The sequence below is a fragment of the Nuphar pumila genome, chromosome 17 (assembly GCF_984573655.1).
Source record: "Nuphar pumila chromosome 17, dmNupPumi1.hap1.1, whole genome shotgun sequence".
NCBI classification, from domain to species: domain Eukaryota; kingdom Viridiplantae; phylum Streptophyta; class Magnoliopsida; order Nymphaeales; family Nymphaeaceae; genus Nuphar; species Nuphar pumila.
In genome coordinates this window covers 77,875,051-77,987,980 of record NC_143265.1, presented here as the reverse complement: position 1 = coordinate 77,987,980, position 112,930 = coordinate 77,875,051, and the positions used below count along the sequence as shown (strand labels likewise).

The 112,930-nt window shown below is 36.5% G+C and overlaps 3 protein-coding genes across 4 annotated transcripts; all 3 read left to right on the top strand.

The window, feature by feature from the left end:
• The first annotated feature begins 14,982 nt into the window (after nt 1-14,982).
• Nucleotides 14,983-74,705, top strand: LOC149812345 (nicastrin-like). The gene is made up of 16 exons (XM_089992698.1): nt 14,983-15,145; nt 17,296-17,409; nt 17,573-17,690; nt 22,316-22,398; nt 22,957-23,033; nt 23,163-23,240; nt 23,388-23,459; nt 23,582-23,655; nt 33,991-34,120; nt 34,247-34,318; nt 35,310-35,429; nt 55,447-55,518; nt 57,859-57,999; nt 70,322-70,406; nt 70,512-70,950; nt 74,055-74,705. Exons 1-16 carry the CDS (start codon nt 15,070-15,072, stop codon nt 74,314-74,316), a joined length of 2,013 nt encoding a protein of 670 aa, XP_089848824.1. The 5' UTR covers nt 14,983-15,069; the 3' UTR covers nt 74,317-74,705.
• Nucleotides 74,706-84,335: 9,630 nt separating this feature from the next.
• LOC149812344 (vacuolar iron transporter 1-like) lies at nt 84,336-87,593 on the top strand. 2 transcript variants are annotated; one of them, XM_089993356.1, is made up of 5 exons: nt 84,336-84,640; nt 86,243-86,328; nt 86,437-86,551; nt 86,879-87,214; nt 87,311-87,593. In XM_089993356.1, the coding sequence occupies exons 1-4, from the start codon at nt 84,354-84,356 to the stop codon at nt 87,174-87,176; spliced, it is 786 nt and encodes a 261-aa protein (XP_089849482.1). In that variant the 5' UTR covers nt 84,336-84,353; the 3' UTR covers nt 87,177-87,214; nt 87,311-87,593. The 2 variants fall into 2 exon arrangements, with proteins under 2 accessions (XP_089849482.1, XP_089849481.1); XM_089993355.1 differs by having other exon boundaries at nt 86,879-87,593.
• Nucleotides 87,594-96,653: 9,060 nt separating this feature from the next.
• Nucleotides 96,654-97,371, top strand: CRR41 (potassium/sodium hyperpolarization-activated cyclic nucleotide-gated channel protein). Its single transcript, XM_089993343.1, has one exon. The coding sequence runs from the start codon at nt 96,657-96,659 to the stop codon at nt 97,272-97,274; it is 618 nt and encodes a 205-aa protein (XP_089849469.1). The 5' UTR covers nt 96,654-96,656; the 3' UTR covers nt 97,275-97,371.
• Nucleotides 97,372-112,930: the final 15,559 nt, after the last annotated feature.

Below are 112,930 nucleotides of genomic sequence, written 5' to 3'. Positions count from 1 at the left end.
TAAAGGGCGAGGGGGGGAGGGCACCAATCACACACAAAAAATCTAGATCGAGAGAGATAGGTGGGGTCATGGGACGCTGGGAGGAAATCTAGAGAGAAAGAGAGTGTGTGGGGATTGGCCCGAAGACTTGCGGTTGTGGCTTGTGGGGTCACAGGCAGGGGCGAAGCCGAAGAGAGAGAGAGAGAGGCCACACCATAGGTGGGGTTGCGGGGATGGCCATATATATATATATATATATATATATATATATATATATATATATATATATAGAGAGAGAGAGAGAGAGAGAGAGAGAGAGTATCATGCTGGTCAGGGTGGGCACCCATACCCCTTGAGAAATTTCTGTGGGTCAGGGTGGGCACGTGCCCACCCTCCTAACAACGTGGCTCTGCCCCTGGTTGAAGGGGTAAGTTCAATAAGTTTCATCTTTGCAATGATATAAAAATCAAAGAAATTCTTGTTTTATATGCAATAATGTGTAATCACTTGTGTAAATTTACAAACAATATGTGGGCCACATTGTATCTTTGATAAAGGTGTTTTATTTCGAATCATGGCCATGTGGTCCTCGTTGCAATTTCATATTAGGCAAACTACTGCACATGCATTGGCTGCCAACAAATATCCAAATTTTCGTGGATTTGTGAACTTCCTGGTTCCAATTATAGTTGGGATGTCACGTCTTAGGTGCATCTGGTTGGCCCCAAAAAAAGAAAATTTTCCAGCATTTGCTACTTGTGAACGTCACTGGCTTGACGTGATATCACGAGTTCAAAACCCACTGAGAGCGTTCCCTGATTTAAAGTCGAAGCTGAGTTTAATCTTTAATGGGCAAGGTACCTCAAAGATTTTACCAACCAGAGGTCTGCCTGTTAGAGACGGCGATTGATCCAGCCTAGTGGATGTTATTATTTGACTAAAAATATATACCTTTTTTAAACCAAGGTCTTTGACAAAATAACCTTTTCTTTGCTTAGTTTTTTTAAAATGCATTTTGGAGAAAAAAACCTACTTTATGAAAAGTGGTTAGTCTCACATTGAGCATGATGTAAATAGGAAGCCTGATTTACGATAAAATTCTACCCAACGACAAATTATCTAGAAAAGCTAAAAATCAATCTGAAAATAGTTAGAAATTCAAAGAAATTGCTAGAAAATAAAAAATATAAAAAAAAATTGACACAAAGCAAAAAATAAATCAAATAACTGAAAATAAAGAATCTAACTCTAGTCTCTCTAATCCTAGATCTTTCTTGTATTTATAGGAAAAGAATCACAATCTAAGTAAATCCAAGTAGGGGTGTCCGGACTTGGATCAGATTTTTAAGTATGGTATCGGGTCTGGAATTGGGTCTAATCAGGTCTACTATAAGAGATACCATACCCAGACCCGATAAGAACTACATGAACCAGACTTGGACCTTACTTGGTAAAATAATATTTTTTATTATTTTTACAGTGAAAATTTGTGGATCTTAATCAGAACCCAAGTCGGGCCTGGGTCTGGTATAAAATTTCACAAATTATACCCAAGTTCATGTATTAATCCGGCATTCATGTCCGAACCTAGGTATTAATCGGGTCTTCTTATTTGTCACCATACTCATACCCTATAGGGTTTGGTCCAGTCAGTTTTGGGTAAACCCGGCCAGTTGACACCCCTAAACCCAACATATCAATTTTGATAAGCATCAATTAAGAAACTTGTTAATCCTAATGAACTACTAAGTTGAAATATAGATCAAGTATTAATTAGATCTCATATCCATTACAAGATATTTAAGTAAAAGAAAAACATCTAAAATCCAAAACGAATCCAAATGAACCATGTGGACTGAAAAATTTGTCTCTCCACTCCTACATCATTCTCCCCCTAGGTTGGAGAAAACTTTCCCTCAAGTTTGAATCCCACTTGCACTTCATCCAATCCCTAGCAACTACTAAGAACCACAAAAGTGGTGCAAGTCCCAACAGATGTGGACCTATAAAACATTGATTTAGAGGAGTGGACTATGGTTGCACCTGTTTTATCAATGATCCAAATAAAGAGAGCATACCGACTTTGATGCTCCTTGGTGGCTGGTGCAACCCAACTCAAAATAGATCTACCTACAGTATATGAGCCAAAATAGAAATATCCAACTGAAAGTACTCCTGGATCCAATTATACCGGATCAGGTCCAAGTATGTGCCACCTCAGTCAAATGGATATGTTATGCTAAAAATATGGGTTGGGTTCGAGACATTCATATTTGGGTTTGGATCAAATAAAAGGCCAAAGGGAACAAATCAGGTCTAGTTTAGTTGGTTTTGGACTTGATCCAAAAGGAAATTTGGACCAAATCTGGCTGAATTTGGGTAAATAGAAGCTAGATTCTGGTTCAAAAGTAGTGGGAACATGTTCTGCATGCAGGAACATGTCTTCAAAAACTTGGAACCAGTAAAGTAAACCCCTGAATTGGTCTGGGATTGCTTTGAACCGGTTCAAAAATAGTAAAAGGGGAAGGGGGAAGGCCGACAATGGTACTCCCTACCCCCTCCTCTGTCGAACTAGGGAGCGCTGGCGGTGGGTGTGCATGGAATGCCAGTTGTGGAGGTGGCAGTGGCTGAAGGGTGGAGATGGGAGAAGGGTCGGGTGATGGTGGAGGAGAGGTCACTGGCAGTGGTGGTAGTGGGTTCACGGGCAGTGGTGACGGAGGACACATCGGTGGATGGAGGTAATGGTGATGAGAAGAGGAGGCGTGAGGGATGATGAGCACGCTCCACTCGCTATAGTTTTCATTGGATGTGTCAGTTCTTGATCTGATTTGTTAGTCTATTGGTCTACAAGCAGCTCATATTTTTTGAGTATCATCATCATCAATGATATATTTTGTTGCATTGAGTCCAATCTTTTCTTTAACTTTTCAAATATTTTATCCATCTTCCCATCAAATTCTACACTCCTCATGTGCTCCTGCATGACTTCTCCTTACTCGTTTCTTAAATTGTGAGACATTATGAACATGCGATCGAAGTGTTGCTCTGATACCAATTAATGTAAAACAAAAGTTTGGTTTACAAGAAAATTCTACCCAACTATGAATTATTTAGGAAAACAAGAAATAAATCTGAAAATAGTATAAACATCAAGAAAATTATTAAAAAACAATAAAAATTACAAGAAATTAACATAAAGCAAAAGATAAACCAAATAACTGAAAAATAACAATTTCAGAAATCTAACTCTAGGCTCTCTAATCTTAAATTTTCCTTATATTTATAGAAAAATCCTAATCTAATTAAGTAAATCCAATATACCAATTTTTATAAACATCAATTAGAGACTTGCTAATCCTAATGAACTACTAAGTTGGAATATGGATTATTTAGATCTCATATCCATTATAAGAGACTTAAGTAAAAAAAACATCCATAATCCAAAACGTATCCAAATTGATCCAGTCCCTTTCTTCCTACATCAAAACATCATTGAAAAACACTTTAAGTTTAAAATATAGAGAGTTGAGTAATGTCACATATGAGAGGTATGACATATCTTTGTGTACATAATTTCGTACACACTAGAGACCTGAGAGCGAACTACTAGTACATACGATGACATTAAATTGTCTCACTTATTTTCTTTAAAAAATTTAAGGTTCACAGTAATGAGTGGACGGATGCTACATTACACGAGGACTCAAATAAAATTTTGGTATAAATTAGGTTGATTTGAACTGTCTTTAAGTTTTTGGCTTGTATAAACTTTGATATGCATTCAATGGAATAAAATATTTTTGAAATAATTGTTGTAGTTTGATTTTGTTACTTTTCAACATGTGACAAGCTTGAAGATCAGAGCAAGTTTTTGTTTTGAAAAGAACTTTCATTGAGTTTTAAAAAAAAAATTAAGTGAAATTAGACTACAAGGATGAGGTGTCAATAGCGGTAACTCCTTTTCAACGAGACAAAATCTTGCCGCTATTGATAAAGCAATAACAACAAGATTTTTGTTTTCACTAATTGATAGGTAACAACAGTGACATAAATATCGAGTCGTTATTACTCTACTACAATCATAAATTTTGCCATTATTAGCTTATCAATAACGACAAGCCAGATATCCTCTGGAATGCCTTATTCCTACACATATCTCATCATTATAGGTTTTACTTTATAACAACGACAATTATATTGTCGTTATAGAGTTTTTGTGACAATTATGTTACCGTTATAGAGGTTATAAATAACAGCGAGATTATCATACCATTAGATATTACCATTAAAATACTTTACAACTATATTTAAAGGCCAGAAGATCTTGTTGTTATAGATCAATAATGGCAACGATTATGTTGTCGTTATAGAGTTTATAAAAGGGGCACGACAGACCTTTTTCATATATTTCTCTCTTTGTGATCTCTCTCTCATATCTCTCTAACCCTCCATCGGTCGGACCGCCGACTGCCTTTACCTAATGCCGAATTTTGACCACCCTTCACGGAGCCCGCCTCTGGCCATCCCCTCCCTCCATTACCCTAATCTCTCTCTCTCTCTCTCTCTCTCTCTCTCTCTCTCTCTCTCTCTCTCTCTCTCTCCACCCATGTGTTTCTTTCTCAATCAATATTAAACATGATTTCATGCTTGATTTTAGTTAGAATTTTAGGGTTTTATTTTTTTAATTAATATATTTATGAGTGATGTTTGTTAGGATTTAGGAATTTAAGTTTTTTTAATGACATAAATGTTGAGTTATGGTTTTAATTTTTTTGTTTTTTTTTTATTACTATTAAACATGAATTCATGAATAATGAATGCTTGATTTTACTTAGAATATTAATATTCAGGTGAATCAGCCCAATGTTGTCAATGCACTACAAGGATGAGGGTCAATAGCATCAACTTTTCTAATTGCTATTTCTCTATTTATCACCACTATAGATCTATAACGGCGACAAAAATGACTGACAATTTTTTGGCCTTAGTTGAGTAATAATAGCAACATTTATAGGTCATCGTTAATGCGTGAGCCAACACTGATGAAGAATCTCACCAGAACTGGGTATACAAATAGTCGTGACTCGCCCTATAACAGCGACACACCCTATAACGATGACATTCATGTGTCACTGTTATAGCCTATAACGATGACATTTTTGTGTCATCGTTATAGCATATAACGTGGATAAATAACTTATTGTTATAGTCCATAAATATGAGAAGTAAGTCGTTCGTATAGGCTATTACAACAATAATTAAGTCATTGTTATAGGTTTTAATGGTGACATAGGGTTAAGGCTTATAACGATGACACATGAATGTCGTCGTTATAGGCTTTAAACTTGTAAAAATAAATTTTTATATTAGTTTTAATTTTTTTACATTACATTAAACAAAATGACAAATATAATTCAAATATACACTTCAAACATCCTCAAACATAATATACATTCAAATATAAATGTACACTTCTTCAACCTTTTCAAACATTCATCCTCTCCAACCACCTGAAACATTCAATTTCAAACATACATTCTAATATAAACATATACTTCAAAAAATTAAGCACACTTCAAATAACAAACATATATCCTTTCAAAACTTGCAACAAAAACACTTCAAAAAACAAACATGCATCCTCTCCAACCCCTTCTTCTACATCCTCTTCAAACCTGCAACAATCACACTTCAAAAAACAAATATACATCATCTCCAACCTCCTCCCCTATATCCTCTCCAAACCTGCAACAAAACACTTCAAAAAACAAGCATACATCATCTCCACCCTCCTCCCTTACATCCTCTTCAAACCTACAACAAACACACTTCAAGATGACAATTCAGAAAAAAATTATAAAAAGAAATAATTATGACAATGTTAATGATGATGATAGCAGTATGAGAGTTCAATCTGATAACTTACAGTTATTTTAATCACATTATGATTGAAGGCTTGATAATGCTTTCACTTTTTCCTGCACTTCCATGAGAATCTAAAAAAGCATAAAGATAACATTAACGAAACATTTATTCTCAAATATACATCGATTCAAATATAAACATATTTGAATTGATGTTTGAAGTGTATGCATTCAAATATAAACATGCATTTCTTCAACCTCCTCAAATGTACATCAATTCAAATATAAACATATGCTTCAAACATCAATTCAAATATATACATACACTAGTAATATTTAGCATTATACTTTCTAAAAAAAATAAACTTAGGGAATAAGAAACTTACCCTCGTATTGTAGCTCTGAAGGTATGGAGATGATCCACTAGCTTATAGAACACACTCACCATTAGTTTTTGTTCATCTATTTTAGTCTTCAAACAACAAATTAAAATTTTATTAGATTAAATATATTTAGCACTATACTATATAAAAAAATAAACTTAGGAAATAAAAAACTTATGCTCATATGACAGCTCTAGAGGTATGAAGCCTTTCGTCGTGCTAGGCATGATAGTTACTGAAGTCTTTCATTGCTTGATTTGTTTCTGATGCACAAAAGTATGTCTAGTTATGGTGATGATATTTAGATTTAGTTGCAACATTTATCTTTTACAAAGTTATACATCAAAATATTTATCAATCATCATTTAAATCATCTCGATGTAACGACATAGGATCTTTGTCGATGGTGTGAGGAACTAGTGAATCAACCCCTCTACAATTGTCCTCCTCATATACATCCTTGTCATGTTCTTCATTTCCTTAAGATAACGATGGTAGAATCTCGTACATATATTTTAGTATTAGCTTTTGCGCTATATGAATTTTGGCCTCACGTGGTATATGAATGAGTATGTGTACCATGATGATAAATACTGTAGGTGAAAATATATTCTTTAAAATGCATAAAATTACTAAAATATTTTTCTTCATCTTTACTAAAACATTTATTCTCAACGTCCTTGCACACAACCTTTTGAACATATCCCTCAGACTGATTAAAGGCATGTCGATTGACTTCTTTAGATATCCACGAGCTACAATAGGAAGTAGGCATTGAAAGAAGACGTGGCTATGATGATTCTTTATTCTAAAAAAATTAGCATTGTTTATGTTTATGCATTGCCCAATGTTATATGTGTAGCCATTGAAAAACTTCATATCCTTCAACCAATAAAGAAACTCCTTATACGTACTCGAAAAAGTGTACTATGCATGTGGTTTTTTGGTGTTGCACCACTTCTGTCTAAGTGCAGGTAACGACATATCTTTCTGAGTCTTAAATCTTCTCGTGCATTTTCATTGTCTTTTGTACCTTCACTTCACCTCTAAAATATTGATATTTAACCCAAAACTCTGAGCGGATGGCCAGTGACCCAAAAAATTTGAAAGAAACAGTTATATTTTTTATATGCTATTCTCTTATCTTATGGATGATCCGGCTCTACCCAAACTTTTCTTGTTCACCTCAACATTGCCCACTTATCCGACTGTTGTTGAGCAAATTTTGGATATCAAATAAACATCTCCTTATGGTACTCGCCAGAAGAAAAAGAAAAAAACACTTCACCAACAACTTTCATTTGTAGGTCAACTTGCGGCAAGGAAGTCGACTTCCATTCTTCTATCTATGTCTGGCAGACAATCCCCACCACTTGAGGAAAAGACCTTTGAGCTCCACTTTAGTGTCGAACTTCTTCTTTTGACAATGCCATGGGTGATCTTATGGTAAGGATCAATGGTGTGCCATGTAACACATCTTCCTGCCACACTTCAAGGTATCTAACCATGTATCGATGTTGCAATATAGACACACAAACTTTTCCTTCATAAACCACTCTGATAAGTTAGCATATGCTGGAAAATCATTGATAATCCATATTATTGTCACTCGTATCTGAAATATTTCTTTAGTTAATGCATCACGTGTGCTAATGCCTTCATCCCATAACTCTTGTACATCTTTGATTAATGATTGCATGTAAACATCTATTTTATTCTCAAGTGCCTTTGTTCCATAGATGAGTAGGAAAATTTGTATAAAAGAATCTTTTATGCACATCTATGAAGGTAGATTATACGACAATAATACTATGGGCCACATGTTGTATGATAGGCTCATATTTCTGAATGGATTGAAATCGTCGGTTGCCAAGACGAGATGAACATTTTGAGGTTCTGCCATGAACGATATATGTTCTCTGTCAAACTTTTTTCACACTATAGAATCTGATGGATGAATTAGTATGTTCTCATTGCTTGCATGCCGGGTCTCTTTTGCCATCTCATATTTGATGTTATTTTCATTGTCATGAATAAGCATTGCAACCTCGGCTTTACAGGAAAATATCGCAACACCTTTTGAGGAGCTTTTATTCTTTTGCCTTTGTGTGATTTTCATCTTAAAGTATTGCAGTTTGGGCAAGTTTTTTTCTTCTTATGCTCCTCCTAGAAAAGTATACAATCATTCACGCATGCATCTATCTTCATGTAATCAAATTCGGTATGATTCTTAAATTTATTTGCCTCATAACAAGGGTTTATCAATCTTTTCCAATTGGATAATGTCTCTTTTAACAAATCAATCAGCATGTCGAATGATTTGTTACTCAAATTGTTCATTGATTTGATATGTAACACTTAAGAATGAAAGCTAGTTTTGTTAACTTTGTACAACCTGAATATAAATCATTCTGGGCATTTTCCATTAATTCTTGAAGGGGTCTACATTCAACATCATTGTCTAGAGTTGGACCCAATGTTGTCTCCAAAATAATGTCATTCAATATTTCTTTAACCCGATCATGAACCTCTGTCGTATCCTCACTCTCATCATGCACTGCATATATGTGGGTTTGGGCCACACTCACATGTGACTGGATATATTTCATGGTAGAACCATGTTCAATCAAATATAGTTTGATCAGTGATAGAAGCTGAATTTTTTTGTTCTTGCAGTCCCGACATGGGCATTGCATTCTACCAACAAAATTGATATGAGCATGTGATGCTTCAATGAATCAATCAATTCCAGTTGTATAAGGTTTAGAACTTCTGTCATGAATGTGTATCCATGATTGATATATATTTAAAGACAATGACCCTACTATATTTAATTAGAGAATCTTTGATCAATGGCATTTATAAATAAAAACTCAAACTTCTAAAACTCATTTAGCACATTTCATTTAGCACCTCTCTCTCTCTCTATATATATATATATATATATATATATATATATATATATATATATCTTACCATACCAATGTGTTACACATGCCATACCAACGGTCATGCTTCCTTTATTTTTAGGCCAAAGATTGGCTGGTGGTGCAGTTGATTCTACCTTAGTCTTTTATGCCAAGCCAGGCTCAAATCAGAGTCGGACAACAATGCAGGAACTTGGTCAAATGATTAAAACTGATCGCCAAAATGTGGCCACACTAAAGCTCACAAACAACTAGGCTGGCCTAGAGGGTGCAATCACATTGCACATTTTTTATGTGCTGCTGCACCTGACATCTTTTTCATGAAGCCTGCCAGGTGTGGGGCCCAACAGCAGATGATGGGTGCTCAAGTGCAGCAGCACATTTGAAATCTGCAATGTGATTGCACCTGATTTTTTCTTAGCCTAAGAGGTTGGATCAGGTGCAATCACATTGCACATTTTTTATGTGGGTTGGGTGTCCGACACATAACCCAAAGCCCCAAGATAAAATGAGCTATCTAGGGGTTCGAGTTCAGGTTCGGGTTATGTTCGGTGTAGAAAATGAAACCCCAACCCTGACCCACATAATTTAGACCCTATGTAGAATATATTTTTTACATGAAAATGTATAAGAAAACACTTGGGTTAGCAGCGTAGGATTGAAAATTCAGAAAAAATCGTAGGCCAAACCGAACCCATATGTTACTCGGGTCGGGTTTGGGTCAACCCAAAAGACATTCGGGTCGGCATTTTTTATGTCCCAAACATGGATATCTGACAAAGTTCGGGTTGAGTCAGGGACCTGAGGCCGACATCAACCCATTGACAACCGGCATAGGCTTCTTGCCAATTGAGATATAGATCCAGTCCAGACTACCCTTTCATGATGTGGTGCAGGCACCACCCCTAGGTTTGCAAAATCATCGGGTTCCAGATCTACTTGAGATTTGTCCATTTGATAGCCCCTCCCTTGGAGGGGTGGATGCCAATATTAGGGTTGGGTTGCACATCCAAATGATGCATTTAGTTGGATTTGAAGAAACAGGTCTGGAAACGGGAAAGATGTTCTGATTTCATCTTATATCTGGATTCCTTAAGGGGGCATTTGAATGCCTCACTTTCCAAATCTAAGGGATCAGATGTGAAAATCAAGGATTGCAGATCCTCTTACCCTTTGTTTGGAAAACAATGTTGGTGGGAGTTGCAAGGAGTCAGGGAGAGTAGAACTATCATAGTTCAAGGAAAATGAGTTTGAGAGGAGCTGTGAACTCCCTCTTTTTGTTTGGAAGAATAAACAACTCCTTCAAGGATTCAGGTTTGTAACTACTCCATATCACCATGTTTGGGAACCCGTAGAATGGTATTTGGGCTGGTCTAGGGCCTATAAATTAGGCCTTAGCTCGGCCTGTATGTATATATATTTTCTATAACATATATATATAACATATATATATAACATAAAATTTTAGGATTTTCTGAGGTAAAATCCTATTGTTTATTGAGGTAAAATAGGTGAATATAAGATTTACTAAGGTAAATAAGATAAAAAATTTGAACCATTGGAAATTTAGGAACCCACGCGAATCCTTGTGATTCAAGGAGTTGCAAATACCATCTCTTTTTAAGAGGAGTTTAATATTTTGAAGGTGTTGGGGTCATATTCTCAGCCTAAAATGTCGACTCCCTCCAACCCCTTCTCTCAAGCAACATCCAAATCTGTGAGATGAGTGCAACATCATATAACCGTCTCCGATTACACCACAAATACTCTGGTAACATGCTCCCAAACAGAACCTTAAGTGAGTCTTTATCACCAATAGTGATAATGTAACCACCTAAATCGTTGGCCAAAAGTCACTTAGAAGCAAGCTCATTAAAGATGGAATGAAGTTTTGGACATCACTAGTTGCAAAGAGGCCTTATTCATCGACTTTACCAACGAGGCTTCGTGTGGTTTGTAGGAGCTGTCACTGCATGTCTCCCTGTGATCGGACGTTATATGTTCAAAATCCCAAGGGTACGATTGAATAATAACCGGTGGGGGTCTGCCTAAACCCAACTTGCCTTTTAAAGAAAAAAAAGAAGAGGAAGAAGAAGGTATGATTCTTATACTCGAACAAGAGTATGAAAGAATGCTTGATCCATTTCAATGGACAATGTTGGCAAGGTCATGCATCTTTGAATTGGAAGAGGCAGAAAAAATCACTAAGTTACTCTGCTCCTATGCTGATTAAAATATGAAAAACAAGAATATTGGAAATTCTATAATAACATAACTTATAAAATCAAAGAAAATATACCGAATCTCAAACACTAAGCACATTAAAAAATATCTCATAACAAGTATTTATAGCATATAAGAAAACCCTAACCACCTAGGTGGTATCCCATGTGGTAAGTGTGGTCCTATGTTAAGCTGAAGGCCCATGATCGAATTCCTCCTCACATGAGGCGGTTGTTGCTCTAGTAAGGGTATGCCTAACCCCAACTTGTCTTTAAAAAAGAAAAAGAAAACCCTGACTTTTTAGTGGATCTTGAATAAGTTCCGAATACGAAAGCAAACTCAAACATAAAATCCAAATCCTAAATACTAAACTAACAATCTAATTGGATATCCAATTCTGGGTCCATGATTACATCACAAGGTTAGTGGGCTTCAAGAAGGATGGAATGCAGTTATGTATTTGATTAATTGCATGGTTGTTGGTCAAGTATTTCTTGGATGCAATTTTCTTTCTTGAGTAAAGAGGTGTTTATGATTTGTCGCTCTAATGAGACTGATATGGAGCTAGTGATGAGAAAGGGGTCATGACATGTGAGAGATCAAACTTTACTTGTGAATAGATGGGTGTCGGATATGGAATTGAAGTTGGTGGAATAACTGACTTCCAACTTGGTTGAGTCTTCCTAACCTTTCGATGAAATTATAGAATTCAATTTTTTTTGAGAGAGTAGCATTAAAGGGGTCATCTTCTTGTGGTGGATAGATTTACTCGAAAATTGTTGGCTTATATTATAAAATTGGAATTGGAATTGGAATTGGAATGCAAAATCAATACATACCAGTAGACGCCATGGTCGATGCAACATGCGGGTGCTCGAAGTTCTCCCCAGCCTATCGATGTGTTGATTAGTAGAGAATTGTGTTCAAGATTTGAGAGTGAAATAGGGCTTCCTCAAGGGGATCCAGTTTCTCCATGTCTATTTTTTATGGCTATGGAGAGACTAAGTAGGTGATTATTGTTGGAAGAACATGGAGTCATTCTCTATTCAATGATGATGAATTATTGTTCATTTTTCATCTCTAAATTCACAAGTGTTAGGTTTATCAGTGAATTGCATCAAATCATTTTTTGTTCCCTTTAATTTTCAATGAAGGAGGGTGGAGAACATTCAATTATTATGTGGATGACACCCAACATCTTTGTCTTTGACTTGGGGCTCCTTTTTTTAAAGGGGCCTTAAAAAACACTCATTGTGTAAATTTCGTTTTATAAAGAGAATAAGTAATTACTTTGTATTTGTTTGTTAATTCATTTATGATTGTGGTATATTTGTCATACAATATATGCAGTATTTGTGCAGAAAATGAGGATTAAACTTCGCACAGGTATGTATTTATATGTCAGTTGTTCATTAGTTTGAAATATTTATTGTAGTTAGTTATTTGCTAATAAAGGGTTATTTTTAAAAAAATGTCACATATATAAGGAATCGTATGATCAAGTTCTATAAGCACATGAAGGAAATGACTTCTAAAAGTGTGAAAGATAATGAAAATGTGGAGATATAAGTTAGAAAAGTGACAAAAGAATCTGTCAAGCTAGCTAAGTTGTGAACAATTGTGCACTTTTGTAATAGATAAAGTTAAACTTACATTTGTAATTTGATGGATCAAGTTAAACATTGACTATAACTTTGTAATGAAGCCTATATATTGAATATAACTTTGTAATTGTTAAACTTGAAGTTATCTAGTTTCGTGCAAACCAACTCTATTTAGTTTTATGTTAATTATATTGACTGCTCGATTTTTGTAATTGTTAATGGAGAAACAACTTTGTAAAACTATTTGATTTTTGCCGATCAGTAGGATTTTTGTAAATATACTTTACAAGATTTTGGAACATATATGCGAACAAATATGATATAGCAAATATGTTGAAAATAGTTGCCAAAATTAGTAGTCAGAAGCGAAGTAGGTTGTGGACTATTGGTTTGGGATAAAAGACAAAAAAAAGACCCTAGATTATGCAAAAATAAGCAGGTTGGGAACCACTGCAGGTTTTTATATGATTTGAGAAATTCACATAAAATACAAAATATTGTATATTTGTCATAGTTTCATAAATATTTAAGTACGATATTTGTGATATCTGGAGATTCACAAATAACTTTATGTGAAAGCATGCAATATATGCGAAAACGTAAGCTATTTGGGAAATTAGTTGTGTCACACAAATTTATGCAATTTTAGGATATATGTGAAAGTATGTTATTTGCGAGTGATGTTTCATAAATATTTTTATGCAAAAATATTTATTATATGCAAAATAGTATGATATTTGTGAATTTGGTGGTTTCATTTTCACCAAGATTTCACAAATAAATTTATGCAAGTTCGTGGGGTTTAAATTCGCATAAAAAGACGTGTGATTATAGATGTAAGTGGGTGTTTGACATATTAGATGGACAATACAATTTTATCGCAAAAATGCATAAATTTGCAGTTGTGAAGGGTAAAAGTATCTTAGCGATGTCGAATATTTGTGATTTTGGACATCAAAAGAATATAAAAAATTATAGGATTTTTAAGGAATTGTGTCAAATTAGCTTCATTTTCGGTTTGAAATATTAAGTTTCTAACATGAAATTAACCCGATATAAACACATTTTGCCTAAACTTTTATATCATTGTATTTATATTTTTTGTTTATATATTACATACATTTTGTATAATATTTAAACCAATATGGTTTCCAAATTATCCAAAGAAGAACATACAATTTCACTTACACTCAAGGAAAGCCTATTTCCTTTGAAAGAGCCAGTTTGAAGGGAAAGTGTTTTTTCAATGGAGGAGGTATGTGCCGATTTTCACATAAAAGTTACTTTTTTTGCATTTATTATGTGGGTCCTACTATACATTCTAGGGTGTCAACTGGTCGGGTTTGGTTCAAACTAAACCTGATTCGAGATGATGGTATTCGATTTGGGCCTGAGTCTAATTGGACCCATCATAAGAGAAACCATAACTGGATCCCATAAAGATTGCTTGAACCGGACCCAATAAAATAATATTTTTATTATTAATTTTATATTGAAAAATTATGAATCTTAATCGTTGGTATGCAATTTTACAATCCATACCCGAATCCATATATTAATCGGACCATTTGAGATCGACCCGAATTCTAATCGGGCCTTCTTATTTAATACCAAACCCTGACCCTATAGGGTTTGGTTCGGGTCAAACCCGACCCATTGACACCCCCCTAGACATTAGACATGCTTGTTTCACTCTTTCTAGAAAAGCGACCTTATTTCCTATGAAAAGTCTTTTATAGGAAAGGACATGAAACAAACAGCCACAAGATTTCCCCTCAGTGTATTTTCCCAAGGACGAGACTTGTGACATTTTCTCATGTCAGACAAACAAGAGATAATTTTGTTATCATATGAGAAATTCTCATTTGTAAGATTTTCATTGAACCGACTCTGGAGTCGTTTTTTATCATCAACTTACCGTATCGGCCTTCGCCAACCCGAGTCAAATGGTCCCGAGACTCCGGACTCCCGAAGACTGTCCGGCACAAGGCGAAGACTTCTCGCTGTCTTAGTGACTCTCTCTCTCTCTGATCGAATTCGAGCGTGGAGATGCAGAGATAAGAGAGAGGGATAACGTAGCGCACCCACCATGGCATCGAAGCCCCATTGCCGTCGTCTCCTCCTCTCCCTCTTTCTTCTCCTCTCCTTCGTTCTCTCCTGCGGAGGTAGTTTCTCTTATTTCTGCGGCATCGCTCTTCCGTTCTTCAATTTTGCCCTATTTTTTCGTACGAACGATCCATCGCTACTCGCCCTAGTCGCGATGTTTTGCTCGTTTGATCAATACTCTCCGAATTTTATCCGCAACACGATTCGTGCTTTCTTCTGATGTTATGATGCATGTATAAATGAATGATTCTTGAAAATCGTTGTAAATGTGCCCGTTTTTCTTTCTGTTTCTTTTGACTGGTGGATCGTCCCGTTGGATTCCTTTGTCGTCGCCTGCAATTTCTGTAGTTGCCGTCACTTTCCGGTTATCGTTCACGAACTCGTTTGAAATAGATGAAGGAATGAACTAGCGGTGTTTACGTTGTATGCCTTATTGATAGCTGGTGTTTATCAACGACCTAGTATTAAAACTTTCTGAATTGTTAGAAGTGAGAATTGCGGGCAGAGCTTTAGCGATGATCAGAAATTCCTGATTATGAATTCAGGAATGTAAGTGAATGTGTTGATATAATTGCTTTAACAGTGCGGGCATTTTAAGTACTTCTTTCACATTTTGGCTTGTTCAGCGATTTAGTTGTTCTAAGACATTTCTGTTATTACCAGCGGGAGTAAGTTACTCTGGTTTTAGAGTGATTCTTTGCCTCTTCTGATTATGCATTATTTTTCCCTTTTTGCATCTTGTTGAAGTAAACCTTGTTCAGGTAGTTACACAGTGATGAAAAATTGGCTAATTACCCCTCTTTGTTTACGGTAACCTCTTGTTACTTTCACAATTAGTAAGTCTTTAGTAATTACAAGGAGTCCCAAATCCCAGCTGTTTAGGGAGGAGTTTTAGTCCACTTACTTTTCTATTAGGTGTTCATTTTTTTGTTTGTAAATAATGGAATCATATTAAGGTATACAATATTATACATGTGTGTGTGTGTGTGGGAGGCCGGCCAAAGATGTGTATGTTAGTTATAGCAAGTTTGCTTCACATTCTAACAAATTAAAAAATAACATGGTAATTTCAACTTTCAAGCACTAAAGTGAATGACATTTTGGAAATGCACAGTGCCTTTGAACACACTTCTGTATAGAAATTGCCAAAATGCTGATAAGAGTGAAAATTAATGCATCAAAGCATCAGACATTATGTTAACTTTGAAATTTGTGGGGATATAAATATGTGGTGGACTAGTTAATATCCATGGAAGTCAACAACTCCTTACACACATGTATTCATGTTTTACTGTTTGGAATCATTCAATAAGTTATCTTCTAGCCAATTCATCTACCTTCCTTTACCAAATACATGTATATTTCTTTTATGTACATTAGCATTTAAAACATTTTTTTTTTGAAGAATTTACAGTTTATTTGTGTTTGAATGTTTATATGGGCATATACACACACACACGGGAAAATGTAACCTTAGAAACATCCTCATATTCAAAATATTTTGTTTTGATCTCTTTGTGGGGTTTGGGCTTATGCTGAACACTGTTCTTCATCAATTATAAGATTCAAATCAATATGCGTTATAGGAGTTTGCTTGCTCTAAAAACTATGAGATGGAGATTCCATGGAAATTTATCTTTTCTTCGACATCTATTCACTGCAACAGTCTGAACTACCTCATTTTCTCTGTTCATGTTCTTCATAAACTGCTCATCTAGTGCAAATTGTATGAGAAAAGTAGTTGTGATTGGATATCCAGGACGGTTCACAAGACTCGGAAAACCTCTTCTTTCACGATTATTTTGGATATGATCATGAGGCCTTTTTTCTTTTAGGAAAGCATTGGATCTGAAGAATTCATGTCTTGTTATTGCCAGCAATCTGAATCCACTTTGTCTATTTCTGTTTTGTTATTGCCAGCAATCCGAATCCACTTTGTCTATTTATGTTTAAGCATGTAAACAAATTTTTTTGTTTGGTATTAATGGATGAATTTGATTCAATGCAAACTTTTACTATGTCCATTCTGTTGAATCAGGTTTTCCCTTTCAAATGTTTACTATGTCCATGCTATTGAGTCTTGTTTTACCGAAAAAAAGAAAGGGAAAATAAAATTGCTTTTGTTGTAACTGCTTAATATTGCATATATACATATGTTTGTTCTTGGAGGTACCTGACATCTTTTGTTCAAAATATTGAATAATTTTAGGAGAAGATAGTTCCTTAGAATCTGTACCCGATCTTGAGAATAAGATGTATGTGGTTGTTGATGGTTATCCTTGTGTACGGCTTCTAAATGTTTCTGGTGAAATTGGTTGTGCAAGTAAGTCTTCAACCCCTAAACCATTGTAATTTGCAGAATAGCTGCTATTTCAATTTTCTCGCATGTCAATTAGGTTAAAATGGATTATGAGCATGATAACCTTGCATGAGAACATATGCATGTTAACATCTATTATATAAAAAGACTTCTTCTGATTTCACAGATCCTGGTCGTGTGAAGGTTGTTGCACCAATTGTAAGGTTCAAGAATGACACATTTAGTCTGGTTTCCTCATCTGCAGTTTTGGTCTCGTCAAACGAATTGCAAGGCTTTTTTAACAGGTATCATTTTTTATTGTGATTGCAGACCTGCTTTTCTTTCTTTTATTCTTTTCTTTTTAAGTGTTTGAGGAAGGAATTTATCGATGGTGGTGCTCACCATGGTTTTTAAGGGTGTTATGTAGGCGTTAAAGGGGTATGCCTTTAAGGCCTCACACTGCTCATTGCCTTTAGGCATAAGACTCTTTGCTGGGTGGTGAAGCTTGCGCCTCCCTATCTCAGAGGCTTAGCATTATGCAAGTGGGCCTCTATGTGAGGCCCATGCCTCTTTTGGTTTTTCACTGTGATAAGCACAAAAACAGGTGCGTACAGCCTGCCTTATTGAGATTGCCTACAGCCTACTTAAGGCAAGTCCTTTTCTTTTTTTTACTGTGGTAAGCACAAAAAAGGTGCCTACTCTTTTGATATTTCCTATGTAAGGTAAGGCCTCTTTTGTTTTTTGTGTTTTTTTGAATGGAATTTAAGCTTATTCTTTTTGTTTTCTTACTGTGATAGGCACAAAAAAGGTGCCTACGTAAGGCAAGTTACCCCTTTCTTTTAATATTTACCTATTTTATCTTTTAGGATAAATCTATTTGCACCTTTTTTGCTTTCTTTTTAGATAATCATCATTTTTATTATTTTAGTTAAGTAATTTTGCACGTTTTTTGTTATTTTGTACATGCAAGTTACCTAACTAGCTATTAGTTTATTTCTTTAAAAAAAGGAAAGCCATTAGAAGCCTCTAAGTCTCTAACTACGTTTCTAATAGCATTCTTTGCCTATTACTGGAGGAGCAGCAGAAAACCTAAAAAAAGGAAAAAGTGGAATAGCTAAATGGGTGCCAATTTATGTTCTTTTATTTAGTCATGCCTTGCAATAATGATTTTTTTTGCATTTACACTAATTGTTATTTGTTTATACCATAGTCACAAATATCGGTATCGGCTATATCTCGGCAAGGCTATTTCTCGCGATATTATCAGTTTGGTGATAAATCTCGGAACTTAAAAAAAAAAAAATAACAAAAATAAGTAAGAAAATTTCATGTTTAGACAAAGAAGTACATTAATAATAAAAGAAATAAGTAAAATATGTAAAAGAAAGAAGAAAAACATATTTAAAATGTAAAAAATAAAACTAATTGATAATATCATGATATTTTACTTTTAATATCGTTTTTCTATCATATTGCGATAATATCACGATATTTTCAAAATATCGTCGGTATTTGTGACTATGGTTTATACTTTATGATTACTAAATAAGTACTCTATTTTATTAACTGTAGATTTTTTTTTATATTTTTTAAGTTTAACCTTGAGAAACATAGAGGTTTCCACCTCACTACGCCTCGAAGCTTACGTCTCTTTCATGATTTTTGAAAAATGCCTCAATAAACCTCTCGCCTTTAAAAACCTTGGTGCTCACAATTATTGTCAGTTAATCCATGTTTTTGTATTGCTGCTTGTTATTTTTCAACTGGTGGTTTGATGAGTTCATTAACTTACTTCATCAGGTGGGATTCCTGTGTTGTGTCTGCCAATTCTTCTATTTTTGTATTGATCTATCAATTAATCTTCATGAGATGAATCGTGACTTGGAGACTTTTCCATTCCTTTTCATGAGATGAATCATGATTTCATGCGCAAGATTCAAAAGAAAGAAATTGCAGAGGCTTTGAAGAAAATGAAATCAAGAAGGGCAGTTGGCCCAGATGGTATACCTATCGAGGCTTGGAAATGCTTTGGAGAGAAAGGTTTAGAATGGTTGACAAATCTTTTTAACAAAATTTGGCGGACAAATAAGATGCCTAATGAGTGGAGGAAGAGTACTTTGGTGCCTCTATATAAGAATAAGGGTGATATACAAGATTGCACAAACTATCGTGGTATAAAACTCATGATTCATACTATGAAACTTTGGGAGAGGGTGATTGAGTCTAGGTTGTCATGATATCGGAGAATCAATTTGGTTTTATGCCTAGAAGATCTACTGTGGAAGCTATACATCTTCTTAGACAACTTATTGAGAGAAATATAGAGAGGAACAAAGATTTGCATATGGTTTTTATTGATTTGGAGAAGGCTTACGATAGAGTACCTAGGGACGTTCTCTGGTGGGCAATGATGAAGAAAGGTGTTTCTCTCAAGTACATTAGTATAATTAAAGATATGTATGAAGGAGTAGTAACCAATGTCCGCACTTGTGGAGGGGTGACAACCAATTTTCCTATAACGGTTGGGTTACATCAAGGATCTGCTTTAAGCCCTTTCTTATTTGCTATAGTGATGGATGAGCTTACGAGATCAATTCAAGAAAATGTGCCGTGGTGTATGTTGTTTGCTGATGATATTGTTTTGATTGATGAGTCTAGAGCTGGGGTTAATGCTAAGTTAGAATTATGGAGACAAACATTGGAAGCAAGAGGTTTTAAGTTGAGTAAGAGTAAGACAGAATACATGGAATGTCGATTTAGTAAGCAACGAAATAAAGATGAGAGTGTAGTGAAGCTTGGTGAGCAAGAAATACCGGTGGATGATTCTTTCAAATATTTGGGATCTATCATTCAAAAGTATGGAGAAATTGATGGAGATGTAAATCATAGGATAAAGGTTGGGTGGATGAAATAGAAGAGTGCAACTGGAGTGTTGTGCGATCGTAGAATGCCATTGCGGTTGAAGGAAAAGTTTTATAGGACGACTATTAGGCCCGCTTTACTATATGGTACGGAATGTTGGGCTGCCAAGAGACATCATATTCAAAAAATGAGTGTAGCTGAGATGCGTATGCTGAGATGGATGTGTGGAAATACAATAAAAGATAAGATTCAGAACGAGGAGATACATAAGAAGGTAGGCGTTGCACCCATTGAAAATAAGATGAGAGAGAATCGTTTACGGTGGTTTGGACATATTCGACGAAGGCCTAATGATGCTCCAGTTAGAAGGATGGAGAAATGGGAAAATATATTAGTTAAAAGAGGTCGGGATAGGCCTAGGAAGACATGGATGGAGGTGATAGGAAAGGATATGAATGCTTTGAACCTCACCGAGGACATGGCATTGGATAAAAATGAATGGAGGAGAAGGATTCATGTGGAAGACCCAGAATGATTTTCTTTGTTGGTTCATATCACCGACCCCAATTGTTTTGGGATGAAGGCGTAGTTGTTGTTGTTGTTGTTGTATCAATTAATCTTCCTAGGAATCAAGGATATTATCCTGATGCCAGTTAGCAACTTGTATGATGCAGAATGCTAAAATATAGCTGGATTCTCTTTTGCTAAAGGATCTTCTTCATTCTGTTATTTCATCTCTCTCTCTCTCTCTATATATATATATATATGTATATACATCTATATCTATGTGCATGTGTGTGCTTGGAAATGCCAGTGGAAAACCATGCTGGACATGCAAATGATTCCTTGGTTTGTATAATCTCTCTGATCAATGATCATGACTGTAAATCGTCACTCTCCCTTCAAAGGCTTATCTGCTTCTTAGTCTTAAAAAGGAGAAGGACAACAACTTCGTGGGACTATACCACTTGTCTAGGGTTCTAGATTCGAACGTTTAACCTGTTAGTATGTTGTGCCCCTTAGGAAATTTGAAATCATTAGCTACTCTTTGCTGTCTCATCCATTTTAATTCTTGATTTAGAGTATATGAATAATCATCAAAATCTTCAAGTGTTAACCCATGCACCTGCCCTTCTCATTGTACTGATGAGCACCTAAAATTGCTGAAAGATGGATTGCCATTCAAGATGATAAGAGATCACTTAGAACATTTCGGATTCGTTACTGATGTTTGAAACATCACGAATACAAGAGGAGAATATAATTTTAAAGCACATGAATAAAGTGGATCCACACCAAGCTTTCTACAATGCATTTCTATGGTATGGAAATGACAGAGACAGGATGTTACTAGTGAATGCGATAAAAAATTGAGGAGTTCTTTTCACTATTTTGGGAACATTGAGACCTAGTTTTAGAATATGAAACCATGCTGGTAGGATGGCAGTGAGTGCTTGCAGGAGAACGCAAAATAAAATATTGATGTTGCTGGTGCCAAAGGTGCTGTCCCAATCTTTTGCTTGCCAAAACAACTTATCCACAGCATAGAAGACTTTGATTGAGTGATGTATTCACACATCAGAGATGCAAGCACTCGTGTATTTTCTGTCTTCTGTAAATTAGGATTTGTTTCTTTTACTCATAAAAAAAAGGAAGTTAATGGGTAGAGATGTAGTTTGAAGATTTGTGGTATCTTTCACTGTCATGGCAGCCAAGACAAGTACTTGTTTGTTTTAGCAGGCTAAGGTCTTGAGTAACAGCTTTTGAGCGGTCAATGCCTTTTACACACCATATTCACGTAACTAATGCTCACACGCATGAGATTATATTGATGAAAAATGTTGGCTTCTATGATTTCTAGTTGTTTTGCTTAGAGGGGCATGTATAAATCAGTAAGAATCTTCTCATCTTTCATTTTTTGCATTGTTGGTTGTTTTTTGCTCTAATTTTTTTTTGCAGATTCTTCTTCCATTTTCTGTACCAATTTTATCATTGTTATTTTCGTGGATTATTCTTTTCGAGGAAGAAGAAATATTAGTGACAGATTCTTTGTGTTTTTGTGGTTTAGGTTACATTCTGATGTGGACTTGGCACGAAACATAGCTGGTGTTATGATTGAATCTGATGTTGGATTTTCAAATGAAACATCCGGTTAGTTGTTTACTTTTTATTTTCATGAATATGGTTTGCTTTCACATTTGGTAGAATTATCTGAATACCATAGTCTCCAATACAAGTATTGTGATAATGTCAGATATATTCAGGAATTCTTGGCAAATCTCAATGGAAGAAAAAAGAAATAAATCATTAATTTACAAAAAAAATGCCTACTGTTAAAGATTTGTGTGATGTATCATGATATTATCATAGGAATTCCTAATCAAATGACTTCATTGATAATCTGAAAGATGCATATAGGGTTCCTTAGGCATCCAATTCTCCTAATCAACTGACTTCATTGAGAAAGTTTAAATTTTTTAGGCCTAGGGCCCAAGGCAATTTTATGATAACTTCAAGTAGGTGAAGAATTGTATCTTCATAATATTTAAACCCTAAATTTTTTATTATTGAAAATAATAATGTGAAAACTTAATTTTTGCATATATTGCTGATTATGGTTCATAATTTTGTTTTAGAAATTTTTTTGTCCATGTATTTGTGCTTGAAATTAAGTGTATGAACTCTGTAATATCTTTTCCTTTGTGGCAGGATTCTCACCAGTAGGAAAATTTCCACAAGCTGAATTTGCTCCATACAGGAATGCCACATACAATTGGAACCCTGTTGTAGGTGTCAGATGATTTGTGGTGGTCTTTTGAATTAATGATGTGCTTTCTCTGGCTTAGTAGTTCATCCTATCTTTTACATGTTAGGTGAAGCAGAATTTGCATTATGCTTGTGTATATTGATTTCAGGGGTCTGGTGTAATGTGGAACCGCTATGACTTTCCTGTGTTTTTGCTCTCCCAAAATAGCACCTTAAAACTGGAAGAGGTACTTTTTGAATTAAGATGATATGCCTAGAGTTAAGCCCCTATGCTTGTATTGATAGAAATCTCAAAAACTAACCTCATGTTATATTCAATTTATCTTTCATGACCTACCTATACTGGCTGTGGGTTGAGCCTCTTATTCATGCAGATCTCAAGAAGCGCTGAAAGGAATAATAACAAATTCCATGTAGATGTTGCAGAATTTGATGTTGTAATGCAGGTATTCTTCCTTTGTTGCTATTTACTAATATATATAAGCCATCATAATTGCTTCATATGCAGTTTTCATATTTACTGTTATGTAGCTTTGTTCTGATTTCTAATTTACTGACCTTGATTTAGACAACTAAAAGTGGGAGTCATAATTCGGAAACTTGTCTCAAAGATCAGTCTTGTCTACCATTAGGGGGATACAGGTACAATTTTCGTGGTAGTTAGCTGTTGTTATATTATATTCTCTATTTTTGCGTTCATATTCATCTTTGTTTTGATCCTTGATAAAAAAAAATCTTGCACATAAATTGGAATTGTGGCCATTATTTGTGAAAATATCATACCATGTGTTTGAAAAAGTTTCTTTTTTGTTGCCTGTCTGTTGCTTATTCAGTAAACCCTATTCCATTCCCTAGCATGTGTAACTAAGGGCCTATGTCACATGGGTGCGGGTGCGGGGATGCGACAATTTAAAAATACTTTGGGTGCGGGGGTGTGGGAGGGTATATATATAATTTTTAACAGTTAATTGTAACACTAATGAAATAAAAAGAAATTATCATATTATCAATTCATCATGCATGCAATAAATCAAATTAACAATCTACAATTCCATTCTTCATCATAAAAACTAATACCATCATTAAATCAACTTAAATATATTATGAAAACAATCAAACAACTAAAGCAGAAAAGAAGTAAATTATACTAATAAAAAAACAAACAATGCATAATTACATACCAAAAGTATATCCTACACAATGTATATGACGATGAGGTAATGATCCTAATAATTTTCTCCTTCATCATTAAATTCATCATAAGAAGGAAGAGTATGCTCAAATAAGTCCATGTTTATTATGTTGAAATCATGCTCTCCTTCTAAGTCACACTCCTCTAGGTTTACATCCCAAAATTCGGATGATCCTTGTATGCATTACAAACTCAATTTGAAAATGTTAAATACTTACACATTTAAATGAAAAAACTAAGAAATAGTCAAATAACTAAGAGAGCAATTAGTACTTATATTTTTCATTGGTTCGTGAAAGTTATCGAAGATTTGGATGAACATAGACTAAATCCTCTGCACGCTTGTTGGTGAGTTTATTTCTCTTCATGTTGTGGATTTGAGCATATGTGCTCCAATTTCTTTCACAACAAGATGAACTAGCAGACTGAGACAACAATCTCAATGCAAGACGTTGGGGAATAGGTGTTTCTGATCCATATGTTGACCACCATGTGATAGGATCTATATTCTCTTACTCTCTCACTATTAACGCTTGTCCATATAACATCGAAAATAAAAAATTTCAAACTTTTGTGTGACTTGATTTATAATATATGATTATCGATAAAGTCTTGCCATACACATATTTCTATGCTTTAATAGCTCTGAGTCTAAATTTGGAGGGACACGACCAACACTTCTTTGCATAATATTTGGAATTGAGAGAATATGTCATGCAATGCAAATGAGTGTTGCTCTTATTCCATATTTTGACTAAAATTGAATGTATATGATTAAAAAATTCTAAATCATCCGATGCAAGATTTTTTTTCTCATATTTGAAAACTATAATTTGTATTTTTTCAATCATATTATCCTACATTTCATAAACTTTGTGAAGCATGGGCTCATTCTTGTCAACTTTTTTCAGCATTTCTCAAATAGGTTGTGTAAACTCAAGGAATTTTACAACTCTATCCCCAAACTCATACTCAATAATGGATTTCTTAATTTCTTGAGTCTTGATAACATCATCAACACGATAAAATGTTCAATTCTCACCTGTCACCATGTTAACCAAAGCATTTTTGACTTTCTTAATTCTTTTCACCATCACAATGATGGACACAAAACGTGTTTCAGCAACCTTCATCAATTTCAAATCAGAATGCCTATTAAATATGACATTATCTTGATGGTGGTTGACAACAAAATTCCTAATGCTTTTGATATTATTTTCTAATTCTTTAATCCATGAATATAAAGTATATGTTGGTGATTTTTCTTCTTTTTTGGGGTTGCAGATGCTCTTGAGGGTCAGATTTAAGCTGTGTGCTATACAAGGAGCCAAAAAAAATATAAGAATACTCACTCTCTAAACTCAATTCTGCACTTTTACAAATTGGAGCTTTGTCTGTGATGATTTGCACTACTTTCTGATCACTCACTTCTTTTATTACTTCTATAAACAACTCATTCAAATACTCAACATTTTTATATTGCTTAGATGCATAAACTGTTTTCAAGAATACTGAGCCACTAAGCGAAGAAACAATAAAATTAATCACTGGCCGCCTTTGAATATCTGTCCACCCATCAGAAACAATGAAAATTCCATTTTGTTCTCATGAAAATTTCTTAATCTTTAGCAATCTCTTAACATTTGTCCTCTCTTCTGAAGAATTGTTATTCGTAGTTTTTCTGAGCTTAGAGGTACATAACAACTCAAGTTACAATTTGCCTGTGAAATAATTAAATCCTTCCAATAAAGATTTTTAGCTGCATTAAATGGAAGTGAACTAGAATAAAAATACTTCTATACTTTTCTATCCGTCTCTTCCCTTCCATATGTATTGAATGATGTTTGTATCGTTCCTCTTCCTGTAACTCTTATATCCACCTTTTTTTTTTCATATTCTTGGTGGCTTAAAAAGGATACACTAATTGCACAAAAAATACTTATTGTCTTCCTCTTCTCATATTCATCTTGTATTTTCGCATTGACTCATCAACTCTTTTGCATCCTGAAATGCCATGTCTTGATATCTTTAACAAATGAGCCTTAACTCTTGTGTACGACCCAATATAATTTTTCTTATAAAGCTTGCATCAAAATCTCTTATTTTCACCACCTCCTCCAGCTTTTTCAAGCTTATCTACATGTGCCCATAGTGATCTCCCATCATCACATGATGCAACCAACAAACTAGAATCAATACTCCCACTAACAATAAAACTTACTTGTGGGGATAAGGATGACACAAATTTTTTCCCTTTGTTTGTGAGTCCTTTCCCTTTATCCGTCATTTTCGTCCTTAAAACAAAAAAATATTATATTAAAATAAAATTTATATCAGGTTCGACAGAGAAGGGATGAGTTCGATAACCCAGGGATGGGAGCCAAACCCCGCCTAGGGTGTTGAAAGCCGAACCCAGCCTAACAGGGTTGGGTTCAATAGCCTAGGGTGCTAGGAGTCGAACCCCGCCCTGCAGGGCTGGGTTAGAGAAAGAGAGAGACCTTGCAGTCGCCAGAGGAGAGGAGAGCTCGGGTTGAAGGAGAGGAGTCTGTTGGAGGAGAAGAGTAGGAGAGGAGAAAGGGAGGCGTCGAGGTCAGTGCTGGGAACCGAACCTAGCCCTACAGGGCTCAGTTTGACAACGAGAGAGAGAGAGAGAGAGAGAGAGAGAGAGAGAGAGAGAGAGAGAGAGAGAGAGAGAGAGAGAGAGAGACCTTGCAGTCATCGGAGGAAGAGGAGAGCTTGGGTTGAAGGAGAGGAGGAAAAGAGTAGGAGAGGCTTTAGGGTTAGTTTTTTGCCCCAATCCCCCGCCCAACCCCTTTCATTATTTTTTTTCGGGTCCAGGCCAGGACAATTATGACCTTGGGTGCATTGACCGCACCTAAGGTCAGTTTGACCTCACCGGTTGCCGCACCCGAGTTGTGTCGCATCGACGTGGGTGCAACACCCTGTTGGCCGACTCCTTGTGACATAGCTAAGGGCTAGTTTCTAGGTGTTGAAGGTCATTGCTTGTGTGAATATTGTCTCATTGCATCACTTGGGTGATGCCAGATTTTTGTTTAGATCTTTTCTCAGAAATCTCTTAAGATAATGATACTTCTTTTTTTTGTTTTTTAAGGGGGAGAAGTCTTGTAGGTTTAAACTAATAGATAGTCTAACAACCCCATTTAATGTTCCTTTTGTTGCAACTGTGCTTTAAAAGTTGCTGTAAATCGATTGCTTGGAAGCTCACTCATTTGCTAATGTATTGTAATGAAACAATAAGGTGCACAATACAAAGGGCCATAAAGGGAAATACAATGGAGATGTGCACACTCACAAAGCTACTAAGGGCATCACACATAAGCCACTGTGGGCAAATACAAGAGCTCAAGAGCACACAAGCCACAAAGGTCAACTCACAATATAAAAATATTATTTTATTAAATATAAAATGCTCAAGAGAAGTATAGGAAAACAAAGGGGTTTAAACCCCTATATATACAGCCAAAGAGAGGAGAGACTAGCTAGTTAGCCGTTAGGCTATCCCAGCGGCTAGCAAAAAATGACAAAAATGACCTTACAAGGGCATACAAAATACAAAAAAGAAAGAAAGAAAAGAGAAAATTATTACAATAAAACGTAAAATACATTCTAAATTACACACACACACACACACACACACACATATATATATATATATATATATATATATATATATATATATATATGAGAAAGGGGATGGTCCTACCTTTTTTTTGTTAGGTCCCATTAGGACCCTTTAAATATCATACTTTCAAGCATTTTTTCTTGATCTGAACCGTTAGATGTGTTTATCATTGCTTATTTACTAAGAAAAAAGCTTTCTCTCAAATTATATTGATGTAAAAATGTAAATATTTTATCATCAAATTTTAGTATAATATTAACCATTGATTTTTTACCTCTTTAAAATATACATCTAAGCATAAAAAAACTTAATCAAATATTTGCTCCCTATTGAGTAAACAATGATCAACACATCTAATGGTATAGATCGAGCAAAAAATACTTGAAAGTATGATTTTTAGAAGGTCCTAACGAGATCTAACAAAAAAAGAGGTAGGACCATCCCCGTTCTCTTATATATATATATATATATATATATATATATAACACCCTAAGTCACACGGACTCGGCTAAGGAGGCGCCACACCCGAGTCGACACGCCCCGACATGGGTGCAGCTTCGGACACGGGCCAGACTCGATCAATGACGAGTTAGACTCGGTCAACGCACCTGGACCGAGTCCGTCCACATTTTGGACTCGGTCAACTTTGACTGAATCTATTTTTGTCCATTTTTAGGACAAAAAATGTATAAAAACTAAAAAAAAATATCTTTTATATATTTAAAAAAAAAATATATATACTTCTGTCTTTAGCGCTAAAGACTGTGCAACAACACAGTCTTTAGATATATTTAAATATATATATATATATATATATATATATATATATATATATATATATATATATATATATATATATATATATATATATATATATATATATATACCCGTGTCCCCGTGTCCAAATTTTTTGAAATTGAGCTGCACCCGTGTCGCACCCGCACCCTCACTCATGTGACATAGATAACACCCCTCTCAAACTAATGGTGTGATCATCAAAAGTTTGTTGTGGAAAGAAAAACGAGACAGTGACAACACTTTGTTGAAGAAATCGACAATTTGGTAATCAAATGTCACATATGGCAGGTCAATAGTTTCCTTGAGAAATTCTTCACGAACATAGTGACAGTCTATCTCTATGTGCTTAGTATGCTTGTGGAAGGTGTGATTGCTTGCATTCTAGATAGTGCTTTTGGTATCGCAACACATCTTCGATGGTGTAGAGATGTTGACGCCCATATCCTTTAAAAGACTTCTCAACCATATTATATCCATGGTTGTGGTTGCCATCGCCCGATACTCCACTTCAATGAAAGAAAACATCTTTTGTTGCTTCTTATACTTTCAAGAAACGAGAGAATCACTTAAGAGCACACAATAACCTGCAGTTGGAATTCGTTCATTAAGATTGCCTCCCCAATCAGAATCATTATAAGCAATTAAATTTAAGGATGAGGAAGGGTATAGAAAAAGCCCTTTGGTTATGGTACCCTTAAAATATCTGATGATTCTCATGACACTCGTGGACTGTGACAGGCACATGCTGAAATTGCCTAGCACTGTGAACTGCATGGGCTGTCAGGTCGAGTGATAGATAAATATTTGAGCGATCCAATCAACTGACGATAAGGAGTGGGGTCCTTTAAAGGAGTTTCATCATTGACCCTCATTTTAGTATTGACGACTTCAAGGGTATCTACCACCTTATCATATGCCAGACATGATCTAACAATTATTTCAGATGCTAATTTTATTTGCGATAACACATACCCTCTCGAGGAATAGGCAACCTCAATACCTAAAAAATACCTTAGAAAACCAAGGTTAGACGTATCAAAATTATTTTTAAAAATATTCTTAATGTCATTAATTCCTTTTGTGATAATCATATCATCAACATACAACAATAAAATAATTATGCTTGTTTCTGGATTTTTAACATAAATAGCAATGTCAGTATAACAAAAAACTAATCCAATATCAATCATTACTTTGTTGAAATAATCGTACTAGGCTTTATGAACTTGTTTAAGACCATAAAATGCTTTCTTAAGTTTGAGAACCTTACCTTTCTCAACATCAAACTCGGAAGGGGGATCCATGTACACCTCTTCACCAAGGTCACCATTAAGAAATGCATTCTTAACATCTAACTGATAAATTATTCATTGTTTAATAAAGACATTTAAAGTTCTAACATTAGTCATCTTAGCCATAGGGGCAAATGTCTTTTCATAGTTAATCCCATATTCCTGTGAGTATCCTCTGACAACTAATCTAGCCTTATATATTTCTAGGGAGTCAACACTCTTGGTTAAATATTAAATACCCATCTACGTTCTATTGTCTTCTTTCCTAAAGTAGTCACAATTTCTCAAGTTTTGGCTTTATGAAAGGCCTCTAACTCTAGTTTCATAGCATCTATCCATTGAGGTTGATCCTTAGTTTCATTATAATTGCATGGTTCATAAAAAGAGTGGATGATCATTAGGCAAGATCTATAACTAGGTGAAAAAGATTCATAGGACACAAATCTATTTCATGACTTAGAAATAGGTTCGGATCTTTTAGGGCTAGGTTCTTCTAAGTTTTGGTATTGAAAGTATTTATCAAGCGCACATGGATGATCCTCCTCACTATTTCTACAAGTGTAAACATAAAGTTCATGAAAAGATTCAACATTTTCTTTTGATAGGCGAAGATTCAACATTTGAATCACTAAAAATTTCATTATTTGAAACATCACCATTAGGGGCATCGATAATCATATCATCATTATCAACATGACTATTTTCCCTTAGGCAATAGGTCGAATAAGAAGGAATGATCAACATCTTCCTTGGATTTAATTTTATCAAATCCATCTACTTCTTCAAGAAAGGTCACGGTCCTCGAAACATAGAGTTTATCATTTTTCAAATCAAAACACCTATAACCTTTTTGGTTTCTCCATAACCAAGAAACACACATTCAATGGCTTTTGGTGAAAGTTTATCATTTTCGTTAAAAAGGAAAAAACATTTACACCCAAAGACTCTTAGTCTCTCAAAATTAGAAGAAATATCAAATATTTTTTCCAAAGGTGACATTGTTTAAAGAGGAACAAGGCATTCTATTTATCAAATAAATAACAACAAGAGTGGTTTTTGCCCAAAAATTTTTAGGTACATGTTTGGAGACAGACAAAGTTCTTGTTGTTTCAATAATATATTTATATTGCCTTTCAACAAGACCAATTTGTTGAGGCATTTTTGGACATGATCCTTGATGTAGAATGTCATTTTCTTTTAAATACTTTTTAAATTTGTTGGACATAAATTTTCCTCCCTAATTAGAGCAGAAAATAGAAATGTTTGATTGAAATTGTTTTTTATTGGATTATTAAATTCTTTAAAACATGAAAAAACATTCGTTTAATGCCCAAAAAAATAAATCCATACATATCTAGTGAAGTCATCTATAAAAGTAACATAATAGGAATATCCTCCTTATAGCATGATCGGACTGGTTCCCTACATATCTGAATGCAACAACTCAAAAGTTTTTTTAGAAACAAAAGTTCTATCAAAAAATGATAAAGATTTCATTTTTCCAAGGATACAATCTTTACAAACTCTTTTTCATTACAATTTTTTTTCAAAAAAGGAAAAAAAGTTAACTTCAATACACTTGGATGCCTTAGTATCTTGTGCCAAATTTAACATCCTTTTTTTAGCATAACTACAAAAAGATTTGGGAATTGACAAAAAATCTATGTAGTATAGATCTCCTCTTTTATGGCCTTGCCCAATCAGCTTTCTTGATTGAAGATCCTGCACAAAACAATCCTTAGATTTAAATGAGATCTTACACCCATGATCGACAATTTGAGAAACCGAAAGTAAATTTAAATTGAGTTTGAGAATTATTCTAACTTTTGAGACAAAGGAACTTTGTGATTCTTTAGAAGCCTTTTTTAAATTTTCAATGCCTTTGATTTTCAAAGATGTAGCATCGACGATAGACATTAGAATAAAATGAGTTGGTGTATGTATTAGAAAGGAGGGACTAGTGGAGTCATGTGAAAAGAAGCACCTAAATCTAAGATCTAAGATCTTAGAATATATGTTGAGTGGAAGATGAAGAAACCACATCACTGGTGGTGGTTGATGTAGATGACCTTAGAAATTGTTGAAGCAACTCTGCCATTTGAGCTATTGATAAGTCTTTAAGATCTCCATTCTTCTTGCTTGAGTCATCACTCTTTTTTATTGGGGAGTCTCTGACGATAGCGGCCTAATATGCTCCAGTTCATTACAAAAATGACAAACCATTTTTATAGTTCCTCCATTATTTTTGCCTCCCAAAATGTGGAGGCTTATAGGTCTTCACATTGTTTCCCGGTCTAGAAACCACAAGCACCTCATCTCCCACTTTTGTCATGCCAAGTTGAGTTTCTTCTTGGCATATTTTCTCTAGAGCCTCATTGAGAGGATGAGAAGAACAATGAAAAGAAGCGAGGATTAAGAGCCTATAGGCTCTAATAAGGTGCACAATAACAAAGGGCCACAAAGGGAAATACAATAATTAATATGTGCACACCTATGTCACAGAAGTGAGGGTGCGGATGCGAAGGTTGCATCACAGCAATTTCAAAAAGCTTGGGTGTGGGGGTGCGGATATATATGTTTGTGTGTTAGGGTTACTATAGATAAAACTTGGGTGCATGGGATAAACTTGGGTGCATGGGTGCAGATATACGAGGGTGCAATACGTATTTAAGTATATACTATAGATAAAACTGGACTCGGTTAGGGTTAACCGAGTCTAGTTTTAGATAGAAATGGACCCTGGTGTGGTTGACTACACTTGACATTGCGGAACCATGTCCAAGTGTCGCACACACATGGATGCAGGTGCGACACGAGTGCATTGACCTTTTAGAAGTGTTCCTGTTACATAGTTGCACACTCACAAAGCCACTATGGGCATTACACTTAAGCCACTATGGGCAGATACAAGAGCTCAAGAGAACACAAGCCACAAAGGGAAACACACAATATAAAAAAATATTTTTTATTAAATATAAAATGCTCAAGAGAAGCATAGGAAAACAAAGGGGTTTAAACCCTTGTATATACAGCCAAAGAGAAGAGAGACTAGCCGTTGGGCTAATCCCAACAGTTAGCTAGTTAGTGGTTAGGCTAGCCCAATGGCTAACTAGCTAGCCTTTGGGACTAGCCCAATGACTAGCTAAAACTGACAAAAATGCCCTTACAAGGGCATACACCATACAAAAAATAAAAAAGAAAGAAAAGAGAAAAAATATTAAAATAAAACCTCAAATACATTCTAAATTATATATATATATATATATATATATATATATATATATATATATTTGTGGTCTTCCAGGATAGCAGTTGGGTGATGTCTGTCTTTTACTATGATAAATATGAAATTTATTTAGCAACAATATAGTATGCTGTCTTTGTAATGGCCAAGTTACAAGTACACTTCTAAAATTGTTTAAAATGAAATCATCATTTACCAAGACTGGAGTTTGTACATTGCACACATTCTCTTCTATCCATTTCCTACCATGTGTCTAATAACACAGTAGAGGAAATAACTGAAGTGTTAGATCAGCATGACAATTAGCTGCTGGTGTGAACCAATTTTGCGGACGTGCTTAAATCTGTATTCTTTAAAAATTACTAACTCCATTAAGCATGCTGGCATGCTAATGTTAGTATCGTGTTAAAATATGTATCTCAGCTTCGAGATCTGGCTGGTTGGATTTTATGGTGGGTGTTCGATGGGGAGAGGGGAAAAGAGAATTTGAAAGACTGGCAGTCAAATTCTCATTCAGTCAATTTGATGACAACTTCCCCCCTCCAAGTCATGTTTGGTCAAATATATTACTTGCAGGGACAAATATGGATCTATGTATTGCTTTAGTTATTAATCTTGCATTCTTGCTTCCTGGAGATGAATGAACTGGCCAACAATATGACAATACTGATGGTCCAACATCATTAGGGAATCCTTGAAGCAAGAAAGCATGTTTGGTTCCTGCTATGTTTTGTGCAAGATTATTTCCTTGGTGTCATGCTTCATGTTTGTAAAATCGAGTTGCCTTATACTTTCATCTGAAGGACAGTGTTTGGTCCTCACTGCCGCCTATCAATGCTTCATCTCAAAAGGCAAAGCCTGTTGTACTTGCAATGGCATCCCAGGATTCTGCATCATTCTTCCGTGACAAAACTCTTGGAGCTGATTCCCACTTGTCTGTAAGTACTGTTGACTAATAGTAAGAATCATGTTGATGCAAATTTATCTTTTTTGATTGCTCATTTGAAAATTTTAGATCAATCTGGCAATGTGTTACTGACTTGACTTTGGTCGATAATATTCAGGGAATGATTGCTCTTTTGGCGGCAATTGATGCTCTTTCTCACGTTGATGATGCAAGTGAGTTTGGAAAGCAGGTACATATATAAATTGTTGTAGGAACCACTTAATTTTTTTCATTTTCAAGATGTTCATTATTCATTAAATAATGTTAGGCTCAAACCTGCTACTTGGCACTAGATGTTTGCAGCTTGCTAGGAACTTTAACATAATTACAAGCATACTAAAATTATGTTGATCATGTGTGATTTTGTCTATCCAGGCAACAAAGAGATGCTTACATGTGGTCATGGTTTCTTTTAGCCATGGACTCCTACACTATATGATCCTGTCCATTTTTAATTGGAAACCATTTACTAAAAAACAATTTCAAGGCAGTGTTATGAAATTGAAGGGGGACTTATGTCTGAGGGGGATGGGGTGGAGGGGATGGCAGAATGCGAAACAGTTCACTAGCTTGGGCTGGTGAATTCTGTAAATGGAAAATTGTAACCTTAAATCTCTTGTTATTCTGCCATTTATAGAACCCTCCATCCCGTTCTTCTGCACCTTAAATGCCTTGCATCTTTAATAGGCTCATATATAGAGTAATGGGTAGGTGCGAAATAATACATGCTAAATCAGTTTTTCAGGTTTTTTTTTTCATTTTATTTTTAAATTCTGACCGTACAGATGTGATCTATGTACTTGATTTTATAGGGATCATCTCTTGAAGTGTTTGATTCCGACACATGGGTGGGTTTTTATAAGGTTCGAAAAATCAATGGTCCAAAATCTTTGTAAATTTTTGAGGCTCCAAATATCAATTTTTTCATTGAAAACACATGATCCATTCCTTGTAAATCGACCATGCCCAACACATTTATGTGGTTGGAACTGTGGAAAAAACACCGGAAGGGCAGAAAGAAAAACCCATTTAGCATGTATCATTTAGCACGTATCAATTTCGCACCTACCCATTACTCTCTCTCTCTCTCTATATATATATATATAGTTTTTTCATGGAAGACTTTTTGCTTCTCCAGTTTAGCTTCTGATATTCTACTAATGCATCTTTTTTTTATGCAGCTTGCTTTTATATTTTTTACAGGTGAAGCCTGGGGATACCTTGGTAGTAGGAGGTTTCTACATGAACTAGATGCAGGTTCTCATAGCATTAATGGCTTGAACAGCTCTCTGATTGAGAAGGTATGGTTTTTTATACCAACATGTCCTGCAAGTTATTTGCTGTATTAGTAATATGTTGATCTTGGTATCTGCCTATGTTTTGAATTAATTGAAACAATGAACGAGCTAACTTCTTGTCGAAAAAAAAAGATCTAAGATATGTCCAGGGTGGGTTTGTTCATCCTTCCTATGGTGAAGCTGAGCACGTATTTTGCTTCTTTAGCATCACCATTTTCAGGTGGATGGAATCATCATGGATTAGTGGTATGTAACTACACTAGTTAGGGTCGAGACTTGCAGGGTTTAGATAAGATCCCTAGGGCCTGCTCAGGACTTGGGGAAGGTCAAAACCTAACCCAAACAGGACAATTCTTATCACTTTCTTGGCCTTCATTCTAGGTTCATTCTCAAAAGTCAAAGTGTGGGATAGGTCAGGATGGAATGGGCTCTGCCCATGCTGGTTTCCATGTCAGATGGGGTCTAGTTCGGGTCATGTTGGCTTGGGCACAAGTTGCCCAACCCATTCCATGCTGGGCACCGAAATACCCACTAGAGGCCTGATGTTCGTCCCTATATGTTGGCAACTATTGCCAGCGGTCTTTCCTTTCACAATATTCCATTTTGGGGACTGCTATGGTAGCATAACTCAAATATGGTTATTATTTTTTCCTTTCAAATCTTTGCGAGTATAGGGCTTCGTGAAAACTAATCATAACTGTATTATCAGCTTATAGTCCTGTTTCAAAACTATGCTGGTCTAAGTTTTTGTAAAAATTAAACACGGACTTATCAGTGCATAGTCCTATTTCTGTAGGTTTTTGTGCTTCAAATGGTTTTAGTTTGTTGGAACTGGACGTCAAACCTTATATGCACATCACGTAAACACATATAGTGATTCATATAATTTTAGTTAGTTGGTACTCTTCAAACCTTGTGTATTGACTGCTGAGTTGTATACAGTTGCACTTATCAAGCCCACACTTAATTTGATGATGGTATTGTTTGGCCATTGATTAAATCATATATGCATTTGTTACTTATGAGGAACAAAGATTTGCATATGGTTTTTATTGATTTGGAGAAGGCATACGATAGAGTACCTAGGGACGTTCTCTGGTGGACAATGATGAAGAAAGGTGTTTCTCTCAAGTACATTAGTATAATTAAAGATATGTATGAAGGAGTAGTAACCAATGTCCACACTTGTGGAGGGGTGACAACCAATTTTCCGATAACGGTTGGGTTACATCAAGGATCTGCTTTAAGCCCTTTCCTATTTGCGATAGTGATGGATGAGCTTACGAGATCAATTCAAGAAAATGTACCGTGGTGTATGTTGTTTGCTGAGGATATTGTTTTGATTGATGAGTCTAGAGCTGGGGTTAATGCTAAGTTAGAATTATGGAGACAGACATTGGAAGCTAGAGGTTTTAAGTTGAGTAAGAGTAAGACTGAATATATGGAATGTCGGTTTAGTAAGCAACGAAGTAGTGATGGGAGTGTCGTGAAGCTTGGTGAGCAAGAAATACCGGTGAATGATTATTTCAAATATTTGGGATCCATCATTCAAAAGTATGGAGAAATTGATGGAGATGTTAATCATAGGATAAAGGTTGGGTGGATGAAATGGAAAAGTGCAACTGGAGTGTTGTGCGATCGTAGAATGCCATTGCGGTTGAAGGGAAAGTTTTATAGGACGACTATTAGACCTGCTTTACTATATGGTACGGAATGTTGGGCTGCCAAGAGACATCATATTCAAAAAATGAGTGTAGCTGAGATGCGGATGCTTAGATGGATGTGTGGAAATACAATAAAAGATAAGATTCAGAACGAGGAGATACGTAAGAAGGTAGGTGTTGCACCCATTGAGAATAAGATGCGAGAGAATCGTTTACGGTGGTTTGGACATATTCGGCGAAGGCCTAATGATGCTCCAGTTAGAAGGTTAGAGAAATGGGAAAATATATTAGTTAAAAGAGGTCGGGGTAGGCCTAGGAAGACTTGGATGGAGATGATAGGAAAGGATATGAATGCTTTGAACCTCACCGAGGACATGGCATTGGATAGAAATGATTGGAGGAAAAGGATTCATGTGGAAGACCCAAAATGAATTTCTTTTTTGGTTCATATCGCTGACCCCAATTGTTTTGGGATGAAGGCGTAGTTGTTGTTGTTGTTGTATAAATCATGGTTTCATTGTGGAATCCATGGGGCTTAAGAGTGATTGATGTGTTTTAGATGGACTAAAATTGTGGATCCAGTGGTTGCTCAATTGTGCCTTGGTTGATTATGTTAAAATGTACATACATGTATATATTATATATATAATTTTATAATATTTTCTTTTCTTTATTCTTTTTCTTTTTTTGTTTTTTCTCTCTAGTTCAAAATGAACTAGAGCTCTAACTGGCCAACAAAATGTTGACCAGTCTTAGAGCCATTGGAGCTAGTCCAACGGCTACAAATAGAGCTAGCTCCAACGACTCTATTGAGTCTCCTTGTCTCCCTCTTCTCTCATGTATATAAGTAGGGGTTGATCCCTCTCTTCAATGGATGCTTCTTGCATTTGGTGATGAATAAAATAATATTTATTTTTAAGTCTTCTTGTGTATACCCCTTATGTGGGTTTTGGTATTGAGTGTGCCCTTTTGTGGACACTTGTTATGTTTGTTCTTTTGAATCTTTGGTGAACATATTGAGTGATTGAAAGACTTGTTTCATTACATGGTATCAGAGCAAGGTTGCTCTTGATTGTTGAGGATATCTTGTTGCCTTGTTTTCTGCATTTGTGGGAGAAAGAAGGAACTTTGTGGTGATCCAAGTGCTCGTGTGATCGTGCAGGTGCGGTTTGTTGGCTCGTGTGTTCGTGGTGGTGTGCCCATACTTCGACTCTCTTTTTCACCTATTCTCCTCTTATCTCTTTCTCTCTTCTTGTAAGAATGAATGACAATGAGAAAGTCACCATCATACCCATGAAACTCAATGACAATAACTTTGTAATGTGGTCTTCAATAATGAAGCACCACATATGGGAAAAGGGATTGTGGGGTTTAGTTGATGGTTCTGATCTGGAGCTTAAACTAGTCCTCACAAAGGTAGAAAATGAAAAAGAAGTGCCTCTTGCGGATGGTGAGAAGGCTAGGACACTAGTTACTTATGAGAAAAAGTAGAAAGAGTGGATAATGGGGCACACTAAGATTATGTCTTCGCTAATCAATTGCGTAAATATTAAAAAACGCTCTAGCCTCGCAAAGTTTGAGCATGCCAACAAAGCATGAGTATACTTCAAAAATATGTATTCCCTTAAAGACATTGCACACATGTGCAACCTACAAAACAAAGTTCAGACATTGACTAAAAAAAACAAAAGTATTAGAGAATACTACAATGAATTGTTCGAACTTTGGGAAGAATTATCCATTCTTGAGCCCAAGTGGCATTGCTCAGAAGATATAGAACTTCGACAAAAACAATTTGATGCAGAACATTTATATCAATTTATAAATGGTTTGAGACCAGAGTTTAAGAGTACAAAATTGTCTCTTCTCCATAGAGGAAAAATTCTCTCTATTGTTGACACTATTGAAGAATTGAGTATGGAAGAAAATAGGCTAAGAGGGCACTCCTTGAACAATGAAGACGACTCCGTTTTAGCTCTCTAAATCCAAAATCTACATGCACCCTTACAAGCCACCTCATTGGAAGCAAGAAAATGATTATGATAACAAGCCTTATTGGAAACAAGGCAATGTGTATGATAAAAAAAAGATTATTTGTTATAATTGTCATGAGTTGGGACACACTAAACCTCAATGTCCTAGATTTTGAAAGAGGGAAGGAAAAAATGTGGCTTCTGTTAATTCGTCTCAAGTGAAACCAACAAATCTCATGATGCACCCGTATCTATGTCACAACTTATGGAGATTCTCTAACTTTTGCTTAAAGGCGTATCTTCTTCAAGTGAAGCATCAACTAGAGCCGCAGTCTCTTCTTTCTCCGATCTCGATAAAACTCCTTGGCTTCTTGACTCTGGTGCTTCTTTTCATATGACCCCTAATCATAACATTTTATCCAAATGTCATATTAACTCAAACGTATCAAATATTTTTACGGCCGATGGTACATCTCTCGAAATAATAGGAATTGAAATTTTTGAAAAAGCTTTACAAGATTTTAAAAGGTTTATTATTTCAAAAGTAAGGTATATTCCTAAATTAAATTTAAATCTTTTGTCAGTTTCTCAAATATCTGACCATGGATTTAATGTCTCATTCTCTTTTGATGGTTGTTGGGTGCATGATCGCTAGTCAGAAAAGCTAATTGGGGAAGGCCATAAAGGAGTTCTACTACATGGATTTTTTGGAAATGCTTGTAAAGAAACAAGAATCTTTCAAAAGGGCACACTCAATATGCTCACCAAAGATTCAAAAGAACACGCACAAGTATCCACAAAAGGGCACACTCAATACCAAACCCACACAAGGGGTATTTCACAAGAGGGATAAAATAAATATTATTTTATTTATTATCATGCAAAAAGCATGCATTTGAAGAGGGGGGTGACTCTTATTTATATACATGAGATGAGAGGGTTGGACTAGCTCCAACGACTCTATTTGTAGTCATTGGACTAGCTCCAACGACTCCAACACTAATCAACTTTTAGTTGACTAGTCAACCTATCTAGTTCAAACTCAACTAGATACAAAAAATAATAAAATACAAACAACAACAACAACAACAACAACAACTACGCCTTCATCCCAAAACAATTGGGGTCAGCGATATGAACCAAAAAAGAAATTCATTTTGGGTCTTCCACATGAATCCTTTTCCTCCAATCATTTCTATCCAACGCCATGTCCTCGGTGAGGTTCAAAGCATTCATATCCTTTCCTATCATCTCCATCCAAGTCTTCCTAGGCCTACCCCGACCTCTTTTAACTAATATATTTTCCCATTTCTCCAACCTTCTAACTGGAGCATCATTAGGCCTTCGCCGAATATGTCCAAACCACCGTAAACGATTCTCTCGCATCTTATTTTCAATGGGTGCAACACCTACCTTCTTACGTATCTCTTCGTTCCGAATCTTATCTTTTATTGTATTTCCACACATCCATCTAAGCATCCGCATCTCAGCTACACTCATTTTTTGAATATGATGTCTCTTGGCAGCCCAACATTCCGTACCATATAGTAAAGCGGGTCTAATAGTCGTCCTATAAAACTTTCCCTTCAACCGCAATGGCATTCTACGATCGCACAGCACTCCAGTAGCACTTTTCCATTTCATCCACCCAACCTTTATCCTATGATTTACATCTCCATCAATTTCTCCATACTTTTGAATGATGGATCCCAAATATTTGAAATAATCATTCACCGGTATATCTTGCTCACCAAGCTTCACTACACTCCCATCACTACTTCGTTGCTTACTAAACCGACATTCCATATATTCAGTCTTACTCTTACTCAACTTAAAACCTCTAGCTTCCAATGTCTGTCTCCATAATTCTAACTTAGCATTAACCCCAGCTCTAGACTCATCAATCAAAACAATATCATCAGCAAACAACATACACCACGGTACATTTTCTTGAATTGATCTCGTAAGCTCATCCATCACTATCGCAAATAGGAAAGGGCTTAAAGCAGATCCTTGATGTAACCCAACCGTAATCGGAAAATTGGTTGTCACCCCTCCACAAGTGCGGACATTGGTTACTACTCCTTCATACATATCTTTAATTATACTAATGTACTTGAGAGAAACACCTTTCTTCATCATTGTCCACCAGAGAACGTCCCTAGGTACTCTATCGTATGCCTTCTCTAAATCAATAAAAACCATATGCAAATCTTTGTTCCTCTCTCTATATCTTTCAATAAGTTGTCTAAGAAGATGTATAGCTTCCATAGTTGATCTTCCAGGCATAAAACCAAATTGATTCTCCGATATTATGACAACCTTCCTCAACCTAGACTCAATCACCCTCTCCCAAAGTTTCGTAGTATGACTCATGAGTTTTATACCACGATAGTTTGTGCAATCTTGTATATCACCCTTATTCTTATATAAAGGCACCAAAGTACTCTTCCTCCACTCATTAGGCATCTTATTTGTTCGCCAAATCAAGTTAAAAAGATTTGTCAACCATTCTAAACCTTTCTCTCCCAAGCATTTCCAAGCCTCGATAGGTATACCATCTGGGCCAACTGCCCTTCTTGATTTCATTTTCTTCAAAGCCTCTGCAATTTCTTTCTTTTGAATCTTGCGCATGAAGTCACGATTTATCTCATGAAAAGGAATGGAGAAGTCTCCAAGATCTTGAGCATGACTATCATTAAATAGCTTATCAAAATAATCTTTCCATCTCTCCTTAATCTCCTCATCTTTGACTAAAACCCTTTGCGTTTCATCTTTGATACATCTAACCATACCCAAATCCTTCGATTTCCTATCTCTCATCTTTGCAAGCCTATAAATATCCTTCTCACCTTCTTTGGTATCCAACTTGTCATAAACCTCCTTATATACCTTAGCCCTCGCGTTTCGAACAACTTTTTTAGCTTCCTTCTTTGCTATCATATACTTCTCCAAATTCTCATTATCACGACTCTTACTTAGATTTCTATAACACTCTCTTTTAACCTTAATAGCTAATTTGACATCCTCGTTCCACCATGATGTATCCTTACCTAGTGGTGCACCGCCTTTAGACTCACCCAATACCTCCTTAGCTACTTTTCTCATACCACCCGCTATCTTATTCCACATTGATTCTGAATCCTCCTCGAGACACCAATCAACTTCCTTAACTACCTGCTCTACAAACATTCCTTGTTTAGCTCCTTTCAGTGCCCACCACTTAATTCTAGGATCTATCCTATGTCTATCCCTTTTGCGGCATTGTCTAATTCTAAGATCTAAAATTAAGACTCTATGTTGTGTAGCTACACTTTCTCCTGGTATAACCTTACAATCGATGCAACAACCCCTATCTCTCTTTCTAAGTAGGAAAAAATCTATCTGACTCGTATTAACCCCACTTTTAAATGTTACTAGGTGAGACTCCCTCTTCCTAAACCAAGTGTTTGCTAAGATCATATCATAGGACAAACAAAAATCTAAAATCCTTTCTCCACTTTCATTTCTTTCTCCTATACCATAGCCTCCATGGATATTCTCAAATCCATCCCTACTAATGCCTACATGTCCATTAAGGTCACCGCCGATGAAAAGCTTTTCTCCATAAGATGTCTCTTGTACTACTCCATCTAAATCTTCCCAAAATTGATGCTTAATGGAATCATCTAAACCTACTTGGGGTGCATAAACACTAATAATATTAATAATATCCGTACCTAATACTAATTTAATAAGTAAAATTCTATCACCCTTCCTACGGACCTCAACTACATTATCTATAAACTGACGACTCATAACAATCCCTACTCCATTCCTATTCCTATTTATTCCTGTATACCAAATCTTATATCCCCAAGGTTCTATCACTTTAGCTTTCTCACCTACCCATTTGGTCTCTTGAAGACATAAAATATCAATCTTTCTCCTACACATAACATCTACTAACTCTACCAACTTACTAGTTAAAGACCCTATGTTCCAAGTGGCTAACCTAATTTTATGGTCTTGGACTAACTTCTTTACCCCCACCCGTCCAACAAAGTGAGGGAACCCTTGCCTATTTGACACCACACCCGGGCGCCGGTGTGACGCGTCGCTTCTGGGCGACGACCTAGCAACCCTTGCACATTTATCACTGCCTCCGGGCCTAGAGAGTACAACGCGTCGCTCAGTAGGGAACGCCCCAACGAAATTCTCATATTGGTTCATTTTCATAGGATATGACAAAGTTTTTATGCTGGCTGTCACAGGCCTACCGCAACCCTCCTCCTTTATCCGGGCTTGGGACCGGCAGTGTATAACTACACAGGCGGAGTTACAAAATAAAAAATAAAAAATAAAAAATAGAGAAAAAAATATAAAATATAATATATTGTATACATATTTACATATATGCATTTTAACACTCTCCCTCGAACTTATGGTACAATAACCAAAAGTTTGTTTAAAAGAAAGTGATATCTGTGAGTAGCGAGAGGTTTGGTGAAGAAATCTGCTAACTGATATTCAGATGTCACATAAGGCAGATCTATAGTCCCATGAAGATACTCCTCTCAAACATAATGACAGTCCATTTCAATATGTTTAGTCCGTTCATGAAATGTAGGATTGATGGCAATATAGTACCATGAAGATACTTCTCTTGTTGTCACAACACATGCGTGAGGCATCAGTTATTTGAACTCCTATATCAACCAACAACCTTCTGAGCCAGACCACCTCCATTGTTGTAGTTGCATTGCTCGATACTCAACTTCAATTGATGAAAGCGAACCCTTCTGTTGTTTCTTACATCGTCATGAAATCAGTGATTTACCTAAAAACATACAAAAACCTATGGTTGAGTGTTTGTTATTTTGATCACCGCCACAATCAGCATCAGTGTAAGCAATTAAATTTAATGAAGATGAAGCAAACAAAAAAAGTCTTCGAATCAGTGAATTTTTAATATATCTAATAATACGTAGAACTGTTCCTATGTGAACAGAAGTAGGAGCGTGTTGAAATTGACTAACTGTGTGTACAACGTGTCTAGTAATTAAAAGATAAGAGAGTGCTCCAATGAGTTGTCTGTAAGGAGTAAGATCTTCAAGAAGTTTTCAATCATCAATTCTTATTTTGATGTTGGCAATCTCAAGAGTATCAACTTTCTTATCATTCGTGATTCTAGACCTGAAAACAATATCAAAAGCAAACTTAGGTTGAGATAACAAGTACCCTCTAGGCGAGTAAGCAACTTCAATTCCTAGAAAATATTTCAAGACTCCTAAATCAGTCATTTTAAAATGTTTTTGAGAATTCTTTTAATATTTTCAACTCTCTGTTTATCTCCTTCATTGATGATCATATCGTCCACATAGAGAAGTAAGATAATAATTCCTGCATCAAAAATCTTAATAAACAAGGCAATGTTAGTCAAGCAATATCTGAATCCAAAATCAATCATAACACAACTAAACCTGTCATACCAAGCTTTTGGTTGTTGCTTAAGGCCATAAATAACCTTTTTTAAGGCAAAGAGCTTTGCCCTTAAGAACATTTATACTAGGAGGTGCCTCCATATAAACTTCTTCAACTAAGTTTCCATTAAGAAAAACATATTTGACATCCATTTGAAATATAGGTCATTTTCTAATTGAAGCTAAGGCTATTAGAGTCCTAACGATCAAAAGTTTCCTTGTCATCTATGCCATATTCGTAGTAATAACCTTTAGCAACTAATTTGGCTTTATACTTTTCAAGAGTTCCTTCACTATTGATTTTGATTTTATATACCCACCTGCAACCTATAGGTTTCTTTCCTTGTGTGACATCTTGGATGATCCAAGTATTAGCCTTTTTTAAAGCTTCTAACTCTATTCTCATGACTTCTACCCATTCAAAATGTTTTTTAGCTTGACTATAGGTTGAAGGTTCGACATATGAATGAATTAATGCAATGAATGCCTTGTGTAGTCATAAAATACAAACTCTCCAGGTCGTTTAGAAATCCTAGATGATCTTCTGGTTTATACTTCAGATTGTTCAACATATTTCTCCAGTGCACATGGTTGTTTAAGGTCCCTACGCCTAGAATATTGTAAATAATTTTTGTTTCTATGGGTTTGCTCTTCAGTAATTATATCATCATGACCATTATTAAGACCACATTCATCAAGACTGTAGAGAGATGCACCGAACCCTAGGTAGAGAGAGAGAGAGAGAGACGGTTGCACAGGAAGAAAAACACATTCATACATATTAGGGCTGCTCTTTATGTTAAATAGAGAGAGGCCAAAAGAATAAATTACATCTAAGTCCATTATTAAGTAAAAATATCAAATAATCTCCAAACTAAGAAGATTTAAACTTAAACCACCTATTCTCAACACTCCCCCTCAAGCTGGAGCATAGATATCAATTATGCTCAGCTTGTCACAACATTTTGAGAAATTTGGTCTAGCAAGGGGTTTTGTAAACATATCTGCAACTTGATCTTCCGACTTTAGATATTTGGTAGTGATATGTCTAGCTTGAATCATATTCCTTACGTAGTGGCAATCAACTTCAATGTGCTTTGTTCTCTCATGAAAGATAGGATTGTTCGCTATATATGTTGCAGGCTATGTCACACGGACTCGGCTAAGGAGGTGCCGCACCCGAGTCGACACGCCCCGACACGGGTGCGGACTCGGGTGCGGCTTCGGACTCGGCCCGGACTCGGTCAACGCCGAGTCGGACTCGGTCAACGAGTCCAGGCCGAGTCCATCTACATTTTGGACTCGGTCAACTTTGACCGAGTCCAAAAATGTCCCTAAAAAATCAAATTTTTATATTTTTTATTTAAAAAAATATATATAAAAAGAGGCACAGACTGTAACTGTGCACAGTCACAGACTGTGTGACTGTGCACAATGCACAGTCGCACAGTCTGTGACTGTGACTGTGACTGTGACTGTGACTGTGACTGTGACTGTGCACAGTCACAGTGCTGTGGACTGTGCCTGTGCACAGTCACACTGTGGCATTTTAAAAATAAAATAAAATAAATACATTTTGTGCATCCATGCGACTATTGAAGAAATCCAATACCTAAAGAAAAGAATGTTTCAGTTAATAAAAAGGCTTCCATCTCCATAATATTTTAAACTAGAAATTATTTAACACACTTAGTAAATTTTGAGAAGATGAATCACAAAAATCTCACATAACAGGAAAAGTCAATACCGTATAAATGTTTTCAACAAGCTCAATAAAATTATAAAAAAAAAAAATATATATATATATATATATATATATATATATATATATATATATATATTTTGCCGAGTCCCCGTGTTCAAAAATTTTAAAATTGTGCCGCACCCGTGTCGCACCCGCACCCATGTGACATAGGTTGCAGCTTTGTTATCGCACATCATGGTCATAGGAGAGAAAATCTTCACCTGAAGATCATGAAGAACAATACGAACCCACATCAATTCAGCAGTTGTTTGGGCCATAGCCCGATATTCTGATTTTGCACTCGACCTGGAAACCACATTTTGTTTCTTACTCCTCCAAGAAATCAAGTTGTCTCCCAAAAACACACAGAATCCTGTGGTAGATTTTCTATCTACTACAGATCGAACATAGTCAGCATCAGAATATGCCACTATCTCTAGAGTTCCACCTTTCCTGAACAATAACCCCTTTCCAGGAGAAGATTTTAGATATCTGAGAATCATTATGGCTGCATTCCAGTGTACCTCAGTTGGTTTGTCCATAAACTGGCTAACTTTGCTTACTGCTAAAGCAATATCCGGCCTGGTCACAGTTACATATAATAGCTTCCCTACTAGGGAGCGATAGCTTTTGCTATCAACTGGTTTTGACCCTTCTTCAAACAACTGAACTTTATGGTCCATTGGAATATTTGTTGGTTTAGCTCTCAACATTCCCGTTTCCTTTAATAAGTCAAGAACATACTTCCGTTGAGACAAAACCATCCCTTCATGGCTCCTAGCAACTTCTATACCCAAAAAATATCTAAGTGAACCAAGGTCTTTTGTAACAAAGTGCTTTTGAAGATGAGCCTTTGTGTTTTCAATATCTTTCACATTGTCTCCTGTAAGAATGATGTCATCCACATATACCACCATAACAACTATGCCTGAGTTAGTTTTCTTGATAAATAGAGTATGATCTGCCGCTGACCTATTAAAGTCAAAGCATGGCATCACTTCAAACAACTTTTGAAACCATGCGCGAGGATTCTGTTTCAAGCCATAAATCGTCTTTCTCAATCTACACACCTTCTGACACTCCCCCTCAACCTCGAAACCTGGAGGTTGTTGCATGTAAACGGTCTCGGATAGATCCCCATATAGAAATGCATTTTTCACATCTAATTGGCACAAGCTCCAACCATGCTGAACAACTACTGAGAGAACAAAAAGAATGATACCCATCCGTGCAACAGGAGAAAAGGTTTCAAAGAAGTCAATACCATATGTCTGAGTATACCCTTTCGCTACTAATCTGGCCTTGTACCTTTCAATAGAACCATCAAATTTGTACTTTATTGTATATACCCATTTACATCCAACAATGTTGGCATCTGCTTGGGAATCAACTAGATCCCATGTATGCTGAGATACTAAAGCATCCATTTCTTCTTGCATGGCCAGCTTCCAACGATTATCAAGCTCTGCCTGTTGATAGTTCAGAGGAATAGTTTCAGCAGATAAGGCTGAAATAAAAGACTTCATCTGATTTCCAATTCTGGCATCGGAGACAAAATGAGATATGGGATATAAGGTACATTGTCATGTCCCCTTTCGTAGAGCAATAGGCCTGTTATCATCATCATGAAGATCACTATTGTCAGTAGAACTTACCTCAGGAGAAGAAGAAGATGAAGGCACTTGCGGAGGTGGAGCTCTACGCACATAAACCAATGGAGGATTATGAAATCTGGAAGAGGATGAAGTTTGGTTCGGTAATGAGGGCACGGATTCCAAAGGAAAAGTAGGTATATGTAATGAAAAAGACTCAGCTGGATCGACCTGCAGCGGGGAACCGGTACTAGAGTAATATGGAGTGGATTCCAAGAAATATACATCCGCACTGATATACTCTCGGCGAGAAATAGGATCATAGCATCGATATCCCTTTTGATTTTTGGGATAACCTATAAATATGCATTTTGTAGCTTGAGCAACTAATTTATCACGGTCAGGACCAAGTTTGTGGACAAAACAAACACATCCAAATGTTTTGGGCGAGAAAGAGAAGAGTGGGGCATTAGGTTTTAGGATATGTAATGGAAATTGATCACCCATGGAAGATGAAGGCATGCGGTTGATCAGATAACAAGCAGTGGTAATCGCATCACCCCAGTATAACGCAAGAACATTAGATTGAATCATAATGGTCCGGGCAACATCAAGCAGGTGCCTATGTTTTCGCTCAGCCACCCCATTTTGTTGAGATGAATAGGCACAGGAAGTTTGAGGTTGGATGCCATGATCTTGGTAAAATTGTAACAAAACTTTTGATTTAAACTCAAGAGCATTATCAGTGCGAACAATCTTGACAATAGATTCAAATTGAGTTTTTATTTCAAGAATTAAGGATTTGATAATACTTGGGACTTCAGATCGTTCTTTTATTAAAAACACCCATGACAACTTAGAGAAGTCATCAACAATAACTAGATAGTATCGACACCGAGTCCTAGTAGGAATCTTACTAGGACCCCATACATCTGCATGAAGAAGTTCAAAAACTTTATTACTAGACTGACTCTGACTCGAAGGGAGCGAACTTCGATGATGCTTGCCCAGCTGACATGCTTTACACTGAAATGATGTGGTGGAAGGAATTTGAGGAAAGACCGAACAAAGCTTTGACAATGAAGGATGACCAAGACGACGATGCCACTGAACATGACTGAATGAGTGTTCCACTGCAGCATGAACATTACCCATTGGATGATGTAGGTAGTAAACTCCATTTTCTTCATAGCCTCCACCAATCTTCTTCCCCGTCAGCAAATCCTGAAAATGACAACCCATCGGATCAAATATTACTCTACAATTTTGTTCTCTTATAAGGCAACTAACAAAGAGTAAACTTTGAGGAAAGTTTGGAGCATGAAGAACATTTTGCAACTGTAATGAGGAGGATATAGAAATATTTCCCTAACCAACAACCGGGGAGGAACTCCCATCGGTTAATGAGACTCCTCGATGAGCATTAATATCCTTTAGATCTGAAAAAACAAGTGAATTTCCACACAAATGTCTGGATGCACTAGAGTCAATAATCCACTTACTGTCAGTCGGATGAAGATGATTTCCGGTTGAATAGGCAACACCAGCTACAGGAGGGGTGAAACTCAAAGGACGAAGAGCTATCAGCTCATCATATTCAGCACGACTGAGGGTGATACTACTGTCACTTGTAGAGATATTTTCTTGTACCTTTGTTGCCTCGAGAGTAGTAACATTTGCTTTAGGAGCATATGACTTTGATGAAGAAGAGGTTGGCCGGCCATGCTTATCCCACCAACGATCTTCTAAATGTTCAGATTTTCCACAGAATGTACATTGAAGCTTTTCTCTGCCTCCCATACCTCGTCCACGACCTCGTCCTCTGATATTCTGAAGATTTCCACGCCCATAACCAGATGAGACAACTAGAGCAGATGACTGAGTCACAGGCTGAGATTGTGGAAGAGAGACCGCAAGTCTACTCAGACGATTATATGCCTCAGCAAGAGTAGGTACATCTGAACCAATCAACATTTGGACTTTTGCAACAGAGAATTTTGAAGATAAACCTGTAAGAAACCGAGCAACCATAGTTTGTTCTTGATGATCCTTTTGTTTCGAACAACAGAGGGGTCTATGAGCATTAAGTCTTTCAAAGATAGCTTTGACGGAGGCATAGTATTGGGCCAAGGTCTGATCTCCCTGTTGTAAATTATATATCTCCTGTTCAACTTGCAGGATACGACTCACATTAGTCTCTTGTGAGTACGTATCTCGAAGATTGTCCCACATCTGTTTGGCTGTATTATAGTAAATTAAACCATCTGCAATAGGAGATTCAACACTATTCATAATCCACGACATAACTATGTCATTATCATCCTAGCTAACATATTTTCCTACTTTTTCAGTGGGTTCGTCTTCCAACAAGATATGTTTTCTACGATGTCCAGATACCGACATCATAAACATTCTGGACCACCTGGCATAGTTAGTTTCATTCAACCTTACAGAAGAGCCGTACGAAAAGGGATTGGCAAATGCCTTATACTCTCCAATATGTTCCATTTTGGAATCACATTTCGAAGTTTCAGCCATACTGAAGATATACTTCTGTTTCAACAGAGATAAAACTCTGGACAAACTTCAATCAACGCAGGGAATAGCGTGTGTTACACACACATCAACCGATACGACAACCAACATCTGTTCACACACACAAAAAAAACACGACAGTAAGGAACAACAACCCACAACAAGAGTATTTTTCCAGCACAGCAGGGAATCAAGCCTCCAGTTTCTACGACAGTAGTGAACAACAACCCACAAACATGAATAATAGTTTTAATTTTTTTTTCTTCAGCACAACAGGGAATCACGACCAACATAACTCTGCATACGCAGAAATTGAATCATAACAGAGGCTGCTCCCAGACATATATAGCTCGACAGTCAGTCATATCTCAATCACGAGCAACAGCACAACAAGTGCGATTGCTTTTTCTCCCAAATAACAGGAAGTGACGACAGGAAATCACGAAAACAGAAAAACCACGACAAGGAGATTGCTGTTGTGCCCAAACATCAGGACATCACGATAATAAAACTCGGCAACTGAACATCACGACAGGAAATCCAGGAAATCACGACAGACAAACTCGGCAATAGAGAATCACGGCAGGGACAAAACTCGGCAATAGGGAATCACGACAAAAAAAACAAAACAAAACGAGGAGCTACCAGACCAACAACACACGGCCACGGCCAACAACACACATCCACATCTGCTCCCTTAGATCTGATGACAGATCTGGGCCATGACCTTGGTCCATCCCAGATCTGTTATCAGATCTTACACAGAAAAATAAGCAACTGACCTGATTGAAAAAAAAATTTCGTTGGTGTAGATTAATCGTAGTTTGATCGCGATCGATCACGCTCCCACGATCGGCAGCTTTGATACCATGTAGAGAGATGCACCAAACCCTAGGTAGAGAGAGAGAGACGACTGCACATGAAGAAAAACACATTCATACATATTAGGGCTGCTCTCTATGTTAAATAGAGAGAGGCCAAAAGAATAAATTACATCTAAGTCCATTATTAAGTAAAAATATCAAATAACCTCCAAACTAAGAATATTTAAACTTAAACCACCTATTCTCAACAAAGACCACTATCAAGGTCACATTCATAATCACATTTTTCATAACTTGAAATCAAATCAAATAAGAATGAGTAGTAAGCTACTTCCTCAGTCTTTTCAGAGCCAAAAAAACTTTTCTTGTCTAAAAAGAACACATTTCTTGAAACATATAGTTTTTTACTTTTGGGATCAAAGCATCGATAGCCTTTTTTATTATCTACATAGCTTAAAAGGGGCACAGGGAACAACCCAAGAGGAGAGCTTATTATTTTTGTTAGTGAAAACAGAACATTTGCATCCAAAAACTCTCAATCTAGAGTAATCAGGAGCTAATTTAAAAAGTTTTTCAACTGGTTTTATATTTTGCAGAGAGGAAAATGATATTCTATTAATGAGATATGTGGCAGTTAGGGCTGCTTCAACCCAAAAATCCTTTGGTACTTGGCTTGCTATCAACAAAGTTCTAGTTGTTTCTATGATGTGTTTGTGTTTTTGTTTAGCCAAACCATTTTGTTGTGGTGTGTGAGGACAAAACTTTTGATGTGTGATGCCGTGTAAATTCAAATAATCTTTAAATTCTTTTGATAAATATTCTTTCCCTGAATCAGTGTAAAAGATAGAAATATTATTTTTTAGCTTATTTTTGATTAAGTTGTGAAATATTTGAAAATGAGAAAAGACTTCAGACTTATGCCTAAGGATGTAGATCCAAGTATGCCTAGTGAAATCATCAACAACAATCACATAATATGCATATCCACCCATTGATATAACTGGTGTTGGCCCCAAGACATCCGAATGTATTAACTCAAGCGGTCTAGAGGAAATAAAGGTTTTTTTTATGAAATGGTAATCTCTTCATTTTACCAAGGATACAATCTTTACATTTAAAATTTCCAGAGTTACAAAATTTTTTCATATTTAAAAAATATTGACTTTTAGATACATTAGGATGACCAAGTCGTTTGTACCATAAATCCAAGCCAATTTTCTGAACATTGCAACAAAAGCTATCCTTAGACATTTCCAAAAAATCAATGTAGTAGAGGCCTCCTCACAATGGAGTCTATTCACAAAAAAAGAGTTAACTAAATTCATACATACAATAATGTGTACAAGATAACTAATATGAGACACATGCATATCCAACATGCAATTAAATCATATTTAACGTGTATAATGTATGAAAATTGTTTTCAAAGAATTACGATTTTTCATACAAAAGCACATGCAAGAAAATATTTCAATGGATAAACATTTCTCATACAAGGGCAAACAAGTAGTAAAAGTTTAGAAATTTTGTGGAGAGAATTAAAAAATCCCACATAACAAAAGGAATAATATTTGCAAATCTCAAGACCAATTTGCTCACCATAGGCAACCACCTCTTTGACCTCCAACTCAAAAACCTTAAAATTTAAGTGTATCAGTGCATAGGACGAGATAAATACCAGATACAACCACAACAGGTGCACATCCCTCACCTCACAAACGATTGTAAAATTGTAAACAGCAGCGACAATGGGTGCACATAACTCACCACAACCATGGTTGTAAAACTTATAAACAAAAATCTCTTATCCAATAAAAAAAGTCCCTCAAATAAGAGGGATGCGTGAAAAAACCAATGAGGTAAAGAGAGCTTGTAATGAAATCAAACTATTGTTATCAAGAAGACAAGAAGAAATGATTTACAAATCAAGGCAGCGATATTAAATTTTACAAACTTTCGAAACACCATGGTTTGAAAAAAAGATAGCCATTACAGATAAACATAATTATGAGCATCCATCATAATAACAATGGCCAAATATATAAATGAGTGATACAACATACTCACAAAACCTGAGATCAAACTACTGTTAGTTAGAGCCAAACTATAAGCCAACAATCTAAACTGATAAAAGCCGAGGTGTAGACAACTCACCCCAACAAACATCTTTGGTTCAACAAAAGCAACATCGATCCAGAGGCCAATCAAATATCAATCAGTCCCAAGACAAGTGTCAACACGACACTCATAAACTTGATAATTCAAACGGATAAAATGACTTGAGGTGCATGTATAACTCACCTCAATGGCTAGCTCTGACCAAACAAGTTCAAAAAAAAAATGATGCATCATATAAAATTCTGTGATGGACAAAACAAATGCCATAAGAAGGCGATATAAGCACATGAAAATCAATTTTCAAATAAGAGAGTTCATACATGAGAATCAATTTGAAAAAAAAAACAAAGTTCTCAATCAAACCCAATATAGATAGATAAATCATGTTCAAAACAAGATATCTTAATATCTTTTGCAAGCAAAGACAATCAAAATGATATCAATAACAATGGTGAATGATATTGACCAATATAAGCAAGCTATATAGAAAGATAGCTCAATTTAGATCATAAGTCTACTATGGGACAACAATGACATGTAATATTAAGAAAAAAAAAACACATATAGAGATCCTCAAAAAACCATATATAAATCCAAGAGCATACATAATTACCACCAATCATGAATACTCAAAGCAATAAGATAATCTTATAACTTATAACCAAATATGCTATACAAAAAGCTATGAAAATTAAAGTTAATCATTGAAAGCACATAATCATAAAAATATGGAACATGAGCATGTCGATATGAGAGCATACAAGATATCCATGGTATTATCAAAGAATATAAAAACATGATGACTCACGGTATACATCATACAAGAATCTAAAGTTCTTAAGGAACACATTTTTGACATGAAATTCACATAATATACCTAAAAATCATGCTTTGACACATTGTTTAAAGTCACCAATGATCATTACGATAATACATACAACAAAAAAATTAGTATTTTGCAAACAACTTAAATAAGCATAGTATTTAAGATTTTTAAGAAACCACATACTCTTGCAAAATATAATTTCCATGACGATATTTTTCAAAAATATACATATTCATAATGAAAACATATATTTCAAGTAAATATGCTTACACAAAAACATATATCAAGAGACAATAATTTTCACAAATTCTAATTTTAATTAATTTGAAAACATATTCATTTTTAACATATTTAATAAATAGCCACAATATTTCAAACACATTTTTAAATATATACCATAAATATTTAAAATAGAGAATCCAAAAAAAATACATACCGAAATACGAGAGTCCCAAGCCGTACATCAATTCAAATCTTTCTTACGAAGCACAAATATAAACAAGATACCAAGACCAAGATGCCTTGCTCTAATACCATGCAATGAAGTATGTGGGAGCCTCCAATGAGAATGATTCAATCACAAACACATGATTACCAAAAAAGAATATAATGCACGATGACCCAACACATGCACAAAAGTGCTAAATAGTCTCAAAAGAGACAAGAACACATACAAAAATATTGTTTATTGATGAATATCTTTTAGAAAAAGCATTAAAATACAAAGGCCTTTGAGCCTTATTTATACACAAATGAGAGACCAATATGACCATTGGGAGATGCCCCAATGTCTATAATGGGAGCAATGACAACAATATCCATGTGTGAAATGGCCAAAATGCCCCTGGTGGTCAGACTTAATTATCAAAATACCCCTGTATGAAATGACCAAAATACTCCTGGTAAACAAACTAAATTACCAAAATACCTCTGTATGAAATGACAAAACTGCCCCTGGTGGGAGACTAAATTACATCAAGATATATCAAGAAATATATATATATATATATATATATATATATATATATATATATATATATATATATATATATATATTAACACGAAGAGGGGTTTTGATATGGAGATGCTCTGCAATTCTGTTGAAAGAGTTGAGCTTTGCTATTTTTTGTTTCTGTATCTACATGTCAAATCTTTATTTGTCCTTGCATGCCTGTTTTTTAGATGCATGGAGAATGCTGGTGTTGTGACTTTTGGATGATCTATTTTGTAAATCTTAAATAATTCTGAAGTTATTAATGTTCTATGCATTTCTCTTAATTAGGTCCTGGAAATTGGGTCTGTTGGGAAAGGCTTCAGTGGAGGGAGTACAACTTTCTTTTCTCATATCGAGGAGGTAAAAGGCTGTTTCTTTCAGCTACCCATCAGAATAAAACACCCTTCTTTTTCTTTTGTTTCACAGCTTAAATACAACTCTGAATGAGGATGGTGTACATTTGATGTTCCGACCAGCCAGTGGAAGAGAGGGGTGGTTGGGTTTAATATCTGGTTAGTTGGGTTAGTTCTACGTTAGCTCTGGCCAGGTTTGGTCCAGTTTGGATAATGGCTTGGATTGCTCACATCAGGTTTGGTTTGCATTACTTTGGACCAGCCTTTGGTTGAGTCCACTCCTAATTCAATTGGATTCGGGTTGGATTTTTGCCAGATTATATTGTGGCTAGGCGCAGGTTTGGTTGAGATTGTTTAGAATGTACATGTTGGTTGGGATGGATCCAAAGTCCAAATTAGAGCAGTTGGCTTTACATTAGGTGCTAGTTGAATTGGATTGTGCTAAGAGTTTAATTTGATTAGGATGTATCTGGGTTGTTTGTTCATTTGGTTTAGGTAGAACCTAGCTTGGTTCAGATTTGGTTTAGATCAGGTCTAGGTTGGTTTGGGTTTGAATGTTTTTGGTCAAGTCCAATCTGGTCTAAGTTGGGTTGACTGGTTCAGCGATGGGTCCCAACATACAATTTGGCTTATAGATAAGGACCATGGGGTCATAGTGTTCATTTTTTATCAGGAATAACAGAGATTTTTTTTTTCCTTTTTTTTTCTTTTGGTAGTCAAGCCAAGGATTGCATCCAATGGGATTTTGAATCCAAGATCCCTTGGTTTATTCAGTGTACCACTAACTGATCCAGCTATCTTGTTTGACCTGTCAACCGAGATATCTGCTTTTTATTAGCGGTTACAAAGTTGTCACTTTGCAATAGGATTGAAATTGACAGTTAATAACTTGTGGAAATACACTGTAATCTCAGTTGTTTAGAGTATAGACTAAGCTATTATAATTTTAGATCTGGCATACTTGAGACGATGGTACTCTTTATTTATATAAGTCATTGTATTCCTCTTGAAAAGTATGGAGAAATTGATGGAGATGTAAATCATAGGATAAAGGTTGGGTGGATGAAATGGAAGAGTGCAACTGGAGTGTTGTGCGATCGTAGAATGCCATTGCGGTTGAAGGGAAAGTTTTATAGGATGACTATTAGGCCCGCTTTACTATATGGTACGGAATGTTGGGCTGCCAAGAGACATCATATTCAAAAAATGAGTGTAGCTGAGATGCGTATGCTGAGATGGATGTGTGGAAATACAATAAAAGATAAGATTCAGAATGAGGAGATACGTAAGAAGGTAGGCGTTGCACCCATTGAAAATAAGATGAGAGAGAATCGTTTACGGTGGTTTGCACATATTCGACGAAGGCCTAATGATGCTCCAGTTAGAAGGATGGAGAAATGGGAAAATATATTAGTTAAAAGAGGTCGGGGTAGGCCTAGGAAGACATGGATGGAGGTGATAGGAAAGGATATGAATGCTTTGAACCTCACCGAGGACATGGCATTGGATAGAAATGAATGGAGGAGAAGGATTCATGTGGAAGACCCAGAATGATTTTCTTTGTTGGTTCATATCGCCGACCCCAATTGTTTTGGGATGAAGGCGTAGTTGTTGTTGTTTGTTGTATTGTATTCCTCTTGAACCATCATGCCGTGACATGTAGCATTGAGCACCTTCATGTAAGCGTCATCATTAATTTTGTTAATGGTCACAATAATTTGAATCACTTAGCACATTAACATTGTAGTGGCTATAATCCTACAATAAATTAACAATTAATAACTTGCACAAGTATAAATCTCATCTTTTAAATGCTGTTTTCAATTGTTCAAGACTAGCTTTTGTCATCATTGCCATTGATGCTTTGTGTAACCCATTCATGCAGCTATCATTACTTAGGGCATGCTTCTCTAGATTTTCATACATCACTGTATCCTAGGCTCTTCTTTAGCTTTTGTATTTTTTATCATTTTGAAGAGAAATGTTGCTGCTGTGTGTCGAGTCCTAGTTACAGTTAACATTAAATAATACCCAGCTCTACAAAATTTACTCTTTGTTTTGCCTGTGTGAAGATTGTTATCCTACTGAACAGTGTTATTCTCCACATGCATCTCTTTTTCAACATTTTTTACTTTTGACTTTTTTGTACTTAAGTATTTTGCTACACTCTATCTAGTCCAGGTGAGATTTATCACGTCAGATTAAATATAATCTACTTTTAGGAACTTCAAATAGGAAGTTTTCAGGCATCTTTTATGCTAGAACAAAAATTATCATTTTCTGCTCTTGCATGCTTTTGATGTCATAAGATGTGATCTCTGGTTTCTATGCCACCATCTTACTGCAGGAATCATCTGCAGCAATGGAGATTATGAGTGCGTTGAAGAAAGCTGCTGCTTCGCTCAAACCAGAAGATATTGTGGTTGAAAGGGCAAGCTCTTCAAATCCTGGCATACCACCATCATCTTTGATGCCTTTCCTTAGAAAGGTAAGTAAAGCAATCTTCAATTCTATCCAGTGTGAGTCTGGATTGCATTTCGGATGAGTGTAGGGGCATGTGTAGTTTCTGTACATTTATTTGAGAAGCAACAAAAGAACTTTTCATTAAAATAAGAGCATCAAAAGTTACGAAGGCAGAAAATAGTCAACATGTGAAATAATCACAATGCCACTAGGGCTAAAAACACACAAACCACACAAAGGCAATGGAAGGATGGGAGCACTCAAGGCCACTAAGGGCATAGACAAGGCCATTAATGGAAAAGAGCACATAAAACATTAATTTTAATGAAATAAAAGGTGGGCACACACAAAGCCACTAAGGGTATAAATACAAGCCAATAAGGCAAGAGAGCACACACAAATAAAAAATTATTAATTTTACTAATCTCACAAAATGCACAACATATGCATGAAGAAAGACATTATAATATCCAAAGAACACACGCATCACCCCAAAGGGGTTTGGCATAATGGGATGGAGCAGAGTTACCAGTCAAGGAAGCGGGAAGCGATACGGGAAGCGGGAGCTGGAAGCGAGGCACTTTCAAAAATTTAGGAAGTGTGGGACCACTTAGAAGAAAATTACGAACCGTCTCGGAAGCGACCTAGGAAGCGAACCGAAAGCGAGGGGGAAGCGAAAAATGGAAGCGAGGGGGAAGCGAGGGGAAGCGTGGGGGAAGCGCGCTTTTCATAAATGGGAAGCACGTTTCTCATAAAAGGGAAATGCGCTTCCCATAAAAGGGGGACGTTTTCCCACGCGTTTCGGAAGCACGACGTTTCGCGCTTCTCCTTTTACCTAGGCGCTTCCGGTAACTCTGGGATGGAGCCTAGACTGCTAGGCAGGCGATCTAGGTTCAAATCTCATGGGTGTCACTCCTTGCGTAAGCTGAAGCGTGGTGACTCCCTGGGGACAAGGTGTAAGCCCACAGAGTTTTACGCTACCAGGACAACAACCGTAAGCTATGTCACATGGGTGCGGGTGCGGGGATTTGGCACTTCCAAAAAACCCGGGTGCGGGGGTGCGGCAGGGGCAAAAATGTAATATATATATATATAAGGGGGGTCCGGGGGTTCCCCCCGGCGCGGGTTGTAAAGAATATTTAAAAATCAATTTAAGCTATTTTTTTACATTTTATTAAAAATAATCGATTCAAGTCAGTATCATTATCAATTTTCTGACGATACAATAAGCATCGGCCGATCCAGGCCACCCATACTGACAACACTGGTTTTTTCTACTCATTAATCTAGCGAGGACAATAATAAGCTGAAGGCGAAGGACAAGATGGCTCTCTAGTCTCTATCTTATCAAAAAATTTACTGCTTTTTTATAGTAAAAAGCAGATGTAATGGGTCTCAAACTTCGATATCACTACATTGAACTCAATTGAGAGAGAGACGAATGTTGGGTGCGCAGTTCACTTTATGCTCTCCATTGTCGACTCTCTTTGGTGCACAAAATCATCGAGTGTTGTGTCGTTGAGAATTAAAGAGTGCCTACGAGGGCATGGTACCCCTGACGGCAAACTGCCACAAGGGTTACAACAATGCCGTCCATCATGCTGGCCTGTGTCATATAGGCAGGCACTCAAGGGACCCCTGGATCTCTAGGGTCATAATCAACTGGGCACGGGTATGCCAGTAGCTTTTAAAGGTGGGCCACGGAAGACAGGGTGGTCGTGAGGCCCCCACCCGGGGTTTTCCTTGCTTCAGCCAAGGTTCCTCGTTATGAAAAAAAAAAGGCACCTCTCAACCTCATTACAGGACACCCCCAATCAAAACAGAGGTTTGTGGATGTTATTAGAAAAGGAAAGACCGTGGAGTCACTTCATAGTTTTTTCTGCTTTTTGTCACATTTTAATTAAAAGGATGGAGGGAAATGGCACATCAAGCTGTTAAAAGGGCCTACTTGATCATTCTTTTCGAAGAACTAAAGATGGGTAATAGATTTAAGAGGTTAGAATATTAGATGGATGCTTGGCATATTCTTCCTTTTTGGGGTTTGTCTTGTCCAGGCCGTTTGTTATGTAGCAGCCTTGTTGCTTAGCATCCAGATGCACTACTGCTGACCATTCATCTCAACATCTCTTAAGATGGATGAACAATACACCCATCTTCAGAAATGCCAAGATGGGTGGTTATCAGATTTTGTATCCTGCATATGAAAGAACCATAACTGAGAATTGTTTAATCACGTTTCCCCAAAAGAAATGAAACATAATCATTTTGAGTTTGAAACCTTAGCCAAACACTTAATTTTTTTAAATCTCTTGTCTACTTTTTGTGGAAAAACCAATCGCATTCGTTAAGGCAAAGAACCCCAACTGAACTTAAGAAACGAGTCAACTCTACATGGGTGAAGAACTATTAGTTTTTGTCCTTTTAAAAAAACCAAAAAAAAATGGACCATCCGCAACCCATTTCATGTTCTGGCGACGTCTTTATTGTGTCTCCCAGAGCTTTCAAAATTTGAAGATCTTTGTGCAAAGCTACTGCAGTATGAAATGACCCTGCAAGGGTTTTCTGAGAACACCCATGTGCATTCAGGAACTCAAGATGTGTTGGCCATGGGGATAGCTTATGGTAGAGGTAGAGGAGGAAATTTGTTTCGAGGAAGGGGAGGACAAGGGAGAAATGCTTTTGGGGGTCATGGTCTACTTCCAACGCCTAGTATACAGGGACAAAAACCCATTCCTACTTGCTTCCTATGCAATAAGAAAGGGCATATTAAAGCAAATTGTTGGTTCAATCCTCAAAATAAGGGAAAAACCCCACAAGCAAAGGCTAAGAGGGATGGAGAAGTGAAGGAGTTGCTATTGGCAGCCTTGGCAGGCTTGAATATGAAACAAAATGATAAGGGCACTTGGTATGTCGACTCCGGAGCAACGACCCATGCCTCAGGTGATGCGGGTAAACTCTTGAATCTTATTCCATATGTTGGTAAAAATAGCATAGTCACAGGAGATGGTTCTCATCACTCCATCTCATATATTGGAAATGCCATTATACCCATGTTCAAGTCTTCTCTTAACCTTTCAAACGTTATTCATGCACCTAATATTCAGAAGAACATTGTTTCTGACTCAAAACTTGTTGATGATATTAATGTCTCAGTTGAATTTACTCCCTCTTCTGTTTATGTCAAGGATCTTCGCATGAGGGAGACATTCGCTGAGGGAAAGAGACAGGGCAACATGTATATCTTTCAATAAGATCCTTCCTCTGTTCATTTTGCCTATTCATCCTTGAAGCCTCATCATCAACAGTCATCTTTTGTTTCTTCTGAATTTGTGTTTGCCATCTCTGAATGTAATAAGCCAACTCTTTGTCATAGTCGTTTGGGTCATTGTGGTCGTCATTTTATTGAAAAACTTGTCTCGAATAGTCTCATTCCTAAGTCCAGTCTTAGTTCAGAAGTCACTGATATAAAGTGTCCAAGTTGTCATTTATGTAAGAGTCGTGTTTCGTCTTTCAATTCAATTAATAAGAGAGCTTCAAGGCCCTTTGAGGTCATATGTTCTGATGTCTGGGGTCCTACCCCAATTGCTTCTCTTTTTGGTAGTAAATATTATCTTATTTTCATTGATAGTTATTCACGCTATACCTGGATATTGCACAAATCAGAAGTTTTTGGATTGTTTCAAAAATTTTACTCCTTTGTCCAAAACCATTTCTCTACCAACATTCTCAATTTCCAATGTGATGGAGGAGGTGAATTCTCTTCTAGTGATTTTGTTGGTTTTCTTCAACATAATGGGATAAAGAGAAGAATGTCTTGCCCACATACACCTCAACAAAATGAGATTGCTGAGAGAAAACATCGACATATTGTTGAGAGTGCAATGAGCATGATGCACGGGAGTTATCTCCCTGTTACACTATGGACATAAACTTTTCACTCCACAGTCCATGTGATAAATCGATTGCCCATGACCATTTTTGAAAATAAGTCACCATTTTCTTCTCTATTTGGCATACAACCCATTTATCATGAATTACGTGTGTTTGGATCTGTTTGCTATGTTCACATTGACAGCTCATTGAGACATAAGTTTCAAGACAAAGCCTCAAAGTGCAGGTTTGTGGGATATGCTGAAGACTACAAGGGGTATAGGTGCTATGATCCATTGAGCAAACGTGTCAAAATATCGAGAAATGTCATTTTTGACGAAATGAATTTTGACGATCAGCCGGCTAATTCAAGTCCTCATGTTGCTAACTCAAGTCCCAGTGTTGAGGTGTACTATCCATGGTTAAATTCAGAACTCTTCTCCAATGCTAAGGAAGATTGTTCTGCAGACTGCAATCAGAAGGAGATATGTGAGGAATCAAAAAATGCATCTCAACCAGAAGAGATTACCACACAAAACTTGGAGCCAGTAAGGTATAATGATGTTGTATACACCCGGCGAGAGAAAGAGACCTCATCCATTCCTTGCACAGATACGGGTCTTCTACTCTCGCTCCACAGAGGTTGGACATCAGAAGATCCTCCCGAACTCGACATTCGCTTGATAGGTGGGTAAGCTATAAAAATTTTTCATTGGATTTTCAACTATTCCTAACGTCCATAAATAAAGAGGATGAGCCTCTCACATTCTATCAAGTTGCACGTTCTATGAGATGGATCGAAGCAATGAATGAAGAAATGGAAGCCTTACATGAATGTGGGACATGGGAGGTTGTGCCTAGACTACTGAATAGAAATGTTGTTGGGTCAAAGTGGGTGTACAAGATAAAGTATAAACCAGATGGGAGTATTGAAAGGTATAAAGCTAGACTTGTAGCCAAAGGATTCACACAAGAACAAGGATAGGACTTTGATGAAACTTTCAGTCCTGTCGTTAAGATGGAAACCATTCGTATTGTGTTGAGTCTAGCCATTGAACATGGATGGACATTGAGCCAGTTAGATATTAAAAATGCCTTTTTACATGAGGATCTAAAAGAGGAAGTCTATATGGAACAACCCACTGGGTACGCAGAACAAGACGCCAATCAGTATGTATGCAAGCTAAAAAGAGCACTCTATGGATTGAAACAAGCCTCTCGGCTATGTCACATGGGTGCGTGTGCGGGTGCGGGGATTCGGCACTTCCAAAAAACCCGGGTGCGGGGGTGCGGCAGGGGCAAAAATGTAATATATATATATATATATATATAAAGGGGGTCGCTGTTTCCCCTCAGGTTTTTCTGCTGACAGCTGCTGTCAGCAGCACAGACAGCCAGTTGCTGTCAGCAGACTTTTTTAAAAAAAAAAATCGTTGTTTCCCCAGGTTCTTCTGCTGACAGCTGCTGTCAGCAGCGGACAGACAGCTGCTGTCAGCAGATTTTTTTTAAAAACAAAATTCGCAACCCTGACAGACAACAGTTGTCAGCCTTGACAGAAAGCTGCTGTCAGCAATTTTTTTTTTTTTAAAATTCGCAGCCCATTTCATAGGGCAAATTTTAAAAATAAAAAAAAGGACCTAAATGATCCTGGGTGCGGTCAACGCACCCAGGATCGGGTTGACCGCACCCGCGTCGAGTCGCGTCGACGCGGGTACGTAACCCTGCTAGCCGAATCCCTGTGACATAGCCTCTCGGTCATGGTTCGAGAGTTTTTCACTAGAAATACAAAAGCACGAATTCTCTTGGTCTTTTCTAGATCATTCATTATTCATCCACAATGAACGAGAGGTCACCACTCTTCTATTGATATATGTAAATGATATCATTATCACAGGGAACTACAAAAATCATATTGAGGAAGTAAAGAAGTTATTAAATCAGAGATTCAAAATGAAAGATCTGGGAGAGCTGAGATACTTTCTTGGGGTAGAAGTTGATAAGACGAGTGATACACTCACTCTTACTCAACACAAATACACGATGAATATTCTTAGTAGGGCAGGCATGAAAGATTGTAAGTCATTGGCCACTCCAAGTGTCATCCATCAGAAATTGAGTTCTAAAGAAGGGGATATATATGGAGATCCCGCTAGGTATTGTAGCATAGTTGGCATGCTGCAATACCTGACTTTTACTAGACCCGACATAGTGTATTCGGTTAATCAGGTATCTCAATTTATGCATGAACCTCATACACCGCACATGGAGGCAGTTAAACGAATACTTCGTTATCTGAAGGGTACATTTGGTGATGGGTTGGTGTACAGGAAGAGTGAAAATCCAGGTGGTCATGAAATCATTATTTATGTTGATGCTGATTGGGTGGGTGATCCGGATGAACGACGGTCAGTATCTGGTTATTGCAGCTTCATTGGATCGAACATGGTCTCTTGAAGTAGTAGAAAACAAAAGGCGGTTGCTAGGTCGAGTACTGAAGCTGAATACAGATCGATGGCTGCTGCCACTGCTGAGGCTACATGGATAAGACATCTCCTAACAGAGATGGGAGAACCAATTGCTCGATCACTGCTGTTATGTGATAATCAAAGTGCCATCAAACTGTCCTTTAATCCCATTCATCATAGTCGAGCAAATCATATTGAGATAGATCAACATTTTGTCAGGAAAAAGGTTGAAGAAAAGGAGATTGAGCCTATGTTTGTGCGAACTGAAAAGCAAGTTGCGGATATTTTCACCAAAGGGCTGACAAAGGACAAATTTTGGTTTCTGAAAGACAAGTTGTTCATGGTCAAGGTGTTAAAATGTATCATTCAACATTTGTAATATTATATATATTTTATATATATAAAGTATAATACATATTCATATATGGTATATATGCATATGTATTATCCTAATTATATATATAAAATATATATTTCTCTATTTATAGGCATAGGGGTAGTTTAGACATTTCCAGTTTTACGCATATTCCATTTGGAATATGTTTGTAATTTTATCTTTTATTTTATTTTTTATTTTTTCCTTTTTTCGTGGTTTGCGCAACCTAGGGTGGCTCCCCAAAGAGTCGTTGGGGAGCCCCCAACGGTCACAAATGTGACCGTTGGGGGCTCCCAACGACTCCTTTGGGAGCCCCCTAGGTGGCTCCTTTCTTGTGTTATAAATAGGGGTCTCCCCCTTTGTATTTTCTACTTCTTGAGGGAGCTTATGCTCCATTGTAATGGGTTTTTTACCCCTTGTCCATTGTTTCTTCAATGATATGCAACTTATGACTTTATGTCATATTTTCCCCTTTTTATGGGTTTTATGGGTTAGCACATTATGTGCTTGTGTTGTTTCCCTTTAATGGGTGTATTTGCACTTCACGTGCATAAGTATGGGTTCATTATTGAACTCAATGTATTCCAACTCACTTTCTAACATGGTATCAGAGCTCGGTTGAGATCGAGTTGCTCTTTGGTGCACCGGGAAGCGTGGTATTCAAGAATTTGTTAAAGAAAAATGGTGAAGTATTCGTTTCTCTCTATTGTCTTTCTTATAGTTATTCGGTATGCATTCTATTTCTTTGAGTATTGTATGAAGAATGTAATATGTTCTTTTCTTTATGTGTGCTTTTTGTCATTATGTCTTTTTTGAGTTACTTGCTACTCCATTGAATCGTTTTCGTATGTTTTTCTTTGAAAAACTTTAAATGATAACTTGTTTGGCGAAAAATTAGATATATGATTGCTCAAAACTTGCTTTAATGGGTCGGTAAAAATTTATGACCATTGGAACTTTGAATTTACATTTTAAACCTAACCTTGTTTATGAAAATACCTTTATATGAATGTTTAGTCTTTAAAGAAAGGTATGTTAAGATTAAAATGCTTGTGAAATGTAGTTTTTTGAAAAATGTTTGTCATATATGAAAAATTCCATATTATGTGTCCGTTTTATATGAGCAACATTTAATTAAGAAAGTTTTTTTTTAAAATACCGGTTGAATTAAGTTTTAAAATGGTCTTATGGAATATGGTGTTTTTCTTTCCATCTTTACACTCTTAAGGATGTTTTCAACATTTAGAGAGTTCTCTTTCTTTTCAATAAGAGACATTTATATTTTTATGTTGTGATTGTCTCTTGTGGGTTTTGGTGTTTGCCCTTTTGTTTGTTCATTAGTGAATGTTGTAAGTGCTTAATGCATTTTTTTGCTTTTCCGCATATTTCATTACAAAAGTTATGGTCTTCACTAATGTTTATTGTGTACTTATTTCATTAGGAGTAGGTAATAATCTATTAAGTCATGTTTTTTGATAAAACTTAAGAGTGTTAAATTTTTCCTCAATAAATGTTTACTTTTTATTTAAGCCATAGTACAATCTTATTTATCATAAGGTTTTGTTAATGAATCTATTTTGTTGGGATTTCTTCCACTTTAATGGAGTTTTCTCCTTCTTTGGGAGTTGTATATGTTTTTTGTTCAAACTCTCCTTAAGGAGCCTTTCGGTCCTTATAATTTTCTTGTGAGTATATACTCTTTTATGAAGATTTCATGATTGTTTATGAGTATCATTTTTAAGTTGCAATAGTAGATTTCATAAGTTTTTCGAACTTCACCATCTTTATGAATGCCTATATTGGCCTAAGTTTGTTATTTTTTGAACTTCACCATCTTCACCGTTTAATTGCACCTTATGTCTTTCATAGTTAAGGCTTGTTTGTTCCAAATCGGTTCATACACATGATGTTGCTTAAATATTTCATGTTATGTTGCATAGTAAGCCTTTTTTTGTACAAGACTTCTTTTGAAGATTAAGCATAATTCGTGTTTATGCAAAATTGTTTTGATGGATTATATTGGATCTTTGATTCAATTTGTTAATCGGTCCTCTTTGTAAAAAAAAAAAAACTTTTATTTGGAAAATGATTCCTTATGTGTTTATTGCCCTTTTGTGGCATTTATGTTTGTCCATCACATGTTATTTATTGCATCATATGCATGGCCTTATTATTGTTATATTAGAGATGTTTGTTGAGGTGAGTTATGGGCACCTCGTGTTGTATCATTTTAGGTTGTCCACCTTCCATATTATAGATGGTTGTTGAGGTGAGTTATGGGCACCTTGGGACTCTAAAATGATTTGTTATTTGATCTCTAATTATGAGTGTGTCACTCATTTTTCTCTTGTGGCCATTGGTATTATGGATGCTTCTATGTAAATGTGATGGACATATGGTGTTTGAAACCTTAAATGTTTTAAGGTATATTTTAAAATCAAGATGTTTTGGGATTATAGCCCAACCTTTTATTTGTTTAAGAATCTTATGAGTGCATTTGCACATTTGTGATTCCGTGTGTTGTGCTCTTTGTGCACAAGTGTTCTAAAGCATTCTTATTATGCATTCGTGGTGGGTTTATTATCAAGAATATTAAGGTCTTGATCGTAGTATCTTGTTGGAGATACTTTTACATGGCAATAAATTTATGTTTTTGTGTTCTTGTGTTTTTTCACAAGTATTCTAAGTGTTCTTGGTGTGTGTATGTTCACACATTTGTTCTCAAGAATTTTATTTTATAGTATCTTGTTGAAGATATTTTTTACATGCATGAGAATTCATTTCAAAAGGAGTATTGTTTTATTCGAGGTTTATTTTCATTACAAGTTTGTTGCCTCAAAAGTTTTTTCCTTTTATGCCCATTATCTAAGTGTCATCATATGTAGACAAGAATCTTATTACACCTTCGTGTGTTTTTAGCCCTTTGTTGGCTTTTGCTCTCTTGGTCTAGTAGCTGAACACACTTGTCTTGAGTGTTTTTATATGTAGACAAGGCACGTTGATTCACACCATGGTGTGTGATTTTTAGCCTATGTTGGCGTTTGTGTCCTTGTTCTAGTCGCTTAGATGTATGCCCATGATTGACTTATTTCACTCATTTCAAGTGCCATCATATGTAGACAAGAGATGTATTATGTGTTAGCCCATGGTTGGCTTATTACTCTTGTTCTAGTAGCTGAACATACTTGGTTTTAAGGGTATTTTTACGTAGACAAGAGATACTTTTTAGTCCATGTTGACATGTATGCTCTTGTTCTTGTCGTAGATGCACTTATGTCAAGTATTATTATATGTAGACAAGAGGTTCTTTTACACACCTTTGTGTGTGTCTTTGGCCTTCAATGACTTTATATTTTTGATCTAGTAGCTTATACACTTGATTTATGGGTTTTTGGAGAACTAATGAGGAAGTTGTTTGTAATGGATGAACTATTATTGAAATTTGCAAAATTTCATTCATGACTTCTGTTTTTCAAGTGAATCATCTTTTTGATATGCATATTAAGTTGATTTCTTAGCATTTAATCTATATATTAAGTGCTTATGGTTTTTGCCACCCTTATATGTAAAATATGTTTTTTTTTGTCAATTAAGTGTGACTTTCATAAATGATTTTAAAACCTTGTGAACTCTTGGGTTTATTTTACCTAAAGTATGCTTGGAGACTTCGTTTCTCTTGTTTGATACTTCATTACATGTTTGAAGCATGATCATTAATGAGTTCTTTGAGTATTAATTCATTTAATGATAAGTATATGCATATGCTCTTTATGACCTTTTTTGGGCTCTCATTCAATAAAGCATATGTATTTTATGCCTCTTCGTAGGCTTCTTGTGGTATCCCTTCGTGGATCATTTTGTTATTCCTCATTATGGGGTTATATTTGTCCAATGTTGGACCTTATGAATGCATTATGCATTCTTGCAATTTATTTTTGCATAATCTGCTTCCGCTCATTTTTGTTTTAACATAATGTATGATTTAGAAATTTTGGTTTTCTAAATTTTTCGTTTCATGCTAAAGTAACTATCATATTATACATAAATTTTGCACCTTGTTAGGAATGTTCCTTTTTGAGTAAAGTGCAAAGGTATTTTTTACTTGTTCTTTGTTGTTTTCTTTTCTCAGGATCTTGAAGATAAGAGAAAAGGAAGTCCCTTGGATAGAAGGTGCTCATCGATAAAGACATTGGAGGAAGATATTTACAATGACATTCGTTCTGAAGGCTCTTGAAGCTTTGAGATTCTTCTTCTTGCCGTCATCAACCTTTTCGTTCCCCCACGCAAAGCTTGAGGGGGGGTGTTAAAATGTATCATTCAACATTTGTAATATTATATATAGTTTATATATATAAAGTATAATACATATTCATATATGGTATATATGCATATGTATTATCCTAATTATATATATATATATATATATATATATATAATATTTCTCTATTTATAGGCATAGGGGTAGTTTAGACATTTCCAGTTTTACGCATATTCCATTTGGAATATGTTTGTAATTTTATCTTTTATTTTATTTTTTATTTTTTCCTTTTTTCGTGGTTTGCGCAACCTAGGGTGGCTCCCCAAAGAGTAGTTGGGGAGCCCCCAACGGTCACAAATGTGACCATTGGGGGCTCCCAACGACTCCTTTGGGAGGTGACCGTTGGGGGCTCCCAACGACTCCTTTGGGAGCCCCCTAGGTGGCTCCTTTCTTGTGTTATAAATAGGGGTCTCCCCCTTTGTATTTTTTACTTCTTGAGGGAGCTTATGCTCCATTGTAATGGGGTTTTTACCCCTTGTCCATTGTTTCTTCAATGATATGCAACTTATGACTTTATGTCATATTTTCCCCTTTTTATGGGTTTTATGGGTTAGCACATTACGTGCTTGTGTTGTTTCCCTTTAATGGGTGTATTTGCACTTCACGTGCATAAGTATGGGTTCATTATTGAACTCAATGTATTCCAACTCACTTTCTAACACAAGGACCATGCACAACTTGAGGGAGGCTGAAAAGAAGTCGTTATTGGGTCTTGGACCCAAGTCGAGTCTGTGCAGGACCATACCCGACTCTTGTATTGGACCGGGTCAAGATCCGAATGTTGATAGTGTTGTTATTGAGCTTGTTGTCAGAGGGTATTTTTGTACCCTAAAATTGTGTATTAAATAAACCTAATACGAAAAGCAATACGCTGATTTCTTTATTTGACGTCTTTTCTTTCACAGCCTCTTCTCTCGATATCTGGTTCCCTCTTCCTGCACAGGTGAGCATAAAGACCTTCTTTCTAAGAACCTTTCCCTGTACAGGCCAACCTTCTGCACACTTCTGAAGGTTCTGTACTAAATCCATCAAAATTTCAAAAATGATATTCATGGTGGGAGCACAGAAACTTTTTATGAAGCAATTCACAATGAATATTTGGTATATTGGTCTTGCACCTCTTTCTAAGTCCCTCCTTTTGGAGGATCAAATGATCCGACTCTCATTAACATATTGTTGATTAACTTAATTAGTGGGTTAGCTCTAATCTATGATATGTTTTTCATTTGCGGTCCTTTTTGCTGATTTAAATCTTATCAGTGGTTTTGTGTTTTTTGTGCAACTAGATGTCAATAACATTGTTTTATCTTCATGGCAGAATTCTTCAATTGCTGGGGTTGTTCTAGAAGAATTTGACAGTGTCTTCTCCAACAACAACTATTATAGTCACTCAGATGGTCCTTGTAAGCTTTTGTATATTCAGATACATGTTGGATTCACTATCTTTGAGGCTTTCGGCACCTATTTACTTTTGAGTGCTGAAAATTAATTGTTTGCCTATTGTGCAGCAAATATCAACACTTCATCAATAGTTTCTGCCGCTGCTGTGGTTGCTCGTGCACTATATATCCTTGCTAGCAATGGATCAGTCTTTAGCAGCTCCGTGCTAAGTACCATAAATGTTAATACATCATTGGTTGAGGAATTAGTTGCTTGCCTTTTGACCTGTGAGCCAGGGTTTTCCTGTAGTCTAATGAGAAATTTCATAGCTCCAACTGAAGTTTGCCCAAATCATTATGTTGGTGTTTTTCTCGGTTCTCCCTCTGCTGTGCCATCTTTGGAGAGTGTGGGTGATACTTCTCGATTTATTTGGAATTTTTTGGCTGATAGAACCTCTAACCTCATAGTTAGTAGCAATTCATCATGCTCACGGGATTGCACAAATCCAAATGAAGTGTGTGTGGCTGCAGAAACAGGGAAGGGTGTTTGTTTGGCATCCACACCAAGGTATGCTGCTGTTGTACATGTATCTTATCATATGTACATGTCTATATTATTGTTGAAACTCGATGATAAAATAAAATCTGAGATGCTTGGCCTTCATTTCTGCTTTTTGTTTTTTTGGCATTCCTATCTGAGCAAGTTCCAGGGCTCTATCTGCTTCAACTTTATGGTAAATTGAAAAATGAAAAAAAGAGAAAAATCTCACTTTTTTTCTCAAGAAGATTTGAAATTTAGTTTTTTTTTATATAAAATTTCCATAGGTTTTTATGAGAATACCACTTGTTTTGAAGTTCTCCCTATAAAATCTTTGCTGATCTTATCACTTGATTGATATTTATGTGTACCCATGCATGTTTGTATTTGTGTGGTACATGAATCATGAATCTGGTGTTGTGGTGCACAATTCCCAAAACAAGTGCATGATAGAATATGTATGATGCTCGTGTGCCCCTTGACTCTGTATTAGGCCACATGCATTTTTCATTTGATTTGCCCCCCTTTCAGGCATGTGTTACTCCATTAGTGTGTGTGTGTGTGTGTGTGTGTGTGTGTGTGTGTGTGTGTGTGTGTGTGTGTGATCTGATGAAGTTGGGGTCTTTTGGGATGTCATTTTTGTTAGAACTTGCACATTGCACAAATATGCTCTATGTTCATTTATGTTAAACTTGCACATTGCACAAATATGCACTATGTTCATTTATGTTACCTAGACACTCGTAGAGGTCCAAATGCATCCATGTCCAACACCGACCAAACACCGACACTCCTTAACGTAGCTTCAGAACAACTAGTTTTGGATTTCAAATTGTCCATTGCTGATGGTCATGCTAGACACTCATGTGTGGCATATTAAACACTTCAAAAAATAAAGAAGTGCTTGATACTTTATAAATTATTTTTTGTGTTCTTAAACATTGACTTCACTGAGTAGTCTTTTATTTTTGGGTAATTTATGTATAGACGCCTGACCTATAAGGAGATTAGGTTTAACTGCTTTACCTTTCAAAAGGTTAATATAAGCACCTCATTTTTTCAGGAAATGTTCATATAATCAATTGGGTTACTTTCTGTTGAAAGGGGACATCAAATTCGATAGGAAAATACAAATTTACCCTTTTCTGTTTTTATTCCCATCGAAATATTTTCTTAAACCATGCTTTCTATAGACTGAAGGTGGAAGAGGAATTAAGAGGAAATAAGAGGAAGAAGATGCAACCTAGGCCTACCAATAGATCTGAGTCTCTAGATTGAGAGGGTGAGTCTCTAGATTCAGAAGGTGAAGATGGCCAGCACCTCATGGACGGTGACCTCTGTATTCTCTGTCAATACACTTTTTTGTTCTGTCCCTTCATTTCTCTTTATTTGTTGAATGGTGAGTGGCAGACACCTTTATTTGTTGAATGGTGAGTGGCAGACGTCCCTAGATTCAGAAGGTGAAGATGGCCAGCACCTCATGGATGGCCAGCAACTCTGTTCGATTTCAGGGTATTCTTTTTCGCATTTTAGTTTCGGTAGAAGTTGGAAAATATGCATCTTCTTGACCTAATCTGAGTCTATATCCCTTTTCTGGCTTTACCTCTTGGTTAAAGCATTCCAACTCTTATTGAGTGGAGATTGCTGTTTTTTTTATGGCTGCTGCAGACTCTAATTGGGGAAGGTTACGTGAGTTTTACTTTCAGATTTCATAGAGAAGAGAGGGTGAGATTGTAGAACGAGGGAAGAAGGTGAGAGATTTAAAGAGAGAGAACAGAGTAAAGTTGGAAGAACATTTTTCCATTTGGCAGTAATTTAAAGGAAGAAAAGGTCAAAACTGTCATTTTACGTACTTAACTGGCAAGGTTGAAGACTTAACTAAGTTAGTTGCATGGAAACTAACACAGGCAGCTATCTGGGCATTTTCTGGAAAGATGATTACACATAATTTTCTCATACATTAGGCACCTATACGTAAATTACCCTTTATTTTTAAAGAGTCTAGTAATTTTTCATCATACAGTGTGTCTTTCCCCATCCCTCTCTCTCTCTCATACATCATGTCATGACAAGGGGTTTGCTCATTCCTCGATGAGGATTGGCAGCCTTCTCTCTCTTTTATTATCTAGCCTCTTTTCTTCCCTTGGCACACCTTTTCCCTCTCCTATTTCTCCTCTTTGACTATAAAAGGAAGGTTCATAAACTTTTATATATATATATATATATATATATATATATATATATATATATATATATATATATAATCACTAAAATATGAGAACTGAAAATATAAGAACTAATGTGTGAACCGCAATTTTCATGGATTTTTTGTTCCTTTCTCTTGATACTAACCATACAGATGTGATCTGCATGCTTGGTTTTATAAGAACCCACTCTTGAATCGTCCGATTTTGATGCATAAACCAGATTTTTTTAAGGCTTTAAAATCAATGGCTCATAAACTTCATAAATATTCAAACATTCAAAAATCACATTTTTTCATGAAAAATACACAATCCAATGATTCCTAGCAAATTCACCGTGCCAAGCACACATCCACATGGTTGGATTTGCAAAAAAAAGTGCTGGAAATGCCCTTGTTTTTAGTTCTCATATTCTAGTGACTAGATACACAGACATGATATATATATATATATCATGTCTGTGTATCTAATTTTTCATAGCTTGATGTGTTGGGCACTTTGTACTCATCCAACAGCAATGCTCGTATATGTATCATAGGTGTTCATGATTTTGTAATTTGGCCATGTTCTCAAGAGCTGTATGATTTGCTACAGTGTTTAATAGCTTAGCCTTCATGTAATTGTTTGTATTAGAAATGGTAGGGTAATATAAGCTACAAACCAACTGCTGTTTGCAAAAGCTGCACTTTTTATGAAAAGTCGTCATACCATTTAATCCAATTGTGATGCCTGTGCTCTGACACGTCTATTGATAAATGGTACTTTAAGACACTTAAAGTAGCAAGATGTCATTCACAGTTATCATCAAATATACGGTTGTCTGATTTTATCATTCATTAATTAAGACATTTTCTAGTATTGCTTATTTCTTAAGGTTCGAACTTGTATTGTTGTGGCAGTTTTGATGTTTTATGGTTCTGATAATTTCAGGTACGTTCCAGCGTACTCAACTCGTTTGAAATATGAATCTGGGTGGTCCATGGTTTCTGCAAATGGTGAGGATCCGCTGGGAGAGGTAGATCCAGTTTGGACAGAGAGTTACTGGAATACCATAGGCCTTCGTGTTTACGAGGCACAGAGCCACACATATGATCAATTGATCCTTTTCTCAGGGATTGCATTGACTATCACTTCATATATAGTAATATTTGCAGCCAAAGCAGCTTTAGTAAAATCCCTCAAACGTGACTAGAGAATCTTGTATTAGTCTGTTTCTTGGAATCAGGCTTTTCCATTTTGAATCAAGAGATCATAACACAATATCATCTACCGGGACACGGTCTCACTCTGAGAAGTGCACAATTTGCAGTGGTCCTTGTCCAGGGATTTCTGGTCTCAGTTTGTCTTTTGCTGTTCCTCATAAATGTGGCAGAGTAGCCAAGCCTCATGAACTGTTGTAGACAGCCTGAGACCTGGGGAGTAAATTGGGTCTGTGACAGAAATTTGGAGAATACTGTATATTTCAGTGTCAAGAAATGGCTTGATTTCACAGATGCTAATTTATTTGCATACCAAAAGAGAGAATTTGTTTATGTATATTTTGATTTGAATGCTCTGATACACAGGTTTACTGGTTTCAAATCCATCGTTGAATCATAGTCTCTAAGTTGAAGAAGGCAACATGGTGGTCAAATTCTTGTAAGAAATTAAAAGTGTCCATCGCATTCTTACGAGCAAGATGTAATCAAATAACAATAAAGGAATACAAGAGGGCTATAAGCCAGTAACACACACCACTAAGGGCAACTCAAACGCAAATGCAAATGCAAATGCATTAAGGCCAAAAAAAAAAGGGCAACATAAAAATGTATATTTTATTGATAAAAAATGCTTACAAAACCATACACACACATGATAGAGGAAAAACTGAGAACGCACTAGCCGTTCGAAGCATCTACGGCTATTGGACTAGTCCGTTAGGCACACCTAACTGCTAGTTCAACGGTCATAAAACAAAAAAAGGATATTAAAAAGCAAAAATTACAGAAAATACAATTTTAAATATAATAAACATGTTATATATATATAACACTTCCTCTCCAACTTACGGTGAGATCATTGAATTTTTGCTAAGGAAAATAAATCACGGTAAAGGTAGGGCTTTGGTGAAAAAAATCTCTGATTTGATACTCTGACGGAACATAACTCAATAGTTCTTTTCAAGTACTTCTCCCGAAAGTAGTAGCAATCCCTCTCTACAAGCTTCGTTTGATTGTGAAATGTATGATTATTGAAGATATATATGGTATTCTTGTTATCATAATATAACTTTGATGGTTCTAAAACTTCTAACTCTATATCTTTAGGAAGAGTCCGCAATCAAATGATCTCAATTGTAGCAATAACAGTATCCCTATACTCGGTGTAGAGGGCAATGATACATTTTGTTGCTTTTTATATTGTCAAGATATAAGAAAATTACATAGGAACACATAAAGGCCAATGGTTGAGTGTCAGTTATTCAAATGTTCTCTTCAATCTAAATCAGTATAACCAATAAGATTTAAAGGAGGAGTAGAGGATAAAAAAATCTTTTGAAAATGGTATTATATATATGACTATTCTCAACACCACACTCATGTAAATTGATGTTGAGTAATAACAAGTAGGTTAAGGAACCAATAAGCTGTTGGTATGGTGTTGGGTCATTTGACAGGGTTTCATCTTCAACTCTTATCTTGGCATTAATTACTTCTGGTGTGTTCACACTTTTATCTTTCATAATTCCCAAACGACCAACAATATCAGCTCAAAACTTCATTTGATGCAAAATATACCTTCTTGACGAGTAAACAGCTACAATACCTAAAAAATATCTCAAATAATCGAGGTCATATCAAAAGTTTCTTTAAGCATAGATTTAATTTGTTCAATGTCTTTCTTATCACTTTTAGTGATGATCATATAATCTACGAATAAGAGCAATATGATAATAATGAAACCTGTAGATTTTAAAAAAAGAACAATGTCAATATAGTTAAAATTCAATATAGTTTTATTGAACCTATCATACCATGTCTTTGGAGCATGTTTATGCTCATATGAAGTTTTTTTAAGACGATAATCATATCCTTCTCGACATTCAAATCAAGAGGAGGATCTATATCTATATATATATATATATATATATCTTTATTTAAATCTTCATTTAGAAAGATATTTTTAACATTTAATTGATATATAAGTTTGTTCCTAATAAAGGCTACCATAATGGAGGTCCTAACACTGACCAACGGGGGTTCTGATTTTCCGGTAGCAACAACTAGTGCACATCACCTTGTATTGGGATGTTGCTGGTTCAAAACCCAATGGTATAGATATGCAACTGGTAAGGGGTCTGCTTAACCCCAACTTGCCTTTCAAAACAAAAAATGAAGGTCTTAACACTCGCCATACGAGTAGCATGGGCAAATATTTTTTTAGAAATTATATTGTATTCTTGAGAATAGCCTTTGACAATTAGTCTAACTTTATATCTTTCTAATGATTTGCCACTTTTGGTTTTAACTTTAAATACTCACCTATATCTTATAATCTTTTTTTAGGTAAATTATAAATTTCTTATGTCTTAGCTTTATGGAGAGCGTTTAATTGTAAGTTCATAGCTTTCACCCACTCTTTTGTGTCCTTGACTTCAATATAGATTGGGGATTCATGATATGAGTTAATAGAGATGAGGTAAGTTCTACAATTAGGTGAAAAGGACTCATAAAAAACAAACCTATTAGGGCCTAGAGATGCACTCAAATCTCCTAAGATTGGGAAATTCTATCTCATGAGATTAGCTATATTTATCAAAAGCACATAGAGGATTCTCACCATTATGTGGAGAGTAATATTGAAATTCATGAGTAGATTCAATATCATTATTTGATTCATGAATTTTAAACATAATTATCATCACCATTATTAATCTCATTAGAATTACAATAAACAATTTTCTCATCATTATTTTTGGGCAAAAAATAAAATAAGAAGGCATGCTCAAGTTTTTAGTTAGATTCCTTAGCATCAAATCATTTTTTATTTTTGAGAAATGTAATATTTCTAGAAACATAGAGTTTGTTATTTTTCAACTCATAACATCTATATCTTTTTTTGTTATTGACATATCCAACAAGTACACACTGTGTAGCTTTGGGAGAAAGTTTGTTATGTTTTTTAATAAGCACAAAACACTTGCATCCGAACACTCTTAATATTTTCAAATTCAAACTAATTTTAAGAAGTTTTTTATAAAAGAATTGTTTTCCAAAGTTGATGAAAGCATTTTATTTATCAAATATATCGTAGTGAGAGAGGCTTCGACTCAAAAATTCTTATAAACATCATTTGAAATAAGTAAAGTTCTAGTAGTTTCAATAATATTTCATGGGTTTTTTTTTGTAATTTTATTTTATTGAGGTGTTCTTGGGCAAGATTTTTCATGTAAAATCCCATGACTCTTTAAATAATTTTAAAAATCATTAAATAAAAATTCTCTCTAAATAAAAGTGAAAAGTTTTGATGTTGGTTTTGAATTCATTTTTAATTAAATTATGAAATTCTTTAAAACATGTAAAAAACTATGTATTTGAATCTAAGAAAATAAATCCAAGTATATCTATTATAATCATCTATAAAAGTAATATAATAAGATAACCCCCTTTTGACATAACTGGAGTTGGTTCCCATACATCCCAATGCACCAATTCAAAAAGTTTTAGTATCAAAATGAAGCATTTTCATTTTTTCAAGTATACAATAATTACAAACAAAGTTTTTCTTTGTATAATATTTTTTTGAAAAAAAAAACAAAGTGACAATTTTGATATACTTGGGTGTCCTAATCTTCTATGCCAAAAAATAAGATTTGTTCTTGAGCATAGTTATAAAAAAGAGTCTTTTAGTAGATAAAGAAAATTCATATAATAGAGATTTTCTCTTCTATGACACTGCCCAATCAGCTTCACTCACTTGAGATCCTACACCTGACAATACTTAGATGAGAAGGTGACCTCACACCTATAATTCAATATTTTAGAAATTAAAAAATATTTAAATTTTATTTTGGTAACATTTGAGACAAAAAAAATTTAAAATCTTTTGTAAAATCCTTTAAGTTTTTAATACTTTTGGCATTTAAAGAGTTACTATCGGCAATAAAAATACTTGAAAAATATGAATTGGTGCAACAATCATGTAGAAGAGACTCATGCAGTGTCATATAGAATGAGGCACCCAAATCTAAGATCCAAGATAACGTATCAAGATGTAGTGGTCCTCAGGTATTGTTGTCTCCGCTAATTGAGAAATTGACAAATCATTGAGGTTGTCTCTTTCTTGCTTGTTTCCTTTCTTTTGGAAGAGTCTTCACTCATCGAGGTCACCTGTTACTTGAGCTTGAGACACTCTGTCGTTGCAAGCAAATGATCTTTCTCCATTTTTATTTTATCATTTTTCAAAATGAGGATACATATATGTCTTCACATTATTGCTAAGTCTTAAAATGACAAGAACTTGTTCACTTGTTTTGATCATACCAAGTAACACACTCTGGCAAGTGCCTCATTACTTAGGGGCACAATGCTCCTATAAAGAACAAAAGAGCTAACTTGCTCTAACTCAGGCTTAAGTCCAAATAGAAAAGAGAAAAGGTTCTTCTTTTCAATTTGTTTGTCTTATCTCAATTGACTAAAAATCATAATAGTCTCTCACACTTCTATTTCCTTGCTTGGTAGCATGAACTTTGTCTTGATGATATTATTGACAAGTCATACCCTTTTGAATGAACATGCATTTGATTAAGACCCGCGCATCACAAGACTTTAAAAAAAAGATCCACGCATCACAAGCTTTCTTGAATTTGATGATGCTTGTGGTAATCTTAAACTTCATGTTATTCATAAACCATGATAGGATTTTAACATTAGTCGTCTGTCAATCCTCCATTTTATTTTGATATTCTTGCAATACTTTTTCTTTTTGTCTCTTTCTTGTTTATTGAGCTTTAGTTGTGGTTCCATGGTGGTCCTGCTCATGTATTCTAATAATTTTTTTCCTTTGATATGGTTATTCATGACAATTTCCTATATTAGATAATTGGAGTCATTGAGTTTAAAGAAAATCAGGGTAGTAGATCTTACTCGGTCATGATAGAGAATGATCACTAACAATGGAACATGAACTTAAATCTGCAACCACCAACAAGAGACAATGCATCATACAAGATTACACAATAAAATAAAAGAGCTCAAGGCTCTGATGCCATGAAATCTAATTACAGTGAAAGAATACTAAAGGGCAATAAGCCAATAAGACACACCTTACAAAGGGCAATACAAATACACTAAGACAAAGAACAAGAAAGCAACATAACAAATATATATTTTATTATTGAAAAATACTTACAAAAGCATACATAATAATGGTTTGAGGACCCATTTAAATACACACATGATAGAGAAAAAAGGGAGAACAAAAGGGCTAATTCAACAGCCACAAAACAAAATAATAAAAGAAATAAAAAAGAAAAAATACAAAATATAATTTAAAAATATATTATATATATATATACTAAATATACATAAAAAGTACATGCATGCATATATAAATATGAATAACAATATTTAATACTTATATTAAATTATACAAAAGCAGAAGCAGAGATAGTGGTGGTTAAAAAGTGTTTTTATATGTTTTTTTCTCTAGTGACATATCATTTTTTTTAAATTTATAACCCGAAAAAATCGTACCCGGCACGAAGACCTGGTCGCATTGGATCAGCCTGCCATACCTACGGTCATCCTGCCGGCTACATAAAACTCCAAGGCTAGGACCCCTGCCCCCAGGGCCTATGCTACGCATTGGCTTGCGCAGAGTAGTGATGCCCATGGGAATCTAACCTTGACTGCCCGTCTAGCAGTCAAGGCCCTACCCCACTAAGCTAACCCCCTTTGGGGGGCAGTGACATATCGTTTGTTTTCAGAATGGAGTTGTAATTTCTTTGGACGCTTGCATTCTGTTTTTTCAAAAAAACAGTGTGTTACTTATGTAGTAGCACTTTGTATTTTTCAAACACGATAAACACTTGCATGATTAATTAGGCAACCTTTGAGATAATGACAAGCTATGGTAGGCTATTAAATTTATGATTTTGATTTGGCCTCATTAGCTAAAGAAAAATTGTTACTATGGGCGGGGCGGTGCTTCAACAAGCTTTCATTAAAATTTATTTTTATTTTTAACAAAATATTTTAGAAATTTAGAATGGAAAATGATGGTTGTTGATGTGTTCCTGATTAAAACAAAAAAAAAGTAATTATTGCGATAAATTCGTGATGTTTATTTAAATAAAAATATTGTTTGTGTTTTGTAGGCAAGCTGGGGTTAGGTAGACACCTACCAGTTTGTTAATATCCCAAAAATTGTGTGCCACGGCTATACTAAATTCACAGTTCCAATAAACACAGGATGCTTATTCCCATTGCATTCCAAGGCATATCACTGACCGTGCCCATGCATTTTGTGAGTGTGAATCCTAAATCATTGAAATTGATAAATCTGATGCATAACCACCGCGGGCTGGCCAGCAGGAGTGGCAGTGTGCACCCTGATCTTTTATGTGCCCCCTTCCCTACCCGACTCGCTCTCTCTCTCTCAACCCAAAAATCCCTCCAATGGAGGGGATTGCTAGGGCTGGTAAACGAGCAGAACTTGGACTGTTGGAGCTTGACTTGTTAAGGCTACACCCCTGCTCTTTGCAAGCTAATCACCAGCTGATTCATCTTCTATTTTTTTTTAAAGTATTTTTTAAAGCTTGATAATATATAAAATATATGTATGTACACAAATATATAATATATATTTTATGTATATAATATATAATATATAAATATATAATATGTAAAATGACCTATACGGGTCGAGACAATCGAACTCGCCATGTTCGTGCTCGGCTCATTTACCTAAATGAGCTAGCTAATATAGCTTGGCTCACTAAGCTCAATTTCTAAGTCAAGTCAAATGGCAAGTTGTTCAGCTTGTTTCCCAGTGCTAGTGTTTGTGCCCACCCTAGTTCAGATTCCTGGCTCTACCCCTAATCGACAGCAAAACATGAAGCCGTTTACTGCACCTTAATTATAATAGCTCCACCATCAACTGTAAACACATATCTCGTGGTAGACTGCTGGGTCTCCTGCCCAGTCAGCTTTGAAAGGAGCCATCCATCATGATCTCTAAGGGCATTTGTTTCGTCCTCTTTCTTATGAAAGAGGCTCCCTTTTATAGGAAATAGGGTCTCTTTCCTACAAAGAATGGAACGATCCACGTACTGGATTAGGAGGCTCCCCATGGTCCAGATGGTAGTGGGTACTACTTTCAGGCAATTGGGTCATTTCACTCGATGAAGTCGCCCTAGGACTTGCTCTCAGGCTGCATCCAAAGCACTTTTGATAATGCTAGGTTCAGTTTTCTGCTGGTCCCCAAAGGTGAGCTCATTGTGAACCTGCCAAAGTTTCCATGGAAAAACAAAACCCGCCCAAATAACAAATTATCCGCTTTGGGTTCAGGTTCGAGTTTTGTCGGGTCACGAAAATGAAACCCCAAACCCGGATCTGTATAACTTCATAAGTTCACTCTTACTAAAAATACATAAAAATAAACACTGATCAGATGGGGTACATGCCGGACAAAAAAAAAAATACAGGTTGGGTCGGCTACCTGGCACAAATCATATCCCAAACCCAGCCTGCATGTTGTTCAGGTCGGGTTGGTATAGAACCGAATATTATTTGGGTCAGCACTTTTCATGCCCAAACCCAGAAACTCGGGTTCGAGTCAGGTCGAGTACCTGATACACACCAGACCTATTGACAGCCCTAGTTGTCTGTGGCGGACTTTGAATCAAAAGAATTCCCTGATTTATGGTCTTTCTATTTTTTCATGAAGTGAAATCATGTTGTCTTTCCAATTTTTCATGGGAAAAGTGAATTCGTGGTTTCCCCCAATGTTGCCAGTATCGATCGGGAGAAAATTGATACGATACTAACCTGAATTGGCTATTTTTTAATAAATATAAAAAATACTTAAAATTAATTTTTAATATTATTTTAATAGCTTAACACGTGTTACATTCTGATTGACACAAAATCTTTTTTAATTATTTTTTAGCCTATTCAGAATGATTCACTTGAGAATCGGTTTCGTCCGATTCACCTGAATCTTTGGCCAAACGATTCAGGGCCTACACCAGTACTGAACATTGGGTTTCCCATCCAATTTTTACTGCTTTTTAGGCTTCCTTTCTTCATTACTTTTTTTTTGAAAGGCAAGCTGGGTTCGCAGACCGCCTACCAGTTATACAATGATACCATTGGGATTTGAACTTGCGAGGTTCCATCACAAGGTGACGTGCACTTGCTGCTCCTACCAGACAAGGGGAGTTCCCATTGGTATCCTTTCTCCATTATTGGTCCCTAGAAAGCGGGCCCACGAGAATCCGTTTACCACGTGGTTAGCTTGAGCATGAGGACACGCGCCTACCACGCGCCCTGCTACCACTTTCCACGACGGCAAAATAATTGTGCCAATAAAATATCAAACACGAAAGCAACAAAACGGCTTTGACAAAACCAACCGTATTGCATTATTATAATTTATAAGCTTTGCAAGATTACAAAGTTTAGATTACAGGGTTGAATTATAATAGTAACGCCTGCTCCTTGATTGCTTCTTGTTATCTTATCAAATTGACCGGAGATAATGCATAAATCGTGCCTTTGAATCCCTCGGACCCGACCCGAGATTTTCGAATTAAGGATCCATGGATCTCTAATCCGACTGTTTTCACTAAACTTGAATTCATGGATTGAGAGGGTCTTGGCTGAGAGCAGATCAAGTGATTTGGCATCCTCAATGTACACAAGGACAATGAAGTCCTTGTGGGATGAAGCAATGGATGATGAAGATGTCTTAAAGTGATTTGACAGATCACCTGATCTCCTCTCATTTTATCCTTATGATGGAGATCTCATAGGATATGTTGGTCTGTCAAGAGACATCATATTCAAAACATGAGTGTAGCTGAGATGCGTATGCTGAGATGGATGTGTGGAAATACAATAAAAGATAAGATTCGGAACGAGAAGATACGTAAAAAGGTAGGCATTGCACTCATTGAAAATAAGATAAGAGAGAATCGTTTACGGTGGTTTGGACATATTCGACGAAGGCCGAATGATGCTCCAATTAGAATGAAGGAGAAATGAGAAAATATATTAGTTAAAAGAGGTCAGGGTAAGCCTAGGAAGACATGGATGGAGGTGATAGGAAAGGATATGAATGCTTTGAACCTCACCGAGGACATGACATTCGATAGAAATGAATGAAGGAAAATGATTCATGTGGAAGACCAAGAATGATTTTCTTTGTTGGTTCATATCGCCGACCCCAATTGTTTTGGGATGAAGGCGTAGTTGTTGTTGTTGATGCCTATCTCATAGGCTAGGGGGGCAGGTTGTATGCCCCCCCCACACACACGAATGTTTCGCGTGTTCGGGTCCGAATGAGCACCACATTGGCGCTCATTCGGCTTTCGTGTATGGAGGAATATCTTGGGACCCGCAATATTCCACCGTACACACCCGAAGGGCCGAATGAGCGCCAACGTGGGGCTCATTCAGACCCTCGAACCCCCGCCCCCGGTGTTCCGGGGGGAACATACAACCTGCTCTCCTAGCTAGGGGGGCCTCGCTCTCAGGGCTTATGCTGGGCATTGGCATAAGCAACTAGATATCACTTGTGAAAATTGAATCTTGAATGCTATAGCCGAAGTCCGCTAAAATCATCTATTTGACTGAGGGTTTGATCAAAGGGTGAGACCCATGCCTTTATCCCACATACGTCACCCCCTGGAGACAAAGGGTAAGCTCACTGAGTTTTACTCTCTCAGGACAGTGATCTCATGGCAGGGAAAGCAAAGCGCTGCTATCCCTCATGTCCGTGGATCTCTTCAAAGATTACAGCGTTCAAATGCACAGTTTTTTTTGTAAACTGATTGCCTTTAGTTTAAGCATTTATTGTTAATAAAGGACAAGAGTGCAAAATTCAGACGGCCTCCCATCTTTCCTTTTGTCTTCTTCCTCAGTTCTCTTATTCTCTATTGGACTATCATTATTCTATTCTCTTCTCTCTGACTCACGAAGGAATCTCTCTTTCTCTCCTTCTCTCTGTGTTGTGCTGTTGGTAGCGATGGCGGTGAGGTCGCAAGGAAAGGGAGGCGACGAGGAAGATGGCAGCGGCAGCGGCAGCGGCAGCGGCAGCGAGGCGAGAGAGAAGCTGATCCCGCAGGGCCACATCGAGAATCACTTCACGTCGGGGGAGGTGATGAGGGACGTCATAATTGGCGTCTCCGACGGGCTCACCGTCCCATTCGCCCTCGCCGCCGGTCTCTCCGGGGCCAACGCTTCCTCTTCTATCGTGCTGACCGCTGGCCTGGCCGAGGTGGCCGCCGGCGCCATCTCCATGGGCCTAGGAGGGTAATAGATACCAATCCCATCACCATCATAATTTTTTTCCAATCAACCGTGCTTCTCAACATGCGGACACTTTCTATGGGATGTTACTGTAGAAGCATGCAATATCATTGGTTTCAACTTTTGTGTTTTAATGTGGTGATCAAGAATTTACCCTTTTGATCACTATCGACCATATCATGCACACATGGGCGCTCATACATACATACACATATATACACTGACAGATCTAAGGGGATTTTGTTTTTAAGCTTCCAACTTTCTGTTTCTTGCTCCAACCAAGTTGCGAATCCCAAGAGCTTCGTATTTTATTTAATCATGACGGGAGATCATGTCAAAGCAAAAAAGAAGAAGCTCGCATTGGGTTTAGGGATAATCAAGCTAAAACTGATGACTTCCACAATGCTTCGAGGCAGTTTGCATCAAATAAGCTAACAGATAGCAGATCCAGTACTCGACCCAGTATCTTCCCGGTAAAAGGATGTGACGCGTCGCAACACCACTCCTCTGTCTGTTCTAATAACTGAATTGGTGGTATCCAGTGATTGGGTAGAGTAGCTTGCAAGCTACTTGGTTTGATCACGGATCTCAGTTACCAGGCTAGTGATGGAACCTTGCATGTCCAACTTCAGCACGGCTGTGTGTTTAACCATTTATCTGTGTCACATGTATATTAAAAAAAAAGTATTTGAGATCTACTTTACGACAAAAATTGTCACCACAGATCCCCAGGAGTCAAAGCAACCTAACAATGGTGGTCCTTGCTTTAGAAGACAAATAGATGGGAGAAAAATTAACTCAACTTTTTGCTTTTCTCTATAAAGAGGAAAGTGGTTCTTGGTGTCTTTGAGTTGACACCCCATCTTGTATCTTAATAAGCGAGGGCCAAAATGCTTGCTTGTCAGATTTTATCTAAATAAAACCGTCAAATCAGAAAAACTCTTTGTTCATTTCAATAGAAAAATATTTTGAAGCATATAATGAAAGCAAAATGCTTAGGTGACTTCGAACTTCCATTGATAAAACAAGCTTGATAATGGTCTTTGCCACGTTTAAAGGCAGCACAAGTCCATGACCAAACTTTTCATAATTAAGTACTACCCACGTTTGCTTTGGTCACAGGTGGGATTAGCCATCATTACTTGAGAAAGTTGGTCATGGGTTCAATCTAATTGTGACCAACTTTCTCAAGTTTCAAGAGAGGAGTTGGGTGCCCTGTGATTGTAAATCACAATCGTCATACTTTCTCAATGTTAGTGAAACATGAAAAAGTACAAGTGATTGTGATTGGTAGCTGTGATGTTTTTCCCATGAATCTTGTGAAAGTTCACAGCTTTTACTTTTTCACCTGTGACCAAAGCAAACATGCCCAAGTGAGAATCACAATCACAATTTGCACCTTCTCATGTTTGTAAACACTTGAAAAAATGCTGTGATTGTGATTTGCAATCACGATATCTCTGAAGAAAATCCAACTCTCACAAGGTGTTTTGAGGACAAGTCCTACACTGCCGATGGTCTGACCAATGGTTCTTGAAACCACGAGCACTAAACAAACTGCAAAGCAGCAGAAATTGTCTCTGATTTGCTCATCATCTTTTGTAGATTCCTTGCTGCAAAAAGCGAAGCAGATCATTACAACCGTGAACTGAAGAGAGAGCAAGATGAAATCATAGACCTCCCTGAATCAGGTCTATGCAATGTTTCTTTTGGACTGAGACCACAAAGTGCTTCTATACCCAATTTGCCACTTTTATCTTTCTTCCCATGTGGCTTATAAGCTATGTCAATTGTTGCAGAGGCTGCTGAGGTTGCAGAGATTTTGTCTCAATATGGGCTCGAACCTGATGAGTATGGTCCTGTGGTGAATGCTCTTTGCCGAAAGCCTCAAGCATGGCTGGATTTCATGATGAAGTAAGCATGCAATCATCCTTCTTTTTTTATCTTTTGGTAATATGAAATTTGCATGATTTTTGTCTTTGGTTTGTGTAACATTCATAATTGTACATGCATGCTGGTTTCAGCTCGAGGAAGAAATAAAAGAAAGAAAGTTTCTAGCCCTGTTCGCCCATAAAAACTTGCTTGAATGAGTGTCTTCAAATAATCTGAACTCTTATTTTGCATCCAAGATTAGCTCTAACTTGACCATCAGCAACTTAAATTCAAGTCTTCTATAGTAATTGCATGGCTTTTACTTTGATACAACGGAAATTTGTGACGACAAAAGAAAACAAAATGCAGGTTTGAGCTCGGTCTTGAGAAGCCAGAGCCAAGGAGAGCAGTGCAGAGTGCGGTGACAATTGCAGTGTCTTACATAGCAGGTGGTCTGGTTCCTCTCGTCCCTTACATGTTTATTCCTGTGGCTTCAAAAGCCGTTATGACATCGGCGGCGGTCACCCTCATTGCCTTGTTCTTCTTGGGATACATAAAGGGGCGGTTCACGGGGAATAAGCCCATCAAGAGTGCCTTTGAGACTACACTAATTGGGACCATAGCATCTGCTGCTGCCTTTGGCATAGCCAAGGCTGTGCAAGCCTGAAACATCACCCCCGTGTGTGTGTGTAGAAGGTATAATTGGTATGTGCATGTGCTCCCTCATGAGTTAAGAATAACTCCAACAAGGAGCATCAGTAATAAGCTAATAGCTCATTTGGTATTGCAATTGCTTTTCAGTTAGCAGCATAAGGTTTGGAGGAACTGTTATTCCAGAACTTCTTATTGTCCAACACTCCAACTCTTTCTGTTTGTATTGCTGTTCAGTTAGCCATATAGATTCTTAGGAAGAAGGTTTTAGTCAAGAAATTCTTATTCTTGGCTCTACTTGGTAACTTGTGCTTTTTAGCAAAGTTGTACAGTGGGATGATGGACTATGGGACATAGTAAAGCTTCTGCCTCTACTTTGTAGCTCAAAGCAACTTACAAGTAAATCAATATCTAGTGGATGCAGTCTCTACTTTTCTCTTTTTCCCTTTTCCCCTGTTTAACATCTGAATTTTATATCCAACTCTATGGAGTTAAAGGTTCATGATACTTTTTGTGTGGCATTTTTAAGGTAATGTTCCATTTTTTTTATTTACACAGAGAAACCGCCTCCAGGAAGAGACCTAGCCGTGCTGGCCTAACTTACGATTATTGTCCTGGCAGCGTAAAACTTAGTGGGCTTACCCTTTGCCCCTAGAGAGTCGCCACACTTGGCCTTGCGAAAGGGGTGACACCCATGAGATTTGAACCTAGACTGCCTGCCTAGCAGCCTAGGCCCCATCCCACTACGCCAAACCCCATTGGGGCTAGGTAGTGTTTCATTTCCCTGGACTAATTTATAATGAATGAAACAAAAAATTATTTTCAAATATTTCTGATCAAATTTAAAAAGTGTCTTTGCATATGGTTCCCATTGTTAGCCTTGAAAAAGTCTAATTTCAGAGAATGCCATACGACTGCTAAACTACAAAACCGAGTAGCCCAATGTTGTCAGAATTGGTTTCTGAACTGAATCAATTTAAAAAAAAACAGTGAATCGTCCGATTCAGGCTTGAGTCAAATGGGACTGAATCAGTCAGTTAAATATTTTTAAAATTCAAAACATAAAAATAAAAACATTAAAAAAAAGGAAGAAGGGACACATATTCAACCCCGATTGAGCTTGAATCGGGGTTGAATCAGCCTATTTTTTAGTGGGGGGCCTATTCGACCCTGAAGTGAATCGATTTGGAGCCGATTCAGGCTGATTCAATTCAGTTCTGATAACATTGGAGTAGCCAAATGGTTGGCCAATTCACAGTTGCATTGGTACTTGGTATGGCCTTGTGCACTGAGTATTAATCATAGATATGACTACCAAACAATAAAGAAACTTGCCTATAACAAACCCTGAAATTCATCCCATGTATTTGAAATGCCTGTACCATATACTATTAAAGCTCACAGTACATGCAGTTGGTTTTCTGAAAATAATGTAAACAATATAATTTTTGTTATAGTTTTGTAACAATATATAAATTATATTTTATGATGCAAAAGTAGTGATAAGTGACATTATTTTTTTAAAAAAAAATATCATAGGTTAAAAAACTTGCTATTTAATTGAAAATTTGTGCATGGAGTATGATCAGGAATGAACTTTAGAACTCAGAATATCTTTACATGCCATTACTTATGAAAATTTATATGTAATACAGATTTCATCTTATTGTTTTTGGCATAAAAGTATAAATAACTCTTTTGCATTTATTTTCATCATGCACAATTCTCAAGGCAGTAATTTCTGCTTTATCATCTGCAATGAATGTCTTGTTTACCTTGCCCACTTACATTCCTACCTAGAATGGAGGTGCCTGTAAGTACGGTGGACTTTGTAAGGGCTTTGATGTGGTGACCCCACCCAGGCTTTACCTCACATGGGAGCGGGCCCATTAAGTGACCTGGTTCTCACTGGTTTCTCATCATTAAAAAAACTAATGGTAATTACAAAATACCCCTCTTTTGACAATGGATCAGACTTGGATCCCAACCTGGCGCATGTCGTTGTTTGGCTCTACTGGCAGTAGGTTTAAGTTAAACCCTACACTATTTGTCCCACCCCAAATGCTAGGTATGCATTTGATTACCTTGGATCCAAGGTGATCTCTAATCCTAGGATTTGAGAGCTATGATTTCAGACTGGATATAAAATTAATCTTTGATGAGAGAGAGAGAGAGAGAGAGAGTTTGATTCATAAATATGAAGTTTGTTTTGAATCTTAGATCCAAAGATCTAATATCTCACATTCGGGAAAAAAAGGCATGGGCCTCATTTTCTTTCTTTTCGCAGTGGCTTCTATTTGTGCATCATCTTCAATATCCAAATAGTTGTCTTGATCTGTTTGAACTCTTTCATTTTTAACATCTTTTGAAGAACTGGTTGTTGGCTCGTATTTGAGTTGAAATAATAGGTACATCTGAAGAATTATGCCTTGAAGTCACAATGTCTTTCTTACCCCATTGGTTGCTTTTCTTTTGCAGCATATATTTCTTCTTGTGATGATATTTTCTATTTCTCTGTAAAATAGTTGAAATGTAATATAATATGATGCATAAATACATACAAAAATCCAAATGAAATTATCAATTTAGCAATACATACAATGAACCTAAGCATTGATTGGCTACATGAAACAAAAAAGAGGACAACTCAAAATGTCAAATTCTCTGAGGCCTGCATTTTATATTCAAAATAAAAGGAATTATCTAAGAAATAATTATTGATTTTTCAAGAAAATTAACTTTTTGATCATCTCTGTCTGAAACCCTAATTCTTGCAAAAAGAAAAATGACAAAAAAATACAACATTGCAAAAATAATTGTCACAAATATTCACCTTGTTCATTTGGTGAAAAAGCATGACTAAAGGGATAAAGGTTTGTGTGGAAGCTGCATACCACTGAATTCTAATTTCCATCAACTTTAACTTAATGAATGAAACCATTCAATTATCAGGAAAGAATTCTGTTGTGGAATGTGGATACCTATATCGTCATGACATAGTAGCAACAATACTACTTAGCAATCTATTATGTCATTCAATACTCCAGTGCTCTATTAGAATTTTCCTAAGACTTCGGAAGCATATGTACAATAGAAGGAGATTAATAAAATAGATACTCGTTTCAATACATGGTCAATTTTCAGTCTATGTAATACAAGATGATTTTAAGGAATAAGTTTCAAAATATTGGTCTTCTTGGGTTGGCAAAGAAATGGTGGTCAAAGTGGTATAGGTCATGATAATTGATGTCTATTAGTTTCTTTACAAGGCCACTATTAGAAGATAAGTTTGTGAACTGCAGAATAATCTACATATGTGAAGAATGTGAGTTTAGTCTTGTATTTGATTGGTTTTTTTTTCTTTGATTAGTGTTTGAATAAGGAGTTTTTATATTTAATTTTATAATTTCTTTGATTTTATGGTTTATTTTTCTTGCAGCTTAGGATTTTTGTTTTATTTATGATTTATTTTTTTGTATTTTATTTATTTTTAAATAAAAAATATGATTTCCTATTGTTAACATACAAAACATGTATTCAGTCTGTTCTATTCTACTGTTCTCTCCAATCTTGAACAAGCAATCAAGCGCGCCTTGAAAGTATGAAATCATGTTTCACTTGAACCTTCCTCGATCTAACTGGCATAGCCACGGGGCACGCACTCCAAAATCTAAATCATGTTCTCACACAAGCCATGTGAGTACCTGCTCATGTAGCCATTGCTCTTTCTTGTAGCCATACGGTCAAGCCCACAAGTGAACGATTTTAATCCCCAATAGTCAAATGGAAGAGTGAAGGCAAAGACTCTCATTTGCTATAATTAAATATTGCACCAAGAGTAATGATGCTTCGCATATTGTTGGGTCATTTAGAGTTGAAGAAGGGATGGCGACAAGGCTGCAGCAGGATGGAGCAGGAGGAAGAAATGACAGGAGTGTGAGGGATGCATTGTTGTAGCACAATGAGAGGCATTTCTTGGTAGGGGAGATGGTTAAGGATAGGAGCGTAGCCAGGGATTTAAGCTAGGGTGGGCACAAATGCATAGTAAAATAAAATATAAAAAAATTCATGACAATAAACTATACTAGCAAACACAAAATTCTTTGAAGAACTACAAATTGTCATATTGATAATTAAGAACCTTTGTTGAAACTAAACCAAAGTATCATAATAACATGAATGTATACTTAAAAATTGCTTGAAAGATAGTACTTTTCATGAATAATGTAGTGTGATTAAGCTCAACCCTAGATCTTAAAATACATTCAACAAGACGTGATAAAAGAACACAAATTTTACAAATAAATAGCTAATTAATTAGTTAATTTTTAAAAAAATCTATAAAAAACATCATAAATGTTTTATAAATAATTTAAAAAATACAAGCCACTCAAAACAAAGAGAAACATAAAACATATTAAATAAAATTTATGTCTTTCACTAATTTATCTTTACCATAAGGTCAATAAATGAAAACACCAAACCTAAAATTCTCATCTATGCTAATTGAAACATAAAAACACCCCAATTGAAACAAATATATGCTAATTCAAAATAAAAAATAAAAGTTCTCATCTATGCTAATTAAAAAAAAACTAAATTTTTATTAATCTAAGTTCTAACCAAAGTATTAAAAAAAATACATGACACCCTAAAAGCATAATTCAAATTCATGGTATTTAAATAAATAAAAAATCGAAACCCTAATTCTTATATCATCAATTATGCATTTATGCTATTCAAACATATAGAATCATTCAAAAAAGAAATGATGACTTTTTTTTCTATAACCTGATAAAAAAGAAAATTGTTAAAAAAAACACTTTCGCAGAGAAATGTTAACATTTCTGCCTTAGTGCATCATCAATCCACACCAACTCCAAAACCACACAAAATAACAAAATTCAACCAGTAAATCACTAGATTTCTAGATAATCATTTCATAAAAACTAGATAAAGTGACAAATATATAAATATATATATCATGTCAAACCAAAACAGAAAGTATGACCATTGTATTAATGGTCATGCTAAACTTCAAAAAGGGTTGTTAATGGTACATCTTTCTTTGCTTTTTTTTTTTCCTTTTGAAGCATTCAATCTAAAGTAGTTATATTAGCACACAACCATTGTCTTAAGTATTAACCCAGGCTTTTGGGCCTAAATACATAACGGGCTAACTCTAAGGTTTCCCTATAACTTGTGGAAAAAACAATTAGAATTCATCCTTAATCTACATTTCTCTATAAATGATTTTTTATTTTTCAGTCTTTTTTAGAAAATTAAATTATTTTACATGTTTTATCTGTCAAAACTAGATGTCTAAATCAATAAAAAGTCAAAAAATCTTAATTACATGCATCAATAAAGTCCTAAATTGATTGATTATCCAAACAAAAGGATCTAAGTTCTTGAATAATTTAATTTTTTCTTACTCAAGAATACTAATACATATCAACCAATGATTACACTATAACATAGCCGAATCCACATAAATAAAAAAAAAAAAACATATCTTCATAAAAAAACAAGAATTCATAGTCTACAAAAATACAAAAAAAAACAATGATGACTTCTCTAAGAATATCATAATCTTACTTGAAAGTTCTGACAAAATAAGCACTCGTATTGACGAGAAAGAAATGTCATTTCCAAAGAGAGAGAGAGAGAGAGAGAGAGGAACTATAACCATCAACATTACGAAACAAGTTCAACCAACATTGAACCTAGCTACCAGATAACCCACCAGGCCCAAGACATGCCAAGGAGCCCCAAAACGAAGGAAAAAAGAAGAAAGAGAAATGAAAAATGAAAAAAAAAGATAACAAAGAAACACAAAACAACTTCAGTTTGTCGGCGAGCATCACCTTGAATCATGAGTAGTCCTTGTGGACAGATTGTGTTGTAGATCAGGGATGTTGATGCGTAGAATGGCATACACGTCCGCCAAAATAAGGTTCACCATTTTGTTGAACACTGCCGGAATATGCCGAAAAATAGCGTTGTTGTGAGTCATCCATACAACCCACCATGACGAGAGAAGCCAGGTTCGCCAAATAATCCGCCAATAGTTGCAATGACGAACTTGCTTAGGACCCCACAGCAAATCGCTGGCGAACGATTCTTGGCGCACACTGACCCCCAACTTATTCCAAGTCACCTTGAAAATGTTTTGAAAGACAGAGCACTCCCCAAAAAGGTGAAACGCAGATTCTTCGGCCGCCTCGCACAACACACATTTACTCGGCAGATGAAATCTGATGGATTTGAGGAAATTGGGTAGGGTCAAGAGCAGAGAGAGAGAGACCACAAGTGGGTAGGGTCAAGAGCAGAGAGCCTTGCAGGGAGGGCGAAATAGGGTAAGGGCCCAGGCGTGGAGCCTTATAGGGAGGGCGAAATAGGGTGGGTGACCAAAAGAGAGAGAGAGATTCAGCTAGGGCAAAATCAAGGGAGGGGGGGAGGGATTGGAGAACAAATTTAGCAAAGGGTATCGTAGGCCTCCTTTGGGTCGGGCACTGCCCTTGCTATACGTGGGTCAGGGTGGCTGCCCACTATTCCGTTAACGTGGCTCCGCCCTTGCCTATGGATATGATTTGTTTAGTCAAAAACATGTTTTATATTGTCCAATCTCACTGTAAAAACTGTTTTTTAAGGGCTTCAAAATTCAAAGGGCTTACAATGTTTTAAAATGTTCATGATTGGGAGTCTTGTTTTTATGTTAAAACCACTTGATCAAAAATGCATTTGCAAGTAAATGTATTGATCAAATTAATCAAATAAAACTTGCGTATATGAGTTTTAGTTAAAAAGAAATGGTACTTTAAGATGTAACCATTATTTTTCCACATTATACCCCTATCCATCCTTCGCATCAACAAAAAGAGATGCCACACTTAACGTTAAATAAGTAATTTAAAAAGGTAAAAGTAACAAAATCACAAGAGAATAACTTTTGAAAAAGTGAGGCTTTTTTAAAAGTAGGTGTAACTTGTGACAGCTAAACGTAAAATCACCGCACGTAAGGTGCTGCATGCCAACTTGACCTTTTTTATTTTATTTAAAATAATTAAGAACAAGTTGGCATGTTCTTTCTTCACCTTCATTTTGACAACTTTTAATAATGAAAATAAAACCAACTCACAAAATATCTGAGTCCCGTCATTAGGGGACACGACACGGAACTCTGACACAGACCACTTGACACGTTTGTAATAGTTTAATATATTTTGATAAATTTTCAGTGTTTTATATTTTTGTTGCTAATATATGTTTATGTATCATTCTGCAAAGACTATAAAATGCATATATGAAAATATTTTTTTATAACACTGCATTTATTTATTATAATTTACACATAATAAATAAGAAGTTGGCAAGGAAGGATCAGGCGTGATGTAATTGCACACTTTTAGTGTGCTGCTGCACCTGATCACCTCCCAATGATGGTGGGTGATCAGGTGCAGCAGCACACTAAAAGTGTGTAACCACATTGCACCTCATCCTCCCTCAATGACCTTAGGATTGTCTATGATTGAGATAGTATCAAGTTAACCCGTACCCAAATCAAACCTCAAAGGTCAGCATATGGGAATGAGATACGCCAACCCAGATATTGTTCAGGTAGATGTAGGGCTGCCAATGGGTTGGGTTTGTATCAGGTACACAACCCTACCCGAACATAAAAATGCCTACCGGATATTATTCCGGTCGACCTGAACCCCACCCAAGTAATAGCAGGCCGGGTTCGGGTTATCATTTTTTCCAGATATCCAACCTGATCAGGATTGATCCTAAAATTATAGTGAAAGTAAGCTCCTAAAATTATAGGAAGCTTACTTTCACTATAATTTTAGGATCAATCCTGATCAGGTTGGATATCTGGAAAAAATGATAACCCGAACCTGAACCAATCCCAATAGGGTACGGGTATGGTGATAAATAAAATGACCTGACTAATACCTGGATCTGGACTCAAAGGTCCGACCTGGGTATAGTTTATGAAAATTTATACCAGACTTGGACCCGACCTGAGTTCCGATTAAGACCCATAATTTTTCAATGTAAAAATGATAAAAAAATATGGTTTTACCGGGTATTGTCCGGGTTTGGTTCATGTAGTTCTTATCGGATCTGGGTATGGTTTTTCTTATAGTGGACCCAATTGAACCCGGGTCTGGACACGATACCTGAGTCCAAACCAAACCCGACCCGTTGACACCCCTAAAGTCTGTTCTATAACTAGCAAAGCTTCATTTAAAATGTTCAGTTTTTAACAAAACATTGAAATTAAAAAAATGAAATCCCATCCTTTTCAAAATACCAAAGAAAAACACATTCTGTCTAGAGAAAAGTTTAGAACACAAAAATTTATATTTAAGCAAAATACTTTACGAGAAGCTCAAAAATGGCTCCGATTCTAAGTGACTCCTGTCCGATTCAGCTCAAGAACAAGTCATCTTTTGTGAGCCAACACTGTAAGGTGCACAGGAGTCGTTCAAAGAGATTTTGCTGTATATTTTTTTTTGTGCAATCACATTGCACAACATTTGGCAACTCTCTCCCAATCAAGGGCTCTGCACACCTAGTTATATGTGGGTCGGCTTAAGTCTTTCAAGTTAAAAGAGATCTAGAGTTCGATACCTGAGGTGTGCGTTCTTTGCTGCAGGACCTAAGTTAAATGGAAAAACTATCCTTAGTAGGCAGAGGAAGTACTCATGGACAATGTTGTCAGTATCGCTATTGGCCCTGAATCGTTTGGCCAACCATTCAGGTGAATCGGTCATACCAATTCTCAAGTGAATCGTTCAGAATCGGATAAAAAATTATTAAAAAGTATTTTGTGTGAATTAGAACGTGACACATGTTACAACCACTAAAATAATATTAAATAATTAATTTTAAGCATTTTTATGTTTATTAAAAAGTAGGCTAATTAATCAGGTTAGTATCGTATTGATTTTCTGCAGATACGATACGTATCAGCCGATACTGATAACGTTGCTCGTGAAGTTTCTCACGTCCAATATCAATGTGACACCTGTCAGCCCATCGCGAGCCCAAAAAAAAAAGCCAAGCAAAGACAGTTTGGCTAGCTTAATTGGCTCTGGTTGTCTGTTAAGAGCAGCTAGTGCACGTCACATTGTGTTGGGACGTTGCAGGTTCAAAACCCAATGGTATAATTGTATAACAGGTAGTAGTTTGCCTAACCCAGCTTGCCTTTTTGAAAAAAAAACATTTCTTCCAAACTGTCTTGATCTAGTTGGTGTATGAGATACCGAACCAACTTCAGAAGTGGACTTTAGTCATGTAGCACAGCCACGTGTAAAGGCAAGCCCTATGAAACAAAAGGTAGAGCAAATAATATTTTCTAAATCATATTTTTTCATATTTAGTTAAAAGGGAAAATAACAAATTAAAAAAAAGAAAAGAAAAAAGAAACCAGAAAACCATAGGCCTATTTGTTACAAACCTTATCTTCACTCCCCTCCTCTCTCCAATGGCGTCCACCACCCTACTTCACATCTTCCCCAACCTAAAACCCTCTCTTTCTCCCAACCTTCCTCCAAACTCACCAAAACTCTCGCACCCATCAAAGAAAACAGCCATAAAATGCACTTCCCAACCTCAGCAACCCCAACCCCAACTGCAACAAACAGCTGATCCACAAGAAGAGAGCACCTCAATCCAAAACAGACCCAAACCTCAGCTAGCAAAGGACAAGAAACCATCAGACTTGGCCAAAACTGAGCCACCAAACTTTGAGATAGGATGGAAGAGGACCAAGAAGCTCCCTTTAGAGAAGAAGAAAGGTTATGTGATCATGGACTTCTTGGACAAGTTGGAAGGCTTGATGGGCAGGCAGTACGGTACCACTGAGCTGCTGGCAAAGGCTGGGGGGATAGTGGCAGAGAGGGTGAGGGAAGAGGCTGAAGTCCTAAGAGAGAAGGGTGAGGTAGAAGACAGGTTGGTGGTTGAGCTCTTTAGAGTGTTGAAGTTGATGGAGATGGAGCTTGAGATGGTGAAGGCTGCCAAGAAGGAGGAGACGTTGGCTGAGAGGCTGGAGCAGGTAAAGGCCAGGTGCAGACAAGCCATTCTGGTTGCTGATTCTTTCTGAGTCACTGATTCGGTTTTGTTTTCATGTTGGTGAAATAAAATGATAATTGGAGTTCATTGTAGATATCAATTGTAAATGGCAGACTCGGTTTTGATCCTTTTTTTTGGCTTTCTGTGTTGGGAGTCAGAAGCCTGGACTTGAGTGTATGTTGGGTTTCATAGTTCGGTTCCACTCATCCCCTAAGTCAACCCTATCTTCATACCCCTCTTTGGGATTTCATTGATGCAAGTTGTTTCGATCAAATCAGGATTCATAGATGTGATCTATATTATCCCTCTAGTGAATATCAACATTTGAATCACCGGAATCTGACTTGTTTGCATGATTTTTTGGTAATTCAAAAATCAACGGCTGAGAAAACACAAAATTTTGATTCCTAAGAATCCTGAACGTGTTAATGAACTCTATAACACAATATTGTTCAGGAACATGGTCATAAGTATGCCGATGAATCGGTATAAGGAAAATGAATTAGAATGAGTTGCTTAAGGCTTATCAAAGTCTTTTTGAGTTAACAATGGGGGCTCCGCGTTGTTCGTAGGAGCTGTCAGTGCACGTCTCCTTGTGGTGGGACGTTGCAGGTTCAAAACCCAGTGGTACATTGAATAATGACTGGTAGGGGTCTGCCTAACCCCAGCTTGCCTTTCAAAAAAAATGTCCTTTCGAGTCTTGTTGAACTATGTGTTGTGTGTCACCTTTTTTTTGCAGTTCTTGGTTAACTATATATTAACCTGACCAAAGACGTCGAGCTAGCATCGAGTGACTCATGACTCAATATCAGTGAGAGATTATTAATTGTGCTGATTCAATAAGCGTGATTAAGATTTTCCTGTTCTAGCCAAAATTTTGCTAAACGGAACCAGCTAGGGATAGGTCTAAGACTTAGGCATGAGTCATATGGAGATAAGGACTAAGCCAATGTTTACAAAGTAGAGTATGAAGCGTCATCTAGCTTCAAATCAATATTGGTATCATAAGCGACACTGACTTGACTTGGCAAAGTCTTGGGTAACCTTATCCATCCCACTACTTCAGTTATTATTAGTCATGATCTACAAGCAATGTCCAAGTTTGGACAGTAAGAATATTTTTATCTTTTGGATTGAATTTTGAGAATGACTTGTTTTTACAAGGGTTCATTTTTTTCTAGATTGATGAATAAGAATGGCCCACCAAAAGAAAACTCTCTCTCTCTCTCTCAGCCCAAGGAGTTGCAAGAAGGAACCACAGGACCAGGAGAAGCACATCAAATTATGGTTGACCACGGAAAGTGGGTTACCATGACTATGACCAAGAGGTTGGGGAGAAAAAAGTTTTCATGGTTACTGCAATACAAGAATTTGAATTTGATCAAACCCCTTTCATGATTGACAGTACGTGAACGAGTAGGTTTTGAAATTCCTTTTGGGACCGAGAGGGTGGAATTAGAGTAACACTAGTCCATGCTACTTTCTATCTTGGCATCCCCACCAACTTTTTGGCCTGGGATGGTCGTCAGAACATCCAAAGTGTGCAACACAGCACGCAGTTAGAATAGCCACACGGAGCCTTGCTTGTCCAAATGCACAATGACAGGCCTTCAATTCTCTCAATGCCGGATCAGGTGATATGCCAAAACACAATTTTTTTGTGCTTTGAAATAACCGCCATCCGTCGCCTTCATCACCCCGCCACAAAATGCTGATGTCATCATTACACAAAGATGAAGGCCACAGAGGGTGGTGATTTCAGAATGCAAAAAATTTATGTTTTGGCATATCACCTGATCCAATCTCAAATCGCTTCCCCTGGCAACAACTCCAGAAGTGTGCATTTGTTGGTCATTATCAAAGAAGTAGAGCAGTTTATGTTACACCCATTCCCTAAGTGCTAGCACCAAAATATGAGCTGCATGAAATAACTAAATTCTGTCAATAAACAGGTTGCCATAAAGACATTACCACGCTAACTTTAGAGCAAATGTTAGGACAAACTCGACAAGCGCAATAACTAAAGTGAAAACACATTTCCATGAACTCTAGGAAGGGGGAAAAATAAAGAACCAGCAAAGGATATAAAGCAAGGCATCACAATTGCATCAGATCTGCAGCTGCAATTTCAATAAGCCAGAGAACAACGCTCCACATATCGGATGGTTTTCTTTCCTTCTATCCACTCCCTAGTGACAGCTAGTTTTCAATTTCGACTTCATTATTTAGGTTAATTTCACCCAAGTCATTATGGACTCCATCCACATCCACGTCCACATCTTCATCATCACCCTTACACTGCACAAGAAAGAGAAGAAACCATTATCTGCAAATTGATAAATTAAAAAATAAAAGTGGACACAGGATCAAAGGCAAGTTACAATCAGCATTTACTGAACAAGAGAAAAACAATCATTGAAGAATTAAGAATCAGTTCAAATTCACCAAAGCTCCCAAACTTCTGTGCTCATGGCTCTGTAAATAGGTTCATCTACAGATGCACAAGTTTGTAGCTGTACACCTTACATAACAATGTTCCATGATTCTTCATAACAATTTAATAGGTGACCGGAAGTTCGAAAAATAATAGTGGAGACTAATGACAAGTACCAATATCTTCCATTGGATCTAAGGATTTAAAAAAACTTAAAATATGATGATAACTAGAAATTGTTGTTCTCTGACCTCTAAGTTCATGATTCTTCACAAGATAAATAAAAAAAGCCAGCAAAAGCATGAACTTAAATTCCCAAGAACCATTAAGTTTAATGAGATCCAGACCTGGTCATAGGCATTCTGAGGGATGGCTGGTAATGGAGGAACTAGAAATGAGCGTGGGATAGGTTTCTCTGCAGAAGTATCTGAGGATGCACCCAATCCAGTTGTCAAAAGTTTGTGCCATTTGCCACTTTAGGTTTATCATCAATCTCGATTGCTTCAACGAATTCATCCTCCCGACGAGCAGCCATGCTAGTTGATGGCACTGCATGTGCCAAATCTGAACCTCTGGCGTGTGAAACATAAACAAGAAATGTACAGTATCAAGATAGGAGAGTCAAATCATGAATAAGAAATATACAAAATTGAAGGTTAAATTAATATATAAAAAGTACAATCAATATTTGTTCTATGTTAACAAAATATAAACAAAAGAAAAGGAAAAACTAATTGTTTCTTAATATTTCACATTTCAACTCAATCAGCTAACAAAATGGAACCCCACATTCTTTAATATCCTGAAAATCTTTTATAATTGAGTATATACTAAATTTAGATGCAAATTCTCTTTCAATGTATTACACCAAAGCATATGTCAAAAACTCAATTTCAATTTTGTTTCAAAGCCTAGTTTTAATAATATTCATAGCTGAAAATGTTTGCAGTAGAAACAAGAAGAGTAAGCACAAGTCCAACCACCCGAAAAACAAGTTGATAGATTATTGATTTGTTGGCGCTAACCAACCATTGAGACAAATCAGAAATATTTGAAAATCTCTAAAATTCTGAATCTTGAACTACATTACTCTGATAATGGTGAAGTTCTGATTCCAGTTGTTCTTTTTCAAAATCTATAAAATCTTACGAATAAAACTCTTTTACCAACTGACAATTATCATCGATTCTAAAAGAGTAGTGTGCAGCTCGCGGATCAAGAGTCGAGCTGAGAAATAACAACTTCACTGTATGTTCACTGAACCGTAGATTTAATTTTTGCAATTGAGAATCTATTTCGGCATAAAAAATATCCACTCGATAATTATGCTTGATTGTAAAATCGGCTTGTTGATGGCGAGCTCGACTTCGTCGGTCAATATAATGAGCATTCATATCCGAGACATCTATGTTGCGTTCCTTGCAAAATAACTTCACCGTGGTAAGTAATGCATCCCATTTATAATATCTAAATTGTTGAATACCTGCTTTAGTGGATGAAACAAGATGCATGGCATTTAAAATGTCCTGAGATTTGGTTTGCAATTCTTGATATAAGTGATCAATAATCTGCATAATTTCTTTCATGAGATGAATACAAATTCAAACAATGTCATTATCTGATAAATTAAGTTTGCTTCTGCTCGTTGAGAAGAAGTGGTTCTATCATCAATTATTTAAAACCACCAGGGCCGGCTGGCCTCTTTTATATTTGAGGCCACTGCCTAGGGCCTCCTATTTTGGAGGTGGCCTCATTTGGAGACTTCATTTAGAGCATCCAAATGAGTTGAAGAGAAAAGAAGATGGTCTGAAGGAATTCATCAGGCTGTAGAGGCTAAGGAAGGCCTTGAAATTCAGGTAATGTGGTTATCAACTAGCTGTTCGGCAACTTCACTATGGTAAATAGTTCGCTCATGGTTATCTAAGTTGTCATCAATATATCGTAGGCAGATTCTGTTGTTGTGGCACAAATTACATACCAATTGTTGTTTAAGCTTTATCTTAAGTTATCACGAATGACTGGAATTGCTAAGACAGAAGTAGGCCAATTCCTATGCTTATTTCTGTAATTGTTTTGATGGCTCTTGTTTAAACTCTGCATGTGGTCATTTTATGTTACTTATGCTTGCAGGAGAGGGAATTTTTTAAAATGTTTCAAATGCCAATTATTGAAGTTCCCACTAATTTGCCAAACATCTGCAAAGACTTACCAATCCAAGCTTTTGCAGTATGGTTCTGTAGTTTCATGTGCATTCTTGTGGGTTTATTTTGCATTTTCTGCCATGCTTGACCTAAGAGCTTTTTATGCTATAACATTTTTCTGCCATCATTTCTTAGACTGCCCAAGGGAAATGGGAGTTTGTTTGCCAACAAGTCAAAGTCATGTTTGAAAAAGGTCGTCCGGTTTTGGTTGGAACAACAAGGTAAATTTATAGATTTGGCATCTTCTTGTTGATCAAGTTTTGTAGATGATGCTGTCAATGGTATAAGTTACAGATTTGGCATAGTCTTGTTGATCCAGTTTGTTAGATGATATTGTCAATGGCTTATTGTCCAAGAAAGTCTTCTTGTGGCAGATTTACTTCTTTTGGTGAATAATTGTTTCCTTTCTATAGCAGTATCAGATGGATTTTCGTGTAGCTAGAATGATGCTATTTTGATGGTGCCATCTCTGTTCTTGTTGCAAAAATTTATCATTACTTTTCACCTATGTGCAAATATCCATGTAACTGGCAACTTTGTATCATTTGAATGCAGTTAGTTAATCGGCTGTGTTAGTCATATATTAGGTGTATGTTTTCATATGTCAAATGTATGTTTGTGTGTGCAATTTTTATTACCATTCTTTCTACACCACTGCAAGTTCTATAGTTTATCTTCTTTTCTCTTCAACTCATTTGGAGGCTCCTATTTTTATGTACAATGAAAAAAAATTTAGGGCCTCATGCGGAGATCATAGAGTTGAGTGATGGTGTTAACACATTATTAAGAAAAAAGAGGTGCCTGTTACAAGAAGATGAAGATAGCCCCTGTAAGGGAAGGCACGTAAACTACCTACCCCATGCAAAAGCAGTTGCATCTCATTCATCCAGTTGTTGTTTCATTATATTTAATTATATTAGTTATGCTGAATAAACAAATTTTAATATGTCTGCACTCACATAGAAATAATTTGCTTATCTCTACCAGCAAGTTAATTCTTGACCCTACAAAAGACAAGGCTAGCTAAATCTGTTTCATGCATAAAATAGTACCATGGCTTACTATGCACTCTCCAGAAAGCACAACAATTACAATTTGCTTCCACAGGCATTTATGCTTCCACAGCAATTATAATTTGCTTACATAGGAATTTAAGGAAGAAGAGACTATCGTGAAACACCAAGCAGAAAAGAAAAAGGGCATCACTACTGAAGTAATTCTGCCTTTTCTCTCAGGTGATGGTCACATTCAATTAGCAACAACATGATATTTGGAAAAAATATGAGAAGTTATGAAAATCAAAATAACCCAGATCTGAACTCTGTAAGAGTAAACTAGAATCCGCAAAGCAACCAAAAAGAGACAAACAAACGACCATACAACATGAAAAACAAGTTACCCACATGAAACTAAAAATTAAAACAAAAAAACAGAAGGAAACCAAAATGAAAAATCAACAAACCAAGCCAACAAGCCTCTAAAGAGAGCCCCATCAAAACCCATCTCTATATAATAATCTCAACCCATGCAACCAACCATCACAAAACAAAAAAATTGTACTGAAACCAAGAAGCAAAAAGCCAACAAGGAGAAAGGGAAAAGAGTGTCCTCACATTGGATGACAAAGGAACGGCAAACACCCAACAAATAATTACATCAAGCACAACAAATCCCGGTCAAATTTTGATGCAGAGCAGGATCGACCCAGATCCATACAGCCTGACCCAGGCAGGGGACCGGACCTGCACGATGGGATCGAGGATCGGACCCACGTAGTGGATCCGACCCAGATCATGGTACCAAGACGCAGGGATGATATACCCCTGCGTAGGGGTGGCAATCGGGTCGGGTTGGCGGGTCGTGTCGGCAGGTTGGTGGGTCAGCATACCTCAACACAAACCCGACCCGTTTATTAAACGGGTCGACTGTGGCAAACACGAACTCGACCCATTTATTAAACGGGTAACCCGACACGACACAGTTAACCCGTTTAATAAATGGGTCGGGTCGGGTAAACGGGTTGGTGGGTCGGGTTCGGGTAAATGGGTAAACGGGTTAGCGGGCGGGTCGGGTAAACGGGTTGACGGGCGGTTTGGATAGTAAGTCCCTAACAACAATCCAAGAACACCCAACTCCCCAAATCAAACAACCCCCAAAACAACAAACCACCCACAAAATTAGATTGAAAACCCCAAACACCCACATCCAAAATCACATAGAAAATCAATATAACAATGAAAAACGACGACTACCAATATCATATTTCCAAAAACCCAAAAATCCACATCCAAAATCACATAGAAAACCAATATAACAACGAAAAACAACCGCAACCAACATCATATTTCCGAAAACCCAACAAGAACAACAGAAAAGAAACGATGGAACCAACGACTTCTGTGCAGTAGCCACCTGAAGAAGACTTGATGCATAGCTCGTGTAGTTCCTGATGAGGCCTTGGGTGGTAATCCTGATCTCATTCTCGCTGATGGCAGATTCGGTCGTATTTGTCCATGACTCTTCAAAGATTAGGGTTCACTCTTCCAGCCCCCACACAAGCTCCCCTAACCCTGCCCTTCAAAACCCTAAACCCTAATGTCGTCCAGAAATAGCCTAAAATTAGGGGCACATTTAATGATTTAAACATTCTCAGCAGTGGGTCGGGTTCGGGTAAACGGGTTGGCAGGCGGGTTGGTGGGCGGGTTAAAGAGTCGGGTTCGGGTAAACGGGTTGACCCGCCGGCCTAACCCGTTTATTAAACAGGTCAGCCGGGTTGGCGGGTTGGCATACCCCTAACACGAACCCGACCCGTTTAATAAACGAGTTAGGCAGGTTGACCCATTTATGACACAAACCCAAACCCGCCTAAGAAGCAGGTTGGCGGGTCGTGTCAGATTTTGCCACCCCTACCCCTGCGTACCTACTCCAGACGAGCACAGGCCCGGGCGTCCCAGGTCCAGCAGCAAACGGACCCAAGACCCGAATCCATTTGATCCCTTTTAAATACCCTATTCTAGGGTTGCATGCAGGGGCATATGGGAATTTTTCTGAGATTTCGTTTTGGTCTCATTCAGCCGCAACTTTCATTTCTGAGTTTTTTTTCCTTCTTTCATTCCAGCCTCATTTGTTGATTTTGCTAGTTATTTGTTTTCTTTTTATTGTAATCATTTTCAATCTTATAATAACTGTTGATCGGATCAAATTGATCTGAGTCTTTGTTTCAATGTTGCCATTGGGTCATTGTGTGTTGCACGATCGTGCATTGGAAGGAGCAGCCCAACGTCAGTCCATTAACGAAACAATGTCGATTCCCTCACTGCACCAACAAATTTCGACGTCGGCACCCATTACGTGAAGGCTTCGGTTCCCTTGCTGCATAAAAATGGTATCAGAACACCATCCCTCCTCCTTCATCAACGACATGGCGCAAGAAGTGAGGAACGATCCTACAAGCGGGAAAGAGCGGGAGGAAACTGGCAATGAGGATCCTATAATGTGGATGATAGACATGATGACCAAGATCCAAGAAAATCTGCTACACGAAAGCAAAGACGTAGTCGGCATGTCGAAACGCATGGATGGGATCGAGGAGCGGATTGTCATTCTTGAATCGCCGGTAGAAGCACACACAATGCAAATGAACAAGTTAGGTGAGGGTGCAGTCAATCCTGCAGATGCCACAACCATCGATCCAGTCCAACTGAACTTGCAACGTGAGGGCGTCGAGGTGGCCTTGCATAGGGATGCGGGTTGCATCCACTCTTCGCAACTGGTACCTCTTTTGAACAAAGTCACGGTTGTCGCTACAAATCCAGTGAGTGGCGTCATTCAGTCGACCCAAGTGGTCGTTGACGGACCCTCCAACGTTGGCCTGAATGCGCAGGCCCGACCGCGAGCCGCGATCACGGGTCCGCAGGCCAGGCACGGTCTGTCGGGCCTGAGCGTGGCCCTTGGCCAGGTTGTTGGTGCAGTTGCGTCAGTCCGAGCTGGGGCTGACCAGGTCCCCTTCCCCGAGCCTGCGCGTGGGAGCGTTGCTGCCGACCACCAGCGTGCAGGGGGACCCCTATGGATGGGTCCGAACCCGAGAGGGTCCGGACCAGACTTTGTGACAGCGGGACCCATACCCAGATCTCGGGGACCATCCTTTGGGTCCCATAAAGTGGGTCTGAGTCTCAAAACCCCATACCCGACCTATCCAGTTGGGTTGGGTTCGCGGTTCGCCCCGAATCAGACCCAAACCCCTAATTTTGAGCCCCAAAATAGATCCAGTACCAACCCGAACCTATATCGGACTCGGACGAAGCACCAGTTTGAATTTGAGTTGGGTCAAAACTAGACCCATCTTGTTATGGATCAAGGATCGAGTTCAAACCAGGCATTCTCACACCACAACTTGATCCATGATTCTACCTATCCCATTCTGGGTCCGACGAATAGCTTAGGTCTTGACCCAATCCAGATCCAATCGGGTGAATCATCCCAGTATTATACCAACCAAACCCAATACCCTTACCAGACCCAAGTTGTTAACCCATCCCCGACCCAGAACCCAGTATCGTACCTGACCCATCAGCTCTATCCTAGCCCAACCCATAACCCAAACCCTCATTTATTCTTGTATAGAAGAATGCATGCGAATGTTATAAATTGTTTTAAACTTGTATGTCTTGTTTGCTTGAGAAATATATGCGTATGATGTACAGTAGGATGGTCAATGAGATTTTGACCAACCCTTACACAATTATATCTAAGGTGATATATCGATTCATGTGGTGAAAATGCATATGACTTTTATCGTGTGTGCAAATCTTGAACTATGTAGGAGTTATGTATGTTAAGGTTTAGTTTCTTCGTATTATGAAATGTGCATGTTCACATATGCATGCATAGAACTCATGTTTTGTTTACGCATACTTCGAGGTTCAATTTATGAAGTGCAATGTCCTTTGTGACGATGATATGATGCGTAGGATGATATGTTTATGTATGATATGATTTAAATATCACATGAAATGAAATTATGAATGCATGCGATAAATGTTTAAGTTCAATAGTGAACTTTGGTTCATGAAGCCTTATTGGTTAAACTTGTGATTTTATAATTTTAATGTCATATGAAGTGATGTATGATGTGATGCTTTGATTGTATACATGCTTATGCCCTTGTTGATGGCTATCGAGCCTGAGAGTGGTCAATTGTATTGATGCATGTATCACAATAGTTTTCACTGGATATGGTACCCATTGAGAAACTGTTCTTAAAGGATTCTCTGTGAGAGTGTGCATGACCAGATCAGATAATCCGGCTAGAGCGGTAAGTCTTTGTGAGGAAGTGCATTGTCCAAGAGCGGGTAGCCTGCGAAGATGGTATATTCCTGTGAGGAAGTGCATTGTCCAATACCAGGTAGACCATCCGTCTATGGCGATAACTCTTTGTGAGGTCGTACATTTCTCAGACCAAGTGATCCAGTGTGGATTTTGTAAATCTTTATTATGAATAAATGAAATATTATGATGAATTGTGATGATCTTCTGAGTTGATTGAGATAGCCCGTTATGAATCTATAGATTTGGCTTTTCTATTATATCATGATTATATATTGAACTTAGATATGATAATCAGATCCTTATTGATTTTAGATCTTGATATGAGGTTATGATTATGACGCTTATGTTAGCGTATAGGTGAATGACACATCACGCCTACAAATGATTATTTTTAACTTATTAGGTGAATGATACATCACGCCTACATAGTTTCATTGCAAATGATTGCATTATGATTGTCTGAGTAAATATATTACACCTATGTATCATGATTGATGTGTATTATGAATATCTAACTAAATTACTTATAAGGTATGTGCATGTGTTTCACGTTGGAATGGTCAAATGTGATTTGACTTATTGTTTATAAGAATCATAAATACATATAAAAATGATGCAATGATCTGAATGTCTTATATATATATATATTAATGTGATGACTTGTATGACTTGAATGCATATAGATATTGCTTTATTACGTGAGTTAAGGTTGAATAAAATATTAAGTGATGAAATGATTTTAAATGCTTTATGTTCGAATGCTTGAAATGAATGACTCATAGGACGTTGTTCCCTTGTCTATCACTTGACGATGGATGAATAATATATCTTTACCTTTAAATGCTTGATATGTTTTCTTTAAGTTTGAGTTTGGGTTGCTTTACCAAACTTTAGCGAGTCTGACCCCGTTTTATGAGGGACAGGTAATGCAGGTAAAGTAGGATGAGTAGTTGGAGCGAAGGTTTGGTCGAGTTGCATCCTCGAGGGTTCACTCTTACCTTGCGATCTTGGTATTCATGATCTTTTCGTTTTAAGTACTTGATCATGTAGAGACTGAAGTATTTTTTCATACTCTGATTTGAAATGAAATTGAAACTCTTCATATTTCAGTCTTATATTGTACGTGATTTGAAATGTGTATATCCCGTACATTTTGATTTGATTGTTATTTTTAGTGTAATCGCGCCCAAAGTCTTAACCATTTTTAAAAATCGTTTCCGCATTATAAGATTTGATTTACTTATACTTATAAAAAAAAATGGTCTCGAAATTTCAATATTTGAACTATAATTAAGCTTAAAATTTTTGGGGCGTTACACCTGCCTCCCTACATCTCATTCAGTAGGGGCTTCGCCCATGCCGCTCAGTTTTTCCAGCATTGGCAGGAGCAATGCCCCTGCTAGTCGCTCTCTCTCCTACAGTGCAGACAGGCGCAAAGGGCCCCTGCCCCTTCCTACTTTTTTGATTTTGTGTTCAGTTTTCAGTTTCACTTTTCTTTTCAGTTTTCACTTTTCAAATATAATGATGAGTTCTAGTGGCAGTGTCAATACAGTTGGTTCAAGTTCTAACTCTGAATTAGAAGTTTCTCAACCACTTTGGAGGCTTATGACAAAAGGGATAAAAGCTAGTGGTGGTGCTGGTAATGTGCAGTTTTATTGTAATCTATATATAACTGTTTTCACGAATTCTTATACGCATGTGAAAGCATATCTTTTGCATATTTATGGTCAAGGAATTAGGCCATGTTCTAGGGTTGATAAGTACTTGTTAAAGCAATTAAAGAAAGAACAAGAGGAAGCTGAAAAGAAGAAAATTGCAGAGATGAGAAGTGATTCGATTAATCTGCCTTTTGCTATTGCTAGTGATAAACAAGAAGAGCTTTTGAAGAAAAGAAAGATGGAAGGCAATAAAACAATACAAGGATCATTCAAAAACATGGCAAGAGAAGAAATTGATAAAAAGATTGATCGATTATTTTACTCAAGCTTAATTCCTTTTAATGTAGTTAGAAATCCATATTGGAAAGATATGATTACATCTTTGGCTAATTATAATTTGAGTGGTTATGTGCCTCCTAGTTCAGAAAAACTAAGAACAGTCGTTCTTACAAAGGAAAAAAATAGAATTGAAGACATGTTAGAGACCCAAAAATTTGCATGAAAACGACATGGAGTGTCTATTGTTTTTTATGGGTAGACTGATATATAAAGAGGACCACTAATAAACTTCATTGCTTACTCACTTAATGGGCCAATCTTTTTGAAGATTATTGACGTAATTGGGGAGTATAAAAATGCTGAATATTTAAAGAGATTATTTGTTGAAGTGATAAAAGAAGTGGGTGAAGAAAGTGTGGTGCAAATCATTACTGACAATGCTCCAATTTGCAGTCGTGGAGGAATGAATTTGGCAAGTGAAGATACGTATTCACATATTTTTTGGACTCCTTATGAAGCACACAGTTTAAATTTGGCAGTTAAAAGTATATACAATCCATCAAAAGATGATGCACATGCACGTAAAATGTGTTTATGGATTGAGAAAAAAGAGCATGATGTTCGCAATATTAGAATTTTTTTTATAAATCATCATCATGCCCTTTCTATATTCAATAAGCATTCTGATCTCAAGTTGTTGAAACTCATTTTGCTTCTCATTGTTATGATTAAAAGAATTAAGCAACTCAAGAATGCATTGATGATGATGGTGGTTGATAAAGATTGGAATTTTTATCGTACTAAAGATGATGTTAAGGCTCAAGCTATCAAAAAATGCATCTGTGATGATTTTTGGTGGGATAAAATTACATATTTTGTTAAAGTTTCAGAGCCTATTTAGAAAATATTGAGAGAAGTTGACAGAGATGTACACATGCTTCATAGAATTTATGAAATGTGAGACAATATGATTGAAAAAGTTTAAAGTATCATTTTTAAACATGAGAAGAAAGATGTTGCACTTGATGATTAAGAATTTTATAATCATGTACATTCAATTTTAGTGAGAAGATGGGATAAAAGCAATACACCTTTGCATTGCATAGCACACTCTCTCAATCCAAAATATTATGCAAAAAAATGGTTGACAACAGGTGTTGGTCGTGTTTCTCCAGATAAAGATCCTGAGATATCAAGGAACAAAATGATATGTTTGGGAAGACTTTTTAATGATCCTCATATGTTTAAGGTTGTAAATAGTGAGTTTGGAAAGTTCTCTACTGGGAGATTTGATTCTTTAGCAACACTCGTGGCAAGGAACGAGGAAGATCCCCTTAATTGGTGGGCAACATATGGATCAGAGACACCAAATATGCAATGTCTTGCAATGAAGTTGTTATCCCAACTTGCTACATCATCGTATTGTGAAAGAAATTGGAGTACATATGCTCAAATTCACAACATTAAAAGAAACAAACTCACTAGTAAAAGAGCAGAGGATTTGGTTTATGTTCACTCTAATTTACGATTAATTTCTCGCCGCAGTAAAGATGAGTATCGGTACTTTTTTTTCTTTTGTATTTAAAGTTCGTATTTAAATATTTGTATTCAAAGTTTGAAGTTAGATACTAAGTTAGTCATATTTTGATGCAGTTGTAGACCATCCAAGTATTGGGATGTAAATCCAGAAGATTTTGACTTGGAGGGAGAACATGATTTGCATACTCTCAACATGAACTACCTCGATCATGTTCTTCCCTTTAATGCAGACGATGAGGCAGATTTATGATAAGTTTTATTGTTATCTCACTCACAAGCTTCTTTATGTGTTATATTTTGGTAAGTTTGTGTTGTTACTTCAATATAATTACTTTTTTATTTTTGTTTTAAAATTTACAATCTTATTATTAATTTATTGTTATATATATAATTATATATATATATATTTAAAATATATATATAGCCGAGTCTCCGTGTCCAAAATTTTTGAAATTGTGTTGCACCCGTACCCGCACCCATGTGACATAGATTGAGATTGATCGACACTTCATCAGGCAAAGGATTGGAGATGGAGAATTATAAGCAAAATTTGTGGGAACGAAAATCAAATAGTTGATTTGTTCACGAAAGGCCTTATAACGCAAAGATTTTGGTATCTCAAGAACAAGTTTTCCATGGTGAAAACCACGTACAACTTGAGGGAGGATATTGCAACGTGATAGGATTTGGATCTAGATCCAGATCCAACATACTTAAGTCGGTATACCCACATGTGTATTTAATTAGTCTTGTATGTTTACTTTATTACCCCTATCAGTTATGTTTTCCTTTCTATAATCATGGGGTAATGTTGTAATGTCCCCAAAGGGAAATTAATATAAAATAGGAGATCCACATGTTCCCACATTGGGAAACATGAATACAGAAAAAATTGTCCAGAATTTTATTCTCTTCTTCCTCTTCTCTGCAGCATCTCTGAATCAACAGCAACGTACCAAAGTCTATTATAAACAACATGATCACAATCACAACCAGTAATCATTCAGCCTTTTGCAAGACCAAGAAAAAACCACAAATATATTGTTGAAAAAGGGCTTTTAACAAGATAAAGAGATCAACATAAAGCCAGGAATATATTGTTGAAAAGGGATGAGCTTACTTGAATCTTCCTTTGTTTGTTATATTTTCCCAAACGAGATACCTTGGTATGCCTCAGATTTTGAGCAGTTAGATTGGAAATTCTACACCCCAATAAACATGGAAAACCAAAATACCAAATATCATGGGATTCAACAGCCTAATGATATTGATACTTATGTGACCTGGCATGATTTTTTATCACTGTAATTGATTCTCTTTGATGAATTGCATCAGGAGTAAGTATTAGTCTGCACCAGATCATGTCAAGCAGATATAGGCACATGTAACAGTCTGCTTTACATTGCAAAGGAAGACCTAGCTGCTTACTAGGATATAATGGCAGCATGACATAAATTGTGCTTGTCTTTTGGAGCTCTATTATGGGTTCGCTGTCAATTTAATTCCATGTTGCTTCAACATGTTTGAAACACAAGCATTAAGAACAGTAAGTCTGTCAACAAAAAAAAGTCGATTCTGGCATTTCTCACATTCAAAAGTATGGATCAAGAGAAAATTACTTGTTTTTCCTTAGGAGATCATTCCTAAACAAAGGAGGGTTTACAAAGTTGTTCACCATGCAGTGAACTATGTGCCCAACCCCTCCTTTTCTTCCATCCAGTGGCATCTGGTTGTGCATGGCATTGTATTTCAAAAGCATTATCTTTATGAATGTATATCAGCACCTTCAATCGCAAAGCAATAATACTTGATGATGAAAAACTTTGTAATCCAAATCAATTGATTAAAAATATTTAATTACAAGGGATGTGTAATGTCAGAAAGGAACTATAATACAGTTAACAGTGATAAATCACAACTCTTGGAAAACAACATTGGATGCATTCTATACATCACATTACCAAAGGTTACATGTAACATATGTCAAATGAATACTGCATTTTGGCCCACTTATCATCTCCCCTTGTATACTACTCATATTAAAACTTCATTAAGATGGCTGTATCCCCGTATCTGCAGCTGTATTCATATCACATAGCATGAGATGATCCCTCAAGTTTTTATTTTCCCCTTTTTTTGAAGAGATGTATTATTAATGTCGTCATATTCCCACATTTCAGGATTCAATTGGCGCCCTGCATATTGAAAACGATATGCTTACATCAGTTTATTCTCCATATCATTGTGA

What these genes read in the sequence shown, in the direction of transcription:
- LOC149812345 (XM_089992698.1), top strand. Translation starts at nt 15,070, where the DNA reads ATGGCATCGAAGCCCCATTGCCGTCGTCTCCTCCTCTCCCTCTTTCTT. An exon ending in CAAGTGAGTTTGGAAAGCAG is followed by an intron (nt 34,319 to 35,309) that starts GTACATATATAA and finishes TTTTTTATGCAG; the next exon opens with CTTGCTTTTATATTTTTTAC. An exon ending in TGTTTGGCATCCACACCAAG is followed by an intron (nt 70,951 to 74,054) that starts GTATGCTGCTGT and finishes TGATAATTTCAG; the next exon opens with GTACGTTCCAGCGTACTCAA.
- LOC149812344 (XM_089993356.1), top strand. Translation starts at nt 84,354, where the DNA reads ATGGCGGTGAGGTCGCAAGGAAAGGGAGGCGACGAGGAAGATGGCAGC. An exon ending in ATCTCCATGGGCCTAGGAGG is followed by an intron (nt 84,641 to 86,242) that starts GTAATAGATACC and finishes CATCTTTTGTAG; the next exon opens with ATTCCTTGCTGCAAAAAGCG. An exon ending in CATAGACCTCCCTGAATCAG is followed by an intron (nt 86,329 to 86,436) that starts GTCTATGCAATG and finishes CAATTGTTGCAG; the next exon opens with AGGCTGCTGAGGTTGCAGAG.
- CRR41 (XM_089993343.1), top strand. Translation starts at nt 96,657, where the DNA reads ATGGCGTCCACCACCCTACTTCACATCTTCCCCAACCTAAAACCCTCT.